The sequence below is a fragment of the Acinonyx jubatus genome, chromosome B3, assembly GCF_027475565.1.
Source record: "Acinonyx jubatus isolate Ajub_Pintada_27869175 chromosome B3, VMU_Ajub_asm_v1.0, whole genome shotgun sequence".
In the NCBI taxonomy this organism is placed as follows: domain Eukaryota; kingdom Metazoa; phylum Chordata; class Mammalia; order Carnivora; family Felidae; genus Acinonyx; species Acinonyx jubatus.
The window spans coordinates 28,069,244-28,191,139 of record NC_069386.1 but is presented as its reverse complement, the minus strand read 5'-3'; the positions used below and the strand labels follow the sequence as shown (position 1 = coordinate 28,191,139).

At 38.0% G+C, this 121,896-nt stretch overlaps 2 protein-coding genes across 6 annotated transcripts; both read right to left on the bottom strand.

Moving 5' to 3' along the window:
- Positions 1-2,381: 2,381 nt before the first annotated feature.
- FBXO22 (F-box protein 22) lies at positions 2,382-33,534 on the bottom strand. 4 transcript variants are annotated; one of them, XM_053223680.1, is made up of 7 exons: positions 32,825-33,534; positions 32,157-32,295; positions 27,450-27,540; positions 26,560-26,655; positions 20,425-20,589; positions 6,143-6,308; positions 2,382-3,529 (listed from the first exon to the last, which is right to left on the bottom strand). In XM_053223680.1, the coding sequence occupies exons 1-7, from the start codon at positions 32,899-32,901 to the stop codon at positions 3,112-3,114; spliced, it is 1,152 nt and encodes a 383-aa protein (XP_053079655.1). In that variant the 5' UTR covers positions 32,902-33,534; the 3' UTR covers positions 2,382-3,111. The 4 variants fall into 4 exon arrangements, with proteins under 4 accessions (XP_053079655.1, XP_014937247.1, XP_014937248.1 ...); XM_015081761.3 differs by having other exon boundaries at positions 32,659-32,930; XM_015081762.3 differs by having other exon boundaries at positions 27,450-27,537; positions 32,659-32,928.
- A 2,125-nt stretch (positions 33,535-35,659) lies between these two features.
- Positions 35,660-102,458, bottom strand: UBE2Q2 (ubiquitin conjugating enzyme E2 Q2). Of its 2 annotated transcripts, XM_027067847.2 has the most exons (13): positions 101,960-102,456; positions 90,306-90,407; positions 85,723-85,827; positions 78,331-78,387; positions 74,434-74,574; positions 71,449-71,533; positions 69,977-70,037; positions 69,121-69,211; positions 61,489-61,547; positions 47,597-47,645; positions 47,051-47,146; positions 39,091-39,157; positions 35,660-37,276 (listed from the first exon to the last, which is right to left on the bottom strand). In XM_027067847.2, exons 1-13 carry the CDS (start codon positions 102,149-102,151, stop codon positions 37,245-37,247), a joined length of 1,137 nt encoding a protein of 378 aa, XP_026923648.2. In that variant the 5' UTR covers positions 102,152-102,456; the 3' UTR covers positions 35,660-37,244. The 2 variants fall into 2 exon arrangements, with proteins under 2 accessions (XP_026923648.2, XP_026923650.2); XM_027067849.2 differs by lacking the exon at positions 85,723-85,827 and having other exon boundaries at positions 101,960-102,458.
- Between the last annotated feature and the right edge of the window lie 19,438 nt (positions 102,459-121,896).

Here is a 121,896-nt window from a genome sequence, read left to right as displayed (position 1 = left end):
ATAACTCTAGCTCACCCACCCGTTCATGGTCGGGAGAGTTCTCTTATGCAAATCCGACGCGGCACTCTGTCATCTCCTTTCTCTCCCTTTTGCCTCTCCCTCCCCTCTGTGGCACCACCATTTTTCTCTCCCCCAATTCACTTCCACGCACCTTACACCTGCCAGTCTCTGTCCAACTGTGAAAATACTTCTGCCAGCCTTCAGATCAATTTTCTGGGTGTTCCAAGTGATCTGACCTCAACACAGCTATATATGAGGGAAAAAGAAAGCCTAGCTTCCACCTACTTCTCCATCTTAACTCCTTCCCAAGAATACCTACATTTGCAGTATAAATCAATGGCAAAGCTTTTGCTATCTGGCCTCTTTTACAAGTTTGAGAAATTGCTGTGTTTGCTAATAACCCAGTTTTAGAGATAACCCAAGTTGAGAGAACTATAAGCAGTGAAGTGGCCCACTGAATGCCCTTCATTGGTATAGATCATGGTGGATTATTATGTCATTATGCAGCATGTCTGTTTCTTGATCTTAATCCCAAGAAATACCTTTCCTCCTTTTCTTTAGATCACTATGCTTCCTTAGATGGCTTATAAGGAGTTTAGTTTTACTGGGATGAAAAATAATCAAAATCTATTCCTTGAAGCAGTGTTTTGCAGGGCAAATTACGGCAAAATTGTGCTTTGAAAACATAAAAAGAAGTATTTTAAATGTCTTGATTAAACCATCCTATTAGTCTGCTCATCATCTGAGAGAAGGCAGTTCCGTGTATGAAGACACTAAGAGTGTAACTGTGTTTCTCGTGTGCATGTGTTTTTTCAAGTGTGATTTTTTTCCACTTTCAGAAATGACTATATGAAAGATGCCATTTCTAGGAATTTAGTATGTTTTTAGCTGAAAAAATAACTCTTTAATGCTTGCTTTTAACACTGGTCTTTCAAAATTGTAATTAATTCATTTTAACTTTGCTTAAATTCCTGTACCCTTCCATGGAACATCATGGCCTCTAGAGGCAGCATATATGGCTTCTATTTTCACCAGTACTACTTTTATTTCTATTGGGTCAACTTCTCCCCTTTCTGTTCTCCACCAAGATTACAACCTTGTAGTCAAATGAATTTACCATTCATAACAAGCCCCAAAAGCTCAGCTATACAAAGGAATCCTAGTAACGTCACATACTGTATTGAAATGATCTTGCAGCAGACTCTCCTTTGGAAAGTAACAAAACATTCTGTAGGAGTATTAATTTGAAAAAAATAAAATAATCCATTCAATCATCATGCTTATTATGTTCATATTTTTAGTTTTCCAAATTCTTTTTCCTCTACTATTCAACCAACTCTTGTTAAAATCAAGGATAAAGAAAATTTACAAAGTATTTTCCTTATGTGCTGTGTAAGCACATCCAAAGATGTGCATTTTGAATATTGCCTATTTGATAATGGGTAACCAATGTCAAATAATAGGAAAGTTTAATAACTAAATAAAAGCTAAATATTAATATTCACAGATTAAAAGTTTGAAAATTTTTCTTTGGATTTTCTTCAGGAACTAAGATATGGGATAACCATAAAATGAACATTTAAGTATTTTTATCATATATATAAACAGCAAAAGAAAGACCTTTTAGCATAAAGACTGAGAAAAGTGACTACAAATAGAAAAGCAGGAAGGTTAATATTTTTGATTTCACTTACCTTGCAAGTTTTATACTGTTCTGTCAAAACCACTAATGAATACAAAGTGCCCTACATTAGTTATATCATACCGTATTAGGGATAATATGCTAATATAAACATCTGTTGTAATGAAGCCCTGGGAAAAAAAAACACTGGCTGAGGCAGGATTGATGTTAATTTCAATCTTGTAAGACAGTCTTACACTGGGTCACTTATGGTAGCACTTCAACAAAACTGTATAGCATTCCTGGGATCCTTCTGTGTGGTTCTCTTCCCCAATAGTGTTGCCTCTTCTGGAGAGTCCAGGATAGCTCGCTACCAGATCCACTTCCAAGCAACAAGCTTGAGAAAGGGCAAAAAACTGTCATATCATTTTGAATGAATGACCCTGTCACTTCTCACATTTCACTGACCACAACAGTCAATGGCAAGAGAGAATGGGAAATGTCTTTGTTATGGCAGGCATGTGCCTAGCTGAAATCAAAGGTTCTATCACTATATGAAGAAAGGCCACTGGGGAAAATTGGTGTTCTCTGAACCTATCTCATTTAGACATTAGCATAATTAGAAATATAAACCTAAAAAAGTCATTCTGGGAATACAGCAGGATTTACTAGCTGACTACCATTCCAGGCTTTCTTTTCTAAAGTATTAGTTTACTTCCATCATTCACTCACCAAAAGCAGTGATGTACAAAACACTGAATGAGTTTCCAAGGTACATTTTATTGGTATAAGACCAAAATAAGGTGATGTAATTGTCTGGTCTGCCAGTTCTATATAGAATTAGGTGAAAAGGATTCTTCTCTTACAATTCCTTCATTGAGGGAAAAGGAAATGTTTTCCTTATAAAGTAATAAAATACTGATTAGTCTTGGCAATTTATTTGACTAAGCAACTTCAGGGTACTAGAACAAAAATAGTTCTTTAATTTTTGTCAAATAAGTAAAAAGTAATAATTTTGTTACAGCTTCTAAAAAAACCGGTAAAACTGTAAAGCAGAGAAAGATTTCTCAAGCTATTCATGTATGTTTCTCCTTCATTAAGGGAGAAAAAAATGTCTTCATGATTTTGCTAAAAGATCTAATAGTTCAGAGGTAGTCATGGAATGTCTTAAAGCTCCATCCTATTGATGAATCCTCTTTCAATCTTCCTATGCAGAAGACTATTTACATCACATTACATAGCAGCTACATAATCCAGTACAGTATAGCCATAATTGGTTTGGCGCAAAAGCTCTCAATTCTGTGTGCATTATGTTAGGTACAAAGTTGTCCATCTAATTAATTAAAAACTACCCCGGATATAGTCAAAGCTATAAAACTGATACATATAAAGTTACTATTTTTTTTTGAAATAGACATATCCCATTTCCATTTTCTAGGAAAGGCAGAGCCCAAAAGTTTTATATTGTGAAAGCCACTTTACAGATGGCTTTATTTAGATGACCCAAGATGAATCAGTGCCATTATTGTTGTATAGCTGTGAAACAGATCATCATCCTTCACCTCATTACATTTCTTCAATATGAAGTTCCCAGTGACTATGCGATCACATCCAATTTCTCCATTTCCAAAGAAGCCAAATAAAGGAACACTAGGAAAAAACTTTCTGAACGCATCAGCCTCAACATTCCCCTTGGCTCTGTAATACTGAAAACCCCTGCCAACACATGCAAACATGAAGCCAATGGTATTCTGTTCCGGGATGCTGGCAGCTTTGAGGCGCTGCATTGCAGCCTCAGCAGTCTTCTCGTCATTGACCTCCTCATTGAGAAGCACGGTGGCACTCTGGATTCGGTGTCCACTAAATGACAGTCCAACCACACCAGTGGCATCAATATCCAGAGGGTTTCTGGAAATTCAATTAGAAAAGTGTGGTGATACATCATGAAACATATAATGAGAATATAAATTTTAAAGTGTAAAGAAAACTCCTGATCCACTGGCTAGCCTTTAACAGCCTACGGTTAGTCTAAGGCTCACCATCCCAGATAGGAGGAGTGTACTAGGGGTTAACAATGAAACTATTAATACATTTAAAAGAAGCAGATTCAGGGAATCTAATTCAGGGAAGCAGATCTGTGGAGAAGTATGCAACTATTTTTTTAGTCACAAGTTCAAGGGGGCAAATGCATCTCCACAAAGATTTCTGAAACCCATCCTGCATTTTTAGAAGGCTATAAAGTATCCTTAACCTTTCTCACTTTCTTAAAAGGAAACTTAAAATATTATTCATATATATAGTGATATCTATTAAATAAAGCTTTCTGGTATTATTTACATTTTTGGTACTTTTTCCCCCTTACCTTGGTGTCCCATTCTAAAAAAGATATATTAGATACTTGTTCAATCATGGACAGTAATTTTATTAAGAACCTGTAACTCCAGAAGTTTTAGCTTTAAGTTGTTTGGTCCATAAAGAAACATAATTACATTGCTATGTCTTATTTATTACTTTCAGCCTATAATTCAGCTTAATCTAAAGGTAAAAACATGCTTTTGTTTATATTTGCCTTTTTTATGTAATATTTTATCCTTACTAAAACAAATATAAAGCGTGAAAGTTATAAAACATAATATAGTGAACACCTATGCCTACAGGGAAAAAACAAATATCTTATATTTCTATCACGTTTATCAACATGTGAGTCGGTGAAATGGGCAAGATTCACTAGGTTAACAAGAAACTTAACTGAAAAAGCTTAAGAGGACTAAGATAATAAGATTAGCTTAGTAGCAAAACCAGTTACTGAGGGGCAGAATCCACCTTATGAAGTCCTCCACTGCTCCTTTAACTTTATTTCATTTCCTCTTTGGCATACAATTGCAATGTGTATTGTCAATATCTTGCCCCAAAGAATTATTTACCTAGCTTTTTTTTGGTGAGGTGGTATATCTGGACACTATTAAAACAGAGTCTCGATTTATTCAATGGCTTCTCTTACCCACGGACACAGTATGAAGACCACATTACAATTAATGTGTCATGTAAAGGTTAATTGTTCTTGAGGACTATTACCCATAACAGGTATAAAAAGAAGATGACAACGAACCATGCTAATAGACTTACGTCTCAGATGCTAAATGTCTGAACTGAGACTGGCATTTCAAAGGCAAATGAGGTATTAAATCATCACTGCCCTACTGTATACAATTTAAAGATAAAAGCAAAGACACAGAAAATCAGGCAAGAAGAGAAACAATCACAGATAATTACTGAGAATTAGGTGTATTTATGCATGAAATCCAATGTTTGACATCCTGATTAGAATTCAGTGCCTCGACTTAGCTACATTTGACCCCTGAGCAACACACATTATCTTATATGTGGATTTTTCTTGACAAGTACAAGACTGTAAATTTGTTTTCCTTATGACTTTCTTAACATTTTCTTTTCTCTAGCTTTCCATATTATAATACATACATACATGTGTTAATCGACTGTTCATGTTATCAGTTAAGACTTCCAGTCAATAGTAGGCTAAGTTTTGGGAGAGTCACGAATTATACATGGATTTTAAACAGGGGTTGGCGCCCCCCCTATCCCCTGCATTGCTTAAAGGTCAACTATATTTGCTCTTCTTGACTCATCAGAGGAGCCTTTCAGAAAGGAGATTATAACTGGGATTATTTACATTGCTTGCTTTTAAAGATACTGATCTCTAACGGTCTGTTGACACATCGCCACTCTAGTATCCAAATACTAACCACAAATATAGTGAGAAATGAATACTAGTGCTTGCAGGAAGCATCAGGGGATAACACATTCTCATTTTCCTGCTTTTGGAAACTGATGATATTCATGTTCACTTAATTAGTTCAAACTCAGAAACTACTACATACTCTCATTCAAAATGCAAAGGGAGTAATGGCGCCCAAAATAACTGAGCAAATATTTCACCCTCAAAAGCAAAAGCCTTGGTAACAAAATCAAAGATAACACAAATTTGACACCTTTTGAAAAAGGCTTTCAAAAAGATCTACTATAGCATTTCCCAAAATGTGTGCCCATACCAATAAGCATCCAAGATGCTCCACAGAATGGATTTGAGAACTGTCACAGTAATATTCCCTCTCTAGAAGATTTCCATAGCACTGAGTATGTCAGAGGCTCTAAGAAGTTTTACCATAAAGCTTCACTGTTTCGCCATGCATTTCCTTCAGAGGAGGAAACAGAACTACAGAGGAAGTTATTACTGATATTATATGGAGCACAGAGATGTTGTGGGAGATACCAGTAGACAGTCCTGAAAATTAATTTTAAGGAGAGTAGGAGTCCATTTAAGTTATTAAAAGACAACATATAAATTTCATTCTTCAGTTGTAAGAAGAATTATGTAGAGTATTGTATAATGGAATGAACCATTAGCAATTCTATAAACATGTGTTTTAAAAACCTGGGTAAGAAAAATCTGAGGACATTTCTGGGCATACATGGGAGGAATCAGAAGCACATGAGACATACTTGTCAGAGGTCAGTGATGCCAGGTTGTCTACCTGGCCTCCAGCCAAGATGACATTCATATCACTGAAAGTGCTGACTACTCTCTGCAGATAATTACTGGCTCCCACCTTACAGCAATTATAACCAAACACCAGGACCACACGAAGCTCAGGGTTATCTAAAAGACCTGCAGAGAAAGGAAGAGCAACAATGAAAGACAGCCTCCAAACACGAACTTGAAACTTCATCACTATCTTATTTTCTACATTTTTGCAAAATGAAATGTTTCCGCTACTGACCTGCACTTCTAGTTATGTGCAATTTAGTATTTAAACTGTCCAGTTTCCCTCCCCCCCTTTTTTTTTTTACAAACTTTAACACTGTTTAAAATCTTTGCTGTAATTTTCCCCATTAAAAAAAACTAAATGGCTACTTGAAAATAATACAATCAACACTCAACACAAATAAGGAAGCAGCTATGTAACTAAGCAGCATCCATGGTGGACCTTGGTGTAAGCCATCTCCACACAGGCCACCACCTAGAATGAAAGGGAATGTTGGTTTACACAGAACAGAGTTAGCAATAGTAATAATAAAGATTCAGAGAAAATGGAGAGAAAAGGCACCAAACACCTGTCATGTATTTAATGGTGGTCTCCCCAAAAATGTATCCACATCAAATCTCTGGAACTGATGAATGTAAACCCATTTAGGAAAAGGGTTTTGCAGATGTAATTAAGGACATGGGGAAGAGATCATCTCTTATTATCCAGTTAGGCTCTATATACTATAGTAAGTGTCTTTAAAAGACCTATATAAGAGACACAGACATAAGAAGAGGCACTGTGACCACAGAAGCAGAAACTGGTGTGATACAACCATGAGGTATAGCAGTGGCCACCAGAAGGTGGAAGGGACAATGAAGAGATTCACCCCTGTAGCCTTAGAGGGGAGTGGAGCCCTTTCGACACCTTGACTTCAGACTTTTAGCCTCTTGGGACTGTGAGAGAATAAATTTCTGTTGCTTTGAGCCACCAAGTTTGTGGTAATTTGTTACAGCAGCCTCAGGAAACCAATACACCATGAAAATACATATGGGTCCTATCCACCTTTTCCAGGAAAGGAGGGTGGGAGAGAAGATGCTATAACTATAAGAAACTCTTTCCAAACCAAGAAAATGTTCAATTCTGCAGCCTAAGAACAAAAAACAGCTTCTGTTAGGGGGCAGTATAGCCCAACAGGAGATAGGCTGTACTCCTGCACTCCCCCACAAATTCCCTGGCTTTCACCTGAGCCTCTGGACACTGTAAAACTATCAATTTGAAATTTTCTGGCATTATCAAACAGGTAATAGGACAGGAAAAAAAAAAATACCTAACCCACATTCTCATCCCTGTTTCCACTGACTCAGCCACATGACTTCCATCTTGGCAGACCTAAGGTGAATATTATCAGAAATATGACTCACTTAAGGAAACAGGTGTGGGGGGAATGATTATTTACTAACACCAAATATTGACTTATCCAGGGAAATTTCCTCCAGTCTACTTCTATGTAAAAAAAATTTTTTTTAATGTTTTTATTTAGTTTTGGGACAGAGAGAAAGCATGAGCTGGCTGGGGAGGGGCAGAGAGAAAGGGAGACAGGAACCGAAGGGGGCCTCTGTGTTGATAGCAGAGAACCCGATGCAGGCCTTGAACCCATGAACCGCGAGATCATGACCTGAGCCAAAGTCAGATGCTTGGCCAACTGAGTCACCCAGGCACCCTTCCTCTTGTCCACTTTTAATTCTCTCCACAATAAATCACTGATTTGGAGAGTGAAAAGGATATTAGTATATAAGTCCAGTACTTTCATGATACTACACACCCTAAGCCATTACTAAAGGGTCTTTTTTTCCCACAAAGAGCAGCACATTTTGAGAGAATGTTTTTTTGTGTTCTAAAATGAATATCCAGAGTTGGAAGAGGGCTGTGGGATGAACTGTCTAGTTTTACTTTACAAATAAGGACTGCTAATCCCAGAGAAGTGACCAGCCCAGGAGAATAACATGGCAGGCTATAGATTAAAACCCACATCTCCTCTCAAGAGTTTTAGGTTTCAGAAACCTGAAGACTTCTAAATCTCTAACTTCCCTATTGTTTTCTAAGCTCTAGACCCTCTTTTACAATTGCCTACTAAACATTTTCATCTGAGCATTCTAAAGGCACCACCCTCACTTACTTAACAAACACATACCCAGTGCTTTCCACATCTTCCTCTGGTGATACTGCTCTGTAGCTGAACCCCCCCACACAGAAACCTAGAAACTACAATCACTTCCCCCTATCCCAACTTAGAGAACAAATCCAGCTTAGCCCAGTCTGGCTGTCTGACGGAGCAGATGGGTCTGTATTTGACCAACAGACCATCCAGAGCTTTAGATATGCAACAGAAGAGGGAAGGTACAACTCAAACTCCTTGCCACTCGAAACTGAAATGCCTACAGTACACTTGCCTGATAAGACCACCCAGCTCTTTTTGAAGTAAATCTTGGCACTGCCTTCGGTCTTGTTTCAGTTCACCTCTGTGGGGAAAGAGGACGGCCCTCTACTCAGGACAAGTATCTTAGGTCTTTCAACTTTAAGAAAGCACACCAGCCATTTCCCTAGGTGAGCCGCTTATTGGGCAGGTGACTATATTTATTATCCAGTCCAGCTATTAAAAGATGCAATCTCCAGTTCATTGTTACCTGAAATTCAGCTGTGAGATCTAAGTCACAGCAGAACGAGTGCCTAAAAAGAGCATGTGGGCCATTCATTCCTTTAGCAGATCTAAATATTAGATTAAGCAGAAAGCTCAGTAACCAGACCTCACTGCTTTGGACTCTACCATTGCTTTTATTGATGCCATTGGTGTTCGCAGAGTGACCTAAGAAACTGCTTCAATCCAGTAGAAGAATTTATCTCTGTTCTCAAAAAATTGGGAAGAGGTGGGCTGCTTCTGCTCTGGCTTAGCCAACCTGTGGACCACCTCTAGCAAATGCTGATGGTATGAATCTTGTGTATTACCCTCAGCCTGGGTTTCACTGTGTTCTTCCTACATGTCCCTCAATTCAGAACTCCTCCACTGATACTGTATCTTTGTAAGCTGCCTTAAATTAATTTCAAATAAGGCAAAATATAAACTTATCATAGCTAAGATAAACTAGAAGGCTAAAAGGAAATTTAAAAAATAAGATAAAATCTAGACACCAAGACCATGTCAGATTCAGGAAAATCAAAATAGGAAGAACTATTCCAAAGTTAGGCCAGGACTCGTTGGAAATGCTCTGGGTCTGCATGTCCAGATTTCTATTCTTTCTAGAGAAGCCATTCTCAAGACAACTATTTTATGATCTGTTTGAAAGTGATGGGATCTAAATGCATGTAGAAAACCTACTTCAAAGTACAAGTCTACGTAAAATGAGGCTAATATCATGAACAATTCATGGACCAAAGCTGAGATTTTTAGCACCACTTCCCCCGGCCCCAGGATAGGATACCTATCTTTTTCACACTAGGGGAGGGAAGTATGAAGTCAGCCCAGTAAGGATGTGGGTTCTGGAGTCAGACCAGGGTCAGAACTCAGGCTCGACCACTTACAAATGTAGAACTCTGAGCAAGGCTAGACTTCGCCAAGTTCAGATCCTTCCTCTAAAACTGGGACAGGAGCAAGTCTCAAGGGCAGTTACAGGCATAATAAGATAATGTCATAAAGCAGCACTTATTCAGGGGCCTCGTACCCACCACAGGCTCAATAGAGCATAGCTAACAAAACACAATCTGGCTAATTTAGTGAGGGCCCCGACCATAAGTTAGATCTGTTTAGCCAAATACTGAAATGATGAAGCTAAGGCAACATTTCCCCTTGAATTAAATGCATCTAAAGTAAACATCAAACTTAGAGGGAGGGGAAAAGAAGCCTTGTATCCTATCCTGAAAACTGACTGGGGGTCACCTGTGTTGTTCTGGCTTTTGTGTAGTCATGTTTTTGAGATGTACCTTATCCACAAATATCTCTGGTGGTATACAGTAAGAAGCTGTCCCTGTCCACAAACATGGAGCCTGTGGCACAGGGGCTGGGGGTGGGAGGCACGGTAGGCTGGGGCTGTATTATGCACCACTGTGACCTGGGAGTCAGCCCCTACCGGCCTGTTAACAGTTTGTGTTTTCTAGCCCCTCTTGCTCCCATAGCTGAATGACATCTACCACAAGGGCAGTAAAACCTAACAGAACACTGGCACCACCTTCCTGTCACTTAGACTTTCTCAAGGGCTGTGAAACTTCTAAAACAGAGCAAGTTCCATCATGTAGGTTTTAGCAACATCTTTCTCTGCTTTGCACCTGATCACTGTTGGTGTCCCCCTCAAGATTCTCTATGAAATCTCTAGATAATTTAAAAATATAGTCCCTCTTTTTTTTTTTTTTTTTGCAATCTGACTTAACAAATAATTTAGTTTTCACCTCTCTCAGTTGCTGGCAGAGTTCAAGAGGAGTAGTCAATGGATCAAAAAGTGGTAAGCAGAAAGGACCTGAACAACCCACAAAGTAGATCATAACATCATCAATGTAATAGCTAACTCAGCACTTCCGCCAGGCACTGTTCTAAGCACTTCACAGAAATTCACTTATTTAAATGCCCACCAGAACCCATTATGTACTGTTTAGCTCCTAGAAAGTCTATGAGAATTCAACATCTTCAAAATTCACAAGAAAATATGCAAATTGTACCACGATTACAGAACTTGACTTAGACCAGACATAAGTAATAATAAATACACACTTCCAGAGTGGCTGCCCAGAAGGAACTGGTGTTAGTAGGTTACAGAACTGACACTTCCCCTCCTCTCCTTCAGGACTTCCTCTTGTGACCTCAAATGTAAAAACTAGTGGAAAATCTTTTCTAATATCAGTGTCTACAAATAAAACTGTAACCCAGAAAATCACTGGGCCCCAGGAGAATGTCAGAATGATGGGTTTGTAAAAGAGAAAGAGAATCACAGGTGTGAGACAAGTGTCTGATAGACTACCCACCTCAAGGAGGACTGCCTCAGATTCCTCCATCTTCTTGAGCACATAAAAGACAATGGTCCAAATTTAAAAATACAGGAAATGTGGCCATAAAATAGTATGGAATGAATACAGATTATCATCTCAATCTAAGCAGAGCTTCAATTTACTGAATACCATTAACAGGATAAAAATGATGCCTTGGAATTAGTCAAAACTGCTAACAGCAAACAGCTCTGGAAAGGACACCAGTAAAGAATGCCTCACATAGCAGACTAAACATGGGCCTGCTTTTCCCTTTGGTTTGTGAGGTCTATACTTAGTACTGTAACGCAAACAAGGTCTTACAAATCTAGTAAACTATTTTATCATAAAATGGAAGGTTTTTTCTGCTCAAGATTTTGGCTCTCTCTTGTAATATGACAAAACTAGGCTTCTAGCTTTAAGTAGTGCTATCATCAGGACCTCAGTCATGGTTCCCAAGGTGCTATGGGACAGAGGAGAGAGTATGCCCAGGAGGCACCATCCTCACTTACGGAAAAAAGAGCTAACACACAGAAGGTCTGGCAATATGACCTTCAGCAAAAGCACTGAATTAAAGGCCAAACGAGCCTGTCTAATGGAGTCGAATTTTTTCTTAATCCTGCTCCTCTTGCCCCAGTGTTCTCTATTTCTGTTCTCTGAAGCACCAGCACCCCACTCTGTTAAGCACAAAACTCAAAGTTATCAATGAGTCATTCAGTCTTCCTTCTCATTTCATATCCAATGATCTGCTAATTTTCTCCACTCAATTTCCTGAACTTCATGCTCTGGTATTATTTCTTGCTTAGACTCTTGCAGGGGGGTCCTAACTAGTCTCCCTGTTTCCAGTATCTCCCCACTATGGAGAATCACATTTGCTAATAGGAGAACATTTCTGGTTAACAGTTGTCATTTACTGACTACATTCTTTAGCCTGGCTTCACTGTGCCCCACCCTTTGTTCTTATGATCCCCTTCACACAACCTTTGTTTGCAAAAATGAACTGTTTACTATGTCCCCTACATTTCTCATTACCTGACTCTGTGTTTAGGTTTCTGTTAATCATTTAGCCTATCCGGTTACCATTCTTATTTTTCATTATGTCTCCCATTCTTCAAAGCCTTAAATGGTATTTGCCCCATGAAGTCTCCTCACTCTCCTTCCCACTGGCAATCCTTAGAGCAATCTATCCAAATCTCTCTAATAGAGAGGCACACCTTACTTTCTCACTTGGGTTATAATTACATACGTATCTGTCACAACTTTCCCAGAATAGCACTGAGACAGAATCTGCATCCAATTAATTTTTCTAACCCAATGGGACCTTTCAAGCTGAATGACATTAACATATAATTTCTACATCATGAACGTAGTGAACTCAGTAGGCCATCCTCTTGTCAGCAACAAACTATATCTCTTCTTCCTTCCTTGTACTAAATTTGTTGCTGAATTTTTTCTGAAACCTGTACTAAGTTGTCCTGGACATTACCGCAGACAGCCTACCACACTATGTGCAAATGGCTCTCAAACCAACATCTCTGACTTCAACTCCTCCTTGAGTTTCAGACCCACGATTTTCTAACCACTGGTGTAAGAGAGATCTAGTTTGCTGAGCACCATTAACTTCTGCCAGCCTTCCAACAAGTCTCATTATAACATGAGAAAGTCTCTCTAGCTTAGCTATACACAAAGGCACAATCCGAAGTTTTCCTTAGAGAACGTTTGGCATCCTTGATTTCGGGTAGCTTTAACATTACAGATAACTCTGGTCTTCTGTTTATGTACTATGAAGTCTAAGAGCCTTTGTTCTCTACTACTACAAGTTTGGTCTCCTCACCGACAACATACTGTGTAACAAATTCTATCTGGCAAACTGCTGTGAGGATTAGAAATAGTATGTAGCACAGTACCCAGTTTATAATGCCTCAGTATTAGTTACCACTAATTGTCACCATCAGCCAAAACATGGGTATCTTCCTCTGGCATGATGCTTCTAAATGGGATGATAAGAATACCCAAGACCTGAGAACAGGGAGAAGATGGCGGCATAGGAGGACGCTGGGCTCACCGTGTCCTGCTGATTGCTTACATTCCACCCACATCTGCCTAATTTACCCCGATAACCACCAGAAAACTAGCAGAATGGACTCTCTGGAGCCAAGCATAGATGAGAGGCCCACAGAAGAGGGTAGGAAGGGCGGAGAGGCACTGCGCTACATGGACTGGCAGGAGGGAGCCGGGGTGGTGGAGGGGCAGCCAGACCACCCGACAAGGGAGAGGCCCCAAGTCTGGCTTGCAAAAGCAGAGGGGCCCCGATGGAGTGTGTTCTGACAGCCAGTGGGACTTAACATCTGGAATGTTATAAGTCAACAGCTCTGCTCAGAGAGTGGGAGGGAGAGTTGTTGAGCCCCGGAGGACAGAGCTCAGCTTGGCGGGGAACAAAGGCGCTGGGAAGCGCCGTCTCCCTCACCCATCCCCCAGCCAAAATCCCAAAGTGAACCAGTTCCCGTCACGGAACTTGCTTGCACCCCTTAAACACCCAACACTATGTTTCTGTGGATCCATCCCTCCGACGGGTCTGCCTCCCTCCCAGTGCCACAGGGCCCCTCCTGAAGCGGACCAACTGAAGGCAAAGTGAGCTGAGCCTGCCCCTCTTGCCCCTGTGCACCTTGTGGATCCACCCCAGCGAATATGCCAGATCCCATCGAAGCAGTACCACAAGAATGGCAGTGCGCAAGCAGCCCAGACAGAGGCCACACCACTCCAGAGTGAGTCTTGCCCCTAGGAGAGGGGAAGATAAGGTACACACCAGTCTGACTGTGGCCCCAGTGGTGGGCTGAGGGCAGACATCAGGTCTGACTGTGGCCCCACCCACCAATGCAAGTTACTCCAGACAGCACAGAGGAAGAGCCCTGCAGTTCCCTGACACTCCAGGGACTATCCAAAATGACGAAACGGTGGAATTCTCCTCAAAAGAAACTCAAGGAAGTAGCGACAGCTAACGAACTGAACAAAAACGATACAAGCAATATAGCAGAAAATGATTTTAAAATAATAGTCATAAAATTAATAGCTGGGCTTGGAAAAAGTATAGAGGACAGCAGAGAATCTATTACTACAGAGATCAAGGGACTAAGAAACAGTCAGGAGGAGCTTCATTTGCTATAAATGAGCTGCAAAATAAAATGGAGGCAACAACAGCTCGGATTGGAGAGGCAGAGGAGAGAATAGGTGAATTAGAAGATAAAATTATGGAAAAAGAAGAAGCTGAGAAAAAGAAAGATAAAAAAAATCCAAGAGTATGAGGGGAGACTTAAAAAACTAAGTGACATAATTAAACGAAATAATGTACGCATAATTGGGATTCCAGAGGAGGAAGAGACAGGGAAAGGTGCTGAAGGTGTACTGGAAGAAATCATAGCTGAGAACTTCCCTGAACTGGGGAAGGAAAAAGGCATTGAAATCCAAGAGGCACAGAAAACTCCCTTCAGACGTAACTTGAATCAATCTTCTACACGACATATCATAGTGAAACTGGCAAAATACAAGGATAAAGAGAGAACTCTGAAAGCAGCTAGGGATAAACATGCTCTAACATATAAAGGGAGACCGATAAGACTCGTGATGGATCTGTCTACTGAAACTTGGCAGGCCAGAAAGGAATGGCAGGAAATCTTCAATGTGATGAACAGAAAAAAAAATGCAGCCGAGAATCCTTTACCCAGCAAGTCTGTCATTTAGAACAGAAGGAGAGATAAAGGTCTTCCCAAACAAACAAAAACTGAAGGAATTCGTCACCACTAAACCAGCCCTACAAGAGATCCTAAGGGGGATCCTGTGAGACAACGTACCAGAGACATCACTGCAAGCATGAAACCTACAGTCATCACAATGACTCTAAACCCATATCTTTCAACAATAACACTGAATGTAAATGGACTAAATGCGCCAACCAAAAGACCTAGGATATCAGAATGGATAAAAAAACAAGACCCATCTATTTGCTGTCTACAAGAGACTCATTTTAGACCTGAGGACACCTTCAGATTGAAAGTGAGGGGATGTAGAACTATCTATCATGCTACTCAAAGTCAAAAGAAAGCTGGAGTAGCCATACTTATATCAGAGAGAACTAGACTTCAAATTAAAGGCTGTAACAAGAGATGAAGAAGGGCATTATATAATAATTACAGGGTCCATCCATCAGGAAGAGCTAACAATTATAAATGTCTATGCGCCGAATACGGGAGCCCCCAAATACATAAAACAATTAATCACAAACATAAGCAACCTTATTGATAAGAATGTGGTAATTGCAGGGGACTTTAATACTCCACTTACAACATTGGATAGATCATCTAGACACAGGATCAATAAAGAAACAAGAGCCCTGAATGATACACTGGATCAGATGGACTTTGATAGATATATTTAGAGCTCTGCATCCCAAAGCAACAGAATATACTTTCTTCTCGAGTGCACATGGAACCTTCTCCAAGACAGATCACATACTGGGTCACAAAACAGCCCTTCATAAGTATACAAGAATTGAGATCATACCATGCATACTTTCAGACCACAATGCAATGAAGCTTGAAATCAATCACAAGAAAAAGTCTGGAAAACCTCCAAAAGCATGGAGGTTAAAGAACACCCGACTAAAGAATGAATGGGTCAACCAGGCAATTAGAGAAGAAATTTAAAAATATATGGAAACAAATGAAAATGAAAATACAACAATCCAAATGCTTTGGGATGCAGCAAAGGCAGTCCTGAGAGGAAAATACACTGCAATCAGGCCTATCTCAAGAAACAAGAAAAATCCCAAATACAAAATCTAACAGCACACCTAAAGGAAATAGAAGCAGAACAGCAAAGACACCCCAAGCCCAGCAGAAGAAGAGAAATAATAAAGATCAGAGCAGAAATAAACAATTTAGAATCTAAAAAAAACTGTAGAGCAGATCAATGAAACCAAGAGTTGGTTTTTTGAAAAAATAAACAAAATTGATAAACCTGTAGCCAGGCTTCTCAAAAAGAAAAGGGAGAGGACCCAAATAGATACAATCACGAATGAAAATGGAATTATTACAACCAATCCCTCAGAAATACAAGCAATTATCAGGGAATACTATGAAAAATTATATGCCAACAAACTGGGTAACCTGGAAGAAATGGGCAAATTCCTAAACACCCACACATTCCGAAACTCAAACAGGAAGAAATAGAAAGTTTGAACACACCCATAACCAGTGAAGAAACTGAATCAGTTATCAAAAATCTCCCAACAAATAACAGTCCAGGTCCAGATGGCTTGCCAGGGGAATTCTACCAGACATTTAAAGCAGAGATAATACCTATCTTCCTCAAGCTATTCCAAAAAATAGAAAGGGAAGGAAAACTTCCAGACTCATTCTATGAAGCCAGCATTACTTTGATTCCTAAACCAGACAGAGACCCAGTAGAAAAAGAGAACTAGAGGCCAATATCCCTGATGAATATGGATGCAAAAATTCTCAGTAAGACACTAGCAAATCGAATTCAACAGCATATAAAAAGAATTATTCACCGTGATCAAGTGGGATTCATTCCTGGGCTGCAGGCTTGTTCAACATTCTCAAATCAATCAATGTGATACATCACATTAATAAAAGAAAAGATAAGAACCATATGATCCTGTCAATAGATGCAGAAAAAGCATTTGACAAAATTCAGCATCCTTTCTTAATAAAATCTCTTGAGAAAGTCGGGATAGAAGGAACATACTTAAACATCATAAAAGCCATTTATGAAAAGCCCACAGCTAATATCATCCTCAATGGGGAAAAACTGAGAGCCTTTTCCCTGAGATCAGGAACACGACAGGGATGTCTACTCTCACCGCTGTTGTTTAACATAGTGTTGGAAGTGCTAGCATCAGCAATCAGACAACAAAAGGAAATCAAAGGCATCAGAGTTGGCAAAGATGAAGTCAAGCTTTCACTTTTTGCAGATGACATGCTATTATACATGGAAAACCCGACAGACTCCACCAAAAGTCTGCTAGAACTGATACATGAATTCAGCAAAGTTGCAAGATACAAAATCAATGTACAGAAATCAGTTGCATTCTTATACACTAATAATGAAGCAACAGAAAGACATATAAAGAAACTGATCCCATTCACAATTGCACCAAGAATCATAAAATACCTAGGAATAAATCTGACCAAAGATGTAAAAGATCTGTATGCTGAAAACTATAGAAAGCTTACGAAGGAAATCAAAGAAGATATAAAGAAATGGAAAGACATTCCGTGATCATGGGTTGGAAGAATATTGTTAAAATATCAACACTATGCAAAGCTATCTACACATTCAATGCAATCCCAACCAAAATTGCACCAGCATTCTTCTCAAAGCTAGAACAAGCAATCCTAAAATTTGTATAGAACCACAAAAGGCCCTGAATAGCCAAAGTAATTTTGAAGAAGAAGACCAAAGCAGGAGGCATCACAATCCCAGACTTTAGCCTCTACTACAAAGCTGTAATCATTAAGACAGCATGGTATTGGCACAAAATCAGACATAGACCAATGGAATAGAATAGAAACCCCAGAACTAGACCCACAAAAGTATGGCCAACTAATCTTTGACAAAGCAGGAAAGAATATCCTATGGAAAAAAGACAGTCTCTTTAACAAATGGCGCTGGGAGAACTGGACAGCAACATGCAGAAGAATGAAACTAGACCACTTTCTTACACCATTCACAAAAACAAACTCAAAATGGATAAAGGACCTGAATGTGAGACAGGAAACCATCAAAACCCTAGAGGAGAAAGCAGGAAAAAGACCTCTCTGACCTCAGCCGTAGCAATTTCTTACTTGACACATCCCCAAAGGCAAGGGAATTAAAAGCAAAAATGAACTATTGGGACCTCATGAAGATAAAAAGCTTCTGCACACAGCAAAGGAAACAATCAACAAAACTAAAAGGCAACCAACAGAATGGGAAAAGATATTTACAAATGGCATATCGGACAAGGGCTAGTATCCAAAATCTATAAAGAGCTCCCAAACTCCACACCCGAAAACAAATAATCCAGTGAAGAAATGGGCAGAAAACATGAATAGACACTTCTCTAAAGAAGACATCCAGATGGCCAACAGGCACATGAAAAGATGCTCAACGATGCTCCTCATCAGGGAAATACAAATCAAAACCACACTCAGATTATCACTTCATGCCAGTCAGAGTGGCTAAAATGAACAAAACAGGAGACTATAGATGCTGGAGAGGATGTGGAGAAACAGGAACCCTCTTGCACTGTTGGTGGGAATGCAAACTGGTGCAGCCGCTCTGGAAAACAGTGTGGAGATTCCTGAAAAAATTAAAAATAGACCTACCCTATGACCCAGCAGTAGCACTGCTAGTAATTTGCCCAACAGACACAGGAGTACTGACGCATAGGGGCACTTGTACCCAAATTTGTAGCAGCACTCTCAACAGTAGCTAAATTATGGAAAGAGCCTAAATGTCCATCAACTGACGAATGGATAAAGAAATTGTGGTTTATATACACAATGGAATACTAAGTGGCAATAAGAAAGAATGAAATATGGCCTTTTGTAGCAACATGGATGGAACTGGAGAGTGTTATGCTAAATGAAATAAGTCATACAGGGAAGGACAGATTCCATATGTTTTCACTCTTATGTGGATGCTGAGAAACTTAACAGAAGACCATTGGGGAGGGGAAGAAAAAAATATGGTTAGAGAGGGAGGGTGCCAAAACATAAGAGACTCCTAAAAACTGTGAACAAACTGAGAGTTTATGGGGGGTGGGAAGGAGGGGTGGATGGGTGATGGGTATTGAGGAGGGCACCTGTTGGGATGAGCACTGGGTGTGGTATGGAAACCAATTTGACAATAAATTTCATAATAAAAAAGAAAAAAAATAAATTGAAAAAGGACAGATTAATAGAAAAAAAAAAAAAGAATACCCAAGACCTTCACTGTCCTTTTCCTGAATGTCCCTCCCACCAGTTGATTCCTCCACACAACACAAGCCACAGTGCAGATGGATCACTGTGACCCACTGCAAAGCCTGCCTAAAGGTACAGGGGCCAACATTAGCCTACCATCTATAGAGCAAGGTATTTGGCTAAGTGTTTTATAGAAGTCATTGCATCTTGTGCTTACAACTCTGTAATTCAGTTATTTCCACTTTACAGATGGGAAACAGAGGCTTAGAAAAGTTAGGAAATTTGTCCTAAATTAGGAAAGCTGGAATGTAACAGAACTAGGGCAGCTATAGCCTGCATTCTTACTAGCTATAGTTTCCTGCCTTACCCTACAGGCTAGCTGTTGAAACTTCCCATGTTTTACCTCTACCTGACAACTCTCTTCCACATTATCAAGAGGCCAGCTGCTGCTGCAGTCAATGCCTCCTTCTTCTGTACTTCTCATCTCATCCCCACCAGTCACTTTAAGTCTTTTTGCATTGTAAAAGACAGTTGCACAAGCCAGTCTCAATGTGTAGACTCCTTTTTTTTCTCGTTAGTAAACCAATCACAAATTTTCCCTTTGTTGCTACAGTTTTTTTTATTCCTGCTGGAGTCAGTGCCATTTCAAATAATGGAAGCTTATCTCTATAGGATGGCTGATTGATGCATAACCAGGTAACCACTGAATATTTTTCATGCCAACAGAGACTTTTTAAAATAAGTTAATGCCAATCAGTTCATCTGTAGATGCAAACAAAAAGTCTTAACACTGTTCTGCTTGAGTACCTACTCTGCTGCTTATTCTATTAAATTAGGCTTTCTCATCAGATCCTAGAAATTAAGCCAACGCTTTATCTCTTCAAAATCACCTCTCATGATCTTGCCTACTCTAGCCAAACTTCCTGTCTTACATGTCCTAGTAAATCCTTGTTTGACAGACTCTGCCTTAACTTATAGCTTTTCTAAAATTTATCAAGTTCACTATACTTATTCCCATCTTTCTAATTAGTTGACATAGAACTAATCTGTATTTAATAAAAAAAAAATTTCACAACAAATGCTAATTATTAGTGTAAAACAATGCTTAAAAAAAGCTTTCCAGAAAACTAAAATAGCAAAATGGTAAAGTATCAAAGAGAAAGAAGTGCTTCAAAATTCAGAATTAAATACAAATACATTTATTAGTAACACGTATACTTAATTCAGACTCAAAGGAACAAACACAATCAAATTGGGCAATTAATGGTAAATAACATTGACTTACCTACTTCAGTGAGTTGATGTCTTTCTAGTGTTAAATTCTTTGGGTCCTTAATAAAATGAAAGGGTTGTATTTTTATTCCTTCAATTTGAGGGAATAACAGAGCAAAACCAGACTCTCCAATTTCTATTTCCTGAGGTCGATTGTTACCTGATCCCATTGGAGTCACTAGGAAAAAAGTTAAAGAGTTTCATGAATAGCTTTTTTTTTTTTTATGTTTATTTTTTATTTTTCAGAGAGAGAGAGAGAGAGAGATAGCATGAGCTGGCGGGGGGGGGGGGTGCAGAGAGAGAGGGGGATAGAGGATCTGAAGCAAACTCTGTGCTGACAGCAGAGTCTAATGTGGGGCTTGAACCCACAAACCTTGAGATCATGACCTAAGCCAAAGTCAGATGCCTAACCCACTGAGCCACCCAGGCTCCCCTCATGAACAGATTTAATAAAAACTGAAATTTCACTTGGTATGTTATCTAGTGCCACCTAGATAACTATAGTTTGGGTCACTAAGATAATCAACAAGTTAACAGGTCACTATCTGAGAAAAAAATTCTCAGCTTTGAAATTTTTGGGGGTGGTGTCATGATGTCTGCAATCTACTTTCAAATGGTTCAGAAAGAAATGTTTTTATAAACAAAGAGAAAAAAAAGAACTGTGTGCAAACTTCTTAATTTTTTAAAGTTTATTTATTTTGAAAGAGAGAGAGAGAGAGAGAGAGCACGTGTGTGCATGGGGGAGAGGCAGAGTGAGAGAGAATCTCAAACAGGCCCCGGCACTATTAGTGTACAGCTCGACATGGGGCTCGAACTAACGAACCATGAGATCATGACCTGAGCTGAAATCAAGAGTCACATGCTTAACTGACTGATGCACCCAGATGCCCCGCAAAAATTTTTAAATTAGTGAATCTAGACCAAAGGAATATGAATGTTTACTCTTCTATCATTCTGCAACTTTGAGTTGAAGTTTTTCTAAATAAGAAGTTAGACGGTAGAAAATACATCTTTGCAGCAATTCCCCTTTTAAAAAATTATCTTAACAATATTTGACAATTATATAAAATATATATATGTATATATACATACATACACAAATATATAGTCACACACATACACACACACAAAATACTTTTATCACAGAATTTTTAATAGAAAATAAAGGGAAAAAATCTAAATGCCCTACACTGGTATTTAGATTAAAAGTTATATTTAAACAATCAACCACAGCCATTAAGAATGACAGACATATTTACTAACATGGAAATATGTAATATGTTGTGAATTTTAAAGGTAGGTGTTATGGACAGAATTGTGTCCCCCCCCAGATTTGTATGTTGAAGCCCTAACTGCCATTATGAATATATTTGGAGATAAGGCCTTAAAAGGGGCAATAAATGAGGTCCTAAGGACTGGACCCTAATTCAGTAAGACTGGTATCCTTATAAGAAGAGGAAAAGACGCATTCCTAGCGAGAGAGAAATGGCCATGTGAGGACTTAGCAAGTAGGCAAGGCAGTGGTCTGAAAGCCAGGGAGATGCCTCAGGAGAAAGCAAACCTGCCAACACTTAAATCTTGGACTTCCAGCCTCCAGAACTGTGAGAACATATATTTCTGTTGTTTAAACCACCAGTGTGTTATCTGGTTATGGCAGCCACAGGAGACTAAAACAAATACAGCAGGTTACAAGTCTATAGAATATTATATTCTTGATATATGTACACACACACGTATTTATTTCTACATAAGATGCTATTTATTGAACATCTGGAAGGTTATGCATCATAACATTAATAGAGTAGTTAACTCTATGATGCTTAAAGTTGCTTGATGTTTTTTTTTCGCTCATCTTTATCTTCTCATTTTTCTTTAACAACAAATATTACTAATATAAATAATAAAACTCTTTTTTTAAAGTTTATTTATTTTGAGAGAGAGACAGTGTGAGTGGGGAAGGGGTACAGAGGGGCAGAGAGAGAGAGAATCCCAAGCAGGCTCCACACTGTCAGTGCAGAGCCCGATGTGGGGCTTGAACTCCTGAAACCATGAGATCATGACCTGAGCTGAAATCAAGAGTCAGAGGCTTAGCCTACTGAGCCACCCAGGTGCCCCTAGAGTATCTTTTTAAAAAGTGTTAAGCTTTTTAGAGGCCAAAGCTACAGCAAAATGAAAAAAATATCCAAAGAGAAAATTTCAGAATCATATCAACCCCCACACAATATATTCTGAATTAAAAACAAAAATTTCAGGTTATAAGGACCCCTTCTTCCACAAAAATAGATCAAAACAAAAGCAATTTTTAAAAGTGCAGATCTCATGACAATATATACTAAATCTCAATACACTTTTTATAGAAATGGACAGGCTGATTCTAAAAATATGTAGAAATGCAAAGGACCTGGACAGCCAAAACAGGTTTTAAAAAGAACATTAAGGCCTCTAGTAATATGGCAATGGCTTAAGGACAGACAAATACATCAATGAAGCAGAATTAAATACAGAAATAGACCCACAAACATGCAGTCAACTGTTTTTAACAAAGGTGTCAAGGCAATTAGAGGAAAGAAAAATCTTCAAAAAATGGTGATGAAATAAACATGAAAAAAAAATTAACCTTGAACCCCTACCTCACACCATACATGTAAGAGCTAAACTAAACAGCTTATAGAAAAAGACATAGAGAATATCTTTGTGACTTTGAGATAGGCAAAGATTTCTTGGAAAGGACATAAATATTTACAACATCTATGCCTGATAAAGGTCTTGTATTAGAATATATAAACAACTTCAAATCAAAAATAAAAACAATTCAATAAAAAAAAACAGTAAAAGACTTGGATACCTCATAAAAACAGGTATACAAATAGCCAATAAACAGATGAACAGATGCTCAACATAATTAAAATCATTGGAGTAATTCAAATTAAAACTAGCCTAAGATCCACTACGATGGCTAAAATGAAAGACTCATTTGAAGACACTAAGTTAGTGAGGATATGTAGCAATGAGCATCTAACACCCTCATTCATTGCTGGTCAGTATAAAATGGAACAACTCTTGAAAACAGTTTGGCAGTTTCTTGTTGAGTTAAACATAACCAAGCCCAAGACCGAGCAATTCTACCTCTTGGCCCAAGAAGAATAAGAATACTTATACAAAAATGTTCACAAGAGCCTCATTCACAATAGCCAGGAATGTGAAACAATCCAAATCTCCATCAAAAAGAGCATGGGAAAATAGTCTATGTAACAGAATAATAATAATGATAATAATAATAATTTTTAAATGAATTCCTAATATGCACAGTAACATAATGTGGAGAAACAGGAACCCTCTTGCACTGTTGGTGGGAATGCAAACTGGTGCAGCCACTCTGGAAAACAGTGTGGAGCTTCCTCAAAAAATTAAAAATTGCTATGACCCAGCAATAGCACTGCTAGGAATTTATCCAAGGGATACAGGAGTGCTGATGCATAGGGGCACTTGTACCCCGATGTTTATAGCAGTACTTTCAACAATAGCCAAATTATGGAAAGAGGCTAAATGTCCATCAACTGACGAATGGATAAAGAAATTGTGGTTTATATACACAATGGAATACTACGTGGCAATGAGAAAGAATGAAATATGGCCTTTTGTAGCAACATGGATGGAACTGGAGAGTGGTATGCTAAATGAAATAAGTCATACAGAGAAAGACAGATAACATATGGTTTCACTCTTATGTGGATGCTGAGAAACTTAACAGAAGACCATGGGGAGGGGGAAAAAAAAAGTTAGAGAGGGAGGGAGCTAAACCCTAAGAGACTCTTAAGAACTGAGAATAAACTGAGGGTTGATGGGGGGTGGGAGGGAGGGGAAAGTGGGTGATGGGCATTGAGGAGGGCACCTGTTGGGATGAGCACTGGGTGTTATATGGAAACCAATTTGACAATAAATTTCATATTAAAAAAAATAAGTAAATCTCAAAAATATTATGGTGTTAAAAAATATTTATACTGCATGAAAAAAACCAAGACAAAAAAAGAGTATATACCATATGGTTCCATTTATATGACATTCAACAATAGGCAATCTAACCCATGGTCACAGAAATCAGAACCAGGGTTTCTTTGGCAGGCAGAGATGGACAGGAAAAGGGCATGACAGATCTTCCTCAGGTGATGGAAATATTCTATATCTTGACTGGTGTATAGGTTACACAAGGGTATACATTTGTCAAAACTCATTAATTTAGTACACTTACGATTGTGCAGGTCATGTAAGTAAAATTTATCTTAAAAGAAAGAAAATGACCTTTGCATATATATGAATGAACAAATTTCCTCAAACTTGAAATTTTTCTAACCTAAAGAATGAAGATGGGCTAGGAGTCAATGGTTGCTTTAGAAATAATCACTAAACTGTGGCCTAAGAAAAAGGAATCCAACCACTGTCTTGGCGGTAGTTTTGTTGGAACATGCATGGAACTGGCTCAAAGAAAGCATCTAGCTGCAGGGGTACCAAAAACACAAAGCATGTCCATGAAAACACGAGAATTGGAATGGCATCTACTCCTGACATCAAGATCATAAGGGAACTTGGGGGAATAGACAAGCAAAGTTAAAACTCCAGAAGAGGGCAAGCACAAAAAGAAGGCTAGACTTTCCACTCTCACAATGGGGTCCCCCCAACAAGTCCACCCTCCCTCTCCTGCCTCCGTCCCCCAACCAAAATTTTAAAAAGGGGAAATGTGACTGTACTTTGAAAATGCCATGGTGGATGAGGTGGGGGTGGGGGGGGGGCAATAAGAAAATGATGAAGCTACCATTCTGTATAAGCATTTGTTAATAACTAGTAATGGTAAACCTAGACCACTCATTTTAGGAAAATTCAAAAGTTAAAACCATGGTTATTGCTATCATTTTTTTAATCCAATGAGGAACAAAATGTGTGGTGATTGGCAGATATAATAGTATGTATAGGGGTGAGGAGCCAATAATGGTAGAGATGAAATAGTCCCTATCAACCATGTATTTATGCTTATTCATTTGTAAACACTTGAAATCCTTTGTACTTCACTGTGTTAAGACTCTTAAATTCAGATCAAAAGTCTCTCAGTGAAGATTAAAAATGCCAATTATGGAGTACTACTGAGTGGAACAAAGAAAATAGTAATAGCTGACATTTACTCATTGATTCTTGCACATCTCTATTCTGACTACTTTTCATGTTAACTCATTTAATCCACAATCCTCCAAAGAAGTATTAGCAATCATACCCATTTCATATATGGGGAAACTGAAGCCCTATAAAGTTAGGTAACTTGCCCAAGGTCATACAGAGACTAAATAGTACACCCAGGATTCCAATCCAGGTACCTGAACCACTGTACCATGACTGCCTCAACAGAATGTCTCTCCCCCATGAACTATCGAAAGGAATCAAGAGGCACCTGGGTGGCTCAGCTGGTTAAGCATCTGACTCTTGATTTTGGCTTAGGTCATGATCTCACGGTTCGGGAGATTGAGCCCTGCACTAGGCTCTGCACTAAGTGTGAAGCCTGCTTAAGATTTTCTCTCTCTCTCTCCCTCTGCCCCTCTCCTCTTGCATGCGCTCTTCTCTCTCTCACACACACACACACAAATAAATAAAAATTAAAAAAAAAAAAAGAATCAAGAATAATAAAAAACAGCAAAAATTCACCAGCAGCAAACTTGGAAAAGGTTATAATTTCATGCTATAGCTATAAACTTCAAACAGTGATATCTAAGTAGAGAAACAGAAGCTTTCTGGTAGCTCCTAATCCCAGCCCTAACTTACCCATGCCCACCAGAAATAATCCTGGTTGAACTGACAAAAGCATTTAATGCTTTCTGATTTGGAGAGAGGAAGTATGTGAGCTCTTTCCTCTTATGAAAGGCTCTTGGAAAGATATGCATCACATTTGTTTTTTATAGATAGCCCTGAGACTGGGAATACTAACCACAATAATCTAAAGAACACTAACAGAAGTCAAATATACCATGGTAAATATGAGTAACTTTTTGGCATTTTTGGATGGCCAAAAACATAAATGTGGTTTTAAGCTACAAAGAATTCAACAGTTTATAGGAGCCCACATTAACGCAAGGCAAGAAATTATCAAATGGGTATTTTCTCTCACCTACAATTCCTGGGGTCACAATCCCAAGGACTTGGCATTGTTTTGGGAATAGCTTCTCAAGGGCAAATGCTGCTTCCATAGTAGTTCTTTTCCTTGCTGTAATAATACATTAGCAAAATTATTACATTCATTTTAGATCAAATCTGATGGTGGTGGGCGGGGGGGAGCAAACAATGAATAAAGTTTAAATCATTTACACCAGAATGGTTTATAAAGAAGTCTAAGAACTTTGATGAATACATTTTCCGATTTGGGGCCCATTTTATAAGTTAAAATTCTAAATCTGACCTTTAACATCACCAATTTGCCTTTCTTGCTTTGTTCATATACTGCTTTTGCCTCAGTGATGTTAAATTTAACAGCAGCAGCTAAATTTTAACTTGCTATTGTACCTCTCTGTTTAGCTGATATTAGAGCATGACTGTTTCACTGCATAGACAGTACCTGGATTCAAATTAGACAGTGATAACACAGGTCTAGACCTGAACCTCAGTGTGCCCAGCCTGGGAAACCTAGTCTACTTCTGCTCTTAGCGAGCCAAGAAGCATGCATGGTATCTATAGATAACTTTGGTCTCCCTAAATGGGTCCCCATCACACAACATAAGGCTTCAATAGCCAAAGATATACATTGTTTTAATAATAAAAAGTGCCTGGATGGCTAAAGTATTTCAATTTGAGAAAAACATCTTTCTAAAGAATCTGTTTTAGTTGTACTGCAAGGTTTAGAAATCAGTCTTTGAAGCAAAAAGGGTCTCTTAAGTTTCAAAGACAATATATTCATGAAGTCCTAGAGCCTGAGAAAGTCAGTAACTCTCAAGACTAGGACAATATTTAGCTCTAGAGGTACATAAGGAAACAAAAACTCAAACCTTTTCTTTTGATATTCACCTCTCTTGTGGCCACGACACTCTTCCAGACTAATGAAAGTTTCTGAATCAGCCATGTAAAGAACTGTCTGTGGTAAGATGTGAACATTCTGCTAAAAAAAACAAAAAACAAAAATGGAACTGGATCACATGAATCTAGAAGTGCTCTCATGGTCCCTTAAAGTTTTGCTCTGGTCCAAACTGCCATGGATGTACCCTCCCTTCAGGTCAGTGTCTGACCTGAGTCCAACCACTTCCCACTCATTTTTTACTTCTGCTCCTTCCTTTTCAGCTCATTCATTTGAACATCTCTCATTTCTTCTTCAAGTCAAACTCATTCCAGCCTAACTCAAAATGTTCATTTTCATAATTTAAACTCTTTTTTGTTGATTTTTTATTTTAGAGAGAAAGAGATAGAGTGGGAGAGAGGGGCAGAGGGAAAGAGAGAGAATTCCAAGTGAGCCCAACGCTCAGCCTGGAGCACGCCACAGGCCTAGCTCCCACAACCCTGACATCATGACCTGAGCCAAAATCAAGAGTTGGATGCCCAACTGACTGAGTCACCCAGGCAACCCCATAATTTAAACTTTTAAATAAAAACATTAAATGCCAGCAAAAGGGGCTACTTTGCTTTCCTGAATAGGCATCACACTAATAGAAAGGTGCGAGCAACAAAGGAAAGTATACAAACTGTATTGCTCCTTTTTTCACTGCCTACCAAATGGAAGTATCCCAGGCCTTCATTTCTACCTTACCAACTAGTTCCCTCCAGGGAAACTTTTACTTACTACAATCCAGAAATACACACACTGCTGTGCACATTCTCCTGCGGCTCTCTTCGTTTACCACTTAATTTAGGACTATGTCCCCCAAGAGACACTTGAAGTGCCACCTCCCCTACAAAACCTTTTCTTAGACTTCCTTAGTACCCTGGACCTCATATATGACATACCTTACGTCCCAGTCATTCTTACTTGTGCCTTATCTCCACTTAGAAGCTAGGCTTATTCAGATTTCTGGTTTCCACTAAATGTCACATTACAGCCAAGTGGCAAAGTGGCTGAATCAAACAAAAGGATGAACATACGTTTTTTTCTAAACTGGTTATTTTCAAAGATTTTTACTACCAGAACGGAATGAAGTACTTCACATATAGCAACTTCAACACTGATTAAATGAGAAAGTGTTAATCTACTGTAATTTTGGGGAATGTTAAAATGTTTCAGAGTAGATTACATATAGAGAAATTCAAAAAAGGTAACTGAGACAGAATGATGGCCCTGTGGTGGCCCCAGGGTTGATAAGACCTAAGGGTATAGTTCTCTTGGTCCACACGGCATTTTCAAAGAATGCAATTTGGTTACCAACATTGAAAATTACACAAAATATTTACAGAAAATATGGATTTCCAGATTCTTTTGAAAAACTAGACATGCTAACAACACTTAGACCGTATTCTTCTTGACTAGGGCTAAACAAAGGCAAGCACTCCCTGGTTTGTCATGGCCTTATTGCTCCCTATGCTGTCACAGCAAGCCAACTTAGTCACCTGCCTAACTTTGGAGTCATTTGAGTTTGTGATACCTGGTATAGGAAGTAAGGAAATAGGAAGTCTAGTCCTGAGTTTTTAGGATTCTCTCATTCCTGGTACCCAATGAAAAGCAATTGCTTGACTCTTCCTTTCTAATTCTCACTAGAAGCAGTGACAGTGACAGTCCTCAACATGAAAAGGTCTCAAAGCACAATGTGAGACAACTGCAACCTCACTCCCTTATACAAAGAAGTTCCAAATAGCAAGATACGTTATAAATTTTTTTGTAGACTTGAAAATATTTCTGATAAAAAAGTTAAACTAATTTTCTTTATGGCTATAAAAGTGTCATGTCCACTAGGTAACCTAGAGGCAAACACAAAGAAAACAGCATGATTTGGACAAGGTTTCCATTTTAGTTTAACCACAGTAGCATTTACTACAATGAATAAACTTCTTTAAGGGCATTACTATATGAATTTTTAAAATGCCATTGATAATAGAGAATAATAATTTCATTTTTAGCAGTTTCAAAACTGCTATCCCTGGTACTGAAGATAATGTGTTATATGCATTACCTTTCCATTACTTAACCCTAGAACAAGTCTTTAAGGGTATGAGGAAAATTCTTAGTGTCTTTCCATTTTAGAGATAGAACCTGAAGCTCAAAGAGATTAGGTAACTTTTTCCTTTTTTTTTTTTTAATGTTTATTTATTTTTGATAAAACATACACAAGGGCAGGGGAGGGGCAGAAAGAGAGGGAGACAGAGGATCTGAAGCAGGCTCTGCACTGACAGCAGAGAGCTGAGAGCCCGATGTAGGGCTCGAACCCACGAACCATGAGATCATGACCTGAGCTGAAGTTGGACACTTAACCTACTGAAGCATTCAGGTGCTCCAAATTAGGTAACTTTTTCAGAGACTGACAGCTGGTATGCACCAAAGTTAGGTTCAGACCTAAATACATCTGGCTATTAACAGCCATTATATTGTATAAACTTTTAAAGCTATATGAAAATAATACCTGCTGTGGTAAAAATCTGAAGGAAAAAAAAATAGAAAAAAATTTAAAGCATTAAAAAAAAAAATCACACAATTCTACCCTGACAGGAAACTTTTGCTAACATTTTGACTTACTTCTTTTCTATTCTTCCTTTTTTGTTTTTAAATAATTCAGATTATACTAAACATAATTCATAATTTGCCTTCTTCACTTATAACATGAACATTTTCCCTTGTCATTAATGCATCTTGCAGTTCATCATTTAGTGACTATTTGTAAACATTAGGTTGTTTTCAATTTCCCTTATAATAAATGATGCTGCAAAGAACATCTTTATGGAAGTATGCCAGCACTTTGAATTTCTCCAAATGACAACTTCTAGAAACAGACCAGGCAGGGTTTGAACCAATATGCAAAGAAGAAAGTTTCCTACGAGCCTGCTTTTGGATCTGAGTCCCAAAGCCCAAACAGAGTAAGGAGAAAATCCACATGAGAAAAAGGGAAACAGAAGATTGGTCATTGATGGGGCATTTGTCTAATATCCAAACACATTAACAATGATGAAAGCCAGGTTTTTCATTGTCCAAAGGGGAGGTACAAATATGACCTGAGAGAAAAGAAAACTGTAAAGAATTCTGTGTTGGACTGGAATTGGATGTACTTAAGCAAACTCATGAATTTCCATATATATAATAGTTATAATTGTACACATACATATATTCCTTGGCTCTGTCCACTAGGCTCTAAAGAAGCAAAACCTTTGACAGCAATGCATTTCAACTACCATTCTCCACTAAAGGAACCAGAACTCTTTAAAGAAATGGCTGATTCCAGGACTAAAGCAGACAAAACACAAGATGAGCTTAGAAAATGTTGTGTCAGAGAGAAAGGAGGTGCTCAAAGGTGACAGATTCATCTCTAAAAGACCCTGAAGCCAGCTGAAGGGGCTCCTGCTAGCCAAAATGGGGATAATTTGGACACTAAAATCAATTCTTTTAGAGATGATATCACATTGAATAAGAGACTTAAGAGTCCATACAGATATAAATAAATGAATAAATTGAAACAGGAATACTTACATAGTTTCAAAATATCTCCTCACAAAATACTTATTAATTGCAGTGGAAAAGACTAATTTTACAGTAGCGACATCTAGCACACACCATGTCAATCAAATTATCAAAGGTAGTAACACCAGTAATGAGACAAAAATGGAAATCAGATGCTACCTAATAGGATGAAACTAAAAGAGCACAGGATCACTTCTGTGATATTCCTGCCAAAGATACATAATCTGAATCTAAGAAACATGTTCTACAAGATAACTGGCCTATAATTTACATACCTGTCAAAGTTGTGAAAGTCAAGCAAAGCTTGAGAAACTGTTCCACATCAAAAATTAAAAAAAAGACAACAGCATAAGATTCTAAAATGAATTATTTTGCCACGAGGAACATTGCTGAGACAAGTGGCAAAATCTGAAATTTTAGGAATGGATGGTAGAAATGTATCAATAATAATTTCCTGACTGATGGTTGTACTGTGGTGGTGTAGAATATTCCTGTTTGTATGTAATGCACGCTAACGTATAAGGAAGTGAAAGAATATTAGATTGGCAATTTACTCTCAAATAGCTCGGTCCCACTCCCAAATAATATACCACAGCCTCACTGTCACCTGTCCTCAAGAAGTCTGCCCTTCTGATTTCATGGTTCAAGTCTTTACCTCCTCAGGTATGGCCCAACTTTTGAAACAGGGGCCCAGAGATACAATACAGAAGAACAGTCAGGACCAGAGGTTGAAATATTTGGGTTTAAGTATTGATTCTTGGCTTTTTAATGTGACACTAATCAAAGAGATCCAGCTGCCTTCCCTGACAAACAATGAAAATACCTGTTTTTTTTTTGAAGCAGGTAAAGGGAAGGTTCGGCATAGCGTTATTAGAATAGTAAAAATCTGAATACACAAAATGCCCAACATCTGAAAAGCAGTCAAATAGATCATGGCACATCCTTACAATATAGTTATTAAAATGGGTGTTTATAAATATTTTCATGTCACGAGAAAATGTTCCCTAAATTACCAAGAACAAGGCCACATACAAAATAAGGATTAAAAAGAAAAAGATTTCGTACTCGAAGACTGACCCACCAACCCTGAAACCGCCTGTGCAGGACGCTCCCGTCTTACTTGCCTCAAGCTCCTCGGCTGCAACGCGGACCAAGCAATGCTCCTCCAACTGGCCAGCATCCGCCGAGCCTGCGGAGATCCACGTCACACTCCGATGCGTCCGCAACACCCGACGAACACACTCCCTCCATAAGCGGCACACGCTGGGGACGCAAACACACAAAGGGTTGTGAAGGGTCGTTCATTTCCCTCTCACAGACAACCCCAATTAGAACAGCAGGAAATTCTTGCGGGATCAAAAGTCCGGGAAGGGGGTGTCAGGGCACAGATTCAGAGGGAGAACAGGGGGCAGAGACAACCATAAGGCACACCTCGTCCCCCTGGGAAGAGTGCCCAAGAGAGGGACAGGGGTACGGCGGGGGTACCACGCAGATGGGGGCATCACCTCAGAGAAGGAGAAGGGAGCCGGGGGCAGCCGTGGGTCCCGAAGGTGTCTGCCCACCCCGCCAGCCAGGGCAAGCCCGAAGCAAGTCCCGAAGTAAGCTTCCCGCCTCCTCTCTCCTCACCCGGCCACCCGCAGCAACGCCTTGGCGGGCAGGAAGGTGAGGACACGCTCCACCACCTCCGCTAGGTTACCCAACACAAAGGTGCTTTGTGGGTCCGCGGAGGAGCCTTGGCGATCGCCACCACCGCGATCACTACAGCCACCCACCATCTCCATTCCTCACCAACCCGCCCAGCAAGCTAGCACTACGGCGACTCGCGAGGCACTCGTTAGGCCGGGACAGGACTTCCCAGCTAGCGCGCATTGAGCAGGCGCGCGCGCGCCACTTCCGGCCGGTTAGGGGAGCCAGGCTGCTGAGACCCACCCACGTGACTCCAGGCCAACCTGCTTCCTGCTTGGATCCCCGAGGGCCCGCTGGCGGCAGGAGGCAGTGAACGGGCTTGCGTCCTATGATCTTGCGGAAACCTTGTAGGAGGCCTCTCACAGGCAAAAATAGGTCCTCCTCTTGTGCCTCTCGCTGCACTTGCAGCGCTATATTCTTTGTCGGTACAAAACTTTAAGTCATGGTATCTTCTAGGAAGAAACTAGGTAATATTTGTCCCTCTTTATAGTACAAATGTCTGTTAACATGAGTCCAGTTTTTGAACGGGCAGTACCTGCTTTAAAAAAAAACTGTGAAGATGACAGGTGTGTAGATGACCATCTTTTATTCAACGCCTAGGGAATGTGGTTAACTCACTGTAGCCCTCACCTTCTGTATGGAAGGGCATGAATAGCACCTACCACTGCTGTGAAAATCGTGACCAACTGCATTAATTCCTCACTAGTAGCATCAGATTCACCAGGAATTATGAAGTTTTGGCTTTAACAAGTTTTCCCCTTAAGTATCATTAACAGTGGTATATTAGTTGCAGGTCTGTGACATGATTCAACAATTCTATACATTACTCCATGCTGGCTGAATCCCCTTCACCTATTTCACCCATCCCCCCACCCACCTCCTCTGGCAACCACGTTTGTTTTCTGTATTAAAATTTCTTTTTCTTCTTTAAGTGTTTAGTTTTGAGAGAGAGTGCATGAGCTGGGAAGGGCAGCAAGAGAGGGAGACACAGAACCCAAAGCAGGTTCCAGGCTCTGAGCTGTCAGCACAGAGCCAGAGGCAGGTGGAACCCAAGAACCACGAGATCATGACGTGAGCCAAAGTTTGAACTTAACCAACTGAGCCACCCTAGGCGCCCCTAAAAGTCTTTTCAAAATTTCTTTGGCTTAAAATTACAGGAGTGAAATCATATGGTATTTGTCTTTGACTTATTTCCCTTAGCATTATGCCCTCTATGTCCATCCATGTTGTTGCAAATGGCAAGATCTCCTTTTTTCTGGTTATAATATACTATTGTGTATAAACACCATTTCTTTACCTGCTCATCTATTGTTGGACACTTGAATTGCTTCCCTATCTTGGCTATTTTGAATGCTGCCACAAACCTTTTCAAATCAGTGTTTTCATTTTCTTTGTGTCAACCCAGTAGTGGAATTATTGGATATGGTAATTCTGTTTTTCAGGAACCTCCATACTATTTTTCCATTCCCACCAACAGTGCACAAGGTTTCCTTTTTCTCCACATTCTCACCAACACTTTGTCATTTCTTACGTTTTTTAATTTGAGTCATTCTGTCTCATTGTGGTTTTACTTTGTATTTTCCTGATGATTAACGATGCTGAGCATCTTTTCATGTGTCTGTTAGGTTTTGGCACATTCTTGGTCCTCACTTCAGGCCTACTGAATCAGATACTGGAGGCAGGGCCCAACATTCTGAGTTTTAACTTTTCTGTGATTTGTTTTCCTGTGATTCTGATGCTAGCTCAGGTTGAGAACCACAGATAGAAGGAATGTAAGCATAGCAGACACTGCTGTATCCCTACCTAACATCCATTACTCCTGCTGCTTCTTTACTAACAAAGCCAGATTCGATCACCAGCTCTAGAGGGTAAACTTAGTTGAACTAAACTAGTGGATCTCAAACATTCTCACCTCAGGACTCTTTCACATTATGACAACCCCAAAGAGCTTATTTATGTGGGTTATGACTATTAATATTTGCCAATTAAAAATTAAAACATTTTAATATTATTTCACTTAAAAATAATAAATCCATTACAGATGAACAAAACAGAATTTTTGTGAAAAAAATAACTATGCTCCCTCACCCAATAGTGAATAGTTGTGGCATCATATCACATTTTGCAGACCTCTAATTTCTGCATCTAAGCTGCATCTGCTTCTGAATTCCATCTACTGCAGCATCAAATCACATGGCCTCTGGAAAACTCCACTGTACACTTGTGAGAAAACAGGTGAAAATGGCAAATAATCTTTGAGTGTTAGGAAAATAGTTTTGACCTTAAACCTCCTAAAAGGAGGGATCTCCAGGGTTTCCCAAATCATACACTGAGAACCACTGGACCAAACTAATAATGATTTCATTCTTTTCACCAGCCATTAGTTTAGAGGTGGACACAGGCCCCAGTTCTAGCCAAGGAAAAGTGAAGGGCAATATGTTTGGGGGTTGGGGCTTCTAAAAGATAAGACCATTATCTACGTCTGGACGGAGTAACATGGCTACAATATCCAGATATGTTAAATCCAAAGATGAAACCAACAGGGAAAAATCTCAAAGGAGTGTAGCAGAGCCAAAATGTACCAGGCCTAGAGTACTTCTATCTCTGGACTTCTTGTATGTAAGATAACTTGATAATGCTGTGTAAGGAGGTCATGGGAATATTAAAAAAGGGGAACTAGGGACAGCCATGATGGAAGTAGCACTCGGACTTAAAGAATGAGAGTGGGAGAGGAAAAAGGTTGAGGAAAGCTGAGTATACCAAGTCTGTACACACCATTTCTGGGTTCTCTAGCTTTCTCTTGTTAAATCAACCTGTCTCTGTTCCTCTCAACCCTCTCCTCACCCCATCCCACCATATATAAATCCTATTTCAAAAAATTCAATAGAGCTTACAAACACCTGAAGCCAAGAGTATCTCTGATGAGGGAAAAGTAACAAAGTTATATTTTAAATGGTTCTTTATTCATAAACTTGATGCAAGTTTACAAAATTTACTGTACATTGCCAAATAAATCTGCAATGAAAGATAAAACCCAAAAAAACAAAGCATGCCAAATGTGCAGCTGTCAATCTGCTAGCCATCAGGATATTAAAGAATTCAATAATGTATTCAAGATTTAGCCTTAGGTTTAAGGAACTTTAATGCTTTAAAGAACTCTGCCTGGTCACTTACTATCTCAGCAACTGGCAATCAGATCTTTATACAAATGTAACCAAGTAAACAAGAATGCCAGAAAATCTTTTTCTACTGTCCTTTTAACCAAAATAGAAAAAGAAATTAAACACACGCAATAATGCCGAAGTGCCAAGTCTCTCTGGTGTGGTTTACAAAGTTAAAAATTGAAACTTAGAGCAAATGCATAAGAAACACCTTCGAATTTTGTAACTTATTTGTGCAGAAAAGTGTGCTTCTGGATTTCATTTTAAAAGTGCTTAATAATTAGAATTTACTTTTAAATCAAACTTGGGTAGATAAGAAAGTCTATCACCAACCAAATAGGACTGATTCAGGTAAGGCAAGAAAATGGAGAGTACACTGATTTGAGTCAGGTTTTATAAAACAGTGAACATATATAGAGTTCCTACTAGTTTTTCAATGTAAAAGCCATCGTTATGAGTATACCAAAAATTTTAAGAGTTTCCAAATCAGGTATCTTTTTGTACTTCACTGTGCAGCTTTTGCTCAAGGATTCTTTGTGCCAATCACTTTACAAGTTTATTAGTTTAAAAATGATTGCAACATCCCGTTAATAAAATGGAAACATAAAATGATTTAGTATTTTAAATAACTTCAAGCTCTATACTGCAGTTCTTCATAAGAAATACTGAACCAACAAGAAGCAGATTCAGCCCAACAAGACTCTGAGGCCCCAGTGGAAATTATTACTTACAAAGCCTTAATTTGCACACCCTTGCTTTGCTTTTGCCTAAAAAGGACAACTCAGTTAAGAGCGTATCTTCAGGAAACAATTCATATCTTCATCTAGCCATAAAAAAGTTTAACAATTTAATGAGTAGGCTTCCTATCATTATTTTGGCAATATCAAAAATTGGTTTTAACTTGAAAAAGCTACTGTGATTTAGAAGACCTTAAATTTTCTAAACCAACATTAAACATCAATTAAACTTTTATTGGCTCTAAATGGAACAGTATATTGCAAGTCCTCATAACACACGAGCTCAATGTGGGAAAGTTACCCTACAGTCGCAACTTCTGTAACCTGATGCTGACTTTCTGCTTAACAGATTTCACTTTTCAAGAAAAAGAGATCATGAGTGGCCAGTATGTGTATTTATCACAAAAAATACAGTAAAGGCCCCACTGCTCAGTCCACAATACCTAAAATGAGCAAAACGAAAAGGCTGTAACTCATACTGGATGTCAGTTGACAGATTATCCACTAAAATATCTATTAGCTAACGTCTTCAGTACTGCTGTTATAGGGGCACTCAAAGCTTGTGTCTGCATGTTGGAAAGATTTTCTTTAAAGCAACATTGGTCCAAACATACGACAGTCAACATATTTAGCCATCTTCCTTTGGAGGGGTGTACCAGCCTGAAACACAATGGAAAAAAAGTTAAAATACCTTATTAAATCAACTAGGAGAAATGGCATTTCATTTAAGGTTAGCTACTTTGTCTATTCATATTTTTGTTTAAATATACTGTAAAAATTAAACTCACATGGGTTGGTAACACGGCATTTTGTTATGTGCACATATTTACTTCTATTAATAAACTGTACTTGAGTTTTCAACATAAGATCTTTATACTAGTGGAATTTCTAGCTAAAGACGATAATATGGAATATTAGACTACAAGATAGATTTTGTCTTCCATTTCAACCTCACTGAAAATAACTATACCCAAAACAAAATGCTGGCATCTTACAATAAGAGGAACCTGGATTGTCATTAGTGCAAGGATACCATTTCACCAGTGAAGAAGTCATTTCAGCAAGTGCAGGGACTATGCCTAAAATCAGAGTCAGCAGCAGAAACCGACCTAGAACCCATTTCCTGATTCTGAATCTACTGCTCTTTCATCAAAGCTAAGCTTACAAACACCCACTTTGTAAAATACAGCACTTTCCAATAAACATTTTTGAATGCTGATTACAATGTTTGCTTCAACAAAAAATAAAAGAAAAAATGTGATTTTTTTTTTCCTAGACTCAGCAAAAATCTAAGTTTTCTACAGAAAGGCTAATGAAAATAAGACTGGCATGAAATGGCCACTGGAACAGTATGAATATACCAAGATTGGTGGAGCATCCACATGGTTATGAAGTAGTATACAAGCACCTGTGGATCTACTAATTTAGTGTGTTGTGATCATTATGAAAACCCAGGCTTGCCTTCAAGTTTTATCATTTCCTTCTTCAAAAGCTTGAACTGTTTTAAATATTAGTCTTTTATAAGTAGTCACTGAAAAAGTGGAGTTTGTTTTGTGGTTAAAAAAAAAAGTGAGCACAAAGTACCAATGTTAAGTCACAAGCTACCACATTTCTAGTAAAGAACACTTTACTGTAAATACTCTCCTTAAAGAAAACTACTTCCTATTAGTTAATTTACTCTGCACAAAAAAGTATCCGTTTCACTACCATGACTATAATGAGTATCTTATTACCAGCACTTAGTTTCAAAGTGCCATGCGCATACACTATTCTTTTTTTCCTCACAAGTTTGGCAAGACAGATATGCCATTTTAGAGATGAAGAAACTAAGGCTGAAGCTATTATCTTCAGGACTTGCTCAGAGACACAGGGCTAGCGAGTAACACAAATGGCACTTGAAAAATTGGGTTTTCTAATTCCAAATCTACCTCACTGTTAGAGAAGAAGACTCAAAACGTGCATTATGAATACAAGCAAAATTTAAAGTAGAATAAAGTTTATGAAAGATATTTTAAGAGTTTTTTTAAATTTACAACTCAAATACTCTTAAGTGTATACTGAAATGAAAATGTTCCTTGAACAGATACATGTGTATGACTGTCAAAAAGCATTAAATAATCTGAAGATGTTTCAGAAACAGCTGGTTTAGGATCCCAATTGTATTTACTCAGTATCAGTAAGAACTCCACCTGTACAATTGCCTTTAACTCAATTCCTACCCTAATACCATACATTTCAAGTGAGAAGTGATTCATTCATTAATCTACTAAAAAATCTTGACTCTGACTTAGGCCAAGTACTTAGGATACAAAGATTTTTCAATAAAGCAGAGTGTGTGCATCCTCAAGTTAATTTTTTTCACTGGGGTAACAGTACTTTAAGAGATTAAAGCAAAAACAAACAGGGTAAGTTATCAATAGTACCTTATATAAAACTTCATAAATGGTAATAAATACTTATTGAATTAAACGTACCATTTTTCTCATGTATCTGTACAATGGAATTATAGGATTGTTGGGCTCTTGCTAGATTATACTGATTCTGAAAGAGAATTATACATTTTAAATAAAAACTCTGAGTAGATGAAAATCATTACAAATAATTTACGGATGCATCATCACTATGCTTAAAAGAACACCGGAAACTAAATTAGATTTCTGTTTCAAAAATAATTTTAACTTAATACCCTCATTTCTCAATTTCATTATTCTCTACCACTTTAGGATAACAAAACCAAAGTTGTACTACAATAAAAATCTATTTAAGCTTCACAGTTCATTTGTATAAATACTCTTACCACTGGACAAGTACAAAGCTTTATAGTTCTAGTGCCCTTCTCCACTGATGAATGAAGTTAAACAATGCTACTCAGACATGAATAAAACTTGAACTCTCCTCCTCATAATAAAACAAAAAACAAAATTACAAAATATTACCTTCAGATAAGGTTAACTTTAAGCTTTGAGGACTATACATATCAATGACATCTTGAGTTAAAGATGTCCATAAGTGGTACCAAGCCATTACTAAAGGAGTCTTCTTTTAAGGAGCCAAATTTAGGATTAATTTTTTCTCTAGTAGTGCAACTGAGTGACATCATAACCTACAATTAATATGTCATGAGCATTCTTCATAGTGGTACATACCTATTATGTTATAGAATAAATTCACAGTACAAAAATTAAAAATGTATAAAACATTCTAAGTGAAAATTCTCCTTCCTACCTGTCCTCCAACCATCCAGCTCCTCCTCTCATCCATCCTCCTTTCCCTACCCAAGTTAACTGTTTCTTATATCTCCTTAAGATTAAATAAGAAAAGTCACATATAGCTTATGTTACTAGCCACCATCCCTTGCTTATCACCCCCCAACAAATGGTAGGTAGCATGCTATAGACCCTGTTCTGCCTCTTCTCACTTAAGGTATCCTGCACCTTGTTCCCGATCACTGCACAAAAAGCTGAATCTTTCTGTTTTTTTAAACCATGAAATATTCCATTGTATGGAAAGTCAAATATTTATTTATTCCCCAACTGGAGGACATTTAGGTGGAAAGTCAAATATTTATTTATTCCCCAATTGGAGGACATTTAGGTTGTTTTCAATATTTTGTTACAATGTTACAGTGAGCAACCTTGTACAAATATTTCCAAAGCACTGGTAAATAGTCTGAGTGGAATTGCTGGGTCAAAAGACATATGCCTTTGTAATTTTGGGCTTGCTGCTTGGCATGTATGAGAATGCCTCTACATAGCTTTTACAAACCTCTTATTTGTGACAATGTCATAGGTGGATGATGAACTCTCAGTGTAAGTGAGATTTGCATTTCTATCACTGAGCCAGGCTTAGTGTGTCTCCATATGTTTATAAGCCATTTATTTCTATTTCTGCAAATAGACGTTTTGTATCTTTTTCTACAGTGTAGCCTTTTTGAATTTCTAAGAGCTCTTTAAAAATAGTAAAAACCCTCCCATAATGCATCTGAAAAACAAACATAAAATGTTCTTTCCAAGTTAATAAAAAGTAATGTTTTTCCAATCTATATTTTCACCAAAGGACAAAAATACAAAAGAAACAGATTACATATAGCAAAACATGCACACACAGAAACTTGCAAATGATCAAAAAGCAGTCATTTCATAACCCTACTGCCCATCTACAAGATAAGAAGAGAAAAATAAGAACATTAGCCTTCTCAGTTGTCAATAGCATGATCTTCAAGTTCTAGTTTTTTAAATTTATTTTTATTACGTTTATTTATTTTTGATAGAGAAAGACAGAGCACAAGTGGGGGAGGGGTAGAGAGAGAAGGAGACAGAATTTGAAGCAGGCTCCAGGCTCCGAGCTGTCAGCACAGAGCCCCACGCGGGGCTTGAACTCACAAACCGCGAGATCATGACCTGAGCTGAAGTTGTACGCTCAACCAGGCGCCCCTTCAAATTCTAGTTTAAAGAGAATGTTACTGCAGGGGCTTTAGTGTAATGGGGAGTTAGCCCTATTTTCTAACTCACTGATTTCTGCATATATCATTATTAAACCCTCCCTTCTACTTTCCTTCAGTTTTTTTAATTATTATTATTTTTGAGAGAAAGAGAACACAATTGGGGGAGGAACAGAGAGAGAGAGACAGAGAGAGAGACAGACAGACAGACATAGAATCTGAAGTAGGCTCCAGGCTCTGAGCTGTTAGCCCAGACCCCGATGAGGGGCTCAAACCCATGGACTGGGAGATCATGACCTGGGCCAAAGTCCAACTGAGCCACTCAGGTGCCCTTTTTGTACTTTTTTAAAAAAATGTTTATTTATTTTTGAGAGAGAGTGTGTGTGATGGAGGGGGGACAGAGGGAAAGAGAGAATCCTGATGTGGGGTTCAAACCCACGAACTAGAAGATCATGACTGAGATGAAATCAAGAGTCAGATGCTTAACCAACTGAACCACCCAGGTGCCCCTTGATTGTCCTTTCTAACACTGACTTTGAGGTCTAATTCATTCTTGTTCTTTTCTTTTTTTTTTTTTTTTAATGATACAAGGATTTTAGAGCAAGGAGTATTCCCTCTGCCCTCTCATTTAGTTTCTAGTATGTAGGCATTTCATTGCTATTCTCTAGCTATTCTGCAGTCTTCATTTCAAAGCCCCATTAAGGGCTGTTTGAGTTCCATAATTCCACAAAAGGGACATTTGTTTTGAGCTGGTTATTATAGTTTTTTATTTAATTAGGATCAGAAAATGATCTGTCCTTTTCCTACTTCCAAAATTGGAAGTTTTCTTCATTGAAGAGGATAAGTTTCACGAATGTTCCAGAGAGAGAGAGAAGAGAAGAAGGGAAGAGGAAGAGAAGAAGAGAGATGAGGAGAAAGAAGGAGAGAGGGACAAAGGGAGAATTCTAGTATTTTCATTATGGTTCAGTTCTAAGTCTTTTTAAATTTTCATATGATTTTTTAACCATGATTTAGAATTGTGTTTAATTTCCAAATTCATGCAGATTTTTATTAATCTTTTCATTACTGTCTTCTAACCTTAACTGTATCATATTCAAATTATATGGCTTGTTTTTAAATATTCTTAATTTATGAATTTATAATTTTTCCCCATATTCCATAAATGCTTGGGAAAGATTATATAGTATCTAATTATTGGGTACAGAGTTCTACATCTGTCCATTTGACCAAACTTAATTGGTTATTCAAATCTTCTACATTTTGACATATTTAATTTACTATGAACAAGGTACACTAAAATCTCTCATTATGGTTACCTGGGTCAATTTCTCCTGTGGTTTCACCAGTCTTTCTTTTTTCTTTTTTTAAAAATAGTCAACACACAATGTTCTTAGTTTCATTCATCAAGTTTTTTTTATCTGTATTTTGATGCTATTTTAATAGGTAAAGTAAAATATTATTATACCTCCTGGTTAACTGAGACTTTTATCATTAAGTAGTGCTTTCTGTTCCAAAATCCTATTTTGATACTATACATATATATCACATATTTTGTTGTTGTTATAAGTGTATACTGGCATATCTTTATTATCCCCTCTCAATAAAAAAAGAAAAGAAAAGAAAAAAAAAGAAAAGAGGGCACCTGGGTGGCTCAGTCAGTTGGGCGTTTGACTTAGGCTCAGGTCATGATCTTGCAGTTCACAAGTTCCAGCCCCACATCAAGTTTGAGCCCCACATCAGGCTCTGTCTGCACTGATAGCCCAGAGCCTGGAGCCTGCTTAGGATTCTGTGTCTCCCTCTCTCTTTGCCCCTCCCCTCCTCATGCTCTCTTTCTCTCTTTCAGAAACAAAAAAAATTTAAAAAACAAAACTCAGTGTTTTTTCATCCTTATAATTTAAACATACTTAAAAATTGCCAGATTTTGTTTTATTCATTCTAACTGGTAACTTTAGTCCATTTTTTCTTGTGACTTTCCTTACCACCTTACTTCCTGGTTTCTATTTCTCTTGCTTTTTAACATTTTATTATCTCCTCCTGGAGTTCCAATAAGACATTTTAGACCTCCTTCTGATTGTTAGCTCTCAACTTCTACCACAATGTCTATCCCCATGTTCTTCTCATCTGTACAACATTGAGTTATTTCTTCTAACCAATTCTCTTTGATACCTAATCCACACATTGTTTCTCATTTCAATCATATTTTTCATTTCTATAAATTGTTTCATTATTTTTTCAAATTTGTCTCATTATACCTGATGGTTTCATTGTTTGCTCAATTTTAGGATGCTTTTTTCTTTATATTATGTTTTACACAGAACTATTCATTTTCTCATAATTCTAATATCTAAAGTCTCTATTCTGTGTCTGATAATTCCAAAACCTAAAGTCTTTGGGAATATATATCTCTTATGTATTGTTTCTGCCAATTCTCATTATGCTGGCTTGCTTACTTGTGTGCTTGGGATTTTTCACACTGAATTCTTATTTGCTTGATCTTAATATTTGAGAATCTTGTAGGCTTAAATCAGAAAAGCTTTTCCTCTGAGGAGTATCTGTGCCTGCTTCTGATGAGAACTGTGGATATAACTAACATGAGATCATCTTAGCTTCCTTGGGAGAATCTCAGGATTATGCAAGGTTCTCACATTTGGTTTGCCAACCTTGCTCATTTATAAATAAAACACCGGAATACTTAGTACAGGTAGCACCTCTCCATTCCTTGAAAGGAAAAAACAAAAACCAGATGTCTCATCTGAAGGTGATCATTCACCACAGAATTCTCTACGTAAATGACTGGAGGTCCATTAGGAGCAGGGTATGATAGGTGTCTTTGTTAGAAATAGCTTAGGGGCTGCTCCAAGAGTTGTGTGCTCTAGGATTTCACTATTTAACTTAACTATCATGCCCTCCATGCGGTGAATGAACATTTGTTAGGGTACTACCTTGCTTATCCAAACCCCAAATTCTTGCTAAGTCATAATAGCAGAACTCTAGAAAGCTTTCTTACCACTACAGCCTAGAGTTAATGTTATAGCCTGTATCCCCTGTTAACTGACCAGAAAACCAGCCCAGGCCAACATCCTCTGCCTTATGGCTTGCTCTCAGCTCCTGCTGGCTGAGCCTAGGGGAGCAAGCTAATGGCAAGACTGTACAATGAGTGACTCTTGCTTGCATAGAGTTGCAGATCCTCAGCTCCATCAATCTTACCCTATCTCCAAATTTTATGTGTGCTGACAGCCAATTTTTTTGTTTTCCAGTACTTAGGTGTATCATTTTAGTAATATTTTCTTTCTTTTTTTTTTTTTAATGTTTATTTATTTTTGAGACAGAGAGAGACAGAGCATGAACGGGGGAGGGGCAGAGAGAGAGGGAGACACAGAATCGGAAGCAGGCTCCAGGCTCCGAGCCATTAGCCCAGAGCCCGACGCGGGGCTCGAACTCACAGACCGCGAGATCGTGACCTGAGCTGAAGTCGGACGCTTAACCGACTGAGCCACCCAGGCGCCCCTTTAGTAATATTTTCAAGAGATAAACTCATTCATTTATTTTGAACCAATAGCTGATAGTATCTTTAAAAATATTTTAAATAGGGGTGCCTGGGTGGCTCACTCGGTTAAGTGTTGGACTTTGGCTCAGGTCATGATTCTTGTGGTTCAAGAGTTTGAGCTCTGGGTCAGGTTCTGTGCAGACAGCATTCACACTCTGTCTCTCCTCCCCCATTCACACTCTGTCTCTATCAAAAACAAATAAAACACTAAAAATTTTTTTTTAATATTTAAAATATTTTTGAATAGTTATATGTCAAAAGAAAGAGCACAAATGATTTAAAGTCTCCCATCTCTAACCTGCCCCATCAATACTTCAATACCCCCATATCAGAAATAGTTGTTAGTACTTTCTTGATTATCCTGTAGAGTTTAAAAGCCTACAAGGTAGGGGCGCCTGGGTGGCTCAGTTGGTTAAGCGTCCAACTTTAGCTCAGGTCATGGTCTCACAGTTCGTGAGTTCGAGCCCCGCATTGGGCTCTGTGCTGACAGCCCAGAGCCTGAAGCCTGCTTTGGATTCTGTGTCTCCCTCTCTCTCTGCCTCTCCCCACTCCTGCTCTGTCAGTCTTAAAAATAAATAAAACATTTAAAAAAATTTTAAAGTGTACAAGGTAAAACTCCTATTACATCATGTAAAGTTTCCAAATTCTTAACGGATATTAATAACAAGAAAAAAATGAAGAGTGAGGTTTTATAACCATTCATTCAAAAAATTCACCTTCTAAGACATACTTTACGAGGCAAATGTGCTTAGCTGCTTGACTTAGCATTATATATAAAATGGTTATGTTATATACTTGCTAAGAAAACTATATATAATGGAAATATAAAGGTTGAAAGTGATAACATTGACACTGAGTAATTCCAAGAGAACTGTGGCACTGAACAGAGTATTGATATTACAGAATTTTAAAACTAGAAGAGACTTAAAATATTTTAGCTCAAGATACAGAAGCCCAGAAGAGGTAAGTTTACACAGTGAGTTATTAGTACAATGTTCTTTCTTTTTTTGTTTTTTAAATGTTTTATTTATTTTTGAGACAGAGTATGAGTGGGAGAGGGGCAGAGAGAGAGAGGGAGACACAGAATCTGACGCAGGCTCCAGGCTCTGAGCTGTCAGTACAGAGCCTGACATGGGGCTCGAACTCGTGAACCACGAGATCATGACCTGAGCTGAAGTCAGACACATAACTGAGCCACCCAGGCACCCCTAAAATGTTCTTTCAATTACTAAAAACGATCTAAGCCTTTTATATTTTAACATGAAAGATATGCTAATTTTTTATAAAAACATGATGAAATTTAACATCAAGTTCTACATAAAAATAAATGCCAGGAAGAAATTTAAAAGACCAGAAGAAGTAAACCAAATGTTAATAGTATTTCTAGGTTACAGATGACTTCAGTTTTTTATATTTTTTCCTATATTAAAAACCATGCACTGCGCATAAATTTTGTCAATACAAAAAATAAAATTCTAATAGCCTACTACATAATCATTCTATCGGCACATTTAATACACCTAAAATATACACACTGTTAAGAAATGCTAGTTAAATGTAGTTAAGTAATTCACTAGTGTTCAATAATTAACTTCTAGACTTTACACAAAATGATATTTTATTCCAATGCAAAGAAATAGCTGTTAAAAGAACTCAAGTAAAATGAGTTATTGTATAGTACTATCACAAATAGATGATTTTTCAAATGGCCTTCTCAATTTTTTGCTTCCTCTGTGAGTTAAGACTCTAGTGGACTCATGCTTTGATGTGCAATACATTTATAAATACATTATTTAGATTTCATACTATTTGGATAGGCATTTAACACAAGATTCACAGACCTTTAGGAACTCCAAATTTTTAAAAATGTTAGGTTAGGATAACTTCCATCACACAAATACTTTTGCAAAATATACTAACTTCAGAGTATCGTCCTTGGTCCATTTAACTGTTTCGAGAAACTACAATTAGACATGGAAAGATGTTTCGGATATAGTGAATAAAGAACACAACACAGTGGTTAAGAGTAGAGACTAACACCAGACTGTCTGCTTCCAATTTTTGTTCTGCCACCTGTCATCTTAGACAAGTTATCTAACCTCTGTGTGCTTCAGTCTCCTCATCTACAAAATGAGAATAATAATACCTACTCTTAGGTTAGTAAAAGGATTGAAAGAGGACATACAAGTAAAAAGTTTAGATCAAAGCCTAGCATATAAATGCTCACTGGAAATTAACTATTCTAACATGATCTCAAGTTGGGAAACTTCAAAGTATGTATAATTTTTTTACTAGTATTTTTTAACTTACATACCAATAATAGATTTACAATTATAGACATGTCTTTCTATAGTAAGAATAACAAAGACTAAAAGAACAACATGTCTTCTAAGGTAACAGAAAATATAGATTATAAATGATTATGTCATCGTCTTAATAAAAGTACCTTATTTGCTCCAAACTGTACTCTGGCTTTGCCTTTGACTAAGGTAGCATTGATTTGCATGATGACTGATTCTATTGAGTAGGCACTGCTCCAGCCCTACAGGAAGAAGAAAACACTTCTCTAAAACATAATGGTACTCTTGATTCCCACTTGGGAAAACTTAACAAAATGGCACATAAATAGCTCTACAACAGCAAGACAATGTTAAGAAGTCTGCATGCAAGAGAAAAAAGTTGGACCATTTCTAAAATCTCGTAAAAAAAAAAAAAACCCTATATTCTAAGTATCAAATATGAGCAAATTAGAACCTTATATACACATTGCTCTTAGAATGGCTATCCTTGCATAGATTAAACACCAAGTACAATGTCATTTTACTGATTTGCCTTAAATAGCTTTTTCATTATTAAAAGTAGGTGCTATTGAAAACAACTTTTTTTTAAGTGGGTGGTATTACATCAGAGTCTTTCCCCTCAGAATCTAATTTACATCATCAAAACACTCCATTGAGATTGAAAAATATGAGTATCATAAGAAATTAGTTACCTGTTTTGTGAGAAGTTCCATACATAGTGCTCCACCACCCAACACATACCTTAAAAAGAGAAATGGATTCTTAATCTGCTAGATCTCAGTTTCTTCTTAATTTTTAATATTTTATTTTTTTATTTACGTTGAGAGAGAAAGAGAGAGAGAATGAGAGCGAATGAGCAGGGGAGGAGCAAAGAAAGAGGGGGAGAGACAGAATCCCAAGACAGAATCCCACACTGACACACTGTCAGTGTGGAGCTCAATGTGGGGCTTGAACTCAGGAATCATGAGATCATGATCTGAGCCAAAAAAATCAAGAGTCAGACACTTAACCGACTGAGCCACCCAGGTGCCCCCCTTGTAATTCTTAAAGTACTACCACTAAGGAAGTATGCATACAACCAAAGGTTAGAAGATAACATGCAAAAATGAGAACAGGGATTAGGGTTCTAGGACAAAGGGTAGTTAAAAAATTCAAATGCCATCGCTTTATTATAGTCTTATTTTTTTTTTTTTTAAATAATGAATCTTAGAATGCTTAAAGATGCTAAGGATGTCGGTCAGAAACTAGGAACTTAGCCTAAATATTTCAGAGAATGGAAAATGCTATATTCATCTGAATATTTCTCTACCATCATGTTAGCCAATGGCACCAACTTTACCTTATCTATAATAATGAACACCCACATTTTGTGGTTTAAATTGTTTTTATCCATTCTTTTGTGAGGATCAAATGGTTCTGATCACAGAGCCCCTCTCTGGGACTCCTCAATTTCTCTTGCTAATCCTGAGAACTGTTCTCTGAACCAGACAACTTCTGGGAATTTCCTGGATCTCTCTTAGGAAATCATTATTTAGATCAACATTATTCAACCTTTTAACCCCTTCTCAAACAAAATAATTTCATTTCTACTTTGTTATTTTAAACTTCAAGATACATGAAATATCATGTCTAAAAATAAAATCAAGAGCATGATAATTATAGAAGAAGGACTGATAAATCTTGAAAACATGTAAGCTAAGACCACAGGTCTGATTAGATATAAGTGAACACTGAGTCCATTACAAACTTTTTTTGTCCCCAGGGACTTTCCCCCTTGCCTGAGATTCCTTTTGCTCCCTACTCTTCCAAATGCCGTATTTCCCCCCAATAAAACTCGTCAAGACCATTCTAGCCTGCAGATTTTGTATTCTGGCTAACGAAACACATCCTTGTGTTGACCTAACCAAATTACAGAAAAGTAAGGAATCTAAAAGCTTCTACTATAGACCATTATAATTGTTACAGTGAAATTATTCAGTAATGGAAATTATTCAATAATTCCCACTTCCTGGAGAATTTAAGCAAGTGTCTCTACCTGGCTGCACCAGACCTTGGAAACTTCCAAAGTTAAAGTTTATAGGAGGAAAAGAAAAACACTTCAAAACACTAGATTTGGGTGGAGAGTCATGGGTTTTTAAACTTCTCTGTGTATTCCCCAATGTTCCTAAAACACAGAAATCTATCTCCAATCATTTGACTCTCCCAATGGGCTCAGAGTGTCTTATGTATAGTGGTTTTAAATAAGCACTTGCTAATTGAACAGAATTAGAAGATCCATGTTTTCATTTGGATTTTGCTTTCTCCACAATTTCTCAGACTCTAGTAATCTGTTAATGAGTTAACACTATTCTTGATCCTTACACTTCAGAAATACAAAATGCACACAGGAACTCCAGGACTTATCTTAGGAAAAGGAGTTATGTAGACCAGCCTGAGTTACCAATTATCCAACTGCCACATTTCTTTTTAGCACTCCACTCTTTATTCTGAGGATGGAGAGTCTTTCAGGTGGGAAGAAGGAAAGTTTTTGTACTCACAGGCCAAAGAAAGTACGTTTTCTACAATGCTATAACTACGCAAATGTCTAGTACCCATACAAAAAGTGAGATAAGTAAATTTTTCCATAATACACACTATCAGCAGCATTTACACCTAAAAGGAGTGGCTGATAGAACTCTACTTCCATACTGAGTTATATTCATTTTATATGTTCCAAACCCTTACTGTTCTTTGCCTCCAAACAAATAGTTCCTGCTAAATATTGAGACAATTCAAGAACACTGGAAAGAAAGAAAAAAATAATAATCTACTGGTCATTTAAAGATAATATGCCACATTCACAGGCAAAGTAATATTTTCAGCTTAAAAAACTTCAGTTGTGGGTGCCTTGCTGGCTCAGTTGGTGAAGTGTGTGACTCTTGATCTCAGGGTGTGAGCTGGGCACTGGATGTAGATATTACTTAAAAATAAAATATTTAAAAAACAAGAACAACCAACCAAACAAAAACCCTTCAGTTGCCAAAGTTATAAAATAAACACTATCCTAAAGCTTAGCCTCTTCAGGCAATTTGTGATTTTTGTTTTACTAGGAGCTTCTTGCAAGAATGTTTGCTAGCTAACTTGCCCATCCACAAGCTACAATGATCACTTAAATTGCACTGATGAGGAGACAACAGAAACCATGTATCAGTACTAAAGTGTTAATACAACATGATTCTTAAATGAGCCTAAGAAAGAAATGAGAAATGTAAAATTTTTAGTTTTTAAAAAATGTTTATTTTTTGAGAGAGAGAAAGAGCACAAGCAGGGGAGGGGCAGAGAGAGAGGGAGACACAGAATCTGAAGTAGGCTCCAGGCTCTGAGCTTTTAGCGGAGAGCCCGATGCAGGGCTTAAACTCAAGAACTTTGAGATCACAACCTGAGCCGAAGTCAGATGCTTAAGTGACTGAGCTACCCAGGCCCCAGAAATGTAAAATTTTTATATTGGAGTCAAATTCTTCACAATAATCACATTTTTAAAAAAGGAAGGCTTATTAGCCCACATAAAACAGTCATGACCCTTCCCTTCCTTGAGGCAAGGAAATATTAATTATTGATTGTAAGAACAGAGGCTTTAGATAGGAATGAAAGAAAATGCTGGCACTTAAAACCAGATTATTAACATGTTTCCTCAATACAAACAGAAACAACCCATGGTCATCTAGAAGTAGTGATATTCTCTTCATGGATGACTGGGGCACAAGTAATAATTCACATTATATCAACCAATAAAGAAAGCATTTTCAGTTGCCTACAAATAGCTCTCACAATGTATTAATGAGAGAAAAACAAATAATCTTTATGATTCTCTCTCAAGTTACTACACTCTGATCTGGATTAAGCAAGAAAGATAGATACTAGTGGCTCATTAAAATAACTCATAAAAATATCAAGACAGAATTATGTATTACCCTAAATTGTCTACACCTTGCTAACCTACAGTATTTCCCTATCTGATTCATTGAGTCCCAAATATTTACTGCACACATATATGCTACACACTGAGCCAGGCAGAGTATACGTTGAAGAAAACTGACAGGACCCTGTCCTTCATGATGGGAAAGGGGACCCAGAGTTCTTTGAGAAGGAATAACCAAGGGGCTTTTTAAAAGTATGGTAGTCAGGAGCAGCATTTCTAAGAGAATGCACAAGCTGAGATTTGCAGGACTTAAAAGTGTGGGTGGGAGTAACATGCCAGGCAGATGAATGTATGTTTAAGAAAGGTTATGAGGAGGGGTGCCTGGGTGGCTCAGTTGGTTGAGCATCCACCTCTTAACTTCGGCTCAGGTCATGATCCCAAAATCGTGGGATCCAGCCCTGCACCTGCCTCCATAATGAGTGTGGAGCCTGCCTAAGATTCTAAAATATTTAAAGAAATATTAAAAACAAGAAAGGTTATGAAGAAAAAAAAAAGTGTGCTGGGTACTGGGGGCTGAAAGATATCCAGTGGGGTACCAGCTTAGACAGGGGAAGTGTGGTACAAGAGTATTAAAGAGATGGGGCACCTGGGCGGCTCAGTCGGTTAAGCATCCGACTTCGGCTCAGGTCATGATCTCACAGTCCGTGAGCTTGAGCCCTGTGTCGGGCTCTGTGCTGACAGCTCAGAGCCTGGAGCCTGTTTCAGATTCTGTGTCTCCCTCTCTCTCTGACCCTCCCCCGTTCATGCTGTCTCTCCCTGTCTCAAAAATAAATAAGTAAACTTTTTTTTTTTTAATTTTTTTTTGTTAAATTTTTTTAACAAAAAATTTTTTTAAATTTTTTAAATTTTTTTTTGTTAAATTTGTTTAACAAAAAATTTTTTTAAATAAATAAATAAAAACATACTCCTTTAAAAAATAATAATAATAAAATAAAGAGAAAGACAAGGGCAAGATCACAGGTGGCTTACGGTAAGGGTTGGGGTGCCTGGGTGGCTCAGTCAAGTTAAGAGTCGACTTCAGCTCAAGTCATGATCTTGCCTTGTGGTTTTTGAGTTTGAGCCCCGCATTGGGCTCTGTGCTGACAGCTCAGAGCCTGGAGCCTGCTTTGGATTCTGTGTCTCCCTCTCTCTCTCTGCCCCTCCCCCACTCACACTTTGTCTCTGAAAAAAGAATAAACCTTAAAAAAATTAAAAAAGAAACAAAAAGCATATGGCAAGGGCATCAACCTGTAAGAGCAAATGGAAAGATACGGAAGAGTTTAAGCAGGGGAGCAACATAATCAAACACAAATTTATAAAATATCACTTTTAAGCTTACATGAGGGAAGGAACAGAGGAGTCCAGTCAGAAATCCTCTGAAGTGATGGCAGTAGCAACAGAAATGGAGACAAGTAACTGGATCTGGGAACCCTCTGAGAAGGAGAATTATAAGACCGGATATGGGAAATGAAGGAAAGATGTTATAAAGAATAACTCCCAGTTCAATAACTGAGACATGAAAGGCTGGGAAAAGAGACTGGAAAGGAGAGGAGTTCAAGTTTTTGTGCTACAAAATTTGAGATGCCTATGTAAGAGATATTCCAGGGGCACCTGGGTGGCTCAGTCAGTTAAGCATCCGACTCTTGATTTCAGCTCAGGTCATGATCTCATGGTTCATGGATAATCTGACAGCATGGAGCCTGCTTGGGATATTCTCTCTCTCTCTCTCTCTCTCTCTCTCTCTCTCTCCCCCCCCCCCCCCCCACCGTCCCTCCTCTGCTCGTGCTCTCTCTCGCTCTCAAATAAATAAGTAAATTTTAAAAAGAGAGAAAGACATTCCAGTAGAGATGTCAAAAAACAGGTAGACACTGGGAGCAGTAAAGATATATAAAAATGCAGGATACAAAACCTGGGAGTCACTGACACAGGAGGTATTTTGAAAGCCATGGGAGCCTTTTTAATAAATAATACTAGAGTAATTGGACCATTAGGCAAAACTCTAGGACCTAAATCTCATACCTTATACAAAAACTAACTCAAAATGATTCACAAACTTATCTGTAAAATGTAAAACTATAGAACTTTGAGAAAACACAGAACAGGAGAAAATCTTCAAGATCCAGGACAAGGCAAAAGTTCTTAAAATTGATGCCAAAAGCATATAATCCCTGGAAGGAAAAACATCTATAAATTGAAACTCATCAAAACTAAAAACTTTTTGCAAGATATAAAATCAATATATCAATAACAGATTTTTTATCTGTTGCATTTCCATATGCTAGTAATGAAATAGCAGAAAGAGAAATTAAGAAAACGATCCTATTTACAATTGCATTAAAAGGAATACCTAGGAATAAATTTAATGAAGGAGGTGAAAGACCAGTACTCTAAAACCTCTAAGACACTGATGAAAGAAATAGAAGGTGACACAAATAAATGGTAAGATATACTGTGCTCATGAACTGGAAGAATACTGTTTTGGATAATAGAGGCATTTAAACAACCTACAGACTCAGTGCAATCCCTACCAAAATACCAACAATGTTTTTCAGAAAACTAGAACAAAAATCTTAAGATTTGTATGGAACCACAAAAGGCTGAATAGCCAAAGCAATCTTGAGAAAACAACAACAAACCTGGAGGTATCACAAGTTCATATTTCTTTTTTTTTTTATTTTTTTAACGTTTATTTATTTATTTTTTCAATATATGAAATTATTGTCAAATTGGTTTCCATACAACACCCAGTGCTCATCCCAAAAGGTGCCCTCCTCAATACCCATCACCCACCCTCCCCTCCCTCCCACCCCCCATCAACCCTCAGTTTGTTCTCAGTTTTTAACAGTCTCCTATGCTTTGGCTCTCTCCCACTCTAACCTTTTTTTTTTTTTCTTCCCCTCCCCCATGGGTTTCTGTTAAGTTTCTCAGGATCCACATAAGAGTGAAACCATATGGTATCTGTCTTTCTCTGTATGGCTTATTTCACACTCTCCAGTTCCATCCACGTTGCTACAAAAGGCCATATTTCATTCTTTCTCATTGCCATGTAGTATTCCATTGTGTATATAAACCACAATTTCTTTATCCATTCATCAGTTGATGGACATGTAGGCTCTTTCCCTAATTTGGCTATTGATGAGAGTGCTGCTATAAACATTGGGGTACAGGTGCCCCTATGCATCAGTACTCCTGTATCCCTTGGGTAAATTCCTAGCACTGCTATTGCTGGGTCATAGGGTAGGTCTATTTTTAATTTTCTGAGGAACCTCCACACTGCTTTCCAGAGCGGTTGCACCAATTTGCATTCCCACCAACAGTGCAAGAGGGTTCCTGTTTCTCCTCATCCTCTCCAGCATCTATAGTCTCCTGATTTGTTCATTTTGGCCACTCTGACTGGCGTGAGGTGATATCTGAGTGTGGTTTTGATTTGTATTTCCCTGATAAGGAGCGACATTGAACATCTTTTCATGTGCCTGTTGGCCATCCGGATGTCTTCTTTAGAGAAGTGTCTATTCATGTTTTCTGCCCATTTCTTCACTGGGTTATTTGTTTTTCGGGTGTGGAGTTTGGTGAGTTCTTTATAGATTTTGGATACTAGCCCTTTGTCTGATATGTCATTTGCAAATATCTTACGTTTATTTGTTTTTGAGACAGAGAGAGACCGAGCATGAACAGGGGTGGGTCAGAGAGAGAGGGAGACACAGAATCTGAAACAGGCTCCAGGTTCTGAGCAGTCAGCACAGAGCCCGACGCGGGGCTCAAACTCACGGACAGTGAGATCATGACCTGAGCCAAAGTCGGATGCTTAACCAACTGAGCCACCCAGGCACCCCACAAGTTCTTATTTCAAACTATATTACAAAGCTATAGTAATCAAAACAGTATGGTACTGGCACAAAAAGAGACACATAGATCAATGGAACAAAATAGAGCCCAGAAGTAAATGGTCAATTAATCTAGGACAAAAAAAGACAAAAATATACAATAGGGAAAAAGACCATTTCTTCAATAGCATTGGGAGAACTGGACAGCTACATGCAAAAGAATGAAACTGGACCATTCTCTTACATCACACAAAAATAAACTCAAAATGGATTAAAGACCTAACTGTTAAGATTTGAAACCATAAAACTCCTAGAAGAAAACATAGGGAGTAAACCCTTATAAATCAGTCTTAGCAATATTTTTCTGGATAGGTCTCTCCAGGCAAAGGAAACAAAAGCAAAAATAAACAATTAGGACTACATCAAACCAAAAAGTTTTTGCACATTAAAAGAAACCATCAAAAAAACAAAACAAAAAACAAGGCAACCTACTCGATGGGAAAAGCTATTCACAAATGGTATATCCAATAAGGGGTTAATATCCAAAGTGTGTAAAGAACTCCTACAACTCAACACCAGAAAAATTATAATCCAATTTAAAAATGGAAAACCTGAATAGATATTTTTCCAAAGAATACCTACAGATGGCTAACCAACATATGAAGAGGCTCACTAATCATCAGGAAAATGCAAATCTAAACTACACAATAATATCCACTCACACCAGTCAGAATGACCAGTATCAAAAAGACAAGAAGCATAAGTGTTGCCCAGGATGTAGAGAAAGGGAACCCTCATGCGCTGTTGGTAGGAATGGAAATTGGTGTACCCACTGTGGAAGAGAGTATGGAGGTTCCTCAAAAGAAATGTACTAAAAAGAAAAGTACATACAATCTAGTAATTCCACTTCTGGGTATTTACCCAAAGAAAATGAAAACATTAATTTGAAAAGGTAGGTTTACTGCAGTATTATTTACAATAGCTAAAATATGGACACAATCCAAGTGTCTATTGATAGATGAATGGATAAAGAAGTGATGTGCACACACACACACACACACACGCACACACACACACAGAGGAATATTACTCAGCCTTAAAAAGGAATGAGACCTTGCCATGTGTGACACATGGATAGATCTAGGGTATAATGCTAAGTGAATGAAAGAAGTCAGACAGGGAAAGACAAATACCATATGATTTCACTTGTATGTGGAATCTAAAAAATAAAACAAATGAACAAATAGCAAAAACAATACAGACAACAGACTTGTAGTTGCCAGGCCAGGGGGTAGGAGGAAGGTGGCATGGGGAGTGGGGGAGAATAGGTGAAGAGGATTAAGAGGTACAAACTTCCAGTTATAAAAGAAATAAATTATGGAGATAAAAAGGTCAGCACAAGAATATAGTTAATAATATTGTAATAACTTTGTATGGTGACAAATGGTAACTATACTTATCACAGTATGCATTTCATAATGCTTAAAATTGGCAAATCACTAGGTTGTACACCCAAAAGTAATGATAGTATATATCAACTATACTTCAATTTAAATAAGTAAACTAAAAATTGCTCCACAAGTAATTCTATTAAGAGGATAAAATGAAGGTACATACTGGAAGAAATTAAAAACCACATATCCAACAAAGGACTACTATGTAGTTCATATTAAATATTTTTTAATAAATATTCAACAATAAAATAAAAAACAATCCAATTAAAGAACTGGCAAGCAACATGGACAGATATTTCAGGGAAGAGAATATGAAATTGCCAAATAAGCACATAGAAAATATTAGATATTAGAAAATACACATTAAGGAAACAATTTTTTTAATGTTTATTTATTTTTGAGAGAGACAGAGACAGAGTGTGAGCAGGGGGTGGGGGGCAGAGAGAGGGAGACACAGAATCTGAAGCAGGTTCTAGGCTCTGAGCTGCCAGCACAGAGCCTGACGCAGGGCTTGAACTCACAAACCATGAGATCATGATGTGAGCCAAAGTCAGACATTCAACCGACTGAGCAACCCAGGTGCCCCAAAGAAACACAAATTAAAACCACACTGAGGTATCACTATCTCTCAGAATGGCTAAAATAAAAACAAGTGGGAACACCAAACGCTGGCAAGGATGTGGAGAGACTAGATCACTCACACATTCCTGGTAAGGATATAAAGTGGTATAGTCACTATGGTAAAGTTTGTCAATTTCTTTAAAAATTCAATATGCTGCAATAACTATATGACCCAGCCATTCTACTCCTGGACATGTATCCCAGAGAAAGCAAAACACATTCATACAAAAACATGTATACAAGAACTCATATAAGCTTTATTTGCATCAGCCCAACACTAGAATCAAGCTAGAAATCCTTCAAGTAGTAGCTGATTAAACAAAATGTGGTACATGGTACACCATGGAATACTTCCTAGCAATAAAAACGAACTAGTCAAACACGTAGATGAACCTCCAGGGAAATCAGGACAAATAAAAAAACTAATTGCTAGAAATTACAATCCCAAAATGTATGATTCCATTTATGTAACTTTTTTTCTGAAATGACAAAATATGAAAAATGCAGGATTAGTGGTTGTCAGAAGTTGGAAAAGTGGGTAATAAGAGGGAGATGGGTGTGGTTTAAAAATACAAGAAGGAGGATTCTTGTGTATTTGGAACTTCAGTATCTTCACTGTGGTGGTGGAGACACAAACATACACAGGTGATCAAGTTGTGTAGAACTTAATACATACATACATACAAATGAGTTATAAGAGAAACTGGGAAAATCTGAGTAAGTTCTATGGATTGTATCACAGTCTTATTGTGATATTACACTACAGTTTTGTGAAACATTACCCTGGCAAGGTGTACAGGAATCTTTATTATTTCTTATAGCTGCATGTGAGTATACAATGATCTCAAAATTTTCAAAAAGCCACAGGAATAGGAGGAAATGAGAAAAGAGAAAGGACCCATACCAAATTCTGAAGAACTCCAACATGCAGAAGTCAGGTGAACAAGGAGTGGCCAGCTAGAGACTGAGAGGAGGCAGTCAGAAGCCAAGAGAAAAAGGTTTTCAGTGTTGTTGAGAAATCAGATAATCAAATATGATAAAGCCTGAAAAAGGACCCCTGGATTTACCAACATGGAAATCCCTGTTGGCAACAGAGTTTGGGAGGAATGTTAAGAGCCAATACCAGACTACAGGGGCTGAAGAGTGACAAGGAAGTGAAAAGTGTGATTATGTACACATTGCTGTGGGAGTGTAAGTGGTACAGCTGCTTTGGAAAACAGTCTGGCATTTCATTAAGAAGTTCAACAGTTACTAGAGGACCTAGTAATTCCACACATGTATGAAAGAAATAAGAATATACATGCAGACATTTATGTGAATGTTCATAGTAGCATTATTCATGATAGTCAAGGTATCACAAATGTACGGGGCTCCTGGGTAGCTCAGTCAGTTGAGTGTCTGACTCTTGATTTCAGCTTGGTCATGGTCTCGCAGTTGGTGGGTTTGAGCTCCACATCAGGTTCTGCACTGGTGGTGCAGGGCCTGCTTGGGATTCTCTCTCCCTCCCCTGCCACCGCCCCCCCAATTTCTATCTCTGCCCCTCCCCCACTCTTGCTCTTAAATAAACAAACTTTAAAGAGAAAAAAAAAAAGAAATGTCCACGGATAAATAAAATGTGGTATAGCCATATATTATTCGTCCATAAGATGGAGTATTAAAATATGCTACAATATAGATGAACTTTAAAAACATTTTGCTAACTGAAAGAAGCCAGCCACAGAAGGCCGCATTTTGTAGGATTCCATTTACATGAAATGTGCAAAACAGGAAATCTTTCAAGACAGAAAGGAGATGAGTGGTTGCCAGTGGGTGGGGAGTTGGTGGGGGTGGGGGGGGGGATGAGGAATGGTTGCTAACAGGTACAGGGTTTCTTTTGGAGAATGATGAAAATGTTCTGAAATTAGAGGTAATAGTTATACAACTTCTATGAATTTACTAAAAACCACTGAATTGTACATTTTAAAAGGGTGAGTTTTATCATATGTGAACTGTATCACAATAAAGGTGTTACTTAACAAAATGGCTATCATAAGAAACAGGAATAGAGTTAACAGCTAGAAGATGACGGAGGATATAAAATATATGGAACTGCTCAATAATCTGATCAGACTCACAGTGCTTCAGCCTGATTGTGAGATTGCAAAATTCTGCATTTTATCAGTCCTTCACATTTTGTAGTTCTTCCCAAGTCAGCCAGTAAATCTTCCCCATCACTTAACAGTTGACTATGAAGACCAAAGTCACTGATTTTGTTTCAAATCAGCGTTCACCTTACATTCACCTTTCCATTCCCACTGTACCATTTTAGGTTGTCCTCACTTCACTCTAAGGGCCATCAGCTCTTAATTAGCCTTGCATTCTTCTAGGCTTTGGGAACACAATCTGTCTTCTTCCACTGTTACCATATTTCTTTCTAAAACATTCTCTTTCCTGTATTTTCCTGTTCCTGATCCAGCTACTGAGAGATAAATTCAGTATCCATGGGTAACAGTTTCCTTACCAGGAAAAAAAAAGAAGATGAAAACAAACACAACAAAAAATCCTCTCACCACTCCATAATCCTAAATTACAAGATATTCTGTCAGCACAATTTCATACAACTCTTCTGTATGAATTCTACCTACCTTGTTTTTGTAGCTCAAACTCATCTGGTATGCTATAAATATATCATGCCCTTTCTTAGATATGTGATTGTATTTACTTTTTACCTATGTAGGTAATTTTCCTTCAACCTCCACCAGTAGACCAAACTGAACTCACTCATATATCAATGCCCACCCAAGAACCCACTTACTTGACAGTCTTCCCAGATCACTACTACTGGAAGCAATTCCCTTTTCCTTTAACCTCAGAGAACTCAAGTCCACACTTCACATTTGCCAATCAATGAAGTACTTAATATTTTTAATCTCCTTTTATACTGCTGGCTTTTTTTTTTTTTTTTTGAGTGAAAGAGCGTGAGCAGGGGAGGGGCAGGGGGAGAGAGAGAGAGAGAGAGAGAGAGAGAATATCAAAGCAGGCTCCAGGCTTTGAGCTGTCAGCACAGAGCCCAACATGGGGCTCGAACTCACAAACTGGGAGATAATGACTTAAGCCAAAGTCAGACACTTAATCAACTGAGCCACCCAGGCACCCCTATACTGTTGGCTTTTGTATAATGAAAAAACATTTTATTAGAAGATTTGTTTGGATAAGTAACAAGCTGACTTATTCAAATTTATTCATTTGTATAATGGTAAATAATACCATTGTAGCAAAAAGCAATGAAGAGAAACTATATCACAGATTTTTAAATTGAAAAGTATTATTTAACTTCACGTGTTTGTCTCCACAACTTGGTGGTAAACTACTTAAAATCATAAGTTCTTAAAACTCTTAGAATTTCCCACAACAAACTGTGAAAACTCTGCTGGTCAAGGTTATAGCAGATTTCAAAATGATCTGACAAGAATATTTTTATACACTTATCTTGAATTTATAAAATTTTTCTAAATCTTTTCCTTAATCATTTGTAGCCATCCTTCCACATTTTTTAATCTAAATGAAACTATTACTATATCAACAGTAGCAACGATCAAAGTAAGGACTGGATATTTTTAGATCTTTTAAAAAAAAATTTTTTTTTTTTACATTTAATTTTGAGACACAGAGAGAGAGAGAGAGAGAGAGAGAGAGCGAGCGCGCGTGAGCGGGGGAGGGGCAGAGAGAGAGAGGGAGACACAGAATCAGAAACAGGCTCCAGGCTCCAAGCTATCAGCACAGAGCCCGACGCAGGACTCGAACCACGAACTGTGAGATCATGACCTGAGCCAAAGTCAGACACTTAACCGACTGAGCCACCCAGGCGCCCCTTTTTAGATCTTAATCAGCATAATATGCATTACCTCACAAGGTTGAATTAGTCAACTGAGCATTTCATAATTCCCAAATTAGTATATATATTTTTAAGTTTATTTACTTATTTTGAGAAAGAGAGTGTGCAGGGGAGAGGCAGAGAGAGAATCCCAAGCAGGCCCCACACTGTCAGTTTGGAGCTCAGTGCAGAGCTCAAACTCAGGAACCGTGAGATCATGACCTGAGCCAAAGTCAAGAGTCAGATACTCAACCAACCAAGCCACCCAGGCTCCCCTCAAATTAGTATTAATTGCTTCTAATTTAACGATCTATAGAACATTTCATAACCAGCCTAGGTACCAATTCTCATCTTTTCCCATTCTTTATATGACTTCTAATCACAAAAAAGGAATACAAGCTTCGATAAAAATGAATGACAATTAGATTCTACCAAACTGAAACCACCACCTTTAGAAGGAATCAGATGGCCAGTTCTATAGGCCCAGGAGATTTTCTGTGATTATTCCTGGGAATATAGGCTTGTGGGAATCATTCTCTAATCTTAACTTTCTCTAAATCCTCAATCACAATTTATATTTGAAAAACACTTGTTTTTTTTTTTTATCGTGAAATGTATACAAATAGGGGACATTAAAAACTCTTACTTATAAACAACATGATGGTTTATAACCAATGGTTCTCAAATGATGGTTTCCAGACTAGCAACAACGCTTCACTTGAGACCATCTTAGAAGTGCAGAAATGCGAATTATCAGCCTTTCCCCACCCCCAGACCTAGTGAATCAGAAAACTTGGGGTATATATACCCTAGCATTCTGGGCCTCCTACCATTTAACTATCTCTCCAAATAATTCTAATGCACACTGTCAAAGAAAATAATTACTTAAACTTACCCTCCTGAGAGAACAGGTAACACCACTCGAACAAATGGAGGATCAAATGGAAAATTATCCTAAAAAGCAAACAATCAAGTTTAATTAGTTTTAAGAATATCCTTAATACTCTATTTATTTTGAAGATTTTTATATAGTCTATAAAGAATGTGTATATTTATTATCTGATGAGGGTCATAAAAGTACCAAAAATAAAAAGAAATAAAAACCAAAGGAAATAAAAATGATCAGGCCCAAACAGGACAGTGTTTTGGTAAAGTTATGAAAATTATGAAGGGGTTCCACTTCCAAAAGAATTATATAAAAGGAATCGTTCCAATAATGATAGACTAGGTAACTTTACATCAATCCTCTGGCTGAGAACTAGAAGAGGTAGACAAAATGTAACCACTACAGAGCTAAGATCAAAAAGAAAAAGGGAACCTCAGAGTGGGGCCCTTCTCCCTGCCTTGAGTTTTCTTTCAATTACAGAAAAGGAAGATGAGAGATCAAAAGCTCAGCAGAACTTAAGACTCGCAGGGCTAGAGAGATAAAAATTGGGAGCTGGGGTCCAAGGAGAGGCCTAGACAAGTCTCCCACACTTTAGGCTGGGACCTGAAGAACAAATGACACATTGCCCTAACTGACAAGGAATGAAGTCCAGTTTTGTGTCACCTCAATCCCTGACAGGATTCTGTGATCCTGGGTTGCCAGTGTCCAAGCCTGATAGGAGTAAATGTGAACCCTCTTTGAAGAAGAATATCATCCAAGGCTTCAAATTAGTAAATTTTTCATATATAATGTTTGTTACTAAAAATAGCCAGTTACACAAGACTTAAAAACAAACATGTCCAGAAAATGAGAGGCAAATGACACAAAAACCACAAGAGATCAAGATAACAGAGTAACAAACATAGATTTTAAAATAACCATGTTGAATACATGCAAGGAAAGAAAATACACTATTGAAAACCCTGGCAAAGTACTAAAATTATAAAATGAGCCATAGAGAAATTCTGAAACTTAGAAATACAATAACTGAAATCAATAACTTAAAAGATGAATTTAACCACAGTAGAGACTTGGTGAAACTGAAATTCAGTGTACAGGAAAATAGGCCAGAAAACATCCAGAATGAAGCCAAGAGAGAGAATATGTAGAAAATGCAGAAAATAACAAGACACAGGGGAATGTATTGAAAGGCTTATCATATATGTGGAGTCCTAGAAGGAGACAAAAGAATGGGACAGAAGCAATATTTGGAGAGAATGTCTGAGAATTTTCCAATATTGACTGAAGACTTCACAAGATTGAAGCACTATGACTATTTCAAGAAAAACAATGAAAACCCCAATGAGGGAATGATATATCTTTGAGCTGCTGAAAGTAATTTCCAACCTAAAAATCTATACCCAATACAAATACTTTCCAAAAATTAATTCACACTAAAGTTATTTTCCTGTCAGCAGACACAAGGAAATGTTAAAGGATATTCTTCAGGCAGGAGAAGCATGATCCTAGATGGAAATGTGGAGACTAAAGACCATGAAAAGAACAAATATGCACATAGATCTAAATGAATATTGATTAATCATATAATAATAATGTGCAGTTTTTAGGGAAGTACAGAAAATGCATGACAGCACATGTTTGGCAGGGAATCCATGTTCTAAGTCTCTGCATTGATAAGGAAAAATAAAATATAAATTAACAAATTTATATTACACAAGGATATACATTATAATTGTAAGGGAGTAAAGAAAGGTAAGAGAACACGTATGCATGAAGCTGAAAGAGGAGAGAAACTGGAGTAATTTAAAAAAAAATCAAAAGAATGAGAAAAAGGAACATAGAATAACAAGGACAAATAGAAAGCACTTATGAGACAGAAGATTTAAACCCCAATATCAGTAATAACATTATATGCAAATAGACTAATTGCTCTAATTAAATGACAAAGATTAACAGACTTGATGAAAAACGTATGAAGAGAAGATGAGAGAAAAGAAACCTTAGCTAATTTTCAGGCTACCAAGTACAATTCTTTTTTTCAAATTATCAGTCCTGGAAACAGCTTTCCAGAAGAACAAGAGCTTTTTCTCTTAATGAACTTAAACAACAACAGTAGCTGAGGTGGCCAAGAGCATTAGAGGTCAATCTCTGGGTAGCCAGAAAGCCAAAAAAGGCTGCCCCTCATTTTCCTACAGCAATGGGGTAAGGAAAAAGCATACTGCCTCTAATAAAGATATGACAGGATGTCTAAGAGAAATTATCTCCAATTTTATGATCTAATAAAAGGAAGGAACTAATTGTCTCTTAAACCAATTTGAGGGTAAAGAAGCTAAACAAACATTTGTCTTGTTCAGTTATTTCCAAGGAACACAAAAATACAGTTTTAACTGCAAGAATAAGCAGCATTAAGTCCAGTAACTTACTTTTAACTCCCTACTTCCACCCATCCTCAAATAAGATTCTAAGGAACATATGAACTATGAAAATTCAATCCTAATAGGAGAGGAAGACAAAAAGCACACTTCTGGTGGCTAAAACAGATAATCTTAGATTTCTACTTCAAGGGAGAATCTACCCACACAAGATATCAACCTAATAATAATTATAATCTACTTCCAAATAAGTAGCTCACCATTTATCTACAGTTTAATAGACATAATGAAAGGCACGGACACAAAGCTTGGTAAAGTACAATTTCATTTAATCTATTTTTTAGATCTTTAAATATGTGTTCCCAAATGATAAAGCTTTTTAAATTGATTATGTGGCAGTGAGAACTACTTTCATTTTAAGTAATTCTTCATTCAGAGTAACTCCTTCACATCAAAACCTAGGGACTATTCCATGAACTCTGTACCATGGAACTCAGTAATTAATATTTTACAGAAATAAGAGTTCCTTACAGGATTACAGCAGAGAGGTTGAGGATGACTTAAAATAGAAATTTGAGTTATCTTGGTATACTAACTCAGGAACTGAGAATCTCAAGGTTTACAAGGATCTCACAAAGTTTCCAATTCAGTATCTTGGCCTTCCAACATATTCTTTTTTTTTTTTTTTTAAGTTTTATTTATTTTTGAGAGAGAGAGAGAGAGAGCTAGCAGAGGAGAGGCAGAAAGAGAGGAAGACACAGAATCTAAAGTGGGTTCCAGGCTCTGAGCTGTCAGCACACAGCCTGATGTGGTGCCTGAAACCACAACCCGTGAGATCATGACCTGAGCCAAAGTCAGACGCTTAACCAATTAAGCCACCCAGGTGCCCTTTTCCAACATATTTTTAATGATAAGGAACATTCTATTTTTTTTTTTTTTTTTAATTTATTTTGAGAGAGAGAGTACAAGTGGAGGGGGGTGGGGAGGGGCGGGGCAGGCAAAGAGAAAGGGAGAGAGAGAATCCCAAGCAGGCTCCATGCTACCAGCACAGGGCCCAACACAGGGCTCAATCTCATGAACTGCAAGATTATGACCTTTGATGAAACCAAGAGTCAGACACTCAACCAACAGAGCCACCCAGGTGCTCCAGGAGCATTCTCTTCTCGAAAGACTGTCACCAGATGAATAGTTACCACTTGAAAAATCACAATAGTTATCACTTGAAAAATCACCTGTTTACAGTTTGACTTACTAGTTCTAATGTCATGTTAATCAAAACAAAAATCAAACTGCCAAATTAATAAACCGTCAATCAAAAACAAAATCAAACTAAAGTTTCCACATACATAGCCCTTTAAATAGTTGAGGACAAACTCTCATGAGCCCCTATGTTCTTCTCTCCAAATCCACAATTTGCCCAGCTATCTTAGGACATAAAAATCTCTTTCAAATCCTTGCTGCTATTCTCTAAATGAATTCAAATTTATCTAAATAAACCCTTCTTAAAGTAGTACCTCAGAATTCAGCTGAGTGATTTAGATATGGTTTTAAAAACCAGACCACCACTCCCTTAAAAGCATAGCACAAAAGATTTGCCACATTGCTGACAAATCTAATTGGTCCCCATTTTCTCTCCTGCCCCATCCCCAACCTTGTGTTGTTATATCTCAAGTTCCATTTTCTTATTACTCATGACTTTCAAGTTGTCACCATGGACATCTGAGGCATGGACATAAATACTGTTCATGCTCCTTCTTATAAATCCTTCTTTCTGGATAATACCTGCTATCCTTCCAAGTCTGTGAATCCTGATACTAATAACTTGGCAATTCAGTTTGCCAATGTCACTTAGTTCAGAGCAATCACATTCTTCCCAGGCCTCTTAAATAATTCAGGCCTTGGGGCTCCTGGGTGGCTCAGTTGGTTAAAGCGTCCAACTTCAGCTCAGGTCATGATCACATGGTTGGAGCCCCATGTCGGGCTCTATGCTGAAGCCTGGAGCCTGCTTCAGATTGTCTCCTTCTCTCTCTGATCCTCCCTTACTCACACTCTGTCTCTTGAAAATAATTAAACATTGGAAAAGAAGAAGGGAAGGGAAGGGAAGGGAAGGGAAGGGAAGGGAAGGGAAGGGAAGGGAAGGGAAGGGAAGGGAAGGGAAGGGAAGGGAAGGGAAGGGAAGGGAAGGGAAGGGAAGGGAAGGGAAGGGAAGGGAAGGGAAGGGAAGGGAAGGGAAGGGAAGGGAAGGGAAGGGAAGGGAAGGGAAGGGAAGGGAAGGGAAGGGAAGGGAAGGGAAGGGAAGGGAAGGGAAGGGAAGGGAAGGGAAGGGAAGGGAAGGGAAGGGAAGGGAAGGGAAGGGAAGGGAAGGGAAGGGAAGGGAAGGGAAGGGAAGGGAAGGGAAGGGAAGGGAAGGGAAGGGAAGGGAAGGGAAGGGAAGGGAAGGGAAGGGAAGGGAAGGGAAGGGAAGGGAAGGGAAGGGAAGGGAAGGGAAGGGAAGGGAAGGGAAGGGAAGGGAAGGGAAGGGAAGGGAAGGGAAGGGAAGGGAAGGGAAGGGAAGGGAAGGGAAGGGAAGGGAAGGGAAGGGAAGGGAAGGGAAGGGAAGGGAAGGGAAGGGAAGGGAAGGGAAGGGAAGGGAAGGGAAGGGAAGGGAAGGGAAGGGAAGGGAAGGGAAGGGAAGGGAAGGGAAAAGAAAAGATTTCAGGCCTCACAAGGCCCTTGTTTCTGGTATCAAGAGCCATGGTCCAGAAAGACAAATTCAGCGAATTTCAGCCATTTACCTCCCAGATTGTCCCCTCCCTTAAGTTCTACCTAGAGCAGGAAAATACCATGAAAACATTAAGTACAGCCACAAATCTTTCAGTTTAGTGGTCAAGATTTCATATTCCCTTAAAAACACCTCTCCAGGAGGAAGTGAGAAGGAAAGAACACACAGAGGACTTTCAAAAGATACTGCTTAAGAAGAAGAAGAAAAGACATAGACCTGAATTTTTTTTTAACATAATTGACATAACTTACATTAGTTTCAGGTATAAGGTTTTCTTTCTTTTTTTTTTTTTTTAATGCTTTTATTTTTGGGGGAGAGAGCACACGCGCACAGGAGCCAGCGGGGGAGGGGCAGAGAGGAAGGGAGACAGAGGATCTGAAGTAGGCTCTGCATTGACAGCAGAGAGCAGGATGAGGGCAGGGCGGGCTCGAACTCATGAACCATGAGCCAAAGTCAACACTTAACCGACTGAGCCATCCTAGTGCCCCTATAAGATTCTATTTCTTAAGCTTGGTGGTGGACACCTGGGCATATGATTTAATACGACTGTTTATAGATTGTTCAGGTTAAAACATTTTGCATACAGAATTTTTAAAAAAGGGGGGTACCTGCATGGCTCAGTCGGTTAAGCATCTGACTTTGGCTCTGGTCATGATCTCTCTCTCAAAAATAAACATTTTTAAAAATTGAAAGAAAAAAAAATGCTACTGTCCTGGTTTATTTTTTCACCTTATGAATCAGTAAAAATACAGTCATTAGCAACTTCAGTAAATATATACCAGATTCACTCTCTAGAAGACAACCCAATTGACAATCATAAAAGTTTCTATAATAACAAAATTGAGGGAAAATATAGAATTTGAGTTATCTGAAGAAAGTTCAATCATAAATGAAGATATATCCCCCAAAATATAACACACAAAAGCTACGTAAAAAGTTTTCAAAAAAATTACTTTTTGCAAGTATATTCTTTCACATCTTTGCTTCTTCCTTCAAAACCCCTCATTATCCCTCTACTCTCACCTATTCCTACCACCATCATCCTTCATTACCCATTGCCCAGATTAAAATTAAAGTCCCAACTAGTCTCCCAGGTATCTACTCTCTCCAATCCAAACCCTATCTGATGCTGAAGACGTAATAATTGTTTAAAATAATAATAATAAAAAGCCTAACAGATCAATCATGCCCCTACCTAAAAACCTGTACTGACTGGTTCTTTACTGTCTAAAGGTTAAGATTCCAGACTCTTCATCATGGTCTCCAAAGCAGTACAGCCTTCATCACAGATTTCTCCCTAGGAAGACTGCAGGCTCTTGCAGGAATTATATTTTAGATGCATCCATGTACTCAAGCCTTCTATAGCCCCTCTATAGCCCCAATGCACTGAAGTCTACCTAACTGAAATGGAAAAAATATATGTCTGTAAATTTCTTTCCGAATTTAAAAGAACACAGCAAATAGAAGCTCTATATAATTCAAATATAGCTCCTTAGAAATATATTTCCTAGGGTTTTTTTGAGACGAAAGATTTAAAACTACTACACTTATTTATCCATATTAAATCATTACATTTTATCTAAATTCTACTGCTATTCTTTACCCTTTATTCTTACCATTTAAAGAAAGGGTATTAAATATAACACATAAATTCAGAAAGTATGTAACATATAAAAGTATGCCGTTATATATTATAAAATAGGCATCCATGTAACCACAGCCCTGGTCAAAAAACAGACTAGAGCCAGTATCCAAGAAGTCCCCAGATGTCTCTTTCAGCTTACAACTCCATCCCTCTCACTTAGATTTACTCCCTATCCTCAACTGTATGGTAATCACATCTTTGCTTTTCTTGATAGTAATTACCTGAGTTTGAATCCATAAATCTGCATTTTTCAACCTTCTTTTAATTTCTGCTCCACCAAAAAGGCTTTTTAGAATTTTTTTTTTCTGAATCTATCCCCTACCACAGATATACTGTGTTAACAGTTTATATAATATGGCCCCTTAAAAGGCCACAGACCAGTGTATATCTAAGATTTTTTTCACTCCAAGGAACCAGTTTTCACCCCATTGGTGGGGATACTGTCTCCACTGAGAAGGCATGCCCTAAGCAATTTAGTTTTACCTATTTTTGAGCCCAATATAAATGAAATTGTACAAGACTTGTTTTGGGGTCTGGCTTCTTTTGCTGAACATTGTGTTTAAGGTTCACCCATCGTTTTGCACATAGCTCTATTCCTTTTTATATGAATACCACAGTTTTCCATTCTACTGAAACAGACACTTGGGTTATTTTCTGTTTGGGGCTATTATAAGCAACACTGCTCTGAACAATTTGAGTACCTAAGTGCTCATCTCTTGCAGGGTATATACATGAGAATTCCTGAGCCACAAGGAACGAATACCTTCTATGTTACCAAATAATCCCTACGTGTTTTCCCAAAGCAATTATAAAAATATACATTTCCATTAGAAGTATATCGAGTCCCCTTAAAATTTTCTTACCTTAAAAGAGAAGTTAAGCAAAATATATTCTATGCCTTCTTTTTCTTTTAAGATCTGAAGATCACTGTGCAAAGGACTATCAGGGTCGACCCTAAGAATTACATAACAAAAAACCAATTAAAATAAAAAGTCCAAAGATGTTTTCTTACTAACCACAAAAATGAACCAGTTCAAGAGCTAAACAGAACCCTTAGGGTAAGTTTCAAACATAAACTTGCTCTATGGTCCCTGGAAAAATAAACTGTAATAGCTTTCAACTCCTTGAGATTAAATGTCCAAAAAGATCACAGTATTCTAAATCCATTCCCATAAGGGGATTCCAAGTTAGCAGTCATTCTAAAGGAAAGTCATATGTACATAAATTTCCTTAAGAACTCAAAAAAAATTAATCTGCTTCTCTAAAATTGTATTATTATTAGCCAAGGGATTCAAGGAAAGAAAATTACCATGGACAAGACTGGAGAAACTGAAATCACTAACAAAATCTAAATTTGTCTACAACTGTTTCTACACATTAGGGCCTACTCAAATTCCTCATTTCAAATACAAACTGGATATCACAGTCAATCAGGTTATTAAATTCACTTTTGTTTCTATAGTTCCCAATTATCTAACTCCAAGAAACACTTTATCCCATAGCTAGTCCTTCTTCTCCTTCCTCTTTCTCACTTTACTTATTTAAGCCTAAGAAACAGCTCATTTTAACAACCTGAGAACTAGTTCTACAGAAACACAGTCTAAAATTCTAAGTAAGTAAAAACCATATTTTAGAGGTTATCAAATTAAGGGGGAAAAAAGTCTCCATTGTGAAAGTCTATCATTACGAAGACTGGGTTAGCATATAAGAGTCACTTACTTCTGCAGTTTAACATGCCAGTCATATAAACTGTCATTTATGAGTTCCACTGAATAAATCCCTGTAAAGATATAGGCCACGTAAATTACTCTATTTGATCTTATACATACCACTTCGGTATAAATGAATACACTAAATAACCATCAAAATCTAGAAATTTTGCTACTAAAACATAGAACAACTAAGCTATATTGTAAATGTTTTGCCATTGAGCTGAGTATCTTATACTCTCAACACAGAATTAAAGCCATCAATGAAGAGGATTCTTTAATGAGCTGACAAACTGTTTACCATTAACTGTGAATAGGAGGGGGAAAACTATGCAAAAATCATGTGTACTTTAAGATTCTTCTTCTATACACATGCAATTATTTCTATAAAAATGAAATCCCTCTATATAGTTTTATAAACTTTCTTCAACTATTTGGGGCATCTTTCCAACTTAGTATGTAAGAAGTCTACTGTCAATCTTTAAATAACTATAGAAATTTGTTTCATGGATATACCATAATTTAACCAATTCCACCTTATATCTGATTATTAATTTTTAATTTGCTACTATAAACAATGCTGTAGCAAACAAGTAATTATTTAACATTTAAAAATACACCCATATTCAAATATTTAACTATACTTGATTAGGTTTCTACAGATAAACTTTTAGACATATCGTAAGAAAAACAGGATGCCAAAACTTCTAATAACTCCGAAGCAAGTTCAGCTTACCTTGGATTCTAAAGCAGAAATTTTTTTTGCTTGTTTTTTGTTTTTATGTAAGCTCTAATGATTTAGATTTGATCATTCTAAGAATTTCTGAATGGATCACAAAGCTACTTTTTCAAACATATTATAAGGTTGGCTCTTTCCCTTATTTAATATTGTTAGAATCTCAATAACAACACAGGGGAATCTTATTTCAAATGGAGAGGTTCCACAGTATTTAAGTCTTACTCTGTAAGAAAGAACACTCAAACTTTGAAATGAAGGGGGGAAAAAAGGCCAAAAACAAAACCAAACCAAAATCACCTATTCTTTTAAAGGTATACCATAACAACTTCTACAATAAAAGTTGATTATGTGGTTAAAAAAAAAAAAAGGAACAAAAATTCATAAAAATCAACTTGGCAATAGTTCTTTGTTCATATAATATTTTCTTGTTTACTTTCCAAAGCAGATATTACTTGTAATATTCCCAGAAGATAAAAATCATCTATGAATTAATCCTTGTTAGCAAGAAGACAAAAATTTTGAGGTATCCATAAAAACAATTTTCAAAAATCTGAACAAGTAAACTCCTCTTATTCTACCTTCCACATCTTTTGATAACTTGATTAAATCTGCATTTAAAATCCCTAAAATAAAGTTCATAACCATTTCTGTGCCTGTCCAGTTATATTATGAGAACTGAAGTTTACTATTTGAAACTTAAAAACAGCATAAGGACAACAGAGCAGACACCCAGGGGTCCTTACCTGCTTTATAACTCTGTGATCTGTATATGTCCCTGAGCTCTTTCATAAGCCTATCTGAAGCTTGCACAGACCCAGATACTGCACCCTGAAACAGAAAAACTGCTGTTTACCAGGATCTACAGAGTCCAATAACTGAAGATTTCAGGTATATAAGCCTGAAAGTTTACAATGAGATTTATAAAAATAGATCACAACTCAACATTTTAAAAACTCAAAGAAGCTTAATTAAATTGATGATTATAAAGTTTCAACAGGAATATAAAATTGGGGGACATGTCTGGCTCATTTATGATTTAAAAAAAAAAAAAAAGTCTAACCAACCTGTCTAGATCACCATGGCTCCTGCAGTAGCCTAGAAGTTAGTATAAACCTATTTCAAATTCTATTGATTTTTTAAAATATTAATTTTTTTTAAGATTTTATTTTTTAAGAGCACTTTCAGGATCACAGCAAACTTTAAAGAAAGGTCCAGAGATTTCTCATGTAACTGCTCCCACAATGCATAGTCTCCCTTATTATCAATTTCCCTCACCAGAAGGTATATTTTTTTTTAAGTTTATTTATTTTGAGAGAGAGAGAAAGAGGGAGAGAGAGAATATCAAGCAAACTCTGCGCTGCGAGTGCAGATGCTGACACAGGGCTCAGTCTCACAACCATGAGATCATGACCTGAGCCGAAATCAAAAGCCGGACACTCACCTGACTGAGCCACCCAGGCACCCCCAGAAGGTACATTTCTTAAATTGATGAATCCATTGACACATCAATATCATCAAAATCCATAATTTACCTGAAGGTTCACTTCTGGTGTTGTATACTATATAGGTTTGGAAAATGTATAACACCACATATCCATCACTACAGTATCACAGTATTTTCATTGCCCTTAAAAATCCTCTGCGCTTTGCCTATTTATCTCTCCACCCCACCTCTGGCAAGCACTGATCTTTTTTATGGTCTCCACAGTGTTGCCTTTTCCAAAATATCACACAGTTGGAAACATACAGTTATGCAGCCTTTTCATCAGATTGGCTTCTTTCACTTAGTAATATGGATTTAAAAATTCTCCATGTCTTTTCATGGTTTGACAACTCATTTCTTTTTTTTTTTTTTAGCAGGGAATAATATTCCATATTGTCTGGATGTACCACTGTTTATCCATTAACCTACTGAAGGATATCCTAGTTGCTTCCAAGTTTTGGCAATTATGAATAAAGCTGCTATAAACATCCAGTATTTAGGTTTTTGTCTGGACAGAAGTCTTCAATTCATTTGGGTAAATACCAAAGACTGAAACTGCTGGAATGTATGGTAAAAATTATGTTTAGTGTTATAAGAATCTGCCCGACTGTCTTCAAAAGTGGCTGTACCATTTTACATTCCCATCAGCAATGAGTGAGAGTTCCTGTTGCTTCACAGCCTCCTCAGCATTTAGCATTGTCAGTGTTCCTGATTTTGGCCATTCTTTTTTTGATTCTGGCTATTTTAATAAGCATGTTGGGTCAGAAGCAAATTTTGAACATACTAGAAGGCCCTTACCATTTTAGACTATCAACTAACACAGTTTCATTAGTCTGATTATAAGCAAGAATGTTATACTGAAGGTCTACTTTACATTATTAAGAAACTGAGAAATAACATGTTCACCTGCAACTAGTTTCAGTTCTTTTCCATGTTGGGATTTCTCTAAAAATGAAACTGCACCAATATGTTATCCGAAGACTAACTAGGAATGCAACTACTTCTCATAAGACAAACATTTAGAATACCTTAGTTTAAAAAAATACACTGATCATGTAAAATTTAAATGTTAATGGCTGTACTACACCTTGCTGAATGGGTAGCAATCAGGTTCACAAAGTTATTTCCTACATTACTTAACTGGTTTAAACCCTAGTTTCACACCCATAGAATAAGAAGACTATTTTAGAAGTGGCTATAAAAGGTTGAATGGGAAGGTTTATAAAGTTTAAAGTACTTAGCTTAGTGTCTCTCATGTGAAAACATTAAATAATCTGTAGTTGTTTTGATTATAATATACAAACTAAAAGCAATCGCAAGATACAGAAAGTACAGTAATCTTAAATGGCACAAACTTTTTAAAAAAATAATGAAGAGTTGAACTAAATTTCTTTGCTCTCTAAAAAATAAATAAAAATAAATAAAAATAAAAATTTGCCAATTAAATTTAATAGTGTAAGACTGAAGGAGAGCGAGTAATTCATCTGCTTACAATACTTGGCATTTCCCCACATAATTCATTCCCTGTTTTTGAGAACCTGTGCCTAAGAAAAAGGTCCTTCTGAGATAGATGTCTTGGGTTTGATAAACAGCTCTAATACAAAGAAGTAAGAAGTAACTGTTGAGACAAATGGCTAGACTCTCCTATGTTTCCCTACTTTGGGTATTTTAATGTATCATTCTCATTTATTCTACTCAGTAATCATCCAAAAGGTATGTATTATCTATATTTTAGAGTGGAGGAAACTGAAGCCACACAGCTGTGTTTATTACCAAACTCAGCATTCATTCACTCCATACCCCATGCCACTTCACATAAAAGCAATGTTAAGTCAAAAGAAAAAAAAATACTTTTGGTTTGGTTAGAGCAGGATAGACCAGATGGAAACTCTGTGGGAAAGAATCTAAATTGTACTCTATTTGTAGAAAACAGTAAATTTAAATATAGATCTCATGGTAGAAGGGGAAGCAGTATAAACAGGCTGGAAAGTGGGTATATATAATGAACAGCAGGTTAATTCCAACACGTAAAAAGCAGATGAACATGGTAGAGAGCTATCAACAGATAAGAAACTTCAACAACAACAACCCACTAGGGCAACAAAACATGGCTGAATCCACAACACAGGCAAGGGTGGAGGAGGGTAGCTTAGACTGGTAGCTTAATGAATTGCCCTGTTTTATATTATTACCTATAATTACTTAATCCCAAAAGTATAGATTTTAGATATTTGCAAACACTTACATTGAGATGGTCTTGCCTTTGGGTCTTCCTAATTTTCTCTAATATTGCCAAATTTTCTTTTTCAATTCCTTCATCCTCTGACTTTTTTCCACTAATAGGCTCTTCTTCCTTCATCTCATAGTGATCCAAGTCTTCTATATCCTACAAAGATAAGAAAAATATTAGCTTATTGAAGCTTATGCCAAAAGTTAAATTACTCGACTCAACAGAGAACAGACAAATGAATGGAAAAAGGAAAAAAACCTTCACATTCAATCCAGAAGTTTCCATCTTTTTATATCCTACATTTTAGAGCTAGAATCTAAGCATATTTAATACTTTTATAAAGCCATAACTCTTACTAAATAAATCTCCTATTAAAAGAAACTTTTGCAACAGTTTAGCATTAGGTATCAAGAACCTTATTTATACTTTGTTCCAGTAATTGACTTCTAGAAATCTACTGTAAGGAACTAATTTACAATGTGAACATTGACTTAGGCATAAAGATGCCTATTTAAACTTTATAGCTACAAACCACTCCACAAAACTGCATGTGCAAAAATACCAGAGCAGGTACCTCAATTTCATGAAATATAAGACCATTAAAATGTCAACATAGCATAATTGTTTCTTCTTTATCAATAATGAAACAAAAGGGCAGTGAGGATGGCAGTGCACAAATCCCTGGCTCTGTGGGGGCAGTGGCAAGGTGAATGAGCCAGGCTGGCCACTGTGGGTACCAGGTTCTGTGCTCAGGCTCCACCTGTTGCTTCTGGCTGCTGCTCTGGCCTTGCCCCAGACCTGGGGTGAGCTGGGGGACTGGACACCCCTGGGTGACCATACAGCTCACGCTAGTTAGAGCTGTGCTGTCCAACAGGGCAGTCTCTTGTTTCTTGTGGCTGCTGAGCACTTGAAATGTGACCAGTCTGAATTGAGATGTGCCTTAAGTATATAGTCCACACCAGATTTGGAAGACTTAGTGAGAAAAACAAAGAGCTCATTTATTTTATGTCAATTATGTTGAAATGATCATAATTTGAACACATTAGGTTAAAAAAACATACTAAATGGAAAAAATAACGCAATGCAAAAAGCACACAAAACTGAATATATATGGGGCACCTGGCTGGCTCAGTCAGGCGACCCAACTGTTGATTTCAGCTCAGGTCACGATCCCACAGTTTGTGGGATCAAGCCCTGTGTCAGGCTTGTAGCACAGAGCCTTCTTGGGATTCTCTCTCTGCCCCTCCCTTGCTCGTGCTTTCTCTCTCAAATAAATAAACTTGAAAAAAAATGAAAAACTGAATATAAATCTCAATTATACTAAAATAAACACAGAAAAAAAGAGATTAGGACATAACTGAAATAACAATAGTTATTTCTAGAGATATTTAGTGCTTTTCCTTCTTTTCCAAGTTTTCTACAGTAAGCACCTACTGATTTTTGTAATTAGGAAAAAGTTAGATAAGAATTTGTGTTATATCCCTTGGTTAACATCTTTGATCACTACATCACTCTCCTCCCTCCTTTCCCATATCATCTATTCTTAAATCTATTCAGAACTTTTAAAATCATAACCTTTTTCTATTATCTTCTCTACTTCAACCATCAAAATCTCTAAAGGAGTAGTTGATACTATTTCCATTTTTTTTAAGTTTATTTATTTTGGCGGGGGGGGGGGGGGGATGAAGAAAGTGCATAAATGCTGGGGAGAGGCAGAAAGAGAGAATCCCAAGCAGATGCTGTCCACATTGTCAGCCCGAGGCCCGACTCAGGGCTTGGGCTTGGGGCTCAAAACCCACAAACCGTGAGATCATGACCTAAGTGGAAATCAAGAGTCTGACACTTAACCAACTATGACACCCAGGTGCCCTACTATCGCCATTTTTTAACCAAACTAACTCATTGTGATTTGTAGACCAGGCTAAAGATCACCTCCATCCAGACTCGGCGGTCTTTTTCTTAGACTCTCATCTCTTCAACCCCTATTATTATATTCCTTTCTTATTCAGACCCTGTCCATGATTCCATGTTTCATAGAGCTCCCTCCCCATGAAAGGTTTACACCTTTGTTCCATCCCACACTTATTTTCTTCAGAGTTCTCACAAATGTCCTTAGTCTGTATCTCTTCCTAAAACTTCAAAACGCAGCCACATTCCTATCCATAAATCTTCTCCACTTGAGTATTAATGATGAATTCTGTTCTGTGTGGATTATCTTTATAGAACAATATTCTCAGCACACCTTTTTCTGTGTAAGGCCTTTTTCTCAATAGTCACATCAAAGATAAACATATTTGTCTCCAATTCAAGACTTTTAAGCCATCTGCTTTGCTAGTCAACCCTGCTTTCCTTCCATGACTCCAACACATCAATCTTAATCTCCCAAAAAGACAGCTTCAATGCACCTAAACACACCACGCCCAAGGCTGCTTGGGACTTTTTACCATATTATTTTAGTTACCTAGATTATCTTCCATTCACCTATCTTAATCTGACATCTTTGAAGTCCAGGCTCCTGTCTTTCTAGATTTCTTTCCCTAAATGCTGCTGTCCCTTCTTTATATCATTTTGAAGGGAAAAATGAGGGGCGCCTGGGTGGCGCAGTCGGTTAAGCATCCGACTTCAGCCAGGTCACGATCTCGCAGTCCGTGAGTTCGAGCCCCGTGTCGGGCTCTGGGCTGATGGCTCAGAGCCTGGAGCTTGTTTCCGATTCTGTGTCTCCCTCTCTCTCTGCCCCTCCCCCGTTCATGCTCTGTCTCTCTCTGTCCCAAAAATAAATAAACGTTGAAGGGAAAAATGAAAAGTACATAAACTTTTGAATGTTTACTTCATTGTACACTGAACCCATGGAAAAGGCTTAAAAACATGAAATGCTTTTAACATTTAACTCTATCCCTAAAAAGTCACACAAATTACAAATTAGATGTTAAGGATTATTTTGTTCCCACACTGACAAAACAAACCCACAACTACTTCTTTAGTTTTAAGGCATTCTAAGAAGTGTATTTTACATTTAAGATTTTCCAAATCAAGAAAAGAAGGTAGTAACTTGAATTAACTCTAAGATCCAAAATGGAAAAGATATTTTAAAATCAAGACTGTGGAACTCAAATACCTTTTACGTGGTCAATGCAGAAACCTAGATCTCCACTCTGAAGTCTGCATTTAAACACAAAGCCTCAGAGCTGGAAAACCTCTAAAATTGTATCCGTGAGTGGCAGTTAAACTGGTCTAAAGTCAAAGTCCTAGAATTTGCCCTACGAAATTCTTAGATGGTTTTTCAACAGGAGGTAGCTTTACTACTTCTAGTGAGTAGTCCCTGAAATGTTCTCAAATGCTCAAATTCAGAATTTTTTTTTCTATAATATTTATTTTGGGGGAGAGTACAAGCGGGAGAGGGGCAGATAGAGGGAGCAGAGGATCGGAATTGGGTTCTGCGCGGACAGGCTGAAAGCAGCGAGCCCAATGTGGGGATCGAATTCACAAGCTGTGGAGATCATGACCTGAGCCAAAGTCGGATGCTTAACTGACTGAGCCACGTAGACCCCCATAAATTCAGAATTTTTAAAACTTAATAGTTCCTCTTCCTAAAAATAACCAAGTACAGGTTAAGTATTGATTGCTATTAAACATAAATATTATTTTAATGCTAAATGTTAATAAGAGCTTTTATTTGTTAGGAAATCAAATCCAAAGACATCAGATAAGTGATTTGCTTAAAACCATTAAAGTTTTATCATTAATTAAAGCTAAAAGCAGACTTTAGAAATTACATTCAATTTCAAATACCATGTGCTTTGCATTATTCCACATTAACAAAGGCTTATAAAGGAGATTAGAGAATTATTAAAAATGTTCAAAAATGAAGATTTATTATTTATAAAATGTGATTTTTTTACATAAAACACCTACTTCAGCCATCTCTTCTTCTTCCTCTTCTTCTGAAGTTACTTCTTCTGTTGTCCCATTCTGAAAAGGAAAAAGAATTTGCTAGGGCTACACAGAATAAGCACACACTGAGTACATTAGAAGACTTTAGGGACAAGCTATCATTCATCTGTCACTAAAATTCCATTAAAAGAACTCATTAAAGTTGAACATTTACTTTTAAATCCAGGTTTGATGTGACAAATAATATTTATCAGTTTTTTAAAAAGAAACAAATTTTGAACAATTCAACTTAATAGATGCTTTGGGAATAAACAAAGGCAATTAGTCAATTATAAAGCAAAACTTCAGAAAATTCTGAAACATTCTAAAGAAAACATTTTACTCATATGGCTATGTACATAAGGTTAAAGCTACTGACTTCTTCCACTTAAAATAAATATCCCAAACTTTGGTTTCCTTAAAACAGCTACCTTTTTAACTTTGAAAAGCCTGAATGTTTCCATAAATTCCACTGCCTTATATTTTAAAAGGTCAAATGTGTTAGTTATAAAGAAGTAGACCTTTCACAAAACTAAAAATTATAAAATGATCACCATTTTACTATAGAGCCACTTTTCTTTTTTACATGTCATTTATCACAGAATACTTCTCTACAAGACACAATTTGCCACTCATTCACAAGGAACCTGATGGGGTTTTAGGAAGGACCTTCATAACTAGTTTTGGCAGAGCTCAAAAAGACAACTTTTCTAAACCAGAGCATAGTTGTCTACAATACAGTGGATAAAGTTAGAACGATTTTTCTTTCTTTCCAGAAATACTTGCTGTATTTGTTCCAACTACAGCTGGAACAAATTTATTGTTTAAAAGGCCTAACTTGATGGCCTCTTAAGTGTGGGTGTCAGAGCCAGAAAGAAAGGCACATTTTAAAAAATATAACTCAACACAGCAGCAAAATCACCTTTTCCTTTTACTCAGAGGAGTTGAAAAGTCTGCCTGCCAGAACCTCCCCATTCCCATGTCATAGGCAGAGCATAGGTGTACAAGTCAGCGGGGGGAGGAGGCCACAGCAGAGAAGACTGACAATTGCGGAGGACAGTCACATCAACCATTGACAATGATCAATGGTATGCCTCATCTATGCAGATAGCCAAGTATTGCCAGATATTTGGAGAAAACCAGCAATCTGGGGGGGAAAAAAAAAGCACCAAGTTGAACAAACAGAACAGGTGACCTGAAACATTATTAATGAAGAAAATAAAACAAAAAAATCTAATTGGAATCTTTAGCAATACTTGAGAAGGTATTACATCCACAAAATATAAAAAAATTTCTGTGCAAAGGAAAAGGCAATTCTAGGAAATCAAAAAGATTCTATCAGGAAAAGAAAAAAAGAAAAAAAAAAGATGAACAAGATGACCAAGTTGTGACACTGCTTTAGAACAATGGAGAAAAAGGATACAGGGAATGGGAGAGGAAGGGGTACAGAAAAAGAAGAGTTAAGGGAAATGGGAGATAGGAATACAGAGAATTAATATTCATCCACTGTTCATCCATAAGACTGAGGGAAAGAAATAAGAGACAAAGGCTGTCAAGCTAAAGAAAGACCTCAAATATGAAGTGGCTGTGAATGCCCCAAAGGAATATTGAAAAGTAAAATTCTGTACTTCACAGTTAAAAAAAAGCAAAAAACACCTACCCATGTCCAAAAAGAAAAATTATAGAAAAAGAAGAATCAGGCATCAGGATTTTCACCTGCAGCAATAAATCCTGGAAGATAAAAGTGTAAAGAACCTAGAAGAGACTCAATTATGAACTTAGAATTATGTATGTAGTTCCATCAGGACAGGCACGATTCCTGTGTTTCTTTCACCTCTGTATTCTCAGCACCTATGTAGAGTACTTTACACAGAGTCAGATAGGTAGGTGTTGAATAAATAATAAAAACAGATACTGAGTATTCAAGGAACACTCTCCATATACATTCCCAGAAATCCTTTCTAGAAATAAAAACAGAGGACATGATTCAGGGATATATTTTTGGAGGTGGGAAGCAACCATGGAATACAAGAAACGGCAATAAGCAAAGACATAATAACACCAATGGTTAAGTTGAAGCAATTGTTGATAATTCAGCTGGGAAGCCATATTCTCTGACCAGAGAAAAACTAAAAATAGCCCAAAAGCCACCTAAGAATGTTAAAAAATTTTTTCTAAAGAACTCTTAAGAAGAAATTGACCCTCATGTCCCAGTAATCCAACTTCTAAGTATGTGCCCAGAAAAATGCTTGCACAGGTGTCCCACGAATATAGAGAAGAATGAACATGGTAGCACTATTCCTTTTATTTTTTTTTCAATATATGAAGTTTATTGTCAAATTGGTTTCCATACATCACCCAGTGCTCATCCCAAAAGGTGCCCTTCTCAATACCCATCACCCACCCTCCCCTCCCTCCCACCCCCCATCAACCCTCAGTTTGTTCTCAGTTTTTAAGAGTCTCTTATGCTTTGGCTCTCTTCTGCTCTAACCTCTTTTTTTTTTTTTTTTCCTTCCCCTCCCCCATGGGTTTCTGTTAAGTTTCTCAGGATCCACATAAGAGTGAAACCATATGGTATCTTTCTCTGTATGGCTTATTTCACTTAGCATCACACTCTCCAGTTCCATCCATGTTGCTACAAAGGGCCATATTTCATTCTTTCTCATTGCCACGTAGTACTCCATTGTGTATATAAACCACAATTTCTTTATCCATTCATCAGTTGATGGACATTTAGGCTCTTTCCCTAATTTGGCTATTGTTGAGAGTGCTGCTATACACATTGGGGTACAAGTGCCCCTATGCATCAGTACTCCTGTATCCCTTGGGGTAGCACTATTCCTAATAGCAAGCTGGAATCAACTCCAATGGATAAAAATGTTATGGTGTATTCAAACAATGAAATACTGAAATGAAAAAGAACTCCAGCTACACATAATATGAATAAATTCAAAACACAATGTTAAGCAAAAGACAGACATGAAAGAACACATATGACTCTTAACATGAAGCTTAAAAACAGGCAACAGTAAAACACATTGTTCAGAAAGGTACATATAGATGATAAAACTAGAGAAAAGGAAAAGATTAGCATAGAAGGGAATGATTATCTGGAAGGAGCCTGCAAAAGGTTTCCAGTGCTAGCAATAGTCTGTTTCTTCACATGGGTAGGGACTGGGTGGTCATTCCCAGGTATTCACTGTAACTATTACACTAAACTTATGGACAAAAGATGGAATCAAACCACTCAGGAAATACAAACTATTTAGAAAATAAATATACATTTTAAAACTTATGCAATGAAATCAAATAGCGCTAAGAAAATGTATACTTTTGTTAAAAAAGCAATTTAAATCACAATTATCCAATAAACTAGAGAAGCAAAAGGAGAGCTAAGACTCACACAAAAATAAAGAAAATTAGATTTAAAAAAATAAAAGGACTGATTCTTTCAAAAGACCAATAAAACAGACGAGCTTTTGGAAAGTAATCAACGATAAAGAAAACAACTTTAGAAATGAAAAGAGCTTCATAACCATAGATTCAAAAGTATAAATGAAGTCATCATTTTTTTTAGAATCTAAAATTACTAAAACTGACTAAAGGAATGGAAAATATGAAAACTAATACATGGAAAAACATGGATCAGGCTCAGGCTCAGATTTTCATTTAAACCAGGGTTTCTCAACCTTGGAAGTACTGATAATTGGTGCTAGATAATTCTTTGTCATGCGGGACTGACCTGACATTGTAGCACATTTAGGAACATCCTTCTTCCCACAAAATGCCAACAGCACCCCCACCCAACCAGTTGTGACAACCAAAATTATCTCTGGATGTTTCCAGAGGCCTCATGAGAGGCAAAATTGGACCCTGCTAAAAATTTTATTTAAACTGCCCTCGATCTTAGAAAAAAACACACAAAGCTTACCAAGCCATCTTACAAGACTACATAACCTTGATACTGAAATGAAACACAAGAGCCTAAAAAGAAATAAAAAGAAGTACATTACAATCGCACTTAAAGTAGAAAAAGCCAAAAATAAAGTATTATCATATCCATCATGTCCCTCTGGCCGCCACCTATGCAGGTGCTGAGTATTTATTATGAATACAAGGATGATTCACAACTAGTAAATTTCTTCACACAATTCACAAATTATATCTCTACATAGAATTATATGCACAATCATGAAAAACAAGGTAGATCTACATACACTGTGTCCATAATGTATTGTTAAGTGAGAAACCTAAGGTGCAGACATTCCAGAGAGAGAAAATTGAACATAGAACATACATATTTCTCCCATCTTCTCTCTTTCCTAAGTCTCCACTAAAATTATAGTGAATAAACCCTATATAAATACACAATGATAACAAAAAAGGAAGTGGGGCTACCAGCAGTAAAGAATTCACTCATACTAGCATATGACAATACATGGAAGAATAGTAATTAATGGAACAAACAAGTAAAATAGGTTAGGGGATTATAGGAGGCTAATTTGTCCCAGAGCACGCTGGAGAGACTCAAGACTCTAAGACACCCAATAACCTGGACAGCAGGAGTAATGAAGAAGCCAGAAAACAGATTAACCAAAAGCCTATACCCAGAACATATTGTCCAGTCCCCAAACACACTGCTCCCCCTTATGTCCTTAAGCAGAACCCAGGCAAACATATCTACCTTAAGCAGGAGATTAGAAGGTTTCATATCCAAACAAACCAAATAAACCAATTCCAGCCGCTATTTATTATTATACCAGGAAATACAGGGCTGGGGAAGTGGGGTTGGAAATCCCTTTAAATTCCTCCTAAAAAGCTATCAGTTGGCAAGTCTTGGCCACAAAGAACTCTCAGTCATCTTTTTAGTACCTCTCTAAAGGAATATATGAATAAGAAAGGAAGGAAAAAAACCAGAAATATGAATGAGCAATATAGAATAAATAGATATTTGAGGAAAGTCTTCAAAAAGAAAAATTAAGACCAAGATGAACTAGAAAAAAAAACTTATTAAAGAGAAAATAGAGATGGTAGAGAGGGAGAGGTTAAGGGTAGCTTACCTTAAGGGTGGCTCCTTAAGGACACTTATGAATACAACTATAAATCAGAAATAAAATGCTATGAATAAAGAATAATCAGAGAACAAGAAAAAGCTCTTAGAATTTATGATATATCATTGGAGAGGACCTCCAATGAACCACACCCTTAGCATTCATCCCCTTATCTGGTCCCCTACCAAAGCCAATCTTGGCTGGTCCCATGACTTGCTTTAACCAATAAATGTGGTAGAAATGACACTGGGCCAATTCCATATCTAAGCCTTAAAAAGGCCTGACAGCTTCTACTTTTGTGCTCTTGGAAGCCAAAAATTAAGAATTCTGACTACCTTCATGAATAAAGAGAAGTCAAAAGAAAGGGTCCATCCAAGAAGAGGATGAGATGCCATGAGAAAATGTCTGGGTGAAGAAATACCAAGGCACCACACATATGAGTTAAAAGGCCATTCGGGACATTCCAGAGCAGTCATGTTTCCAAATGACTACCAGTCCCAGCCACTATCTGACTGTGCAAGTGAGGCCAGCAGAAAAAAAAAAAAAAACTGTCCAGCTAAGCCTAATCAACCCACACAATTGTAAGAAACAGAATAAACTAAGTTCGGGGTAACTGCTTAAGCAGCAATAAATCAAAACCAAAAAGTTATGCTGTCCAAATAATATATTCAAAAATTGAAGGAAAAAACTTCCAGAATTTTAAATTAAAAGATAGAGACAGAATATGGAGACAATATAAAAGATACAAGGACTCAATTAAAGAGGTCTAAAATCCCATTAGTAGGCATTCCGAAAATGAACAAATAAAGAAAATGGAAAGGAGAAAGTTATCACAGAAAAAAATACAAGCACACTTAACCAAGGAGAAAGATTAAGGAGTCGACTTAGGAAAAAGACCCATCCATACTTAGTGTCCAGCAACAGGGCAGGGGGTGAGGGGGTGGGGGTGGGGGAGAGAGAGACCACAACTAAAAATACTCCATTGTAGTATTTTAGAACATCAAGGAAAAGATGAACTCTTAAAAGTTTCCCAAGTTAAGCATAGAAGAGTAAGACTCAAAATGGCATCAGGCTTAAACAGCACCATTGGCTAAAAGATGACAGTGCAGTCTTTGATATTCTGAGGGAAAATTATTTTCAACCTAGAACCACATATTCAACCAAACGATCAAACGTGACCATACAATGTAATAGTATGTAACGTTTATTGGGCATTTACTATGTGCCAGGCACTGCTCTAAATGATTTACATGTACTAACTCGTTTAATCTTCCTAGTTTCTCCCAAATATAGGTACTACTACTATTTTCCCCATTTCACAAACAAATTGATGCACACAGTGGTTGGGTAATTATCCCAAGGTCAGACAGCTAATAAGCAGCAGAACCAAGATTCAAACCTATAGTGGTCTGGCCATATATGTTTTTAGATGTTAGAACTCAGAAAGTGTACTACTCCTTCATGCTAGGATTCTACTTGAGGATGTACTCAGGCAAAATGAGAAAGGGTAAGCAGAAAGGTAACATGAGATCAGGTAACAATGGATCCACACTAGCAGAGGAGACAAAAATTTCAAATGACAGCTTACACAGCCAGACCAGAGAACAACCTGCTACGACTGGTGCAGAAGAACCAAAGGCTCCAGAGAGACAGGACAGAACACCACTTTCTAAACTAAGAATTATTATTATAAGGAGGACACTGCAAAAACAAAAAGCTCTTGAAAGAATGTCATAATAGAAAACTCTATACCACAAAGTCCTAATGATAAATAATAATTCATATGACTAAATATAACAGTGTTTTAGGAAGGGGAGATGGCCCAGAAGGTGGATGGTCTAAGAGCTAAATCCTTATCTACTTATAGCACAAAGTCAATAAATTAAGCCGTAAATAGGTAAATCTGGAAATCCAGAAAAATCAGAGGTGGTGGTGAACTAGTAGGCACTTCAATAACATTCGGGTTAGGCCTTAAGAAGCACAGATAGGCTTAAGGAGATGGCATTCCAGGTGAAGGTCAATGAATAGGCAAAGGCAAAAAACTGAAGAAGAAACAGTTATGGAAATCAGGAATGTTAACAAAGACAAAAAAGGTAGCTGGTAGTCTGGGGGAGGCAGTTGTTTCCCTGGTCAGGTAGGTCATAGTAAATACCAGCAGCTCCAAAGACTAAAAAGATTATTTTTAGTACTTAAAATAAAACAAACAATTCAACAAGACTGACTTCTAAATAACTTGTATAATAAGAAGAAAAATTATCCTGGTTTTACTTTTGCTTGAGACAATTTATTTTAGCTCTTGAACACTAGAGAATTTTTACTTTACCTGACCCGTGGGTATTGGTTGATCTAGCATCTCAACATCCAGGAGCTTAGGAAGGTTATATAATCTGCAGAGTTCACATATCAACCACTTCAATTGCTGACGAAGCTACAAAACACATTTCAGTAAATAAGCATTATGTTAAAGAGCCCTTAGAAGACATGAATAATGCTATGACTATTGTAACCAATCCAGTAGGAAATGAAAAGTTTGTTACTGCTCAGTTACAACTTACAGATAAAATAACAGTCTTTAAGAAATATTTTTAGGGGCTGCTTGTATAAGAAAGTTACTATGGCCTGGGGCGCCTGGGTGACTCAGTCGGCTGAGTGTCCGACTTTGGCTCGGGTCATGATCCCACTGTTCATGAGTTGGAGCCCTGTGCCAGGCTCTGGGTTGACAGCTAAGAGCCTGGAGCCTGCTTTGGATTCTATGTCTCCCTCTCTGTCTCCGCTCACACTCGGTCTCTCTCACTCTCAAAAATAAACTTTAAAAAAAGAAAAAAAGAGAAAGAAAGTTATGGCTTGAGTACAATCCTTACAACTAATACCTAGCAGAATGACAACAGCAAAAGTGCCTGAAGGAGAGCTCTAGACATTGTCCAATTTTCAGTTGCTAACTTCTTTTCTTAGAAACTTACAACTTCAGACAAGAATACATTTACATTCATTAATGAGGCTACAAAATATAGAGGCAGTGTTGTTACACATGGGTTATCAAATTATACATTCCAGTCATATTCATTTACAAGTAGAGACAAATGTTGTCTAGCAGACAGACCCTTGGAATCTAGAGGAACTTGGATACAGCATCTAATTCCCTGAGTTTTTTGAGGGTCCCCATCTATAAAACAAGGAAATTGAGAACTTCTTATAATGGTAAAGATTAAATAAAACCTGGGAAAACATTTGGCACTTAGTAGGTTCTTAAGCATTTGTCTTAAAAAAAAAAAAAAAAAAAAAAAAAGGAAAAAACTCACTAGGAAAACTGCATGGAATAACTCAGTAAGTTCCCATTTTTACACCCAGGGTGTTTCGTAAATATATTTAAGCAAAGAAGCAAGGTAAATTATGTTTATGAACATGTCTTTCATTGTTGGAAACAGTTTTTAATGTATAAGTTTAGGAATTGTGGTCTAAGAACCATGTTCAATACTTAGTAAACTTTACCTGGAACTAGTAAGGTAACTTATCTCACCTGGTCAGGAATAGTTTCCTGGATGTCTCTGACCAAGAAAAGAGATGAAGAAGCAGGTTTATGAAGGACTAAGAAAACAGAGGATTAAAATGGGTTAAACAAAGCAAAGAATAAGACTTTCCAAAACAGTCAAAGGAACAAGCAGAAATTAGGAAAGCTGAACAGTAAATTAGGATTTAAAAAAAAGTCCTCAAGCTTAAAAGGCAGCAAAGCCCCTGTGGATTTACCCCTCCAACAAGCTCTGCTTTAAGAACATAATGAAGATAAGAAAGGGAGACCTGGACACAGACGCAGCCACTCCAAGTCCTGGCAAAGAAGAGTGCTGTGGGAAGAGCAGCAGTGTAGTAGAGTCATACCAAGCAACAGGAAAAACAGGGTTGTATATCTTTCAGGAATTTCAGTTTCACCCTCCTCCCCCACCAATCCTCCCAAAAGCATTTGAAGGACGGAAGAAACTAAGATGGTTGGAAAAGATTTAAGAAATATTTAGAAGGTAGATGGACAGGTCTTAGAAACTTACTAGGTAGTTTGGGGAGGGGAGGTGTCAGGAAATATAGGTATAAAAGAGAACTTTTAGTTCCCAGTTTCAGGCACAGGTGTGTAAAGCTTCATTATTCATTTTGTCCCACTCACAATCACAAAAGAGAGTTACTGAAGGGAAACTTGATGGGGGTGGTAGAGTACTTCCAGGCAGGTAAGTTTAAATTCAAATGTAATCATTTTTAACAGCCATGGCACATCCAAGTGAGATTCCCTGATCTATGTGATATATAAACAGTTATATGGGTTTGAAAACTTGGATAAATTTTAGCTAAAGATACAGATTTAGGAATCCCTGGAATATAGACTATGATTTAAATAACAGTAGTGAAAGAGATTTCTTAGAGAAAGCACAGAATGAGAAGAGGCAGACCAAGGGAGAAGAGCTCAGGGAAGACCAGGGGAAACAGGAGACAGTAAGTAATCTGATGCAATTCTTCGCAAGATTATCAGTTCCCAGAGGACAGGGATAGGACTTGACTTTTGTATCCACCACTTATCACAAAGCCTGGCATAGAAGCCAGTCAATTAAAAACAAAAACAAAAAAGCTTCCATGTGTTCTATTAACAGTTTCCTGTATACACCCAGCGGGGGGGGGGGGGGGGGGGCGGGGAGGAGTATGCATAAACCCACATAGCACAGATACAGTTTTTTGTTTACAACATTGTATGCGAAAGGGGCCAGGTTATAAACAATATTCAGTGCCTTGCTTTTTCACTGGTAGATCCTATAAAGTTGCGTGTGTTTCTATGGAAAGACTGGCTGCATTCTTTTTAATTACAATATAATATTATATCATAAAACAACAGTAATTTTTATTTAATCAGCTTTTTACTGGCAGACTTTAAGTAATAAAGGTTTGTAAAATGGAGAAATGTTTTAACAAGGGAACAATCAACAGTTTCTAAATGGTGCAGAGAGATCAATGTTAGGGTTAAAGGAGTCCCTGGATTTGGCAACTAGAGATAAAAAAATCTTGGTTCAACAATGAAGACAGAATCCAGATTATAATAAAAGAAGTAAAGCAAAGGTGAGAAAATACAGCTTATTCTGTCAAGAAACTAGGTTATAAAATAACTGGCAGAGACTATTAACAGCAGAGGGTGATTTGGTTTTTGTCTTTTATGTAAATATATTAATTTTTTAGAATAAAATGAGGCCCAATTTTATGCTGTCATTTTGAGTATTTTTGGACAAAAAATTTTAGATACTGAAAAATAACCCAGTCATTTCCACTATTATAAAACTTACACCTTTAGATCTTTTCAGAGGTAACCTGCTAAAGGAGATAGCAGCAAGGATGCTATCTTTCCCTGTCCTGCCACTCCCCTGCTACAGATGTGAATATGTGTGTCTGGCTTTTTACTTTTACCTCTAACCTTCATGGCTCTCCTGATCGGCCTTTTTTTTTTTTTTTTTTTTTAAGTTCGTTTATTTTGAGAGACGGAGGGGGGGGGGGGGGGGAAGGGGCAGAGAGCGAGAATTCCAGACAGGCCCCGCAATGTCAGCACAGAGCACGATGTGGGGCTCAAAGCCACAAACCAAGAGTTCATGACCTGAGCCAAAACCAAGAGTCTGAGGCTCTGAGCCACCCAGGGTGCCCCCAACCTACTTGTAAAATACCCTTCAAACTGATGTTTTTCTGTTAATTTTAAGCATAAATGTGTTTAAACCACCTATAAATCATTTTGACAAAAATCTGAGGTAAGATTCTAACTTTGCCCAATGGTCAGTTCTCCCAATAGTATTCATAGAATAATCTACCCTTTCCTTTTATTTTAACTCATTTTAACTTATTGTGAATTATCAATTTCATGACTCTGTTTCTAAACTTCTATTGTCTTTGTCCAGTCCAGTGCCAGTATACAATATTTTTATTTAATATCTTTTGGACAACTCTCATTACTTTTTTCAACTATTATTTTTTTATTATTAACTCTTTAAAACAAACTTTAGAGTCATTTTGCAAAGTTCCAAAAATAAGACTATTGGGATTTTTAGGGGAATTAACTGCATTCAATTTATAAGTTAACATGAAGCTATGGAGATAACTGACATTTATAATACGGAGTCTACCCATCTAGGAACACAGTAGTCAAGTCTTCCATGTTATTTTTAATAAAGGATATAAAACTGTACAGAATATGACCTCAACTACTTAGAGTCTATGTATTTTACTAGCAAGAGAAAAAATACTGCTAGAAAATAGCTATCATTGTCAACAGTGGTTACATCAGGCAAAAATATTGTAAAGGATTTTTATTTCCCTTCATTTACTAAGTTCTCTTACAATAGTTGCTTAGTTTTATAATAAAAAAGTTAATTTTTTTTTTTTTTTTTTTTTTTTTGTAAAATGGAAAGTTACATTTTTTGGTACATTAAAAAAAAAAAAAAACCCAAAAAATAAAAAACGCTTTTTCTGGCTTTTACTGCAGTTACAGACTCCTGACAGAGAAAGCAATTCCCTAACACTAGCACTGATGTCATTCTAGCATTATTTCCCTTCACATCCACCTCAGTTCTTTTTCCCTTTTTCTACCTTTTACTTTGGGTAGTGATCCCTACCAAAAATGCTTGGTTGGTTTAATAATCACAATTCACTGAAAAGAGACCACTTAATTCATCTAAATTAAAGCTTAACTTATGGGGAATAAAAAAGATAAATCAGGTAGTACATAGAATTTGAAGGCCAGAAAACAAACAGACAAACAAAACTGGTCTTCAGCTCCTTTAAGATTATCAAATAATCATTAATCAGACTTTTTTTTATTATATGATCTCTTAACACCTAAGTTCTATATATAATGTTTTTGAGGAAAAAAGAAAGTAGCTTGGCTTATTTTCTCACCGAATTGTTGTTCTTAGTGTCTTCTAGACGTTCCAGCACTGATGTCAGATTTGGGTCATCGGAGTCCACAAACCATATTGGTGAAGAAGACGGGTAAGATTCCTATTACAAAGACACCTATGTTAAACACATTTTCATACCGACTAACCTAGATATGCAAATACACTACACCACCCACCAAATAGCACAATGACCATGGATTTAAGTAAAATATATCAGGGGGAAGAAAAGCAACACATTAACATCTATGTCTGGAGAGAAGTTTCTTTTTATGGATATTTTTTAAAACAAAGTTTTATGGTATAATCTTGCCTGCTCTATGTCAGATAATCTATAAATTTAAAATCAAACAAAAAGAGTTTACCCAGCAAGCAGTAGCATTTAAAATAGAAAATAATACACCACAAAAGTTACGTTTTATCAAAAGCTGAAAAAAAAACCCAAAATGGTACTCAAGCACCAGGAAGATGGACTTCCTTCCCTTACAAAGAATGGTCAATCATGGCCTGGATTCTCCAGCTTTAACATTTTTTTAAGGGCTTTAAAATCTGGAATCATAAATAAATCCCTCAAAAAGCAAAAACAAAAAACAAAAAAAAAATTAAAAACAAAAAACCTCACAACATTGAAGTATAATCTATAAATTTAAACCATACTTACTTTTGCCTTTTAATATAAAAAAGCTACATTTAAAAAAAATTTTTTTAACATTTATTTATTTTTGAGAGACAGAGAGTGAGCAAGGGAAGGGCAGAGAGAGAGGGAGACACAAAACCTGAAGCAGGCTCCAGGCTCTGAGCTGTCAGTACAGAGCCCAATGCAGGGCCCAAACCCAAAACCGGGAAATCATGACCTGAGCTGAAGTTCAATGCTTAACCGACTGAGCCACCCAGGCACCCGGAAAGCTACATTTCTAAACTTTATCTAGATGAGATCTAACTCCATTTTTAAAGGTAAAGCAAAGGAGTACAAACTAGGCACATGTTTTTAAATCCATATAGACGTTAAAATGCTTTTTAAAAATCTCACTATACTCTCTGAGCAATTATAGAAATTACTTTAGGTTTTTCTCCATTAGAAAATTGGCCCTAAAAAAAATTAAAAATTAAAACAAAAATCCCATTTAATTTTGCCTTTTTCCTAATAATTTTCATCCCTTCTCAGACTATAGAGAGGGATGTGGTTTCCAAAGGAACAGATCTCTTTAATTAGGTTAAGGTTATTTCCTAAATATAGCCAGTGTTAGAAGGCAGAACAAACAGCAATATAGTGACCATATGCTACATACAGCTTTCACTTGCCATTAGAAGATGGGCTTTTGAGACAGGCATTCTTCTTGTACAGCCACTGTCTGTGTGCTACAGCTCAGAGGTCAATGATGTTCTTTAACACTGTAGTGAGCAACCTCTAAAACAGTCCCAATAATCCTAACCTGGTAATTCCCTCCCCTAGACCTAATGACTCACTTTTAACAAACAGTACATCAAATAATGGGATGTCATCTCTAGGATTAGGTGACAAAAAGATGAGAACTTCTGTGTTGCTCACCCTCTCCTGCTCTTTTCATTTTTTCTGACTGAAGCCATCTCCCTATTGAGAGGCAAGAGACAGTGCAGCCTCTGACCAACTGCCAGCTAGAAACTGCACCCCTCAGACCTGAGGCCTGTAAGATTAATCCTACCAAAAACGATATGAATGAGATTGGAGACAGATCCTCTCCCAGTCTCACTTTGAGAGCACTGCAGCACTAGTCAACCCCTTTACTGTCTTGTGAGAGATCGGAGCCAGGGAACCTGATAAACCATGCTCAGATTCCTGACCCACAGAAACTGAGATAATTTTTGCTGTTTTAGGCTGCTAATTTTGTTACAGAGCAATATATAACTAACTCGAGTTCCATAAAATTCTAACATTTTATTCCATTGCAAACTGGGTACTATCAAGAAATGCTAGTTATGTATTTTTAAAAGCACAATTACATACGTTGATTTTTAAAAGCTAATGAACAAAGCACATGCTTTCACCTACTAATAGATATTTACTTTGTTCATTTGTACTGTTTTCTATTGCAAATTAGGGAAAAGTCCTTAATACTAGATACTAGCAACAGAACAATTAGATTCTAGGCATGGAAAAACAATTCTGCAGAACAGGATTAAAGCAGCATTGCTTTAAGAACTATAATCTCAATTACATTATAGTTCAAGCCAAACGGAACAGAGTATTTTTAAAGCACTTTACCAAGTATTCTTTGAAGAACAAAAAATTGTACTGAAGGAGGATATCATTGTATCTATTTGGTAATGGTTTATTTTGTTTTCCCACTCCTCTAATTCTCATGGTGTCCCAAATCTCTACACAGACAAAAAGAAACTTGGTCTTCAAAATTAATCCTATTCTCAAAGAAAACTATTTATCGAGTATTGCATTTTCTTCTTCAAATTCTTCAGCCAAGTTTAGGAACATACCACTAGACCTTAGTTTTGTATTTGCAACCTTAAAAACAACAGTAACAACAACAAAACCTAGATTTAGAATTTCACTGTGTAGGTTACTTCTACATAAGCAAAATAAAATATATGAACTGTTGCTCTGGACTAAAACCCCCTTAAAACCATATTATGAGAACTGTAACAACAAAAATTATTGAGACCAGTTACCACCCATGACATGTTCTTCCATTCCTATACATGAGAAGGTAGGATATATAGTTGATCTAAGCAACTATGTCAACAATTTTCAAAGTGGGGCCCCTTGAACCCCTAGGTCCAAACTACTTCTACAAGAATATAAACTGCCTTTTTCAATGTATTGACATTTGCACTAAAGGTATGCATACAATGGTGTGTAAAACTGGTGGAACCTTAGCACAAATAAAGGCAGTGACACCAAACTATACTTATAGTCATGGTATTCTTCACCACTATGCATTCAGGATATTTAAAGCACAAAGAAAAAGGTGTTTTAGTTAAGATTATCTGTGAAGAAGTTATTTTACTAAACCTCAAATCCTTACATAGGTCTTTTTAATATGCCAACTGATGAAATGGAATGCACACATGAAAACTCCTACAGAATACTTGAGAAAAAGCATTTACATGACCGAGCTGTGAAGTAAACTAACCACTTTAATGGAACACCAATTTTACTTGAAAGGATGACTGACAGACAATGGTTATTTCAACTTGGGTTTTTGACAGAGGTTTTCTCAAAAAAAAAAAAAAAAAGGGTGTTATTTCAAGGAAAACAAAGGACAGTATTTATTATTGCCAATAATAAAATTCAAGCTTTCAAGCAAAAATTAGAATTTTTGAAAACCTGTATCTACCACCATGAGCTGGAGAGCTTTATCTTAACATAATGCTTTCATGTTATATAATAAACATATCAACATTTAGAAGATTTCAGTGAACGTATTTTCCAAATAACCAATGGATGTTATAAATCATGCAAGGGGGCAGGGGATGGGCTAAATGGGTGATGGGCATTAAAGGAGGGCACTTGTCTTGATGAGCACTGGGTATTACATGTAGGTGATGAAAATTCTACTCCTGAGGCTATTATACTATATGTTAACTAACTAGAATTTAAATAAAAATTTGGGGGGAAAAAAACATGTAAGAGTAAAAGATCCATCCATTCACAGTTCAAGAAAAACCTACTTTTGGTGAAGTATTCAAAAAGAATAACTATAATTGTTTAAATGGCTATTAAAATATTTCTACTTTTCCAACCAAGTGTCTGTGAGAGGCTGAATTTTCTTCATAATATTTCATTCAAAACAACATATCCCCACAGAGTGAATGTAGAAAGAAATGACAGGCCAGACATCAAAGACATTTATCAGAAATGTAAAATTATGCCACTATTCTCACTAAAATGTTTTGGTGTAGGAAATGTAGCCATTTTTCATAATAATATTTTTATTAACATGTAATGGGTTTATTTCAATGAATATTTTAAATATTTGTTTTAATTTCTAATGATAAATATTAACATATAACCTACAAAAACAAAGGCTCCTTGGGCCCTCAGTATACTTTTAAATAGTATAAAGGAATCTGGACTCCAAAAAGAAGAGCTAACTTCTCCACACCTCCTCCCACTTGGCCCAGAATGTCTTCCTTGGAAGAAACATCCCTTCACCATTCTATATTAACCGATGTGGTTCCACTGGAGCTAGTTTTCCTAACTCCTTCCCATCCTCCTACCTTTTTCCTTTGACTCAAAACTTGGTCACAGGGCTCTAATGAGCCCATTCCACTCCCAGTGATTAGCGGTCAGGTGGGCTTAACCAGGCAAATCTAGGTCTTCTCTGGGACTAAAATTCTCTTTCTGGGAGATCTGGAGTCATAAGGACAATGCTGGCCAGCCTGGGGTAGCTAGCATTTATCTTACCAAAACAAAAAGGGTTTACGTAAACCCTTTTCTAAAAGGTCATAGATACTAGTATTTTCTGCCATGACGTGAGACTGCACACTTGCTAACATTTTTGCCAATCTGTTAAATAAAAGGTTCTACCTGGAAAGGGAAAAAAGTTCCTATACAATATAATTTGTTAGAGCTCCAGAAACCAGTTCATCAGTAAGAATGGAATGCCATCACTTCTAGGAAAGTCTCAAAGCATAATGTCCTCCATGCACAAGAATTTAGCTCTAGCTATTTATGTCCAAAACATTACTTAAAATAGAAAAAAAAAAAAAAAACAATAGAAATCACCTATACGTCCAATACCAGGAAACATGACAAACTCCATGTTACAGTCCTACAATAGAACACATGATAATGGAGGACATTATAGAGGAATAACTTATGACAGAGCTACAATTCTGTCAAGTAAAAAAACAGATTACAAAACAATCTGACATTTAAGGGAGAAGAAGTCTATATAAGCATAGAAGAAAAGACAAGATATATATCAAAAATTTGATAGTAGTGTCTTCTGAGTGGTAAAATTACAGGTGATTTTTTTTTTCCCATTTGTGCTTATCTGGTTTCTCAATTTCTTACAATAATAATGTCTTGTTTTCTACATTATAAAACATCCACCACCACCACCTCTGGAAACTAAGCGTGCACAAACTTTGCATCACGTTCAAGGTTTGTTCAGTGTAATATTTAAAAGACAATCTACTTCGGGGATGCCTGGGTAACTCAGCCGGTTAAGTGTCTGACTCCTGGTTTGGGCTTAGGTCATGATCTCATGGTTCCAGGGGTTTGAGCCTCAAGTCAGGCTCGGTGCTGACAGTACAGAGCCTCCTTGGGATTCTCTCCCTCTCTCTCCACCCCACACCCCTGTTCCTGCTTGTGTTTCTCTTTCTCTCAAAATAAACTTAAAAAAAAAAAAAAGACAATCTACGTCGAACAGCATCCAAAATTATGACCAATAGATTTAAATCTAAGCATACGCTCAATCTCTCAAATATATGAAGCATTTTAATTTTTACAACTAAACATTGTATATCTTGAAAAGATAGTTTCTTTACTATTTCTCTTTAAAATAACCCACAATGTGCCAATTTTAAGCACTTGGATGGTGCTCAAAAATCTCAATATAAGTTCAAGCAGTTTTCTTTACATTGTATGTTTCAGTGCTTATAACACAGCTCTTTTTCACCAGAGTTATGAAAATTTTAGACTTAAATAAACAATTATCTAGGCATCTAATTACTCAGGACTTTTTTCCTCCTGTTCTATTAGTTGTATCAGGCTTGCAGGATGAAGTTGTCTGTGACCACCACCATAAAGGTTATAAGGGAACACATTTTCAAACAAGTTCATCACCACTACCATTATCATCATAAAATGTTACATTATCTTAATCTGAGGCAACACAACTCAAGGTTAATCAAACCAACCTCTTAGCCCATCATTGCTTATGAAAATTATGTCTAATTCAGAAATAACTTGTCTACTTTCTACGTAAATCCACTAAGAGATCAAAGTGTGGCTCAACATTAAGCACCAGCCAGCAAAACTGCCTTCCAGGCTGCTCAGTTTCTGCTATCTTTCCAAATAATAGAACATAGAACATGGCCATCTCCAAGGACTTCATAACTTTTTGAAAACTGGTGCACAAAACTTTTTGTTGAAGGTTCAGAGGTAGAACAGTTGTAATTCTTCCTGAGTCCAGTTATGAGACACACTACTTTCACATTCTGTTGTTCAGTAAATGTGGGGTGGAGAACAAAACTGACAGAATTACCTTATAGGACCCTAATAAAAGTCTAACTGCTCTGACATTAAAAAAATAAAAAGCTACCAAAAAAAAGAAATTACTCCCTGCTAATCATTTTATAAGTACACAACTAAGTAACATGATCGGAGCCCACAAAAGCAGAATGAAAAATCTAATACCTGGTGAAAGAAAAATACACACATACCCTGTGATCTGAAAAATACTTAAGTGTTCTGAGTAGCAAATTACAGCTAATCAAAACATCACTGTAAGTAAACTGAGGCAGAGAAAGTAAAGGTGCTGAAGAAAAGTCAAACCACCCAATGTGCAGAAACCACTAGACAGTTTCCTTGGTCCGGAGTCTGCTTTGTCTTTCAGAATAATCTTTTAGAAGAGAACACAGAACACTGTTACAACAGCTTTGGAAAAGGGAACTCTGGTTCATCACTCTGGCTCTCCAGGAATGCTTTACTTTTGGCAGGGACTGTTTGTCAATTCAATTCCCCACCCCTCAACTAGCTGACATTTATCTAATACTATCCTTTTCCAGGTCTAAGGAAGTTTAACAAAAAATCAAGTTACTAAGGGTATACACCATTCATAAAATGGAAACCTAAGTCTCCTCTTCATGTATCTGTTCTTTCAAGGGCGGGCATAAAAATGGGGATAAAGGAGGATAGATAGATAACAACTGGGAATTTGACTCTATACTATAAATTGGTCAGATGAATGGAAACAATGATTCCTCTGACCCGAAAGTACCACTAAGGTGTTCAGCATGATGGTTCTGCTATTTCCAAACGATTCTCCAGGAGTTCAATTTGGAAAAGTAATCTGTCCCAGGAGGGCAGACCAAAGAAAAAGTCTTGGACTCTTTAACCAAGTTAGTTGTTCATGATTTCCTTTGTATAGCCTTGATGGGGCTACTTTTTAATCAGTGTAAAGACTAGAAACATGAAAAATTAAGAAATTAACAGCACTGATTTATTTCCCATGTAAATCTGTTAGAAAGCACTTTTCAAAATAAAATGTTATTCAGCCATCAATTTCATAACTGTAGAGGACATTATTCTTGATAAAGAGCTTTCCTATATAAGCTTTCAAGCAGGACAAAAAAGTATGATCTACTTTATAGAAAAATACAGTACAGGAAGTGATTTGCTTAAGGTCCCAGCTACTAAGTATAGACTAAACCTTTTTCTCTCACCTAAACTCCAAGCTCTAACATTTGTTATTTTAGTGTCTGGCTGTGGGGGCAGGGAAGGGAAGGGAATTTTTCACAATGATGAACAGAAATGTAATTAGCGAAACAAAAAAATGTGCTACCACACATTTTACCACTGGCAAATAGTCACTACTCATGCAGAAAGAGTAATGGTTTATGCTACCCACACAATAAAAGTATGAAGTTTTATTTGTTTACCAGCTAATTTACATCCTGGGGGGGATTTTTCACTCTGAAACAGTGATTCCCTACCAAGAGTTACCAGATGCCAGGAAGTCCATAAAAGGAGTAGTGGAGTTGCCAAGTCACGTTAGATATTTCAAAAGGACTAAAAGAAAGCCATGTATTAGCTCCCAATAAGGCCACGCAGGTTATTAAGACAAGCTGCTTTGCTTTTAGGTGTGAGCATAACAACTGGATGTTAGTGCTAACTAGCTATTAGATGTTTGCATGACACTCCTTCATATCAGGAATTCACAGAAAACAGTAAGAAAGACTCATTGAGATTGAAAATAGCATTCTTTCCCTTCATATTTAAGATTAGGACAGATTTATATAACAGGAAAAGATTTAGTTCAATTCCTTTGGCTTATACAGTAAAACATCTGTTTTGTTTTTTACTTCTTAAACCTGTCTTTCATATGAAGTCAAATTACAGATTTCCTATCTAGTGACCTTTTAAATCTTAACAATTGTGGGTAGAGAGACAGAGAGAGAGAGAGAGAGCGCGCGCGCAAAGAGGGCAGAAGGGAAGAGAATCCCAAGCAGGCTCCACACTCAAGCACAGAGCCCAACATGGGGCTTGATCCTAGGACCACAAGCTGAGCTGAAATCAACAGCGGGATGCTCAACTGACTGAGCCACTCAGGTGCCCCTAAATATTTAAATGTTTCTTGATGTTATATCTGCACTCTTGACAAACTCTTTGCAGTTAACTTACACAGTAGTTAAGATTTTTGTTCAAACAGAATATAGCTAAAATGGTGGCCTTATAGCCAATAGGACAGATATTTACTGAGCATTTACTGAGTGGAAGATAAAAAGCATAATTATAAACTATTCTTCCCTGCCATCATAAAAAAAAAAAAGGCAATCATCTAAAACTATTATAAACAAAACATAAGAAAACAAGGGGCATCGGGGTGGCTCAGTTAGTTGGGCATCCGATTTTTGGCTCAGGTCATGATCTCACAATTCGTGGGTTCAAGCCCCACGTCAGGCTCTATGCTGACAAGCTCGGAGCCTGAAACCTGCTTCAGATTCTGTGTCTCCCTCTCTCTCAAAAATAAACATTTAAAAAACATGTAAAAAAACAACAACAGAACCCAAACAGTAAATAGTAAGGTCTACAGAAGGGAGGAAGGGAAAATAAACACTAGCATAAACTGAATATAAACTCATAGAAGAGCCTTGAGGGATGGTCAGACATGGCAAGACAGATTGGAGTGGGGTAAGGGGCACATTCCATCTGGAAAAAACTTATGCAGAAACCTGAAAGAAAAAGAGGGCACAGTATCTTTAGAAAATTATTCAGAAACTGGCATGCATGAGTGTAAGGAAACTGGTGAGGTACTACTCACTCAAATGTTAAAGAAACTACATAAGTATGCTTCTTGGTGAGCAATGGAAAAGACAGTCTGGTATACAGCAGAGCTCAATAAATATTTGGGAATAAGAGAAAATAAGAAAAATTAAAGAATAGATCAAACTCATTACTTTTTTTTAAGAGCTATAACCTTGTAGAGAATAGCAATTCACAAACACAGTAGATACGTGTGGCATTTGAAATCCAATTCCATTTTTCTTTGCTCTTTCCCTCTAAAAAATGGCATGGACACTAGCAAGCCATTCAGATTTTATAAAAACACTTACCTATGCTTAAAGGGTCTTTATCTTTTAGAGATACTGAAATATTTACAGATGAAGTGACAAAGGGTCTTTATCTTTTAGAGATACTCACTGAAATACAGATGAAGTGACAGGTCAAGAACCTGCTTCAGAATAATGTGAGGTGGGGTACAGATGAAATAAGATTGGCCAAAAATTTATCACTGTTGCGGCTGAGTACATGGAGGTTTTTCACACTATTCAACTTCTGTGTATGTTTGATGTTTGTCCACAAAAAGTTAATACACATTCATACACACTGAGCTTCCATCATGATAATTATCTTTGGATAATATCTGTCATAATTTTGAGTAGTTTCTACTGTGGTACCATTATACCAGTTCCTACCAAATCCTCCTTTCACTGGGTGTCTCTCATTCACTCCTTGCTCCACTTCCTAATCCAGGTCTTCACTCAATACTTTGTGTGCAGCTTACTCCTATCAGCCTATTGTATGGTTCTCAATGTGGGCACTGCTAGCATTTGAAGAGGAATAATTCTTTGTTGTGGCAGACTGCCTGAACATTACAAGACATCTGGCATCCATGGACCCCTGGCACTAAATGCCAGCACAGCAGCACCACCATCCTACAAGCGATTGAGATAACCTAAACCATACATACACATTTCCTAATATCACACACTAATTAAACCTGTAGTGAACTACCCCTAGTGCCAGATGGGAAACACATTTTTCCAACTTACTACCTCAGTAATTTAGTACCTCCCCACAGCCTACAAGTTCAGTACTCTATCATGCAAACCAGCCCTACCTTTTCCTGGTCATACCCCCAACTTCAACCAGAATAATCACCATGCAGGCCAGTCTCCGTCATGGTCACTACTACCTCCTATTTCCCATCCTTCGAATATCTTCTCTTTTACCAGCCTCTATCCCCATAATTTGTCAACTCCTAAGCAAAGCACATTTTCTCAAGCTTTGGTGTTTTGGGATTGCATTTCTCTGCTTAAAATGCACTTCCACTCCAAGATTCAACTCACCTGTGGCAGCCCAACTCCACTGTCAGCCTCTCACCAAAGCCTTCTCCGAAGCACCACCCCACGACCAAACTCAAAATTAATTGCTCTTTGGCTTTCAGAATGACACCACAGAACCTGGTAACACTTTGTTATATGAAACTCTTCCCCTAAGATTTAGTTCTGAAAGCAGGGAATGCGTGGTCCAGTTTTGCAGAAACCAGTCAAAACCTAGAACAGAACACCTATATGTTCAATAGATGGCTTCTCTCCTCAGTACAGCACTTGTTATTTTTCTTTCAAAAATACACCCTACTCCCCCAGATATTCTTTCTGAAAATTATTTTAAGGTCAATTATCATAACTTTAAGGCCTTTCCAAACTCTGGAGTACCGGGCACACTTTAGGCACCTGAGTAGCCAGGTGCCTAAAGGCACCAAAAGGACTTCACCAAAAGGAATCAAAGACACGAGACTTGAAGGAACATGAAACTACCACCTTGACTCCTGTTATAAGGACCATCCATATTCTGCAGTTCGTAACAATACCCTAAATCAATTTCACCACAGTTTAATCACACACGGTCACGAAAAACATTCAATATTTCAATTATCTTAACCAAGTCCCGGGTTTCTAACAAGCTTCCAACTTGAAAGAGTAAGCTTTAAATCGTCTTTTTGGCTTTGGGCAACCTTTTGGCTGCAAATAACTCATTACTTACACACAGGAGGAGCTATGTAAGCAAACACGGATACCACCACCTGCCGAATCCAGGTACAAAGCACCTTTCAGAAACACGTACGCGCAGAGCCAGGCCAGCAGGAAGGGGATAATTCAAACAGTACCAGAGGCTGCATTCTAAACTTTTTTCCCCTCGAACGCATTAGTTTTCAATAGCGGTTTTTCCTTAACACAAACTTAAAAATAATTGGGTGAATAAGCAGGACCAGGAAAACCTGACTGAAGAGTAAGGCGTTAAAACTGGAGGGCCCTTCCCCGCCGGGGTTCAAATAGCCATAGCCGACCGGCCTTGCGTGGCCCCGGGAGCAGGCCGGCGGTGGGGAGCCATGGCGACCCGGCGAGGGAAAGGGCCGCCGCAATCTCCCAACCCGAAGCGCGGAGACGGGAACCTACGGGGACCAGCCCCAAACCCAGACCCGCGGAAAAAGCTGAGAAATGCGCCGCCCGCCTCCTCCCACCAAAGCCTGGAGCCTGCAAGGCTGGGCCTGGGCTGGGCCCCTTGCCGGGGGAAAGGGGCGGATTCGCCCCGCCCGGGGACCCGGGAACCAAGGGGCCTCTACAGGACCGACTCCCCTTTGTCCGGGAACTCAGGGGACCCCTTTCTGCCTTCGCCTGGCTCCGAGGGGCTGAGCCCGGGCGCCTCACCGTGATGTTGCAATGGAGCGTGAGCGGCGGCGGCGGCGGCGAGTGTAGGCTGCCGGGCGGTGCCGCAGGCGGCAGCAGGAACTGGCAATGGAGCTCGTCCAGCTTCCAGCTGACGATGCGGAATCGCTCGTGGTTCTTATCGAAGATGGACGCCAGGAACTTCAGCTCTGCCTTGAGCCCTGACACGGACATCTTCCCCTCATCTCCGGCAGGAGGGGTGCGAAAGGGGAGCCGGGCCCGGGGCCGCCGTCACGGCCGCGACCGCCCCGCAGGGCCGGTCCGGGACCGCGCTCTTGCGGCTCCGCCTCTCCCCGCCGCCGAGGCCCGCGTGGGATGGCGGCTGAAAATGGCTAGGGACACCGAGGCCTCGGCCAGCAACTGTGTAGCGGGCGGCCCGAGCGGCTGCTCTCTTTGTAACTGACTCTGCCGGCAGGGGACCGCGGCCCCGCGGCTTAAAAGGGCAACAGCGACACCGCCCCCGCTACCGACTGGGAAAGGGCTGCCCCCACCCCGCCCCCATCCCCTCCCCGCCCCGGCGCGCCCCGCGCGCCCCTGTTCCGGCGCGTGCACGCGGCCTGCGCGCGGGCCCGCCTGGCCGCCCCCTCCTCGCCGTGACCCAACCCTCTTCCTCCCCAACCCATCTGCTTCGCTCCTCGTGCTCTAAGACGCGAGGCTTGGGGCCAGCTGGCTCCCAGGTCCCTGATCACCTGGAGGAGCAGGAGACCCCTGCGCGCCCCCGCTCCCAAGCCTGGGGCGGGCCACGTGCGCGGCCTATTGCGCCGGCCACGTTGGCGCTGCTGCGGACGCGCGCCAGCCCCTTGGGGGCGGCTCCTCCTCTAAGCTCGGAGCACACCACCCACTCACCTGACCCAGGCCAGGCCCTAATGGGAGGCGGCGGGCGGCGGGTAGCTCTTCGGACGCAAATCGGCCCACTTACCTTCATCTTCGCTGCTCTAACCCCAGTCCTAGCCCCACTTCGCTACCCTGGGTTCCTGCCAGGGCCTTTTTTCTCTCTTCCTTTCCTGCCTTGAGTTTTTGTCCTGTTTCCCAAATTTAGGGAAACCCTCCACCTCCCATAGAGGCAGGGCTGGCCTATTTTCAGTAAAGTCTTAGCTCAAATGTCATTTCTGAGAGGGCCTCCCTGACCGCCCAATCTAAAATAGCCACCCAGTCACTATGTCACATCATCCTATGTTATTTTTTTTCCTCTCAGCACCTATCACCATCTGATATTTTTCTTGTTTGTTCATTGCCTCTGCCCAAGGTGAATGTCTTACTCAGGGTGGTATCCCCAGGATCTAGAACAAAACCTTTCGTAGACACCCAGTGTTACTGAATGAATGCTCCTATCTGGAATGCCCAGCACTTAATACAATCGGTGGCACATTCTAGATGGATGAAGGACTGTATGGCAGTCTAAAGGAATACAGTATAATTGGGCAGGCAATAGTATGTTTAGTTATACGTACTAGAAGCAGTATCCATCCCATAAGTGTGCAACCTATGTAGTTGTACAGGGCTGCTAGCTTAAAAGGAGCTTGTGCTTGGTTTAATGCTCTGCTGTAGCCCTTTTGAAGTCCTTAATAACTTTTCAACAAGGGGTTCTGCATTTTCCTTTTACACCTGTCTTGACTGGAGGTATCTAACTTTCTCTGCTGTCTGAATGTTTCCTGCTTTGTGATCTACAAGTGGTTCCTGGTCTACTGGTCCCTTAGATGACATAATACAGAACAACACAGGGAGATATTAGGTCCACTGAATGAGGAATATTTTTAAAGTTTTTCTTTTCATTTACTTCTGAAATATTGTATCATATTATAGTGCTTCTTAATTTTCAGGGAGTTACAGACCCTCCAGAGAATTTAATAAAAGTTATCCATTTTCCTGGTAAAAGATCTCTGCATATAAAGTGTTGTATCTATGGGGATTCATGGTCCTGACACTAGAGATACCATTATGAATTGGGACCAAGAGGAGAAGGGGTTCCAGTCCTGAGGTGTGAGGCAGAAATAACTAGAATACTGTATTGGCACTAGTGCTGGGTTAAACACTGGAGTGGTTTGCTGCTTGCTTTTTCCTTCAGTGCCCAGTACTCTTGGGACCCTAATGGGCATGGTAGTCATGAACAAGAATTTCAGACAAAGGGGAACAACCTTTTCAGAACCTAATGACTCTGAGAAATAAAATGCTCTAAACAAGTTATTTAATCTATCTAAGCTTTATTTTGTTATCTCTAAATTGTTATGAGTAAGTAGCTGTATACATGAAATTGCTTTTACCAGTTATATTTCAGATATAAACCTATAAATATCAACTTCACAAGCATTTTTTGAACATCTGCTCTGTGCCAAGCCATAAAGGGCTAGACAGAATAGAATCTGAATTCAGGACGCTTAAAGTCTAGCTTTGGAAACAAAACACTGTTTCCAGATGCTTTAGGCTGCAGATAACAGAAAACTGTGACTTACAATTGCTTGGACAATAAGGAAATGTATTACTTCACATAATGGGAAGTTCAGAGTCAGGCAGGCTCCAGGATTGGTGATTAGATCTTCAATGATATGAATAGACCAGATTCTCTCCATCTTCTTTGTCAGGATGAGAGCAAGGAGGCTGTAGAGCAGTTCTTGTGGGTTGCACCTAGACATGACAATATCCAGAGTCAGAAAAGACTGTTTCTTCCATGTCTCCTTCTAAGACATGGGGACCTTTGCAAGATTCTGCCCAGCTGTCTTCCCTTGTGTGTCATTGGCAAGAAATGTGTCACATGCCCATCCCTAAACCAATCACAGGTAAATGGATAGGACCATTATCATTCAGTGGACTTCCAATCATCTGGGATGGAATGGATGTTGAGACAACCACAATGTTTACTAGACTCACAAATAAAGATAACATCAGACCACAACTGATAAGTTCAAACTACTGAACTAGCACCCAACAAGGAAGAAATTATTTCCAGAAATTACTTGATAAAATATGATCATGTTCAGAGAATATCCAAGAGCCCAGTTGATTATACAGTATAGTCCAAGAAGATAAATTTGAGATGTTATCTGACACCTGATTTCAGGAGCTGAAATACCATGCTAGGGACTACACTTTCATTTGGTGAGAGTCATCACTGTTAAGATTAACCTGACATTAATGTGTACAAAATAGATTTCAGTGGGTTTAAAACTGTGAAGTAGCCATGAAGAAGAAGCAGGAAACCCAGAATCTAGATCTGACCTGCCATTAACTCAATAGAATAAGTCACATTCAGCTCTGAGTTTCTTCAGCTCAAATAATAGTCTTTCAGATTGGTCCAAATCAATAGAGAGAAACAATGAAGTAGGAGATGTGACAGTGGGAGTAGAAAGGACTACACTGATTCTAGGGATAATTCTGAGATAGAACTGCTAGATGTTAGAGTTGATACAGAGAGAGAGAGAGAGAGAGAGAGAGAGAGAGAGAGAGGTGTCTTATTTAAAGTAACATTGACATTTCTAGAGCAGGTGGCTGGGAGGGAGTGATGTTATTGATACAGCCAGAAAAAAGATGAATTTGAGGTGATAATGGGACCTCAGAGAATTTGTATTATAGGCCTTGAGTTTATAAGGGAAGTCAGCTCAAGACACATTAATTGTAGATCAGCCACACAGAATGATAGTAGAAGCCTTGAGTGTGGGTATGATCGTTGAGTCACAGGGGAGGGAAGACAACTTAGGCCATTGAAGGGACCCTGAGTCATTGAAGAAGTCAATGTGTGTCAGATTATCTGTGGAAAGGACAAAAAAGACAAGGACCAAGAAAAATCCAAGGGCTTTAGGGATTAGGAGGTCTATGGTGTTTTAGAGAAACATTACAATAGAATGGACATGGGATAGAAGCAAAGACACTGTATGTAGACTATGACTTTGAAACGTTTCAGAGTAATGAGAAAGATGAATGGTCATTTGCAGTAGCAAAGCAAAGGGAAACTTTGGTCTGTTTTTATTATAATATAGACAGAGGTAGATTTATTGTGAATCTTAACCTTCAGGGCCCCTCACACTTGCACAAGTCCCTTCTAAATACAGCTGACCCTTGAACACCACAGGTTTGAATTCACAGTTCCACTTACATGCAGATTTTTTTTCTGATAAATACAGTCTAGTATTGTAAATGTATTTTCTCTCCCTTATGATTTTCTTAGCAACATTTTCTTTTTTCTGTCCTTATTGTAAGAATACAATATATAATACATATAAATACAAATTATGTGTTAATTGACTTTATGTTATTGGTAAGGCTTTTGGTCAATAGTAGGCTATTAGTAGTTATGTTTTGGGAAGTCAAAAGCTGCATGCAAACTTTTGACTGTGCGGTGGATCAGGACCTCTAACTCCTAAATTGTTCAAGGGTCAGTTGTAAATATTGACTTTTGTTCCCAAGTTGGTATCTGTAATTTTGTGTTCTTTTTCTTGAAGAGGGCTCCCAAGATTGAATAAGCTTCAGGCCCTACAAAACCTGGATCTGCCCCTAAAAAGAGAGTCATTTATAGGCAATGAAAACTGAAGATACCAGAGGGGAGATAGGGCACAGAACTAGGTCCTAGAAGAGGAGGAAAAGGACAGGATAAGGAGTTACTCATGGAAAGGAATCCCTTCCAACTCCATGGAGGGTGAGGGTGAGGGTGGGGGAAAGAATGGGAGGAAGACAAAGAAATGTTGAGTTGGAATGGAGAGTTGTTGAGAAACCTCAAACTGACCTTGATTTCAACAAGGCAAGGTGGAAGATAGGCAAGACAAAGACAGAAACCTGAGGACAAGGGAGTACTGACAAAAATTTGTTGAGAACTCTGACCCTGGAATTCTACCTGGACATGCATGATGGACCATGAAAATAAGATGGGGTCAGAGTGGAACTCCTCAGAAAGTTCAGTACAAAAGAAGCAGTGGGAGAAATCACAACTTGTATTAAAGAATTTTGAATTTCAAGGATGTGAATGGGGAATAATTCTCAGCAATGGCATATTTCGTGCTATTCTGTCCCAACATATCCTCTAGGGCTGCTCTCAAATGACATTTCTTTGTTTCAAGCCTTCTCTAGTCCCCTAAATTAAATTTAATCTCACTTTTTCTCCAATTTCCTGGTACCTGGTCTATGCCAGCACTTACTATTTGGGTTTCACCTTGTGTATGACTAGCTGATTTCATCTTTGTCTGCTGGATTATAAACTTGTCTAATCATCTTTTCATATCTGCAACACATAGTACAATCCCTGGGACATAGAAAATTTCCAATAAGTGATCACTGAGTAGACACAACCTACTAGAAGTGAAAGCCATCTAATGTCTTCAGTTAGAGACTGCAAGTGAGAGAAGTGATCTAGTTTCACTGAAATCTCAGAGAAGCTGTGAAGACCTCTCCCTGTCTGAAGTGTGCACACATCAGCATGTAGCCACATATGCCCAGACAACCACGGAGCTCCCCACGAGGCACAGGAAATGGGGCCCATCCCTGCTGAAATGAACAGTGACTCATTATTCTGCTGCAGCCAACTTAGAAATTGTTCTAAGCTAAAATTTTCACAGGTTTGGACCCTGGCTTATATTAAAATTACCTCTGATTTTAACTTAAATACCAACACCCATCATTTCCCTCTTGCCTGAATTGTAAGGGGCTTTCAGACGAAGGTGCAAAAACGTTGAGATTGTATGAATTTTAAATATATATATGTGTATGAATATTATTCTGGGGAAAAGGTCTAAAGTAGCACTGTCCAACAGACCTTTCCTGAATGATGGAAATGTTCTATACTTGTGCTATCCAACACAGTACCCACTAGCCATGTGTGGCCACTGAGCACTTGAAAAGTGGTTAATAACCGAGGAACTGGATTTTAATTTTATTTAATTGTAATTAATTTAAATTTAAATAGCCCTATGTGGTTAATGGCTACCATATTGGACAGCACAGTGCAAAATAACTATAATAATACCTATAGCTCAGTATAGCTCTTTTAAAGGCATGTCATTCTGGGGCACCTGGGTGGCTCAGCCACCTGATCATGGCTCAGGTCACAATCTCACAGTTTGTGGGTTTAAGCTCCATGTTGGGTTCTGTGCTGACAGCTCAGAGCCTAGAGCCTGCTTCAGATTCTGTGTCTTCCTCTCTCTCTGCCCCTCCCCTACTTGTGCTCTATCTTTGCCTGTCTCTCAAAAGTAAATAAGAAATGTGAAAAAATAAATTAATTAATTAAAAGAAAAAACATGTCATCCTTACTCCTTGAGAACAGTGACCATTTGTTACTAAGTATTATATATCATCAGTGCCTATACAGACTTAGTGCCTAATGTTAATGTTTGTTGAATGAATAACTGAAAGACCAAATTTCATATTTTTTCTGAACTTAGTTTCTACATTTCTTTTTTTTGAAGAATTTTAAAAAATGCTTATTTATTTTGAGAGAGAGAGGCAGAGCGTGAGTAGGGGAGGGGCAGAGAGAGAGAGAGGGAGACACAGAATCTGAAGCAGGCTCCAGGTTCTGAGCTGTCAGCACAGAGCCCGATGTGGGGCTTGAACCCACGAACTGCAAGATCATGACCTGAGCTGAAGTCGGGTGCTTAACCAACTGAGCCACCCAGGTGCCCCAGATTTTACATTTCTAAAATAAAAATGATGTACACTTGATTTATACTAGCTCAAAACAAATAAGTATCTAGTAAGCAAATATCCACTCATTTAACAAATATCTATTGAGCACCTACCATGCACCGAGTAACTAGGACACTATCATTATACCCCCAAATAACTGAATTTCAGAAAAGGAAAGTAATTTGTCCAAGATCATGCAGCAATTAACTGACAAAATCAGAATTTGAAGTCAGCTCTGTCTAGCTGTTTCCACTACACTTTTTTTCTATTATAAATATAAATATGAATGTAAATATTTTAGATAAATATAAAATAACAAATAACTTAGCATTGAGAGGGCAGGGTGGCAAACTACACTGGATTGAAATACAGATCTCCTGTTAGGAAGATGCTTCGTTCTACAGGTAGATTCTTGACTGCTGAGTGAGAGATGCCAGCTTCTTCAGGAAGATCACCTGGGTTATTGAGAAGGGGTAGAGACTCCTCCAAAGAGGATGATTAACACAGTGGGAGGCCCTCTTGACCCCACTGAAATTAACCAAGGGAGGAAGAAAGGAAATCAACCTGGGGTTTACCATGGTAAATATCTGGAAACTTTGAATATTTTCTCCCCTCTGACATTAGCATATGAAAGCTTCAAATAGATTTCTGCCTCTTGTCTTCCACAGGCACATTCTTATAAAATGTTCTTTTGGAATATTTAAGGCTAATGGGTGAGAACACTTTTCTAGATGTAGGCATAATATACTTTTGACCCAGTAATTTCAAAGCTAAGCATTTATCCTAAAGAACTAATTATGCATGTACATCAACATTTAATTACCAAAAGTGAAGCAATGTCACTAAAAACATCAAACATCAATAAGGCAATTAGGGAAATCTAAACATTAAATATTTGATGATACTATGGTATTATTGTTTAATTTTTAGGTGACAATAGCATTATTATTACTGTCTTGTTTTTAAAATGAGAGTATCTTTTAGAACAATTTATTGGTGAAATAAAAAACAAAGATTTGAATAAAATATTTATTCCAGCTCTTTTTATAATAATAAAAGACAAGAAAGGACCAAGTGTCTTAGAACTGGATACGCCGTAGGTTTGGTATATCCACACAATTGAATAACGGGCAGCCATGCAGTCATTAAAATGAAGTTGTATATGGATCTGGAAGAATACACCAAAGTGTTAACAATGGTCATTTCTTGGTGGTGGCTTTTCAAGCAATTTCAATTTTCTTTTTGTTTATTTATATTTTCTTAAATATTTTTATTGAACATATTATTTATATAATAAAATAATTTTAAACTGATTTATAGACATTTAAGGTAGAGAGAGGTCAGAGAAGGATTTTGCAAAGAAATATTAAAGGGCCAGTGACTATGTGGCTGCTGGGTTTTTTTCCTCTTCCTTCCTCCCTCCCTCCCTTCATCCCTTCATCCCTTCATCCCTTCATCCCTTCCTCCCTGTCTTCCTTTCTTCCTTCCTCCCTTCCTCCCTCTCTCCCTTCTTCCATTCCTTACTTCCTCCCTTCCTCCCTTTTTTTTTTTTTTTTTTGCCACTGTTTTCAATCACAAAGACACCTGGCATAGAGGCAGCTCAGAAGCTGACACAAACCTGAGGCCCCAGGACAAACAACAAATTCAATTTGAGTTTTATCCTTCTTTGGATGAATTCCTCCTCTCTAGGCCAAGACGAGTGAAAGCTTTTTGTGCCTTGAGTTTAGGTGATGGGTCTTAGAGAGGCCTTTCCTCCTCCAGCTTGCTTGTTGTCAGGTCTTCTATTAAGCCTTTCATCCTTTCCACAGAGCAACTGCTGGGAGAACCAAGACCTCCCCTGCCCACAATCCAGTGCTTCAAGCTGGTGCTATTTCCAGGAGGAACTTATGGAAACAGGGACATGATTCTGTGTTTGGGGTTTGCCATAATCAATTACACTAGGACTTGAAATAGCCAAAATGCCTGGAATTGATAGTTGTCTTCTTGGTTACAATTAGGTGTCATCTTGCAAGAGGAAAAGTTAAATAGCAACAAACACAGTCTTTCAAGACCTGATGGGCCAAGGAGAAGAGGCCCCAGCTCACTCAGGTCAGGTATATTTTTAACATTTACAAACATGTTCCTCCTACTAAAAGCCTTGGACTCCACATAATGATGAAAAGGCAACCTGGGAGGAGATTCAGTGTTTGTGGTAGAAAATGAGAGGAGTGGTCAGATCTGAGAACCAGTTCTGGCTTCTCTGCTCACACTCACACATGGAACATGTGGCCAGTCACACCCCCTGAATCTGGGTTTCTGTGTGTTTGACAAGATTCACAGTTTTGTTATTCAAACACTTAGTTTTAGCTATGTGCAAGACAGTTTGCTAACTCTAAAGGGAATAAAGTGTCAAGGAACTTTTAGGCCCGAAGGTAGTGCAAATATGAACATGGCAAAAGCCCAGACAGTGTGAGAATAGGATGGTAAGTAGTGCTTTTTTTGGTGGGGGAAGAGGAGGGAATGGGAGGGACGGGTAAGGCAGGGAGACAGGGAGAAATATTTTGTCTTGATTGAGGAACTTGTTTCTTACTTATGATTTTTTATTACGATTATTTTTTTGTTTATTTTTGAGAGAGAGACAGAGTGCGATCAGGGGAGGGGCAGAGAGAGAAGGAGACACACAGTCTGAAGCAGGCTCCAGGCTCTGAGCTGTCAGCACAAAGCCCGACGTGGGGCTGGAACTCATGAACCACAAGATCATGACCTGAACTGAAGTCAGCTGCTCACCCCACCCAGGCGCCCCTGTTTCCTACTTTTAAAATATAACAGTTAAAGGGACGTTTGGGTGGCTCAACTGGTTAAGTGTCCAATTCTTGATTTCGGCCCAGGTCATGATCTCACAGTCCGTGGGTTCAAGTCCCACGTCAGACTCCACACTGACCGCACAGAGCCTGCTTAGGATTCTCTCTCTCCCCATCTCTCTCTGCCCCTCCCCCACTTGCACTCTCACTCTCTCTCAAAAATAAATAAACATTAATTTAAAAAAATAAATAAATGTAACAGTTATGTTACATAATTTCCCTCTGGATTTCCAGGAAGTCTAGAACTAGTCTTAGTTTGGGTTCTCCCAGAAGTAAATTCTGGGGCAAAGATTCCAGTGCAAGCATGGGGTGCCTGGGTGGCTCAGTCAGTTAAGCGTCAAACTCTTGATTTCTGCTGAGGTCATGATCCCAGGGTCGTGGGATCGTGTCCCGTGTTGAGCTGCACGTCAAGACCCAAGTCGAGCCTTGAGTGGCTCTGCACTGAGCGTGGAGCCCGCTAAATATTCTCTTTATCTCTCTCTCACTCTCCCCTACTTGCAATCTCTCTCTCTAAAATAATTTTTAAAAGGATAGAAATAAATTTTCTAGTTTAAACATTGTATTTTGGTGTCTCTTTGTTATATCAGCTTATCCTGTACACTCCCTCCTTCTTAGGACGTTTTATATTCCCTTTTTAGCCTTATTTTATCACTTCTATTGGAGTATGTCATTTAGTATGATTCCTTACGTCTTTTCTGGAAAGAGTTAAGTAATTAAAAAAAAAAAAAAAGCAACCAAACCCTGTTTTTGACGTTTGCCATATTCATTGTTGCAATCATGCTTTAAATCATCTCTCTGTATTTGGGAAGGTTATGTCAAATGTAAATACAGTTAGATATTAGTTAAACAAATTTTATTCAGTAACAACTGACAATAGGGAGAAATTCTGAGCTCCCTTCCTATTTGTGCAGAGGTGACAGGGCATTTTAAAGGGAGAATGAAGGAGTAGAGAAAGGAAGAGAGCAAGGGACTCGTGAAAAATTACGAAGGGTTGTTTAGCATAAATGCAATTAGACCGGCTGTGTTAGGTGGCCATTATGGAAGTTAGGATTCTGTCCTTCCACACAGACTGGGAGACAGAAGCCCTATCCCTCCTGATGATGACGTTTTACAGGAATGGCTTTCAGGTCCTTGAGAAAGACACTCCTGAATTGTAGGAGATACATATGCATCTTGAAGGGACAGAGGAAAAAGTCTTTTAAATAAATAAATTTTGTAGGAAAGGAGATCGGAGACCTTCAAGTGTTGGCTAGTATAGACAGTAAATTTCTTTGACAGCCCTGAGATTTTCCAGACAGGAACTCAAAAGGGGCATAACCATAGACTGCTAGAAGTCATGTGAAATTTTGGTCAGTTCTCTTAGTGCAAGGGTTTGAATGGAATGTCCGTGCTGAGTGTTTCTATAGTTCTCAGTTCTCATATTATGAATCCCACCTCTTCAATACAAGTCAGAACTCATATCTCTTGCAGCAAGGGTGCAGACATTTGATCACATTTCTACTACACTCTTCGATGGATAAATGAGCAACATGAGGAGGAGGCTCGCCTTAGGGAAAATGATATCAGATAAGCACAGTGAGGAATATATTATTTGGGGGCAGCAAGCCTGATATCTTTGAGGGTATGTGGCAAGACTGGGTCTGAGAGTGTATAGATACTGCAAATGGAATTGTTTGCTGCCCCTAGGACCAACTGCCACCACCAGGGTGAAGGACTGCCACTGGGATGATGCTGACAGGAACAGAAAGGAAAAACAAGAAAAGAACAAATCTCTTTTCCTCTCTTCAGCCTTTTGGTCTGCTTTAAGCAAACCCTACTGCCCTTAGGTAAAGAGAAATATAGTCTGTAGCACAACCCAAGCAGAGTATTAGAAGGGTAGGTTCGAAACTGAGACAACAGACTGAAAACCAGCACAAATCTTAAAAATAAAGTTATGTGTTCTTAGATGTATATTTCTTGCAATGGAACAAACTCTTTTGTTCTTTCATTTGTCTCTTTTCTTTTTGGCCTATTCTTTCTTCCTCAATGATCTCTTCCATGACTTCAGTTATGATCTCTATGACCTTACCCCTAAATTTCTATTTCTAAGGCAGATTTTTCTGTGTGGTAGTTTTGTATGTCCAACTGACTTCTCTGTATCTTCTCCCCTTTGTCTCAGGCTCCTAAAATGTAGAATGTCCAAACTCTTGATCCTTCCCTGGAGTCCACTCCTCCTGTAGTATTCCCTAGTTCCATGGATGCACCATCATCTCCCCAGCTCATGCTGACACATGAGAGTTATTCTTGATATTTCCCCTTTTCCTTATTTTCCACATTCATTTAGTACCAAATGCTTTGGCCCTACCTTCTCAGTATCTTTTGATGTCTTCTTTACTTTTCTCTACATCCACTATGCTTGCCCTGGTCCAAGCCACCATCTTCTCTCCCCTGAGCTGTTGTAATAGTCTTCTAAGTAATTTCCTGGATCTACTTTTGATCCCTACCAGTGCAGTCTTAGTGATCTCTTACAAAGGATCATAAACTCTTCTATGTTTAAAACCCTTTCCTGGTTTCCCATTATCCTCAGATTAAAGTCTAGAATTCTGACCATGGCTTACAAGGCCCTGAAGGGTCAGACTCTGCCTACCTTCCCAAACCATTTTACTCCCCTCTATTTATATACTTGGCAATGGGTCCACTTTCAGTTATTTCAAAGCTCCATCTCTGTACTGCCTTAGGACCTTTGTACTTTCTGCCTAGATTTCTCTTCCCATATCCTGGGCCCTTCACCTCACTATCTTCTACTCATTCTTCAAGTCTCAGCTTAAATATCACTTCTCAAGAAAGAGAAGCCAAGATCTAACCACTATCGCTGCCACCTACACTAAGTAAGGCCTGCACTTTTAAACTTCAATGGCACCCTCTAATTCTTCTTAGCATTCATTACCTTATAATAATGATTTATATATAATACATATTATAGAGTATATAATATATAATGATTATAAGAATTATATAATGATTAATGTATTAATGTAAATGATTTTTTAATATGTCTTCTCATTACACTTAAGCTCCACGAGAACAATATCTGTCTTGTTCACTGCATATAGCCACATATCACTGTGCTGGGCACAGTAGTATCGGTTGATGATGAAATGGATGAGCAAATGATAAGAATGCTACTTTGAGAAGCAGCATAGCATAACAGAAATCACACTGGACTAACAGCCATAAAACCTGGGTTTTGAATCTGGTTTCATTATTTCCTGGGTAATCTTTAGCAATAATAAATTTCATTGAGCTTCGGGGTCTTAAACTTTAAAACAAAGAGATAATGTTCTCTGAGATTTCTTTAGTTTCTAAATACTGTGAGTCTTACTTTCTAGTGATGACCTTGGTAGCCACGTAAAAGAATGTCTTTTTGTTGACTCCAACTCTGTAAGGATAAATACCTTTTTTCCCAGTCTTACCCATCACTTTTCCTAGGACCTCCAAATTTCACCACTTTTGGTTTGATTACAGGGTAAATATCCCTATCATCACCACCAACCAGCAGCAGACTGCTGTTTGCGAGATTAAAAAATAGGAGTGGGGCACCTGAGTGGCTCAGTTGGTTAAACGTCCGACTTTGGCTCAGGTCATGATCTTGTGGTTCGTGGGTTCGAGCCTTGCATCAGGCTCTGTGCTGACAGCTCAGAGCCTGGAGCCTGTTTCAGATTCTGTCTCCCTCTCTCTGCCCCTCCCCTGCTTACACTCTGTCTCTCAAAAATGAATAAACATTAAAAAAATAAACATTTAAAAAATAGGAGAGGTTAAGATGTCAAGCAAGCTCCTAGCCAAGACAGGATACTGGTTCCCCTGAAATAACTTTCCTTCTCCCGCTTGAGAATTATGGAGTCAGTTTAATGCAAATCCTGAACTCTTCCCATACACCTGGCTCCCACCAACATGTCCATGGGGGAAAGTCTGTGCAAGTGGGAGCAAGGAATGGTGCTGAAGGAAGAAGTGAGTTCAAACCTTCAACTCATTTTCAAGGGGCTCTGGGATAGGTTTGGGCTCAGTTGCATGTGGGTATGTCAGACATTCTGGGAATTCATATCAAACAAAATCACTTCTCTGCAACAGGAAGCGAATCACAAGACACTGATGAGTTGTCCAGTTTTTCTATCCTGCCCCTTGAGCCATTCCTTCCCTGCTTCCCAATCCACCCCAGAGATCAGTGCACCCTCTCTGTGAGTGGTACCCAGCTCTAGCCATAAAGAGATCATTCTTAATACCACCCCTACCCCAATCCCTGGAGTTAGTTTTAATCACAAAATATGCAGTTTGATGTAAAGTCTTCTCAGGGCAGCACAGTTATATCTAGAAGCATTTGACCTGAGAGATCCTGAGAGTATATAGACACTGCAAATGGAATTGTTTGCTGCCCCTGGGACCAACTGCCACCACCAAGATGAAGGACTGTTCCATTGATTATAATACTACCTATTTGAATTATGTCAGCAAGGGTTCTCCTCCCACATTGAGGAAGCTAAGGAGGAAATTTGTGAAAAGGATCACTCTGCCAACAAAAACATCATATTTCCACAAAATCTGAGCTGTAACAAGTTTCCTTAGAGAATCAGGCTTAATTGGTCACATTTCTAAGATGGAGTGATCTGCCAGCTTATTGGAGGGTAGGCCAGCTGCATTAAGATTTTGTTTTGATCCTAGAACACTGGCAGCAACATCTCTGACATAGGCCACAGCAAATTTTTTTGTAAACCTGTCTCCTGAGGTAAGGGAAATAAAAGCAAAAGTGAACCACTGGAACCTCATCAAGATAAAAAGCTTCTGCGCAGCAAAGGAAACAATCAACAAAACTAAAAGGCAACTGATAGAATTAATATCCAAAATCTATAAGGGACTTATCAAACTCAACACCCAAAGAACAAATAATTCAGTGAAGAAACGGGCAAAAGACATGAATAGACACTTTTCCAAAGAAGACATCCAGATGGCCAAAAGACACATAAAAATATGCTCAACATCACTCATCATCAGGGAAATACAAATCAAAACCACAATAAGATATCATCTCACACCTGTCATAATGGTTAAAACTAACAACCCAGGAAACAACAGATGTTGGCAAGGATGCAGAGAAAGAGGAACACTGGCACTGTTGGTGGGAATGCAAACTGGTGCAACCACTCTGGAAAATAGTATGGAGGTCTTCAAAAAATTAAAAACAGAACTACCTCATGACCCATCAATTGCACTACTAGGTATTTATCCAAAAGACACAAAAATGCTGATTCAAAGGGGCACATGCACCCCAATGTTTATAGCAGTGCTATCAACAATAGCCAAGGTATGGAAAGAGGCCAGATATCCATCAACTGATGAATTGTTAAAGAAGATGTTTTATATATATATATATAAATTGAATGAAAAAGAAAAAGAATGAAACCTCGCTATTTGCAACAACATGGATGCAACTAGAGTGTATTATGCTAAGTGAAATAAGTCAGTCAGAGAAAGACAAATACCGTATAATTTCACTCATATGTGGAATTTAAGAAATACAGCAGATCAATACAGGGGAAGGGAAGAAAAGATAAAAACAAAAAGAGGGACAAACCATAAGAGAGTATTAACCATAGGGAACAAACTGAAGGTTGCTGGAGGGAAGTGGGTGGGGGGGGGGTAGGCTAAATGAGTGATGGGTATTAAAGAGGGCACTTGTGATGAGCACTGGGTTTTGTATGTAAGTGATGAATCATTATATTCTACTCCTGAAACCAATATTGTACTACATGTTAAATAACTAGAATTTAAATAAAAACTTGAAACAAAAGAGAAAAGAAAAGTTCAGGGAAAGCAGGAAAGAGCAAAGTCTGGATTAAGAAAGGAGTAGAGATAATCATAGCTATAGCTAGGTCACAGAGAAGGCTTACTAGGTGCCACACATTGTTCTAAATTCTTAATGTGTTAATTCATTTAGTACCCCCAGGAACTGTACCAAAGAGAAGCTGCTATTATTCTTACTTTATAGATGAAGAAACTGAGGTACAGAAAGTTTGGAGAATAGCTGGAGTTCCCACTCCAAGTAAAAAGGGCTAGCATTTGAACTCAGGCAGTCTGGCTCCAGCATCTGTGCTCTTTACTGTTCTGGAGCAGGGAGCAAGCCAGAGTAGGACAACTGGGGATGGGTGTTAGAGGGAACTAACGCTAACATCTGCCTTCCCTCTGTTTCCTCTATAAAGACCCCCAAAACATGAAAACCATGGTTACTTCTCTCCTCTAGATCAGTTATTTTTCAATACCTTATTCTTTCTCACACCCCTAACATGCCTGAACTTATCACCTGTGTTGGATAAGGTTTTCTCAATGTCATTTTGTATCTTGGCTTATGATAAAATGGCAAGAAGGCAAAATCTGACTTAGACTCAAGTCCAAGTCTGAAGCAATTTTCATCATGAAGCAACTTTCCTTTTCCAGTGGCACCCCTTTTGTCTTTCTGTACAACGTGGTATAAATTTGCTGTTTTTGATGCATTTACTCCCATTCTGGACATTTTGGTGATTGATAACTACATTCTTATTATAGGTCTCTGACTATAGACATTTTCTTTTCCAACTGGTCTGTGTTGTTTATGAAGTGCTGCATCATCTTTTTGTCCACAGTAGTTACTGGGCTCCTGTTGGTGGCACAAATAAAAAACTTGGTGTGTGTGTGTGTGTGTCCCAACGTAAGAGGGCACTGCTGAGTTTAGGCTGATTATTAGCTCATGGTTTGTCAACAAAATATGTTTACAAGAAAGCAATTTACTGTTATATCTGTTGCAGTGATGCCATGTTGCTCATGTTCTATGTTTTTCAGAGGTCATTAGTTTTTTTTTTAATAATTTATTAATTTTTAAATTTACATCCGAGTTAGCATATAGTGCAACAATGATTTCAGGAGCAGATTCCTTAATGCCTCTTACCCACTTAGCCCATCCCCCCTCCCACAACCCCTCCAGCAACCATCTGTTCTCTACATTTGAGTCTCTTATGTTTTGTCCCCCTCCCTGTTTTTATATTATTTTTTTCCCTTCCTTTATGTTCATCTGTTTTGTATCTTAAAGTCCGCATATGAGTGAAGTCATATGATATTTGTCTTTCTCTGACTAATTTCGCTTAGCATAATACCCTCTAGTTTCATCCACGTAGTTGCAAATGGCAAGATTTCATTCTTTTTGATCGCTGAGCAATACTCCACTGTATACATATATCACATCTTCCTTACCCATTCATCCACCGATGGACATTTGGGCTCTTTCCATACTTTGGCTATTGATAGTGCTGCTATAAACATTGGGGTGCATGTACCCCTTTGAAAAGCATACCTATATCCCTTGGATAAACACCTTAGTGCAATTCCTGGGATGTAGGGTAGTTCTGTTTTTAATTTTTTTGAGGAACCTCCATACTGTTTTCCAGAGTGGCTGCACCAGTGTGCATTCCCACCAGCAGTGCAAAAGAGATCTTCTTTCTCTGCATCCTTGCCAACATCTGTTGTTGCCTGAGTTGTTAGTTTTAGCCATTCTGACAGGTGTAACGTGGTATCTCATTGTGGTTTTGATTTGTATTTCCCTGATGAGTGATGAGCATTTTTCCTGTGTCGGTTGGCCATCTGGATGTCTTCTTTCAAGAAGTGTCTGTCTTTTGATGTCTTTTGCCCATTTCTTCACTGAATTATTTGGTTTTTGGGTATTGACTTTGATAAGTCCTTTATAGATTTTGGATACTAACCCTTTATCTGATATGTCATTTTCAAATATCTTCTCCCATTCCGTTGGTTGCCTTTTGGTTCTGTTGATTATTTCCTTCACTGTGCAGAAGCTTTTTATTTTGATGCAGTCCCAGTAGTTCATTTTTGCTTTTGTTTCTCTTGCCTCCAAAGACGTGTTGAGTAAGAAGTTGCTGCAGCCCAGGTCAAAGAGGTTTTTCTTGCTTTCTCCTCAAGGATTTTGATGGCTTCCTCTCTTATGTTTAGGTCTTCCATCCATTTTGAGTTTATTTTTGTGTATGGGGTAAGAAGGTGGTCCATGTTCATTTTTATGCAAATCACTGTCCAGTTTTCCTAATACCATTTACTGAAGAGATTGTATTTATTCCACTGGATATTCTTTCTTGCTTTTTTCAAAGATTAGTTGACCATATGTTTGTGGGTCCATTTCCGGGTTCTTTATTCTGTTCCATTGATCTGAGTGCCTGTTTTTGTGTCAATACCAAACTGTCTTGATGATTACAGCTTTGTAATACAGCTTGAAGTCTGTGATTGTGATGCCTCCAGCTTTGGTTTTCTTTTTCAAGATTGCTTTGGCTATTTGGGGTCTTTTCTGGTTCCACAAAAATTTTAGGATTGTTCTAGCTCTGTGAAGAATACTGGTGTTATTTTGATAGGTATTGCATTGAATATGTAGATTGTGTTGGTAGTATTGACATTTTAACAATATTTTTTCTTATCTAGGAGCATGGAATATTTTTCCATTTTTTGTGTATGCGTATGTGTCTTCAATTTCTTTCATAAGCTGTCTATAGTTTTCAATTTTATAGATTTTTCACCACTTTGGTTAGATTTATTCTTAGGTATTTTATGTTTTTTGGTGCAATTGTGAATGGGATCGATTCCTTGATTTCTCTTTCCATTGCTTCATTATTGTGCAACATATTTCTGTGCACTAATTTTATATCCTGTGACTTTGCCCAATTCATGGATAAGTTCTAGCAGTTTTTTTGTGGAATCTTTGGTTTTCCATATAGAGTATTATGTCATCTGCAAAGAGTGAAAGTTTTTGACCTCCTCCTGGCTGATTTGGATGCCTTTTATTTCTTTGTATTGTCTGATTGCTGAGGCTAAGACTTCCAAATTATGTTGAATAATAGTGATGAGAGTGGACATCCCTGACCATGTCTTTGTTCCTGACCTTAGGGGGAAAGCTCTCTACAATGACTCTTATTCCTAGAACTAGATTGTTCCAAATGAAAAGAATAAGACAAAATCTCAGGAAAAAGAACTAAACAAAACAGAGATTAAGAATTAACCTGAAAGAGTTCAAAGTAATGATTTTAAAGATATTTACCAGACTTGAAGGAATAGTGGGTGAACTCAGTGAGAACTTAAAAAAAAAGATGAAAAATATAAAGAACCAACCCGAGCTGAAGAACACAATAACTTACATGAAAAAATACACTACAGGGAATCAACAATGGAATAGAGGCAGAATAATGGATCAGCAATCTGGAAGACAGGGTAGTGGACAGCACCCAAGATGAACAGCAGTCAACCAATCAATGAGTATAGGTTAAGGGACCTCTGGGAGAACATGAAGCATACTAACATACACATTAGAGGTCCCAGAAGGAAAAGAGAGAAAGGGGCAGAAAACTTATTTACAGATATAATAGCTGACAACTTCCTTAGCCTGGGGAGAAAACAGACTTCCAAGTCCAGGGAAGAGAGAGCACCAAAGATAAACCCAACAAGGTCCACAAAAAGACATAATTAAAATGGCAAAAAGATTAAACATAAAGAGAACATCTCAAAAGTAACAAAAATATTTAGTCACAGACAAGAGAAAACACTCTAAGGCTATCAATTGATATTTTCAATAGAAGCTTTGCAGGTCTTAAAGGAGTGTCATGATATATTCAAAATGCTAAAAGAAAAAAAAATTCTCTACATGGCAAGATTATCATTCAGAATTGAAGAAGAAATATTTTCCCAAGTAAACAAAAGTTAAAGGAGTTCTTCACCACTAAATCAGCTTTATAATAAAGGTTAAATGGACATCATTAAGCATAAAAGAAAAGGCCATAAGTAGAAATAAAAAAAATACTAAAGAAAAATCTCACTGGTAAAAGTGGATAAACCACTTATAAATCTAGTATTAAGGTTAAAAAACAAAAGTAGTAAAATCAACTATATCTATGATAACTAATAAGAGATATACAAAATTAAAAGATGTAAAATATGACATAAAGTACATAAAATATAGGGGTGTGAGTAAAAATGTAGTGTTTTTAGAATGTGTTCTGACTTGTGTCCATAAACTTAAAGTATACTATTATATACCTAAAGTGTTGTATATAAACCTCATCATAACCACAAAAACCTAAAATGGATACACCAAAAATAGAAATAAATCCAAATGTAACACTAAAGAAGCTCAAATCACAAGGAAGGAGAGCAAGAGAAGAACTACAGAAACAATAAGAAAACAACAAAATGGAAATCAGTACACACCTGTCAATATTATTTTAAATGTAAACAGAGTAAATGTTCCAATCAAAAGATATATGGTGGCAGAATGGATAAAAAAGACTAGACCCATCTACATGCTGCCCTCAAGAGACTGACTTGAGACCCAAAGACACACACAGACTGAAAGAGAAGGGATAGAAAAAGATATTCCACGCAATTGGAGATGAAAAGAAAGCTGGGGTAGCAGTAGTTACATCAGAC

Excerpts from the sequence above, each read along its gene's own strand:
- UBE2Q2 (XM_027067847.2), bottom strand. The coding sequence starts at position 102,151 with ATGTCCGTGTCAGGGCTCAAGGCAGAGCTGAAGTTCCTGGCGTCCATC. Across the intron at positions 69,212-69,976 it reads TGGCATGTTAAACTGCAGAA|GGTCGACCCTGATAGTCCTT; the intron begins GTAAGTGACTCT and ends TGTAATTCTTAG. Across the intron at positions 37,277-39,090 it reads ACAGATACATGAGAAAAATG|GCTGGTACACCCCTCCAAAG; the intron begins GTACGTTTAATT and ends ATTGTGTTTCAG.
- FBXO22 (XM_015081761.3), bottom strand. The coding sequence starts at position 32,813 with ATGGAGATGGTGGGTGGCTGTAGTGATCGCGGTGGTGGCGATCGCCAA. Across the intron at positions 27,541-32,156 it reads TTGCAGCCGAGGAGCTTGAG|CAGAATGTTCACATCTTACC; the intron begins GCAAGTAAGACG and ends TGTTTTTTTTAG. Across the intron at positions 3,530-6,142 it reads GCATCACTGACCTCTGACAA|AAACCCTCTGGATATTGATG; the intron begins GTATGTCTCATG and ends TTGAATTTCCAG.